Here is a 138217-nt window from a genome sequence, read left to right as displayed (position 1 = left end):
ATTGACAGGGTATGGAAAAACAGACAGTGACAGGCAAAAGAGATGTATATTTACGTTGATCAGAAGCTGGAATGATGGGGAATTTATTGCTTTGAGTTGCCAACACTTCTGGGTGATATCCATTTTCAACATGTTTACTTGATGCAACTTCATTCAGTTACTGTATATGTAAACTGTATGGATTATGGCCGCAACCCACCTACTCTCCCTTCCCAACCCAGTCATACTGTTGGGTCATGATATCAAACGTGATAAACTCAACATCTTTTCAATGAACAGAAACATATAGCCTTTACTGGCATCAACAATGAACTCATTTTGTTGCCTGAGAAGGTCTCAGGTTAGACTAGTTTGCTAATACATATGGTGTTATTTTCTTGTGTATTTCTTGTAGCATAAGGGCAAATACTGTTTAACACACTACACATGGACTACTATTGGTATAATCAATGAACCTTTGTTCACTGGGTAAGTGTTTACATCTTGCTGTGGGGTGCTGCACTGGATCAGCTCTGAGATCGTTATCATGTAATAATCACAGAGTGAAGTTGGCCAGCTGTGTTCAGTGGCTCTAGCATTATATGCACTGCGGCATGCAAAAGACTCCTGGATCTTCTTTTGATCTGAAGCTGACACTGCACAGATTGGTTGGAGACCAGTCCATGCATATTTGTTTGAAGCTACCAAAGAACATGCAAAAAGTCAACTGCTATTTTCAGACCACAGATGAAGGCATTCTTTTAGCCTATGTCTACTGTTTTTGAGTGAAAACCATCATAGACTGGCAGAAGAAGAGTGCACTGGTGCAGTACAAACATCATTCATTTAATGGCCTGTGGTGTCACCAACACACAGACAAGTAGACTGGCCTACCTCCAAAGTGTGATACACACATCCAGACCACACTCCAGATGTGGTTTCTCTGCAGTTAACATTGCTCTGCATATGAAGCAGGTTCCAGTGAAGATCAGACCCAAGCCCAGGCACCCAGGGAGAACTGATGAGTTCTGGTAAGGGCCAGACCAGGCAGCAGGGTGACTCACATTTGGCATTAAAATCTCCAAGACTCCAACTTTAAGAGAGCTTTGCATGCACTCAAGTAAAACATGCCTAAAAAAGTCCTTTGCATTAAATTCACTACATGGGTTTCAATAGCATACACAGTAAAGCCAGGTTAAGAGTTTGTTACATATACTGTAAAATAAAGCTGATTTGTAATGTATGCTTTGTTATAAAGACTCAGTTTATCTATGTGTATTGGATTGAATACACAAAAGATAGACTGAAACTCAATAATTCATCACACCATCCTTTAAACATGACTACTGTACTAAGAGTCATTTCCATTATCAGTGGTTTCCACCACCTCAGTCAATTACAAAAAAGCAGTTACACATGTTACCACCAAAAGTTCTCACTTTTGCCTCTGTTGTCTATCTAAAACAAAGCAGTGCTAGCAGGGTAAAGCAATGGCACAATTCACAGTGAAAGGTGATGCTTGAATGTTTGTATAATGTTTCATTTTTGGCTTGACAGAGTGTTTCTCAGGCTTTCTGTGGGACTCAGGGGCAGGCCAGTCCAGCTACATGCCACTAAAGAGCGAGAGAGAATGTAGGCAGCAGAATTCAGGGGCAATATAAAATGCAGATGAAACAGCTTTTCTTCATGGTGTCCAGCAACAGACATGCTTAGGATACCGCAACCGTTAAATGAGATTTTAACAACATGCTGTTGTGGTTGTACCTAAGATATGGGAAAACAATTACGGGAGGCCAAAATTATCAGCATTCCCATACATTTCACAACTTAAAAAGCAAACCCTGAGATTATCAAGTCACAACAAAATTGAAATTTCCTGCTTGCACAGATCAAAGTTAGCTATTTACAAAATACATCTAAGTGAAATTCAGTTGCGGCTAGTTTTACCACATTTCTCAGGGCTCAATTAAGTGCAGTGACACTCATTTCCGACAGGCACACTAACACACTTCCTTGACATTGTTATAACTTCCTTATGTCCCCCACAACAGAGCTCTTGGGGCCAGCTCTGTGGCCAACAGAAGGGAGTTCACCAAATGTGATAAGTACTAAGTACTTCAGTTTACTTAGTGTGTGAACATGAATCAATGGTATTTTCATAAAGACCCTTGAAGGAAAGACTGTGACAAGTTGACCTAATCCAAACATAAGCCAGCAAGTTCTCACACCAAATCAAATGGGTCACCCTCAAACGAGACACTTTTTTAAAGTGTGCTTGTTCAAAACAATCAAAAACAACCAAGACATCAACTTCAAGAAATCTACTTTTGTAACCAACTTCAGCTCTCTCTCCATCTCGTTCTACTTCTGTGCCCACTCCTCATCTGAAAGTATGTTGAGTGCTAAGAGAAAGAGTACAAAAAAGCTCAGGTTTTACAAGATGCGCATGCATGTCTGTCTATGCGTCTATGTGTGTGTGTGTGTGTTTTCTGGGGATAGGTCTGACAAAAATTCCCCAGTGACAGCCATTATCACAAACCCAGTATTCAGTGCAGCTAACTCTTATCCTTTCCCTGGTTTGGCTGCAATTCCCAACAACTTCAAAGTCTATTGGACTTGCTGCTATAAATGTATGAATTTATGAACTAGTCACTTGTTTAAGGTACACCTAGCTTGTGCATCACATGAGCTCATGTTCAAGACTTATCAGACCTTCAAACTAAAACGATGAGCTGATAGTCACTAAAAACTGCAGAGAACTGCACACTGTGATCCTCACTGTGGGATAGTCACTTAATCAAATTCCTGGCATTTTAATTATGAACTCACAATACAGTGTCAGTGCATATTTAAGGTATTGCCCTGCACTATAATGTTTTGGAATAAATCATGACAGTTAAAGACACACAGACAATCAAGGCAAAACTAACTCAAACGTAATGGCACTTAATGAGAGACAACAGCATACGGAATCATGGCAGCTGAATTCCAGTATCAACACAGCAAATGATGGCCATCAACCCTGAATAAGATGTGGAGAATAGAAAAACAGTATTTTGAAAAGGGAAAACAATCAACTAAAATAGTGTCTCAATCTATGGTATATGAAATAATGAACGTCATCAATATCAAATGAATCGTCTTTTTTTTTCTGTACTTCACCATGAACTCATGTGATTCTGTAGCATCATGAACATTTGAGGTCTTAACGGTTTTTATGTAATGCCAATAAAGCATTGACAAATTAGGTCCCTGTGGAAAAGAAAAGGAATTACCAACTATTATCATTATATTTTCTATAACTTTCTATCCCTAACTCTCTCTTGCTCTCTTTTTTTCAGGTACGAGACAATGTGTCCACTCTGTTTCCTTCGTTTCCTTCACTACTAAATCTGTTGTCTTGGAAGGAACTATTCAAATTCAGCCCCAGTCAGAAATCATTCACCCCTGGGGTTTATCTTTGCATTATGTCATTTAATAATAAATCTGTCGTCAAAGCTAAAGCTGCTTGGGAGAATGATACGAACGTTGGGCTTTCAGGGGACTGTGGGGTGAGGCAATTGAAATGCTAAGCTCTACTACTTCATGTGCATGACTGGGTCTCACACAGTTTAAGGTTCTTCTCGGGATCCATTATTCCAAAGAAAAATTAGCAGAAACATACCCAAATGTGAATAGCAGATGTGATTGGTGCAGCCATGTCCCTGTCAGTCTTCGCTGCATTATTTTTGTCCACAATTCCAAGCATTTTAGGGCAAAAACTTAATCTGATGTTCTAAAAATGGATCTGCAGCTGTGTCCCTTAATTGGCATCTTTGGGTTCCCTGTAGTCCATGCTAAAAAAATATTTATTATTACTATTTTATTTAAATATTTTGTTCCTTTTACATCCTAGTCATTTTTGTTTAGTCATTCATTGTTGTCCCCACAATGGCTTTTTCACACATCCATTAAGTCAAATGTAGCATGTGCTTAATGTTGATGTGTCCTACACAACTTAAAAAGTAGTCTGTGAGTGCATTTCAATATATTTATTTATTTTTCACATCTCTCATCTATCATTTCGTATTTGTTAAACTAACACTAGTCCATTTCATCAATGGCTATTGGCTCTTAAGTATGCCCTGTGAGCTTCTTGTATTACATTTGGTTGGCGAACACTGAAAGGCGATGGTCGAGGAGCATGTCTCTTGACTTTGTCTTGGCTCAAAACACCAATCCGACAAAACAACAGAAACACCAGCTCTGCTTGATGAGGGTTCTTTTAAACTGTCAGAAAGTCCCATGAGACATGAAATAACTGCTGAAATAACGAGCATTATTAAATAATTATGTAACTGATACATCTCTGTCTGACATGTTTTGGGCCAGCAATACGAACTCTGCTTTTGTAAGTGGAGGAGTGAACAATGGCTTAGTCTGGAAACAGGGAGACTGACTGACAGAACTACTCTAGTGTCACTGACTACATTTACAGTACATGTGCATAAATGCTTATTTCTTAACATATAATGTAAGCATTGAAATACTCCTTAAAATACATCCCTTAAAATGTCCATATGTTTACTTACGACCAGGTCACGTACCCTGGTTAACCTGAGCACACACCACTGAAAAATATACTACAATAATGTGGGTAAATGTAAGGAAGTTTAGGAGTTCTTTCTAAGTAAGTGTTCAACTATGGTTTAGAACACGACATGTTATGAGGGCGATAACTACAGGCTGGACAAAATAAGGCAAAGACAAATTATGGATAACTTCAAGGTCAAAATCAGCGAACAATTCACGTAAACTTAAAATTCACACATTTTCTATATAACTGAAATCTAGTGCTGTATGTTCACGGAAGGGATAACATTGCCTCGTTGCAGCTAAATGCCATGCATGCTGTAATCCTGCTGTCAGTGTAGATAACATGCTAATACAACCTTACCATCAATAACATACTGGAGTGGTTGCAGTGCAAAGTTGATTATTGGTTGCACACAGTCACCAAATGGACACCTTCAAAAATCCTTCAGTTTTTTAGTTTTTAGATTTCAGCACTTTCACAGGGCTGGCATGCTTTTTGTGCCTGTTTTAAAACTTTGCCTGACTTCCACTACATATTTTTGACAATATATGTCTGTCCATCTAAGGCTGGTCATAAAAGCACATAGGCCTGCTCTGTAAACGGTGTATGCTCTGTTGAAAAGTCATTGCATTCCCTGTGCAGCTGCCAAAAGTTGCGTGCCAGGTCGGATGTTTACCTAGAGTGAGATCACATCAGATAAAACCCTAGTACTCCCAATGCCACAGTGTAGCATGTCACTACAATAGCACAGGCATTTAATGCACATGTGTATAGTGTATATAAATGCAGCCACAGACATCAAGCACTAATGACAATTCAACAAAGCCCGAAACTGATCACCTTCTAACTTCTTAGCAGTTCTGTCTTTCTTAGTCTGCCAAAGTTGCAAATTTCACAACAATTCTCCAAAAGCTGAGCATAATGTATTGCTTTGGAGAAAAGTCCATGCACATTTCATCTGCATAGGAAAATACAATAGCTTGGATGAGTACATTCTGCCCTGGGATCAATCCTTGCTCCCGCTTTGGTGGAACTTCCACCTGCAGTGTGAAACCTTTGTCTCCCCCCTCCAGCAGTGACAGTAATTACACACACACTCTTGATGTGCTTATGACACCATTGGCTCTGCCATACTCCTAAATTGCTGTAGCCTTCTCCATCACCACATGCACCACATCTAAAAACTCTAGTATATTGCGAAACACAGAAGAGATTTGCCTAGCGGTGATTGGCTTAATCTGCATTGTGTGAACTTGTTTAGCAAGGGCTTGAAATTATAAAAGCCTATGTGAGTGCTGTGAGTACACTTAGAATGCAGAAATTCAACTAAGTGTTCAAGTTGAGGTTTGAAGCAACTACACTAAAAACCCTGTGTGAAGAAAAAGCAACTTAAGACATGATTTACTGCATCAGTGTTAAAATACAGTAGCTCTACTGCACACAGAGGGTGTTTTTTAAAGTTTAAATCTTTTCTGACTGTAACCAAAAACAGTGTTATTTCTATCCCATGAATGAAACAGAGAGTGCTCAAACATTTAATATTATCTGACGACAGTATATTGAGTCCCATCGTTATACACTCCACAGTGGGCTTATAAACTGCATTTCAATTTTGAAAATAAACGTTGGACTTGATCAGGCTGGTCTGTTAAATGACATATTTTATATGAGGTACTGCTTAACAAAACACAGATGCAGTAACTGACTAAAAAGACAGCAACTAACAATCCGACTTCTTCTTATATAATTGGCCAACATGAATGACAGACACTGGACTGTTCTTTGATGCTATCACTGAACTGATGACTCTTCCAGATCACATTACTGCTGTCTCCAAGGTACTCTCATGTGGAATGGCCCAAATGGTCATCAGAAAACAACAAATGAAATGGAAAAGCCTTAGCCTCACTTGATACCACCCTGGCCCTGTATGCAATGTGATGTGATGACAACCCTTTTATCCAACACACCTTTACCTAAACAACACATTAAAGGATATATTTGGATTTGTTCAAGTCTATCCTAATCCATTACTTACATGCCAAATATACACTGAGAGTTACTGGTTGCAGTAACAATTTATGAGGTGGGGACAAAACCCTGTAATCTTAACCAAAGCTAATATGACCTTCACCAGTCTGAGTTAACCAAATCATGTCATTATCTTCCTCCTGATAGCTCTATTTTTTTCCTGTCAATGCAACTTCCAGGAAGTAAGGCTCAGTAAGGAAATACTATCTGGGGAAACGCAAACAGGAGTTTTGTGCTAAGAGGCTGCAACCTTGGAAGCTACCCACTCAGTTTGGCTAACTCAGACTGTTGAGGCCTCATTGTATCTTAAGGTCTGAAAATACCCCAAACGGACGCATACAGGGACAGCTGTGGACACTGCAGACGCATAACAATCATGTTTATATGCCCTTATTGAATTGGCCCTGGAGGGCACATTTCACATGCACATATGGATACATATTTGGTAACTTGTTGTAGCATAGTGGCATGAAAAGTGTAATTTCGGCCTTACAGTGTAGTTATAGTAGCACAGTGGGATCTCCTCACAGCCAGTATGGACAGGAGGGATGATTATAGCAACTAGCATCTCTCCCAGTGTACATATGGCATATGAGCAATACATTAATATAGAGCTGAAAAAATTCAAATCTATCCTTTAACAGTGCAGCAGAGGAAATCAAACTTTCAGAGTAGAAATTCTCATCACATGCCCAAATCAGTTTAATATCTAAGTGTGCCGCTGTTTTGATAATCATACTCTGTTGATTAATACCCACAAACAAAACCGAAGCAAATGATCATTTTATGCAAATTGCCAGGAACACTTGTTGGAAATTCATGTAGAATGGTCAAGTCATGAAAGAACTTTTGCTGGATCATCCATCATAATCCTCAAAGGCGCCACAAATTTCACTGCAGCCTTCCAGTCCTGTAATAATTCCAATTTGCACATCTTGGTATTGCGAAATATGTAAGCCTAAAACTCATTCTGCAGCCCTGTTGTTAATTATGACCCCCGTTCCCAAATTTCCCCTGGAGATGCTGTGCATAATTTACACCATGTTCAAGAAGAGTGTGCTGTGCATCATCTAGCGTGCTCAGTGTCTGAATTAGTATGAACTCCAAACGCAACCAGCTGAGATGTACAGCAAAGTGTCCAACAGAACATTTATTAGATGGATTATCCAGTGCTTTGTGGCACACGGTTTCATTCATAAAGTATTCATTTTAATTTCCCCCCAGTCTCTTTTCATAAGAGAGATGAGCTTCAGATTGAGAGTGTAGATTCAACAGCACCAGACAATAATACTTAAATACTGCCAGAGCCACATTAAACCTGCTGGGGGCCCTACTCTTCCCTGAACTCTATTCTGTAAGCATTAATGACACTGTGTCTTTCATTAAACAAAGAGCTATACTGAGCTCAAATTTTTCTAGTACTCTGCAGCTTAGAAAACAAAACCATAGCACTTATTGAATCCCTTTTGTTTTATTGGTTTCAGCATAAATAAACGTGCCATATTGACCTCCATTTACTAGCATCGAACAGGAAGCTTTAGTGGAGGAGTAAATCATTTGCTGGTCTGTTACACAGCAGCTGCAAGGGTAACAGAAAGCGAACACACAGAACACTACATAAAAGATTTTCTGAAAAAGAGGAAAGATAAAGATGGCAGGAGGGTTAAGAGTGGCAATCCAAGCCCCAAGAAACAGAGGGATGTATGTGCACCACAGGGGAGCAGCTGCACAGATGAACAGCTAGATCAACTTGATCTCTTACGTTTTAGTTCACTTTTCACACTAGTATTAAAAATGCAAACACCAATTTGGGTTGCCACAGAACCATAAACAAGTGTTGGCCAACCCTAGGTTTGAGCCTACTGTCCTTACAGAACCACCCTCAGGAGGGAGTATATTCACTGGGGACTGGCAGGCCAACAGAGTTTTAGAGGGAGCTATTATGGTGAGTCAGCCCACCCTACGTTCCCCTGCACCAGACTGGTCCAGCACAGCCCCTGACAGCTGTCAGGGCCCGAACAAACCATGTTCACATGATCAATATATGGCATGACTGAGCCCCCCAAGTGCTATCTTTAATATCATTAACAAACTACAAAAGTAGTTAGTAGAGTTAGCTTTAACTAAATCTGGTTAGGTAAAGGCAACTAAAGCTATTCATTTAAGGCCAGGAAAATACTTCAGTTACGCTTCAGTAAGGAAAACTAGCTTGAAATGGAAATGTTTAACAGCAGTTTCACAGTAGAAACTCTTGTTGACGTTTGATGGAAACAGAGCACAGGTTATGAGACGTGAAAACTGTCAGCCCAATCAACTTAATTTCACTGCTACTTTTATTGTGGCAAGTCCTGTTTTTCTCACCTGTTGTGCTTAAGTCACATTTTCCATTGATTTCACAAACTTTCAGGAGGCCCAACTCAGTTTTTATTTTATTTTTAACACACAAGCAAGCTTGCTGGATGAAACCTGACCTCATATTTAAAATGGTAGTGTAACTGCAACACAATACCTTTGGACCAGGTTTGCAAATTTTTTTAAAATGCTTCTTGTCCAAGCGCACAATTCAGCCAATACTTATTGGCAGTGTTGTTTCAACAGACATTGGTTTTGTTCACTCGGGGTGGCAGTGAAAGAAAAGGCTTAAGAGTGAATATTTCCTTATGAAACAGATGCACTGTTCAACTGTCGAGGCCGTTTCCTGGCAGTCCCTTCGGCATATTGTTGCAGTTGTCACACATTCATATAGCTATAAGCTGGCCTGTTAATTTCTGGATGTGGTTATTGGCACGAAAACACGGATGCTTAATGGGGCAAAACCACTCTGTAATGTCTGTGATATGTCCACTGAACATGCTCAGGGAGGGTTTGGCATTATTGTTCTGTATGTGAGCTAATTAAGTAAGCACTGCCAGCTTGGTTAGAATTTATGCACAAGGGAAACAAAAACAACCCTGCCCCCACTCTCTGTTACTCCAGTTCTCTTGAAGTGCCTCTTGTTCTCTTGTTTTGCAGCAGATGTGCTTGCCTGGGAGGGAATGACGAAAGGAAAATGTGAACTAAGATGTGCCCAGGATGTGCCAGTTTTTTCTTCTTGTTTGTTGAAGTAACTGATGGCTGTTATTGCTATCTTCTCCATACACTAAAAAGTTTACTCTATTGTTTTGTGAGCACCACTGAAGACTGATGTAACAGGTGGCACACATTACAGTGTTTAACACCCGTAACTGTTTTATAGGTGCATTTGGGTGGCAGTGTGGCCAAGTGATTAAAAACCTGCTGTAACCAACTTCAGATACCAACAAACAATCTGTTTACGATTTTAAATAAATCACTACAACATTGCCACACCAAAGTTTTATGTATTTAGGTCCAGTAAAGTGGAACAGTGACAGTATTTTACAGTTGATCTTTATAAAGACAACATGATTAAAATGAGCTACTAACTGACAAGAGAAACAAGCTATTTTGTAATGTTAGCGATACAGAACAGAAATCTACAGGACTCTATCTCATATGCTTAAAGATTAAGATACCGGTCTTCATGTTTCTGCTTCAGTATTTCCAACTCCAAAAAGTATAATTTGCCCCCATGTTGCATTAAAGTGTAATTCATTACATCAAAGACGGACCCTCTCAGGAGACTCAGTAAGTACAAGAATGTCCGCAGAATCTTCCTTTTTTAAAAAGCATCACAGACTCTTGTATCTTCTGGCCTCTTGTAGGTATTTTACTGGGAATGTCTTCGCTTTTACAGCAAGTCATGGTTTAGAAAAGTGTCCTACAACTTCACAGCACTCAATGGGAGGTTTTAGTTCTTCACAACATATTTTGGCTGAGGCTGCATCAGGAATTCATTTCTTGATTCTGTGTTGAGCTGTTTTCAACAAGAGATAAAAACTTTATGCTACCCTAGATGTGTGTGATTCAAGATGTGGCAGGCTTGAGAGATCCGGATTGCCACATCAGTTGAGAAAACTGTCCCACTTCAAAGATAAAAACATATTTGAATACTCTCTTGCTTTGTGATTCCTGACCAGCTTACATCCACATGAATGCAGACATAACAGCACAAAAGATAATGACTCCAAAAACAAAGCACTGCAAAACTACAGCAGTGTGGTAGATGAGGCACAAGATGTCTCATTAAACTAAGCTAAGTATGCTGTAGTAGCATCACGCTAACTTAAGTCATTTCCAAAATCATGTCCAGGAATGCAGATGGAGGGTTTTTAGTGAAGATGTGATTATTCTTGTCATCACTGTCTCTTTCCAGCTGGATGCTATTTGTCTGTGATTTTTGACAACTGGCAATAGTCCTGTTGACATCACCCTAAGCCAATCAGGAGCACACTGAGAAGGCAACAGGAATGCAATATTAATGGACACCAGCGTTTGAATTATCTGTTATCAGTAGGTGCACAGCTTGAAGACAACTCTCTGTACCCGCAAAGCTTCAGGCAGGCCAGTACAGCACCTCTGCATTTGTTGCTACTCCTTTTTATCTTATCATCTAACGAGTGCTGGTGGCCTGGAGCACTGCTGGGCCTGAGCTTGTGTCTGGCTAATCTCATAGGTTGTGAGCATGCAAAGGGTCACTGTTAGGAAAGTAGTGGCACCCACAAAAGAATAAGTGTGACTTTATTTTAAGAAGGATAATTTCAATATTTAAAACAGAAGCAGCAACTGGCTCAATGTAAGTTTGTGCTAAAGTTTTTTGTTTTTTTTTTGTTTTTTTTTTAGTCACTTCCACACTAACTAGTGCAAAAACTAAACTTTTGGAAATATTTAGGATGACAATATACAGGACAAAAAATCTTGGAGGGAAGCTTCATGTACGAATTGAACGCACACTCAATCATGGACCACTGCAGCATGTTCAATAATACAACGGTACAACTTCATCACAGACTGTGAAGGGAACAACCCCACTAAAACATTTATTTGTAGAGTTTTTCATCCAATTACCAGTCAACCACCACTGCTTGTGTGATCAGGTGCAAAAGATCCACTCGTGCATTTACTAATTTACTACAAAACATGCGTAATTGCTGCTGATGTGAATCAACCACAGCAAATCATTGTATGAGGAAGAATCTGGAGACATTCTCAGAAAACATTGAACCTTGAAAATGAAAACCGCAGCGTTTTAGAAAACAATGATGTTCCTGACCTGTAATGCGCATTTGTAAACCACAAGACGGTCATGATAATGACTGTCTGAGTATTTCCACCCATACTCATATAATCTGTTTTTAATCGTTTCTAGGGGTCTGTGAATACATGTCATTCCTGTAACATCTGTTTTCATCTTTAAAGTTGTACAGAATTTGTTGATCACTTGGAAACATATATGCATGTTGATCAACACTCAGTTCAAACTAAGAAGAGCTGTCTCTCATTGACTCTACATGTTGCCTCTGGTCATAATAAAACACCTTTGTAATAATGTGCATTGTGAGGTGACAGTTCCCAGGGAACCTTGCGTGATATTCATGTAGTCTGAACAGTGCCATATTTTGAAATAAGAACACAGGGACTTTATGTCAACTTAATATCTACCAGAGGGTCAGTAAATCATTTAATAGCTTGTCTCAGAGTCACTGGTGGAACACAACTGACTCATTTCCTGGCAGTGCCTCTCTCAACAAATACTGTCAGACAGGCATATTATAGATAAAATAAAATCTTCTTTGGCATGTTGTGAAATAATCCTTAAAGAAAATTCATGAGACTCTCATTGCATGCAATAAAGGAATGCGACTAGATAAATATTCAGAAAAAAATTAACTATGAAGGAATAAACAATCTTCTCAAAAAAGAGATTGCACTTTTTTTGTACACTGGAAAATGATCAGTGTGTCAGATTTCCCTCCAAAATTGAGCTTTGACAATAAGATGAGATGACAACGAATATGCACTGCACACAAATTAAATTCAATATATAATCAATGGATACTGATGTTTTGTGATACTACATGACCTTTTTCCCTGCCCATAGTATCTCAGAAAGCTGTGGACATGGAAATACCTCAAACTGGTCCACCACAGCACTAACACAGATAGACATGCCCAACAATACCTTTGGGTAATTATGAATCTGCAGTTCACCTGATGTTTATATCTCTGGACTATGGCAGGAAACCAGAGCACCTGGAACTTCACTTCACTAAATAAAAATCAATTTTACAAGCCATGTTGAGACTTTACTTCTCCATTTCAAGAACAACCGAGGTAAGAAACCAAACACAAAATGGCTTACGACAAATGCAACCCACATTCTGGACTACAACATGCAACAAGGAATTTAAATGTCAAAGCTAAGGATGAAAGTAATTACATTATCCTCATCACATACTTTGACAGGCTTTTGTGATTCTTGGATACACAGTATCTAAGCACAGTACACTATAATGGTATTATCCTTTAATATAACATAGCACACAGAACATTCTTCATAAAATTATGCCTATGAGGCAAAGGTAAGTAAGTTCAACAGCATCTCAAGGCTTCCAGTGAGCAGGTTCACAAAGGACTCTGAGCATGGGTCATTCTCTACTGTTATGGCCTACTGTGTCAGGCTCATTGACTTAATTTTTTTGGCTCGCTCTGCTGCTCCTGCCATGCTTTCTCCCATACTCACGATGTTATCACTGGTGCTGTTCGACTGCTTTTCGTCTGTTCTAATCAGTGCCCTCAGCCTCTGCGGCTTGATCTGTCAGGACTGCTCAGCACTGAGAGGCAGTGGAAGCTTGAGACAGAGTGAAGGATTGTTGGCTGACAGATGACTGCACATGGTGCATGATCAGTGCAAACCCTTACAACAGCCTGTTGGCTCAACTGCTAGTATTTATAGCGAAGGGGGAATACAAGCTGTCTAACATAAACTGCTTGGTTTTTTGCTGATATGATCATAGGAAATCAATTAAAACACCACAGATGTGAACAGCTCATTAAGTATCATGAAATACTACATGCATATGCCATAAAAATCAAAAGCAACTGTTAATTACTCGTGTGGTGGGTGACTCCATTTTAAACTCATTAATCACAACGTAAGACATACTTCAGAAACATGATATCAAATATCATATCAGAGCTCATTAACACATTCAAAATGGAGACAAAATTAAAACAAAATAAGATGAGACCTGATTTTGTGTTGCTGCTTCATAAATCATCGCAGTAGAATGACTGTCTTGACAAGAGTTTTGACAGGCAGGACAAACTGCATTACTGAAAGAAAGAAGTATGAGCCCAGCCTAGACATTTTTCCACAGATCTTGCCAGGAAAATATCACAAAAATGCCTTTGGTGCAACTATGGCATGGTGCATACCTGATGGACCCTTTGTTAGATCAAACTGCTGGCGCGGACAATAAAAAGTTTGATGAGACTTGACAGCCCTGAGAGCTCCTAATTCATAATCAAGTGTCTGGTTACGTCTGTAAGGATACTACAGTATCTGTTGTATGTGTGTGGTGTTTTTGAGGGCGGGTGGATGCATTGCTTTTTTAACATATTGCAAAAATGTTGGAGTTTTGCTAGTGTACTTACAAAAATAGAACTAAATGCATGTCCTTTGGATGACTGTCACAAAGTTAGCATCCCAACATTTGGTTTAGTTTAAAAAGGGAAAATAGTTGTAATGATGAAATCCCAATAGCGAGAAAGAGGGTGTAAATACCATGGGTAAATCAATCATAATTTATGACTGATGATTCAGTGTAAGATGGAGAGGGGACCAAAAAGAAGACAAAGTTTCCTCAGTTAAAAGTAGAGCAGAATTGTGCATTTTAGAGGACAAAAGCTTGTCACTGGGGCAGTACCCTACAAAGTTTTTTCTTTCTGACAGGTCAATTTTTGAACCACTGCTATTTGATTTTTAACAGCAAAATCATGTAGCCCTATTGACCACAACATACTATTAATTCAAATATGTCTTCGGTTTAGAACTCTTGCTATATCAGAGAAGAGACATAGGGCCTTCTTTTCACCTCTCTGTGATCACCAACATATAGAGACGTTCACAGTATCCCCAAACATCCCCAATATCCCAGTCCCCTCCTCACAGATACTATGACCAACCATTTGGGCCCCTCAATGACTTTCTAACCACTGAGGGCCCTGATGAGGACTAAAGTGAACTGCATTCAAATGTCAAATTCGGGTTTCATAATAAATAACCTTTAGCTTTTGGCTCATCTGACCATGGTGCAGCAAAAATTGCAGCACTTCTGGTGCAGACTGCCTTCCAGGTGCACAGTGTTTCATAACGCAAAATGGCTTGATAGCATCTGCCAAATAGGAATGTGCTGAAACAGGGTGCCTGTATTTCCAATAGGAGTGCTCTATTATCATGTCAATCCTACCAGATTACACTACTCGCCTCTGTACCTTTCCTGTATATGAGTTCGGATATGTTCGTTGAAATGTTCCTGCGCTTCGGCTTTCCTTCATCTATGCATAAAAAGTAAATGTGCTGTATGTCTATGAAAGTAACATAGTGGCAGTAGCCAGTAGCCATACACGCACAGTGCGATGGCACTGTCACTGAAAAGCTTTGCACCTTCATTGCCAAGTCTTTAAACCCATATGCAGCAGTTTTGCAAACACAGCAAGGCATGATATCAACAGATTCTTGAGCTACGGAGGCTTTCAGACACCTGGTTGAGATGCAGGGAAAGAGCCATGAACACTCTCCAAAGGTGCACCCTCTCATTGTGCAATTCTTGGAGAATCCAAATGTGAGCCACCTGAACTGGCTATAGGAGAAGCAAATATGCCGTTACAGTGCTTTAACTCTTAATTCATTCTTTGTTTTGAAATCACCACACCTGTGATCACAACAAATGCAGTTGCTTTCTTTGAATACCCTCCAGCTGCAGGACTGGACTTGGGAGCTGCCAACACTGTTGTTTATTGCGCCCTGCTCAAAAATGTATTCTAAAAGATGAACTACCATCCTAACATTCAAGAAAAGACATACACTGATATGCATGAAGTAATTCCTCAGTAGATTCTGAAAGCACCACATTAGCAACCCACAAGCAAAGGAGGACCACCAGCTACAGTCAATGAAAGAACTCTGCAGAGGATGACTGCATTTTACAACTGTGGATATATCAATTCAGGAACTGAATGATTTCAAGAGATAGTTTGAGGGAAAAGGGAACACTGACTGGCACAATACTGTCACTTCACTATTTAACTGAAGTGTCAATAAGTTTTATTTCTGAGATTTGAAGACAAACTAAGGATCAAATTGAGAGTATATAGGTACAAAGACTGGATTTGTCTTCCTCATTGCTTTAAACTACATCCGTGTACATTTTCTCTACAAGGATACAAATATTCCATTCTTCAGTATATACCATCTTCCTGTTTTTGTATTGTACAACCATTTCCTGAGAGTATGACAAAACAAAGCCCAAACATTATCAGTGCTAAAGTAAAGATTCATCCTTTGCAGTTGATGTCTCAGTATGAACTGTGACGAAAGTGCAATCTTAACATACAGCAGACATGGCTGAATACATAATCCAGACCATCATATCAATAGTAGTCAAACACTGGCTCCTTCATACAGTATGCTCTATCCAAATATTTAACAGGAGTCCAGAGCTAAAGAGAAAACATACGAAACGGCTTATTTCATATGAACAATAAGATGGCTGTCCAATCGGCAAATGTTTAATGGTTGGCCACATTTAACTGTTAGCCAAGGCTCCAACAGTAAGTTAAAATCAGACTTTTTTGTACATTTTAATGTCACATTGTGACAACAGCAGTTACACATTGAACAGGGCCAAAATGTAACTAGAGTAACAAATGTGTTGACTTGTGTACTTCCAACTTTTCACGTTAACTACAGAGTGGCAATAAATAATAAAAATGCTGTTAAAAAATAGCTTTGTAGATAAATGTAATAAAATAATATGAGATGCAGCCAGAAGGCATGGAGACCACTAACAGTGGATGACCTAAATTTGCCAAAAATTTGTCAGGAAAAACAAAAGCAGACCAAGAATGTTCGGCAGTGCTGACATACTGCTAACTTGGAGCATGAGACCGCCGTAGAGGTGATGTATTCTGTTTTTACTGTTATGCTTTCTTAGCAACGACTAGACTTTTGATTTCAAAGGGAACCAGGTCTTGGCGAGTCAAATGACTTGGACTGCAATATGTTTTTTTGAATTGAGATTAGTTATCTGCATGCAGATGTCTGAGTGTGTTAACAAGTCATTTGCAATGGGTTGATGTGCTATGGTGCTTGAGGAGTTTTTTGATCTATATTCCAAAATGAATCTCCAGCAGCCAAGACAACTGTAACAAAACAAATCAAGGAAGCCACGGATCTAATTACACCGACTATGACCATAATTAATCAAATACCACAAAGCGAGCATATTTTAAGGTTGTGAGGTGCACAAAAGAAATAAAAGGGCAAATAAGAAATATAGAACTGTCTTTGTTCCCATGGATTTCATCTTTCAAAATGTGAGATCACTTCTATAACATTTTTTGGCAAGTAAGGAAGGAGGATTGGTAATAACACTGTATCCCTTGCTTCCTGTCCCTCCCTAGATTCCTGTTATGACAGGAAACATGTAAATGTACAGAATCAAAAAGCACTCTGCAAGTTCCAAGTGAACCTGGCCAAACCGGGACTCAAATTTCTGACCAAACACAGCGTCTGAGACCAAAAGAGGCCTGTTTGGCAACAGGGAATACAGCATCAACGTGGTTTTCTTGCCGGGTTTGACTCCTAGCACCCTGCAGTTGAGTCAGCTAATGTTAATAGGAGCGCTAGCTGCACGGCCAACCGAGCTAACAAGCTACAGTCCGCAGTTGGTAGCGGTTAGCTTACTTTAACAATAAATAAAGCTAACATCTGCCCATCTGGAAACTCCATAAATGACGTTTGTATTGCAATTCCCTGTCATCAAAGCAGCTTCTGTCAGTCTCGGAAGCTCTTTTCAGTCCCAGGCTAGCCATGGTTACGAGGAGGCTGCTGAGCCCCATACAGTTAGAAGCAGGTACCGGTTAGCTTAGTTTAACAATAAGAAAAGGTACTATCTGTCCATTTATACAATTTCATTTCAGGAATTTCTAATGTGTTGGAACTAAAGGACCGCTATTCAGTCCATTGTAATTCCTTGAGATTCCTTGGATGTTTACCATCGTTAGATATTCCAGAAGTTGTAGATAGAATATATATATGTAGATACACTAACTGCTGATCCTGTGCTCAGTACCATATGTTCATTGTACTATATATGATTATCATACAAAATCATTTTGCTTTACTGTGAATGAGAAAGGACGCACAGGGTGTCAGGCCACAAATAATTTCACATGACCTCTGGTTCAGAAGTTAATTAATCACTCTGAGTAGAATTAAGCAATGCTGGGAAAGCTAAGCACAATAAAAACAATAAAGCGATAAGCCTTTGGCCTTGATGCTGTGTATCCTGTCTGTCACCACACTGGCAGATTAGCTTACTCTTACAATCTGTTAAATCGCACTAATGTAGATGCATGGTGACTGTAAACCTAAAAATATGTCTTCAATATAAAAGCATAAATTGCCAAACATCTGAAACAACATTCCAAGCAGAGGTGGGATATTTCACTATTTGGTAGACATATTGAGAACATTATCTGGAAGAAGTGTATGGGAGAGAACGGGACAAACAATGCAAAAGGAATTTAATTTAATTTTTTCAGACCAGATAGGAAGATGAAAGCTCCCAAAGCAAGTTGAGAGGTGAATACGGCTGCTATACAGCCATGGAAAAGAATTACTAGATTAGATACAAAGTGTCTACTGATATCCATGAGTCACAGTCGAACAAACATTAAATCTGATGAGATTAAGTTAATGTTAATTTCTGAAATGTTTTTAATGTCACCTAAAACTGGGGGATTATGTACAACCCCAATTCCAAGAAGTTAGGATGCTGTGTAAAACATCAATAAAAAAAGCTAATCCTTTTTGAGATATACTCAATTGAAAACAGTACAAAGACAATATTTTTAATGCTGTGGCTCATAAACTTAATTGATTTTTGTAAATATCTGCTTGTTCTGAATTTGATGAAGCAACATGTTTTAAACAAGTTGTGACAGGAGCAACTAAAGACTGGGAAAGTTCTGGAATGCTCCAAAAACACCTGTTTGGATCATTCCACAGGTTCATTGGTAACAGGTGATAGTATCTTGATTGGGTATGAAAGGGGCATCCTGGAAAGGCTCAAGCAAGGATGGGGTGAATTTTAACACTTTGTGAAGCACTTGATTGTATAAAGGATACTACTGCATGGACTCAGGAACACTGCATAAGACTGTCAGTAAGCACTGTTTGTTTTTATTAATGTTTTACACAGCAACACAATTTTTTGGAATCGTGGTTGAATCGGTGGTGTTACAGTCTCTGCATGGATGATCTAATGTGGATACACATACTCAAAATATGCGAGTGAGCATGTAAACCTCATAGACACATTAATTTGAAGCCATTATAAAAATTTCAAAATTGCAACTTGTACAACTTTTCTGGAAGTGTGTAATTTCCAAGCATTCAAGCCACATCATTTCTAAGTTCAGTGTTTAAATTATTAAACAATTGTTGACAGAGAGATAAAAACTGTCAAAGCATTCTGCCAGAATCACGATGTAAGAGAAAATGGGAGCCGTGTCAAATTCCTAACTCTGGAGGTAAGGATGGTAATCTGTCAAAGCTCTGTCAACGCAACGAAGAGAGTGGGAAATAACAGTATAAGTGGAAAGCTTGCAGTCAATTCTTGCCACCTGTTTTCTGTCTTTACATCATCATATGGAAACCTCTCAGGTTCTGTTCATGCCTCAGCTCTTGAGTCACCAAAAAAACATCAGACACCAGCTACTGGCAAGGCAAGAGGCACACAACACATGGCCCGCTGTCTGACACATTTAAGACCATGTCAGGGAATATTATTCAACAGGAACACAATTATGGATTAAATGTGTTTTTAGGCAGGAACAGTTCACCATTTATATTATGTCTCAATCGTAATCATATGAATGAGACAAGTGCAAACTATGTAGCTTTGAAAAGTGTATGTTATGCTCCACTGACACTTTTACTATGTTCCATGTGAATGAGTAAAAACAGTGATCCAATCGTTCAAAGCTATTCAAACTGAATTTTTAATAATGAAGGGACACAATGCAATATACAGTACATATGTACGAGATGTGACAAGACGCTTCAGAACAAAGAACTAAAGCTTCCCAAATAGTACTTTATTTTCACTCTGTTTTTACTGTACAATAAAACCTACTCTTTTGACTATGGTGTTAAGTTCAGTCAGGGTGAAACACTTCAGAACACCTTAATTAATGAACTTTATCATCATTTCATTGTACAGACAATCACCTGTGTGAGGAGTGCCTGAAGTATTCAAACAAGTGTAACCACACACATAGTGCAGCGAACAACTTTGCTCCAACATAATTGTAGTGGGATTCAGTGTATGTTTAGAATATGAAAATCAGCTCTGTAATATTTCAGGTGCTAACAATAACTAATGTTCATGTTTGTCAACCCGGCAGCCTAATGTATTTTCCTGGGACAACATTAAGGCAGCTGATGAACTAGAGAGCCAGAAATATGAGCTCACATTCAAGTAAACTTCCCATGTTATAAGTCATTGTCACAAATGCGCAACGAGACTGGACAAAATCCACGCTTGTTTCACCTTTTTGCTATAAATCACTCGTGGTGTCACATTTTTCTGAAGGTGGACATCTCGTTTTTAATATTTTTATACTTGTTTGCAGTCCATCAGCTAAAAGTCTGCGCTGATATATGAGAAGTAAGGTGCAATGCTTTTCTGCTGAATAAACTGACGATCCTCCCAACAGTCTGCTGAGGCCCCACTTGTTGGTTCAGCTGTGCTAGTGTTGTGGGAAGACTTAAAGAGCTCTTTGGTAAATGCCAAGTGTACATTTCAATTACAGATAATCTGCAGCTCACCATCAATTTAAAACTCTCAAATGCATGACAAATGCATGACAATAACCTGTTTGAACCCACGTTATTGCATCAAGAGGAATCGGTCAACCAACCCGAATAAGTTGAAATTGTGTGTTCCTTGTGCAAATGGAAATTTCCTCTTTCAGTACTTAATGGCCAAACCAAAATCCAAAGACAAAATGAAAACAAGGTGTCAGGTGAATTGCCTGTAGATTGATGCTTTTTGAGTTGGCAGAAAATAATCTAAAAAACATGAAACAGTAATCATCTACGTTATGGCATGCCATTCACTGATTATATTTTGACTATGCTATGACTACATTTCAACCATGAAAAGAAGCTGATGTGGTTTAAATATATGTAAAACGATCAATAAACCAAATTACAAAATAATCTAAATGTTTACAATGAATTCATGAATTGCGTACCACTGCTAGACAAAACTAGATGTGATGAAAATGAATGTTGATATTAATTACAGCACTTGATCTAACCTTAATGGCACCTTCCCACATACACACACACTCACACACACAAAAAACATTAATCATGTTTATAACAAAGCAGAAAAACACACTCATGTCAAACTGGGTTTTCTAGACAATACTAAAGCACTGTTAACACTAAAATGATTCACATCTGGGTAGCATCAAAATTCAAAAGACTGAATCAATCCTCCTTAATTTCAAGATCGTGTTGGCACAAAGTGTACCAAATGATTACATCTGTTTGAGTGTTTGGGCTTTCAGATGATGAAACTGCACTAGAGACACCGAGGCCGCGCTGGCACAGTCCAATGTCCAATACACAGTCAAATAACATCCAGCGACAGTACCGCTAAACCTGTTATGTGTTGACAACCCAGACTGCAACATCGTGCTCATGATTGCAATTGTGTGCAACACTTTATTAGCCAGTGGTGGAAGAAGTACTCAGAATGTTTACTTAAGTACTCATACCACACTGTGAAAATACCTAACTTAAGTTAAAGTACATGTTATCAGCAAAATTTACTTCAAATTATCTGAAGTACTCATTCTGCAGAAAAATAGTCCATGATGTTTTACTATTATATATGATGTTTTGGATTAATATTAATGCTATATTCATGCCTATGTTGCATTTTTCTGCTGTAGATATTTGGTAGGTCGAGGTAATTTGAACTATTTTATGTGCTGTTGGGCAGTGCATCATATTCTACTTGTGTCGCTGTCCGTCAACTTTTCAGGGGCTCAGAACAACAGCCCAGTTTTCAGCTTTGCGACAATGCGTTTTCCAGATAATCCAAGAGGGTTTTTAAATAAATCATTTATCTGAAGCAGCAACTTTCAACATAAGGGAACACCTAATCCTTGAGTTTATCAGAAACATTCAAAATCACCTAATTTAAAGATGCATGGATTTACTGGACAGGAAGGATATGACAAACTGTAATCTGAAAAGCAACTAAAGATGTGGAGTAAAAAGTGCGATATTTGCCTCTGAGCTTCTTATGTACAATCGGTTTTCAGATCTAATGGCTTGTCTAACATAAAAGAAAGCCCTCAAAGTATCTGATTCATAGACTCTTTAGAAAGTTGAATGTAAGAAAGCAGTCACAACACTTTGGAGCCACAAGTTAAGGTATCAGTCAGATGAGTGTAACAGTGACTTCAGTAGATTACTATAAATGAAAACATGGCTTGATGGGGGCCCGTTTCATTATGCCTTGGGAATATGGACAATCCATGAAGACAAAACAGTGCTGCTAACCTTTTGGTGTAACCTTTTTTCCAAATATATTTCAATTTTTGGAAACAAATATTACAAATTAAATGCAGCTTCCAGGACTAAGATCTGGATTGGTCATTTCCCTAACTTCAGCCCATAAAGACCTTAAATCCCTCTTCACTGACCTTTTCCAAGTATTAGCTTTGTTGATTTAGGGTGCAGGCCAGAAGGTGGAGTAATTTCACACATGTTGTATATCATCATCAATGTGCTATTGTTCAAAATGGCCAGATAATAAAGAAAAATACTGCCATAAATGTTACTCTTGAACAATGAGTTAAAATAAGACATTATAGAATATTAATGAAAGAGGTTAAAATCAGCTGAACAAAAGATAAGACCAGAGATGGTGTTATAGCGTGGCTGTTAATGCACACTGAGCGTAATCTCTGGCTTTACTGTCTTTTCAGGACATAGGCTCTTGGACATGTCATACACATCACATTTCATCGATTATTCTGTTGTAACAATGAGGTAAAATGTAAGCACAGACTAGAGCAGTTCCAAACAATGTAGTCATCCGACACTGTTTTCTGTTTCTCACAGCCTTGATTCCAACTAAATCAGTGCATTTCATTATGAAAGGAATGTTATGTCATAAAGTTTGTCACACCTGCTTAAAATCAGAGGCCATGATTTGACATATATCTATCAATCCAGACTCCAAAAGAAAAGGAAAACATGCTTCATTTACTTTTTAGGCCATTTTTACTTTCTGGCGATGTTGACTTGAAACGTAAGCAGGAAAATCATTCTCATGTGGAGGCAATGTTTGCCACATTCTGTCAGAATATCTTTCCACGATATTGACAGCATCGCCTCTTTTGGAACATCTCACAATCTTACTGGAACACCCTGCCGGTTCGGAGATGCGTGTATCTGCATAATAAACACTAACCACCATGAGAATATTATCGAACAAGCAAAAGCCACAGAACAATAAACCCTGCAGGATTTCCCCCTCAAGTAAAACCATGTGTTGTTATCTTCTACAAAGGATGGACTGTCTGACAGCATCCTTATATCCAATGCATTAGTGACATGTTTTGCACTCTTGCATCTTTGCCAGACACACTTGCTTAAATTGAGGCTGATCTTCGACATCTTTTGAAAACAACATTGTGTCAGGTATCAGTGTGACTAAAAGTTGAAATTGCAAAAAATATTTGCAATATCTCTGCTATTTGTATTGTGTGAGTCAAAGTTTGCTCTACCTCTAACACAGCCATGTCACACATTTACCTTATTTTTCTCAAAAAAAAAAAAAAAAAAAAAAAAAAAAAATCAACTCAACATAGCACTCTTTCCCTATACATCTCAATTTCATTCATGGAAACAGTGTTTCATGATAATAAAATTCAGATGTGCAGTCTGGCTCCATGCTTTTGAACAGCCTACTGCATGTGACCTAATACTGCAAACATTTGGCTGAGTGAAAGGTAACATGGTGTCTTATAAAATGTTGATAAATGTCGATGGTACTTATAATAAGGACCTAAGAACTAGGCATTAGGCATCTCAACATGTTTCCTGACCCTCTACTATAAACTAAAAAGGTTTATTACTGTAAAAACAGCAACACATAAACAATGATATGACATGTAGGTTAACTGACACACACACACACACACACACACACACACACACACACACACACACACACACACACACACACACACACACACACCAGATGTCTACAGTTTATTGAAACTTTGGCTCTAGAGAGTATCCATCAGATTCCAGCAAAGGCTAGTACAAAATATGTATTCAGTATTAGGAGTAGTAGAGTAGTAAAGCAGTAATCCTCAGTACATATTTTTCACACTTTAAGGGGACGCACAGTCACATATTCTGCCACACAACCCTAGTTTTGCACTGTATTGACTGGCTGTTCAGTCACAGATGCAAGTTGGGATTCTCTGATTTATGCTAATCACTCTATGAGCTACCTGTTATTGTCATTAATGGCCACATATGGTACAAAACTGAGGTCCTCTCAAGAGATGTTGATGCAATCCGAATACACATGGAATTCACTCAATTGTTTTGCAGCTGGAATAGTGCATGAACATTAACCTCATTCTCAGGCCTTATGATTTTTTTTGACAAAAGGTGTACTTAAACAGACTGGTCCAGTACTACTGTTAAAGACATAATCATACAATATAGTTTAATAATTTTTTACACTGCACCTAACTTCAACATATTGCTTTTAAATAGCTACTTGTGGGAAATATGGACAAAAATAACTGAACATTTACATCCCCATGAGGTATGATTTCTAGCAGTTAAACCAATGTTACATTTCCTGATTTTATTAACTATCGCACAACAGCTACTTTTGACCTTATATTAAGCTTAGATAAAACTTTAATGATCCCACACTAGGGAAATTAAGTTGTTAAAGCCAGCAAAGTATTAAACAGCGATATAGAGGGGTCAAGATAAGGAGGATACAGGATAAAAAAAATACAAAAATCAAGTATGATTTCAATGATTTCAATCAACTATTGAAATGGCCTGACAGACAGTATTACTCTGCCCTGTTTACCTGTTCATATCTGTCAGTTAAGGGAGAAAAACCACCCAGAAAGGCAATTTAGTATTTAGAGCCTTTCTGATACTGCACTTGAGGAAAGACATATCATAACTGCGGTGAATACAGAACAGAAAAATGTCAGAATGATAACAAGAGACAGCAATATTTTAATTTGAGCAGTTTTATTGAACCACTATGATTTGCAGAGTCAAAGTAACCTTTCTCACTAAGCCTCTTTGTATTACAGTTGTCTGAACAACTAATCATAAATTAAAGTTTTTAATGTAACACATGCTAACAATGAGATCAGATGGAAAGTCCAGGAAAGAAATGAAAATTTCCATTTTCTATCCCCGCCGTGCGGATACCTCTGGGGGAAACAGGTAAGTCTTCTGCAGATCTCTCACACGCACATTTGACTTAATTCTTTGAATACTTTGCTGAAGGACTACCTTCCCAATACTGTGATCTTTTGTTGCATATGGCCTTCTGGACAGGCTCCACTATCTCACTTTGGAGTCCTGATGGATAGATAAGCTCGTTCAGGTTAATACAGATTTCTGTAGAAGCCAGATGCTTTCAAAAGCCTGACTTCATGCATCCTTTTGTAGTGCAAATTAGGTTTGCAAATACATCCAATTTAGGTTAGAAATAATTCATTCTTATCAACAATTGAATGGAGGAGGACATATTAAAAGATATTCTGTCCATATAGTCTCCTTCCATCCCCTTAAATTGTATCCAACACCAAGGTTTGCTCATGTATTATTCAGCTAGAAAATGAAGGATGGTCCAAAGGTGAAAAAGATGACTTCTACCTCCAGGACAGACTTCTGTGCCACAGACTGTGAAACATCAGACTTTGAAGACACGTTTCTGAAGCTGCTTTGATTCACCATGTACCACGTAAACACAAATTACTTTGTGTTTTTTTTTATAGTTCGGAAAACTGTGGCAGACTTCTGGGTGAATGCTCTTCATTTAGATCCCTAGGTTAAAATGACACATCATTACATGTGAGTGCTGTCATCCATGTTTACCTTAATCTCCTACTCATTTCCACTTTTCAGGATGACTGTGCTAATTGCTGGCATTCGGGTGCTTGCATTTCTAAGGAAAAACAAACAACACCAGTTTAATAACCAAAAACATCATGACCTTAGAATATTTTCCAATATTCATAATGTCATGCACCTGGGTTTTATTGCAAAAATGAACAATTTCCCCCATTAATTAACTTAAATTTTTATGTGAATTGTTTTATTACATATTACAAGTGTTCCTGTAGACTATGTGCAAAAGGAACAATAACAATTTAGTATTAACTAACATCAATCATAAAAATTTGTGCTGTTTTCCATCAACCTGTACTGATACCCTTGTTAAGACAGTTTCTTGATCTTTTTCTGCTAAAAATCAATATATTCAAGAAAGCTTTCATGTCATATCACTCCTTATCAAAAGTCAAACAAGATAGCCATTTTCAAAACAGCCATGCAGGCCGCCATATTTTCTAAGCAGCCTACTCGGATAATACTAAAACCTACCTTTTGTATCTGTCTTTCTTCTCTTTGTGGCACTCTTCCATGAGCAACATGCTTGCTTTTTGCTCTGCTTAGGTGTCTGTCGCTTGTTTGCAGTCTCTGCATCATCTTTTCTTTCTTTCCGCATTAATGCCATGAGGTCAAACATTGAAAGTCTCTCTCTTCCAGTCTCTAAGTCCTACTGTAATCCAAAGTAACTTCACAGCCATGTTATGTGCGATACATCATAGGATCTCTTACCTCAAATGTAACTGGCATGTTTCATCCATATAGCGAGGTCTCACATCTGTTCTTTGCTGCAGCAGGTCTGAATTGTAGTGCTGTGGTTTTTGGTGAGAGGAAACGGACCATTGTTGTGCCACAAAACTCATATGTTTGACCACTACCTTGGCCTAAGATCATCTTCAGCAATGAACACCAATGCATGCAATTTATAACCACACTGTCAACCACAATTATCTGCTGTTAGGTGCAGTTATGATACATGAGGCAATAGCTGCAATCTTTTGAAATGTAAAAACCATACAGTCAAATACAAATATCTACATTTACAGTCAGCATACTCACACAAAGACACAATGCGCTCAGTAATCACTGTGCAGAAAAATATGTCATGAGAGCTACAGTTAGGAAAGGAAAGGTAACATTACTTTGCACCTATACTGGACAATCAACTTAAGCTTTTAAGTTTTATGAAACATAAATCATTACAAGAATGCTGATGAAGGAAAATGTACTATTTCATTATTTTTTTCTGTTTGATGCCAGTGAACTGAAGTGCACTTATTAATATTACCTTGAAACCTTGGCCTTGAAAATAAGAAATCTTGTAACGTTATCCTCAGTCCATCCTATCTTTCCTCGGTCTGTATTTAGCTGTAAAACATTAGCATGAAGTTAGATGTAAAAGTAAGCGATAAAACCACCCAACCACAAAAGGATGCACTTTCATTATCTGACTTAGCCAATGTTAGTTTGCGTAGAAAACATAATTAAGTTATTTTCTCCGGTTTTGAAGTGAAAGTTAGCGTTAAGTTCATTAGCCGTCTAAAACAGGGCTAATTAGCAAGTTAGCTAGTTACCGTTAGCCGTCATTACGGTTGCTATGTTAGCTACATGTTAGCTAGCCAACGGCTGAACATGTTGATCATTCAGGCCACAGAGCAAAGCGTTTATCTCACAGACAAACTCACCGCTGTTTTGAAGACATCCAAAAACTCCCAAACTCTTCTGTTCAACATAAAGTGATGAATGTAGCGTCTGCGACACAATGACAAACATTTCTTCTCCTTAGCCGAGTTCAACGTTGAGTCAAAATGGCAACCGGAAGCGATATCCGTCTCTCATCTGATACGACCCATTGCCTAATTTTTATATCAGATGCACACTTTTTTTTCTTTTCAATATTTTATATTTCCATATATTGTAAACAGTATTTTCCTGCATTGTACAAAAAAAGCAAGGACCTGTCATCTCCAGCACTCCTTTGGTTTAATTAACAGAGTCTCAACTTTGGAGATAAGTGAAGAATATTTTTATTGTCCAGTTGAAACAATATTTTTCCTCCCAGCTGAATAAAAGAGTCTGTTAGGAGTCTGGGCACGTCTTCAACACTGCACAGACTGGACAAAGTTTTGTTTTTCAAAGTTTGGCTTGTATTTATCTTTCAAAAAGAAAATGATGCTTAACTCTGGAAACGATTAAAGTGTTGAATTAGTTTTCATATGAGGCTGCAGATAATATGACAGCCCCTATTAAATGTTATTTATCTATGTATATATCTGAGATAGCTTTGGCCAAGTATGAGCCCAGTGAAGAGAGCAAAATAAAAGGATAACTATAAATATCATTTTATCCATCACATTAAATGCTGGAAGTGTTAAGACCAGGAATCAAATAACAGAAACCCTATCAGTATCACTTGATGAGCCATCCATATGCATAACCAGCCTTTTCCAGATAGGTTATTTGTTCGGACAGATAGAACTTTCATCCACATGGGGATATTAGGTCATCACAGTAATAAAAGTAATTGGCGGCAGCCCCCCGTGACCCTGAAGAGGAAAAAAATAATATGGAAAATGAATGAATGATTCTACAGATATGACGGTAGATCAATGCCACATTTTTCTGCGAGGAAAAAATCCAGGATGCTCAACTGTGAGGAGCACTTCACATATCACTGTATTATATTGTGATATAGTCCACTTGCAGTCATTTTAGAAAGAATACAAAGCCTTTGCATGTCTTGGTTTTGATTAAAATAAGAACATTAAAATATGACTGAGCAGATACTTGTTTAGCTGTTCCAGTTGCAATGGGCCAGATGATAAAATGATTGATTTAATTATGGCAAACTATCTCCCTCTACCAGGAAAATCATGAGAGAACATGTGGTCTGAAATACCAGAAAATGTTTTATCAGGACAAAGGAGAGAAAATATTTAGGCCTACCATTCATCCATCAAAACTCAAAAGCACGTTCTCGCACACATGCCCAATGCTGAGTCGTGGGAAGGCAGCCCATGCTCTTTTTTGGGCTTTTTATTAAAAAAATAAAATCAGTGGAGCAACCTCGGTGCTTGTGATGTATGAGAAAAACACCACTTTAATCTGCAGACACCTTTCTGCGTGTCTTAAGATGTGATGTAAAGGTTAAATTGCTTCCAGACAAACATCTCATAGGTGAAAGAAGACCTGGCTTGAGAAGGCTGTTCCCGCCCTCTCAAAAATCTTATTTTTGGCCTTGAGCACTGGCCACTTAATTTTTCATTCACACCCCTGACCTTATGTCTAAGTATTAGTATAGAGAAGGAGTGCAACGCTGCAGCAGCTGAGATAGAAAGAATAGACAGAGTCCGCCATCATGAAATACCACAGTAAGTACACAGGGTTCCTTCATTTCCCAACCCCATTCTGTCCATTCTCAAAGGCTGATCGAGGGATCATTTAAGATAAGACATATCACACAAGGCAGAGACTCAACTGCTGAATACAGAGGTTCAACCTCAGACGCACCCTTTCATAATGGTGGCCATGATGAATATAATGGTAATAAATCTGTCAAGCAGGTTTATGTATTTCTTTTGCCCATGAAACAGCAGCACTGTGAACTTCACAGGGCGAGAGACTTTTCACGTCGTAAAAGGTAATTTGGCACAGACTGGTAGCTTTCAACAACTCAAGCAATTGGTCTCATTTTGCACTACTTTTTGTATAATTGCACACTCTGTGCTTTGGTGCTATTCACATACACTTGCCCTTGTGTGCTTAACCTAAGTTTTCATTTGTGTCACCTACCCTGCCTTTGTAAATGATGGCTCTTTTCCTCAGTTATTAGGTTATGTAAATAATACCGTCAGTCTTTCAGTAAGTTGCATGGCTGTGAAAACAAGTTTAATCTAGGTATGGGAACTTGTGTCGCTGGCCTACAGGGCAGTAGCATGACAGCTTTAATGTACTGTAGTTTATAACTGGTGGGAATGTATGTAAAGAAGTGAAAAGGACAAGATATCACTCCATTGCTGGTCAAAGTTTCCAAACATTTTAACGGTCAAAAGCATTTACTTGAAATGTATTTAAGTCATAGTCATTTTAGTGTTGTAGGATTATAACTTTTTAACCCTGGTGCAACTTCTTTATATTAACTGTACAGTGATGGAGAGTAACTAAGTACATTTACTCAAATACTGTGCTTATGTATAATTTCGAGGTGCTTGTACTTTAGCTGAGTATTTCAGTGCTACACTTTATACTTGCACTCCACCAAAATTCCACAAAGTGAAGTACAGCGACTGATTTTGCTTTTTATACTGGAAACACATTTGGCTAATAATTGGAATATTCTTTTACTTAAGTAATATGCTGCAGGACTTTTACTTGTAATGGAGTATTTTTATTCTGTTCTTTACTGCAGCAGTGCTTGAAGTGGGCAGGTACTCACTTCTACATTATTATTATTGGCTTCTACATTGAAATGGTTGTCCCCTTGGTTGAATTGATTTCAGTTGTGAACATCAGCAGTATCTCCTTTCATACACTGTTGAAATTCAGAATGTAATTGGACTGATACCAGCTGATACACATGCCAATAAGGGGGTTACGGGCACTTACTCTTTTCCACTTCAAGCACTGTACATAATTAAAGGATCTCAGTGTTTCCTCCCCAACTGATACTGCAGCACAAGCAGTTACAGACGACATTAAATATAAAGTACATTAAGGACTTAGAGGAAGTGCTTTGCTAGATTTTATTGTTTCAAAATGGTGAGCCTATTCTGTCTGTTCATTTTTATTTCAAGCCTGAGTCACAGTGGGTTTGTCTCCTGCACATTTTACACTGGTCAGACTATACTAATTCTTGGCAACAGTCGGTTTCTTATTTGTATTTCAGTATCTAAATTAAAACACAGACATATTCCAGGGCATTAATCTGCTCACATGAGATATTGTAAATGTTTCAGTGCCACTGTGTGTAGTAGTGCTGTATTCACTCACTGCATTGCCCAGGCAAGATAAGGCGTGAAGGCCATAAACATTATGTCCAAAGTATTTTCTCACAAGCCCAACTGCATTTCTTGGAGAGCTTTCAACGGCAAGCATGTCCGTAATAAAGCCAAAAATAATAAGAGGAGGGAGAGAGAAACTGCAAAGACAGCCGCTCAGATGATTTGGCTTGCAGATATTCAATTTGCTGAAGATCCATCCAGTTCATACTGTGAACTGGAGGCTAGCGTTGGGGATTTAGCCATGTGGGTTCAAGAGAGCTGAGCAAAGACCATTTTTTCTAATATTTCTGAACTCCCTGATAAATGGCATCCATGGTTTTCTGGTGCATTAGTGGAGGATTCATATCAGCTGTTTTCACAGCTGTTCATGTCGAAGCCTTGGTTTAGAGAAACTCATTGTATCCAAAAGCAAAATCTGAGTATGTTGTCAGTGATTTCAGATGTTCAGGGAAACACCAGACCAAATACCAGCATGGCATTGTAAAATGAATGGAATATATATACATACATGCATATATATATGTGTGTATATATATGTATATATACAGCAACTATTCAATGGCAGACATTATAAGGTGCTGTGCAAAAGACATAAGCCACACAGTCAAGAAACACATAATAATAAGCCTAAAACGTACTTTAAAGATTTTTAAGACATTTGGTATCCTGTCTGGCCTCCTAACTTCCAGGCCAGTTTGTTGCCTAGTCCAAGGGCATGATGCCAAAAACATCTAACAGAAACCCATCTATCTTCACTCATCTTTCCTATTTTTGGACAATGGGACCCAAAATAGAGCCAGTAAGACTATTCTTGACAAACAGACAAATGTTTCCAAAAAACCCCCCAAATCAACTCAACGTCTGGTTCGGAGCTTTTCCCAGACCTTTTGACCATATCACACAGTGTGAGGTTTGCTTCATGCTATGTGATACAGTTGAGAGCCCCCATAAATTGCTAATAAGCATGCCTTGAGTTGGGGCTGTTTTGTCCGATTACAATATTCAAGGTCAAGAAGGTATTGTCATGTTTTACTTGAGAAGTCCTAAAAGTCCTATGAAATCCTTAAGAGTGACTGAGCTTCCATCTCCATGACAGCTGGACTCCTTCCATTGATGAAAGCTCTGAAAGCTAGTAAGTGGGCCTTGAGTTGGGACTGCACTTGCTTTCATTTGGCTGTATAAACTCATGAAAACAGGTAGGGTTTGTTGCAGGGCTGTTGACTGCATTTGTTTTAGCTAGGGGCATCCATTAAACTACATGCACACCTTAAAATGTGCCACTCATACATGAGTGTCGTCAAAAGGCTCTGCATTTGTTACCTTCATTCACATGAACTATTAGAAAAATATACATCATTAAATGAAAAGTACCAAATGAAAATATTAGAAAGAAGAATTTTATGCATGTGTGACTCGAGAGCAGCGGCCAGTTGGCGGGGGTAGGGCAGCGATTGCATCGGGGTGGCCGTGGCCCCTGGGCCACAGCTTAGTGCTGCCATTGCCTGCATCTGATGTAAAAAACAGGTACGAAGGCTATCAAAAGTTCATTCAGCATTGTGATAACCCCACAAAATACATTTTACTATACCAGTAATGAGGTACAGTATATGTACAGCTGGAGCAGTGAAACTGGAGTTCTTTGTAAAAAGCTGATCTCACTTTTTCCAATAATAAAATGTGCCCTTTGTGAAAGTATTCAAGTCCAACTACGTTCATTAAAAATACAGATCGGGCCATTCAGATTAATGCTGACATTATAGGTACTGTACTGTGCTGATATCCAAAGGGGACAACTTTATATTGATGTTCATGGCTGAACATGCAGCTATTTTAATTAAACACTCAATCAAATAAAACAGGAAAAAAGTGCAACATATCAAAATGTTGGATCTGGTTAAACGAGTGAAACTATGCACTGAGGTGAAAATTAAGTTTCCTCACCAAAATCAACCACCTTGATAACTCTGATAACTTTCCAAACTAAAAGAGCAAAATTTCAGCAGATACAATCATACTTCGAATTCCCAGACACATCTACATTTTGCCTTTTGGTATTCAAAAATGTTTCAGCAAGAAAACACTCCCTTATGATTCATGTCTTTGAACTTAAAACAAATCCCACCATACTTTCTGAATTCCACTGGTGGTAAGTAGTCTTTCTCCGAAAGCCAAGTAAGCTTTAGCAATATGGTCCCCGTTAGGTTCATAGTCACTCTGTCAAATAATAAATCAGTCTCAGCTGGTACTGAATTCCTCCATGGTTGCAACTTCATCACCCTCTTCATCATCCACGAGCAACTGGATCCTACAGCTCTGACGTGCTCTTCCTGAAGGCCTTACAACACACAGAAATTCAGTTTATCCATTATTTACAGCATATCAGCACCTACAAATTGAAGGGCCTAATTTGATCTTATTTTTTTTTGTATATGAACAACCAGTATAGCAAACGTCACACCCATGCCACCTGCCAAACCCAACATGGTAGACTGCGGTGTGCCTGGAGGCAAGTTTGCAAAGTGAAGTAAGGTTTGCTCCCTCGTGTGAAATTTAACATATCATAATGTGAAGTGTCAGTGTGTGAAACGTTTTGCAAACGCATTTTAATCTGCAATCTGTTGTGCACCAGAGACAGCATACTTTCACCCATCGGCACTATGCATGGTGCCAGATCAAAGTGATGCACCGGTTGTTTGGCAATGCCATTTCAGGCTGCTGCTCTTAACCACTCTGTTGACCACTGCAGAGACAGTCAGGTCAGAGCTTTGTGTAAAATTGCTGCTGACAGGCCATGCATTGAACTGTAGCGCCCTCACCTGTTTAACTGGTGTAGTGTGTTTTGGGAACTATTTGACCATCATGCACACCAAAGTGCATCTAGGTTATTATGGAACTTTTCGTCTTTGTTCTCACTGGAAAAACAACCAGCTTTCTAGAAAGTACCTTAAAGTTTGAAAAATCAGTTGTTCTTGTTTGGCTGCACATACAGTTTTGTAATTGATGTTTACAACTTCTGTCGCGTTACTGTTGTTTTATATATAGCTATGATCTCTAATGTTCCATTTCCTAATCAAAGAATGCTTTATCTTGCTGAGATGTATTCAAAGACAAATTTCCACTAAGGTGGACACGTCATATTAAAGTTTATTGTACTGTATTTTGTATTGAGGCCATGAGGGAGATTCCCACCAGTCTTCATTTTCAGGGCCATCATATCTGCCAAATACCCTGTTTTTTTTTCTAAGGATGCCAGCTGAGGATAATTTTACTTCTGGATATGATGCACGTCAGACATACACTGAGAGGCAATAGTGTGTGATATCCACGACGAGAAACAATGGGCCTTTATCCCCACAGACATTTTGACAAGTCATGGCAGGGAAAGCACAGGTGTAATTAATAAGCTTAATAAAGGCTGCTTTCAGTTAGGTGTTCTAGCTCCAGGCTCATGGAACCGTGCTAGCTCATTGGCTCTGTTTTATGAATTACCTAAATCAAACACAGCCAGAATTATTTTTTATTAATTACACATGTGTTTTCCCTACTGTTGCAAGTTAAAATGTCTGCTGTGATCCATTAAAAGAAGCTTCTTTCACTATGTAGCAGAGACGCTGCCTCTGTAATGAAGCAGACCCCAAGCACTGTCCTGATGTCAGGCAACAATGTCGCAGCTGTTAAGTAGAAACTGAGTCTACTAACATTTATTCATTATCTGTCCACATATGGAGAAATGCTTAATGATTTGGAAATCTATTTATCAAATCAATATGTAGCAGTGGTGTAAAGTAACTACATTCAGTCAAGTATTGTGCTTAAGTACAATTTTGCGGTACCTTTACTTTTTTGATTTTATGTAACTTTATACTTCTACTTCACTGCATTACAGAGGTAAATATTGTACTTTTTACTGTACAACATTTATCTGACAGCTGTTGTTACTAATCATGATACTCAAAGTGCTTCAGTGAAACGGAGAAGCTCACCTATAGATTAAACTATCCAACAGTATATAATATTCCAATAATATGACTGACTGTAATACTTAAAATACATTTTGCTGGTCATACTTTCATACTTTTACTCAAGTGAAATCTTGAATGTAGGAATTTTACCTATGACAGAGAATTTGTACAGAGAGATATCCCGACTTTGAATTAAGTAAAAGATCTGAGTACTTCTTCCACCACTGAGATATTACATTGTGGGTGTCTACATTTTGCACTACTACGTGCCAAACAATCTCATGTTTCAATTCACTATGAATCTTCATATTATTCTCAGCACATTTTTCATTTATGAGATGAGCTGTCTCAACAAAAACCCTTTCTTTTGTATGTGGACACTTATCCTACCTCCGAAAACAAACCCCAAGAGATATCTGTCTGGATGTAGTTTTGTTGCGACATTCAAGGATGGTCATTCAGTTTCTTCTTCCAGATTGTAGAGACCTTTTCATGGAGGACATCTTAACATGTTACAGAAGGAGAAGCACAGATGTAAACAATAAAGTCAGTGATGGCTGAATACCATGTATCTGCTTCAGTTTCAGGAGTCTGGTGCTGTGCATGCTGGCTCACTGAGTGAGTTTACACATACTTGTATCCTGGTGTTGAGTCTTTTCCTGGTTTTGATCATGTTCATTGATATTTACTTGGAAGGGGAAAATTCAGGTTATTCATATCTCTGTATATATGATCATAACAGTATCCAGGCTTGTGATCCTGTCTTGATTTCTCATGACTATGTCCAGTACCAACAAAGAAAGTTCAGAAGCCTGCTCAGAAATCTGGATAAGGTGTTAATGTGCTACATTATCTTGGTTTCTTTTACTCTAGGTAGCAGATTTCGGTTTCCCAAAATTGGTTCCTCAAAGTAGGACTTGATGTTTACATGTGCAAATCTTAACCAGGATACTAGTGTGCTTTGAACGCAACATCTGTGCTTCTTCTACTTTGAAAAGTCAAAATGTCTGCTACGAAAAAGGCCTGTAAGAAGTACATTCTCACTCACAGTCTCTTATTCATTGTTTTAATGTATGCTTCTTCTTTTTTTTTTTTTTTTTTCTTTCTCTTACATTTAACCACAATAACACACTGTTGAATCTCTACACGATACATGCTCATATGTCGTCGTGCTTACATGCCCTCTGCTCGCTGTATGTTCTTCATCTTTGGTCCGTAGGTCACTGTGACCTGGCCTTCCGTTGAGCGCGCTGCCACCTGCTGGTCAGAGGTGGTAACAACGGTTGCCCTGTCAGCACAGTCGAAGATGGCGACTGGAGTCCTTCACAGAGTCAGCGGTGGCCTGGGTCGGGCTAAAAGCAGGGCCCAGTCCGCCGGACAGCTCGTCGTGTGGACCAGGTGAGGCAGCCGTCAGTGTACATGTCTAGTAGTCAGGTCTGTAGTGTCTGTAGATCGCTGCTGTGTCATTCATTTCAGTACGTTTCCGCACGACGATGAGCTTGGGCAAGCTAGCCCGTTAACTGCTAGCCAGTCCCCGGTGGCCTTCAGCTTGAACTTAACGTGAAAGCTACTCCGTTAAATTTTTTTGCTCCTTGACATTTAAGATTAAAGCTGCTTGGATTTGCTGGCAAAAGTGAAAGAATACAAGTTTCTGTCATCTTTTGTTCTTGAACGTCTCAAATGGTCAAGGTCAATTTGGTACTTTATTGTGAAATTTAATGCATCTGCTTATGTCTTACAAATAGCATGTATTAATGATGAGTGAGCCATGCACTGTTACACACTGTGACCTGCTGCACTGTTATGTAGGACATACACTATTATCGCAGTGTGTATGCAGTGGAAGTACTGACATGTCAAACCCAGCCTGTCTTTTGACCTTACAGCAACAACTGTAAATCTGTGATATTCTGAGTGTTTCTGTATCTTCTATCAGTGCATCACACATGTCAGCTCACATGAAGAAACAAAAAGGAGTCCGAACCTAATCAGACATCACAGACATCAAACCAGGAAGCCAGTCTTGGCATAGTTTTACACTGGTCGTGCAATAATGCTAATTTCTCTGTGTTTGCAGGGGGTTTGCAACGTCCAGCAGCAGAAACAGGGAGGACAGCTGGTTTAAGTCACTGTTTGTGAGGAAAGTTGATCCCAGGAAAGATGCACACTCCAACCTACTGACCAAAAATGAGGAAAGTAACCTGTACAAAATCCAGTGTAAGTTGACCACTGTCGTAATCCATAAACCATTTCAGGGCTGCAGTGATTGTTGTCATTGTCGTCTTGATTCATAGAGTCGTAGCTTGGTGAAAAATGGCCGAAGATGATCTCCTCAAATGTCTTGTTTTGTCCATAACCCAGAGATTTTCAGTTTACTGTCATAGAAATGTAAAGAAACTACCAACATATTCATATTTTAGAAGCTGGAATCAGAAAATTTTGACTTTTTTTTTTTACTTGTGCCAATTAACGAATTATCAAAATAGTTGGCAATTAATTTGACAGATCTAATCAATGAATCTATGAATTGTTGCAGCTCTGAACCATTTCTCCTAAAGTAAAAATGAGATTGTTTTTAAGTCTGACTCTCTTTTCAGTCCATAATGTCAAGCCAGAGTGCCTGGATTCCTACAACAAACTCTGGTGAGTGTCTTTTCATATTATTGTCTAAGCTGCAAGCTGTTATTAGCTTGTACTTAAGTGCAAGTAGTAGCCGCAGTAGTAGTAGCAGCATGAGGTCGGGACGACCCAGTAAACTGTTGTGCTGTGAAGAATTCTGTGCAGTCTATTCCTGTGAGATGATTGACGACGTGTCATGACTTCAGTCCTTCATAGACCAATTTTGCTCATAGCTAAGATGACTGGAGGCTACTGGAGCGACAGGAACCTACTTGTAGTCAGAGACTAATTTGGGACTTGCAACTTTAGAGGGAAGACATGCGACTACAAAACATGTGATTGCCGTTTGCACTTTTTATATTTCAGTGTATTTGGTTCACTTGTGTGTTTCTCATTCATCGCAGTGAGGATGTTTTGCCCTCTATCCATGCTGATAAGTACTACCCCTGTGAGCTGGTGGGCACCTGGAACACCTGGTATGGAGAACAAGACCAGGCTGGTAGGATTACTAATATCAACACACAGACATCTGCGGTGTAACGTATATCTGTCCTACATGCTCTGCACAGTTTGCAAATCAGTAGGCTTGTTATACTGTATATCCACACTCATGCTAGCATACCATACTGTAAGCCTTTACACCACAAACATAGGCTCAGTATACAACTGCATAAATGGCTTGATAACACCTGAACAAACAGACTCATTCATTAAGTCAGATAAACATGAAAAATAATTCATTGCTATGAATTATTAACTATTCGTCTAATATAACCTGGACAGACTAATGATTTATGTTGTCTTTCTAGTTTAGATTTTCAATTATCAGGATATAATTTCTTCACTTCTGAAACTCTGTTGGAATAAAAGGGCATTTTCACAAACATGTATATAGTTCAGGACCTGTTAGGTCAAAGATTATATCTGAGTCTGAAGGCTGGAAGATTTTTTTAAAATCATACTCTTTAATGATCCTGACTGTTCTGTGATCTATTATTTATTTTTTCCTCTTCTCCCAGTTCATCTGTGGCGTTACAGAGGAGGATACCCAGCTCTGACAGAGGTGATGAACAAGCTCAAGCAGAACCAGGTGAAGGCTCCTTCAGACACATCTCATTTGTATCACCCCTGCTTAATGCTGTAGCAGTGTGCTAACAGCAGAGTGCAGCCATCAGTCGACATAAAGCTTATTGATTGGTGTCTGTCCATTGGCAGGACTTCACAGCGTACAGGAAGGAGCGGGGTAAGATGCTGATGTCTCGCAGAAACCAGCTCCTGCTGGAGTTCAGCTTCTGGAACGAGCCCGTACCCCGAGAGGGCCCCAACATCTATGAGCTCAGGTCCTACCAGCTCAGGGTGAGTGAGGACCAGAGGGTCATTAGTAGTGCTGTTGATGTCTGTGATTGAGTGAGTTTGAAAGTGTGAGTCCAGCCCATAATGTCTGATGTGGCCCGTACCTCTGCTCAGTGCCAAACATAATCAGCATCACCAGCAATCCAAACATTTATCAAACTCAAATGGGTGTAACTGCTGATATTGAATTAATCGCCCTTTCTTTTTATGTTCATCTTATTTATATAGTTCAAAATCACAAGAAATGCCTTAATGGGCTTCACAGTCATATAATACCCCTCAAACAATGTACAGCATACAATACCCCTCAAACTCCCCCCAAAAAACCTTTCAGCACTCTGAACCCCACAACCCACTGGCAGGATTGAAATGTTTTCTTTAAAAAAATCACCAAAATTACACCGTTTATCCAAGTCAGAAACTGTAGAAACAGAGATTATCTGCAGATTTCAACATTTCCGATGGTCCTCGAATGAATCATGTGTGACGCGCTTCCATCAGGAAACATAACCACATCAACATGTTCTGTAGAAATAAATTCCTTTTATTTTTTTCAGTTTTAGTTAAATAAATTATCAAAGAAATTCAACTTGAGTTTTATTTTCTGTTTTGATGATTTATTATATTATAAGCTTGATTGGTTTTGAGCAAAGAAGCTTTGTGTTGGTTGGTGTGGAGGTCAGGAGGTCAGGAGCTCAGCCCGGTCGACTGTAAGGGACTCATAACGGTGAACAGCAGAACCTGCAGAGCCTGGTGTTTAATGTAGAACCAGCCTTTTAATTATAGGATAAAAAGAAGGTTCTGTTTTTTTGGGTGGGTTGACTGACACCCATTTGTTCACAACTAGGAGCCACACGTCTCCTTCACAGCAGAAAGGAGCAGCGTTACTCTTTCACTTTTCCCTGCTCACATTTTCCCATTTAAACTGATGATCTCCCAGTCACATGCTTTGCTTGTTTGACCTCAAAAGTACCTCCGCCCTCACAAAACTACTGTAAGACATGCAATGACCCAGTGTCATCAGCATTCAGGATGAGAGCAGTGTTCAAACAATCATCATTATTTCTACTTATGAACTCATAGATCGCGTTGGCAGTGCAGCCGCACATGATTGTAGCCTGGATCAATGGTTAAATTGAAAGCAGTCTTAGTCCTACGTAATGCTCCGTGCACATCACTCCAGTTCCTGCAGATTAAGTTGTTTTTTTTCTAATCTGACAGGAAAAACTGTCTCCAGATCAGCGCTTCCTGTGACATGTGATGTATGCAAGCTATTATCCCTCATCACAGACTGAGATAACATCATAGAGACAGTAGGGCGTTTGTTGTCTTAAGCACCAGAGGATGATTGAAGAAGCCATCGGGTGTAGCTGTTATTGCAGCTTATCTTCACAGTGACAAAAAACCTGCTTTATGTCTTTACCATTTATTTATGTCCGTGTGTTTAGTCTGGAAAGAGGAAGAAAGTGTGATACCAATCTGTAGTTTTGAAAACTCTGAATTATATATGTTCAATGGTAATAAAGAATATTGTGTTTTCTTTCTTCCAGCCAGGAACCATGATCGAGTGGGGTAATTACTGGTAAGGCAGCCTGGATTCATTTGATTTGCTGAACTGTAGTTACAGATCGGTTGCACTACATGAAACCTTCCTCATCAAGCTGTCATTAATAAGAGCTATTCCACAGAGAGGCACTATTTTGAAGCCGTACTGTCATGCTCTCAAGCCAAGACTCAAATTCAGAGTGGAACGTTATGTACATTACAGATGTGTGTATAATGAGCCTGGAAAGAGCCTCCGCTGGAGCTGAGGCAGCCAGCAGGTCAACGTTTATCAGTTTGTGCAACGTAGTTGATTGCAATTGATTTAAACGAAGACCTGAGCTTTCTGCACACGCCACAGTCTTTTTTTTTTTTCTGTGGAGGTGGATTGAAGTGGATTTGTGTCGGTCTGTGTACTTGTCGGACCAGTTTTTTGCGACAAGTTGTTTTGCAACTTCGTCAGCGAATTTGGATGTGAAAGGTGACTCTGCTGCGTGTGGTCGTTCCTAACGGTCATGTGCGTGATCTCACATGTGAATATGATGTAAAACACCTGACTGTCATCCGTGTTTCTGCTGTGAGGCTTCACATTTCCATTCCTCCTACAAGGCCGAAGCTGGGACGCTGTGTAAGACATAAATAAAATCAGAGAGCAGTCATTTGCAAACAAACTGTGTTTGCTTGTAACAGTTTCACAAAATGTTCCTGAGCTCATGTATTAATCTCCTTTATCCAATCATGTGTTCACAAAGTGGTGAAACTCTCTCCATCCTTGCTCATGAACGACTGAGCCTTTCCAGGATGCCCCTTTCATGATCATGATTTATTTATGTTTTACACAGCGTCCAACCGTTTTTGGAATCAGGGTTGTAATAAGCAAACATTGAAATAATCATAAGAAAGAAAGAAAAAAATCACTTTTGATGAAAAGATCACGCAAGGACAAGGACACTCTCCCCAAAGCTGCTATTTCTTTGCCTATGTGTGCATTTCTGCGTCCTTTAACCAGCCTGTATTTGAACAAACCTCTACAGTCATGCAAATTATGCCAGCAGAGCAATTTAAGCCAATTTCAATACAATTTGTGTAATGGAGGCTTAAGCATCTTCTTCAAGTTACATGAAGGTTTTGTATCCAGACGGTGATTATGATTTGAATAAGTACATGTTTGCTTTGGGGGAAAACATGATGGATTTAAAACCGGACTTGGCCGGTGTTAAGAATCATAAACATGTATACAGTAAGAAATGATGTCACATCTTATGGTTGGATGGGATGCTGCAGTGGATAATCTCCAGCTGTGGAAGGCTGGTGTTGTGCAGCTCACGTTAAGAAAAAACTCCGAATCCAGTTGTGCAAATGAAAAACAGTCCAGGAAAAATTTAGAGATGATGTCTCAATCCTTGTTTGAAGTCTGGCCAGTTATCTAACGCGCAGACCCACTCGTGCGATGTCAGATGAAGCGCTTGGTGTTTTTTGGCTGCCGTGTGACTGAAGTTGTTCTTGTGTGCAGGGCCAGGGCCATTGGATACCGCCAGCACAACAGAGAAGCTGTGGGAGGGTTTTTCTCACAGATCGGCAACCTCTATATGGTTCATCACCTCTGGGGTACGATCAAATAGCAGCTTTCTGACACGCTGACAGTGACACCGTGTAGTTGTTTCTGAAGAAATAGTTCTGCTAAGTGATTGTGATGAAGTCAGTTAGCTGCTTCCAGTTCCTAAGATGTGAGGATTTGTTGCTTCTCTTTGTTCTGTATCGTTGTAAATATGTTTGTTTGTCACCTTCAGCTTACAAAGACCTTCAGTCTAGAGAAGACACAAGGAATGGCGCCTGGCAGCAGGAGGGCTGGGACGAGGTGGTTTATTACACGGGTGAGCAAAGATTAAAAAAAAAAAAAAGTCCCCTTTTAAACACAAAGTGTCGATGACAGCTCAGAGTTGTGCATCTGAAAACAATCTTTGCACATTTGTCTTGAGCAACAACATATCGAGCGTCGCTTTTAGGGCTCGCTTAACCTGATCAATATCAAAAGGACTTTAAACTGTGAGGACACACTCAATCAGCTCAACATCTTTCACCTTTTCTCCAGTTCCTCTCATTCAGCATATGGATTCCAGGATCATGATCCCCACGAAGGCTTCCCCGCTGCAGTGAAAGGAGACGCGAGCCGCAGGCTGAAATCAAGTGGCACCCTTTCGAATGTTACATCCATCCAGAGCATCACTATCATGGTTTCAACTATCCTGTCAGTGCTGCCGATCATCCCTTCTCTGTTCTTGTGTTTGCTTTCTCACTCCAAGATGTCAGGAGGACAGAGGAGGTAACCATGTTTACCGTGTATCTAAAATTAAAATAGTCCAAGCCACGACGACACACTTCTTTTTTTTTTGGGGGGGGGGGGGGGGGGGGGAGGTTGTGCAGCAGGGTGAGTTAATTCGGCCAATTTAAACCTCGTGATGGTTGTTATGTCCAACGTCTCGTGCCACATTAAAACTGGTCCATGAGGAGAGCCCACCTCTCAGTTTAGAACCAACCAAAGTTACTTGAAAAGACGAGCAGCTGTGCAGTGTGTACATGTCGGGACAGATGGGAAACAGTACTGCTGAAGCTCACTGTACGATGCAGTAGCTATTTATTTATTTAATGTGAATTTGGAATACATGTTTGAAGTGTGCTAATAAGAGGCGTTTTGATGTAATGCTTTTGCTGAGTGAAGCGAGAGAAGGCCTCCGTCTTCACGAAAACGATACAGTGTGACACGGTGTAAAATGCAAACCTCATCATTTTCTATTCTAAATCAAGTTTTGCAAACCACTCCTTTTAGTTGCTGTTACTGGATGTTCCTTGGTTCCCTGTCATGGTAATGTTGATGTTTCATGGTGCTGTGTTTGTAATTATGGCTTCTACTCTTTTCTTGTGAAGACAGCATGCCTGGTTTTAAAAAACTGTTTTTATCCAACATCTTTTAAAGGGGGCATAACTATCATGTATGATGAACTCTGAAAACAGGAGTCATCCAGCAGTGGCTGAGTGAATCTGGCTCGAAGTGGGCGGTCATGCTGCTGCGTATTGTAATATCAGATTTTATTGTAAAGGAAGCATGTTTATCTTGTCTTTTTGTTCCCCCGGTTCGTCGGGGACGGTGTAGAGGGAAGGACGAGACACAGATTAAAGCAGTTGAAACAACATCTTTGGCAGCATGTTCTTATATTTAATGCTGGTGTTCTCTACAGGACTGAAGTTACACACTCACTGACATGTCTGGTCGCCGTTCTTGGTCTCCATACAGAATTAAAACATTTCTTTTGCTCATTGCACATGCCATAATACGCAGGCGTTGTACTAGCTTACTTAAAAGGTTTTGATGCAAAAAGTGCAAAAACATCTAAAATCATTTCCTTATCTCCACATAGACAGGGTTTGGTTATTTGTTTAGTATCTTCTAGTATAAAAATCAACAGGGCAACATCCCCATGAAGGTAAGATTGGTCTCTAGTGTAAACATTCATTCATTATAAAAATCTACTAGGAGTCGAAGGAAACTTGTGCACTGGATAAAACCATAGAGAGGCACACCCTTGGGTGCAAATATAAAATGTTAAAATTAGTAACAGTGCTCGTTTAGCATCTTTAAATCTTCTCCAGCTCCTTTAGCAGCTCCCCGAAACTTGTCACGTACCACAAAGACCGCTCCTTCACCTGCGGCCTGACGACATTCCCTCCGAATCCAATGAAAGCACTCTGGGGGTTAAAGAGATAATATTTCAATCGCAGCACAGCTCCGATAAACGTGGCTGTGCTTTCAAACGTGCACATGAAGCTGAAAACCGGTGAGAGTTTAGAGACAGTGTGAACACTTACAGCAGGAGGGCAGGCCTCGAGATCAGTGGCTCCATCTCCAATCATCACCACAGTCTTGAAGCCGTACTGCTCCTTCAGCATGCTGATGACCTTTCCTTTCCCGCCACTCTCAGCTGTGGGCTGACTCTCATCAAAACCAGCATACTCTCCTGGAAAACACACCATTTAGAGATGTAGACTGATGCTTTATGACAAGCTGACAGGAGCGTTGTGCCACTTCAGATGAAGGAAGAGATTTGATACAGACACACGAAAAGTGTCAAACACTCTTACCATTGAAGTAGAACTTGAGTCGGTTGGCGTAGACATGATGCAGAGGTATGTTTAGCTGAGTGGCCACATGTTCAACAATGCAGCGGAAGCCACCTGAGATGAGAAACACCTTTATGTTGCGCTGGTGCAGACGGTCCACGAGCTCCCTGGAGAAAGATTAACAGCCATTTATCAGCACTCAAATTACACGGATGCAGCGTCTGCTTACATATTTGTGGAACAGCAAGTAGTTAATGCAGGATGTGCAACAATGGGCCCCATCTATCAGCCATGGCTGGGAGCCAACTACACATACATTTACAAGTTGATACAAGTTAAAAAATGTGTGCATATGCATAAAGGAGCAGGAAAAACTTGAACTGAAAAATGCAGGCATAGCATATTAGTCTCATGTCTTACTAAGAGGGTGTATATACTTCCATTAAACTAGGCTCACAGTAAAATTGTATTTTGTACAATTCTTCACACTGGATGACAAAAAATAATCTCTTTTTTTCTTTTTCATGTTATTAAATGGCCTCAACAATCAACAAGTGTTATGGCTTTATTAATATTAAGGCTGTTAACCACAAATATCAGTTTAAATGATGATTTTATGGACACTGAGTCTCCTGTGCACACTCATATGTCCGTGCTGAGTGGAACACCCTCACTCACAGGGTCCACTGAATGACTGGCATTTCTCAAATAAGCTGGAAAGGTCACACACACTCACCTGATGCCTGGAGTCAGCTGAGGTGGGTGGTCTGTTATCAGTTTGTTCACTTGTTCTCTGGAACATCGGATGATGGAAAGACGCTCAGTCAGGGCTGACTTAAAAGTCATGGAGCCACCCATAGCTTTGCGAGTCCTGGAATGAGAAGGAGTAAAAGATGGCATCATATAGCAACATGTACTTTTCATTGCGTGCTTCCGTGTGATGTTAACTTTTCCATACATTTCAGTGACTGCATCCCCCACACCACAGAACTTGGCAAGCTCGTCTATTCCTTCCTCTTTGATGACTGTGCTGTCCACATCAAAACAGACAGCTTCGGCTCTCCGGAAGAGCTCCTTTGTCTGTGAGAGTGTTGCCATTGTGCTGGAAAAAAACAGAAAAAAACGCACAGTATGAGACACTCAATAATAACAGCAGCACTTTCAATCTGGTGTGACAGATTTCAGGTCTGAGGTCTGTGATTTTGTCCAGCAGCTGCCTGATTGCATTGTTTGCCTAAGCCCTGTGTGCAGTGGATGTCTTCTATGCAGTGGAGCAGCAAATACATCCATTGACTGAAATACCTGTGTGCAAACGTTTCTGCATCAGCGGAGCTCATCTCAAATGAACACATTTGAGATGAGCTCCGTGAGCTCCGCACAGTGAGGCAAAAAAAAATGCGTTACATAAAGTCTGCCTACATAAACCATATGACTGGCCATTATGGACACCCTCCGCCCGGATTGCGTCACCCCAGGCACACAGCAGAGGAGCCGGGATGGCGAGCAAGCACCAAAACACACGTGAGGACGATGCAACCACATCCAAACCAGTCGCTTCTGCACGTTTAACGTAACAGCCGCTCTCTGAGGCATGCTGCCACAAAAATGACAGTCTGTGGTAACGAGTAACCGTTAGCATCGGAGTCGAGGGGATGTTACCTGCCTGGTGGGGTTCACTTCGCTCCACACAACCTCTATTCAGCTGCCGACTACTGGAAACTAGTCAATCCTCGAGATGAAGCTAACGTCTTCGGGGGAAAAAGTGTTAAAAACGTACAAGTTGGGCTCTGGTACTTACTGGTAAGGGCAGCGTTGATAAGGCACTACCAGCTTCAGCATTAGCCGACCCCTCAGTGAGCTCACGGATGAGGAAAGGAAGCGCTGAGTGCTCGACCAATCAGCGACAAGCCGGTGAGGGACCGCCCACTACCCGCTGGCTCTGTTCCATGACGACACCAACGGTCAGCAAACGGCTACTTTATGCTAACGTGTTTTGGTATTTTTCCGTACTATAAGTGTATTAAAGTAGGTTTTCCGTTATTAAAGTATTGTTAACACATTGAAACCACATGACCACATTAGAGAGTGAGGGTGAAGTTGGCAAACACGACTAAAAGTAATGTTAATAAAAGTTAAACACATTAGCTTTTCACCTCAGGTAGATTTTCATGGCAATGTTGGTTTTGACCAATGAAAACAGCTCCCATGATCCTAGGCTACCTGTCCTCGAACTTCTCTTTTGTTTTTAAGTACAAGTTTTCATATTCTAAAAAATGTCACAACTAAGCAGTGATGAGCAGCGAGCAAAAGATGAACTATCAAGGAAATGTATTTGTATAATATAATGTACTTCTAAGCTAATTAGCTCAAATGCTGTTTGAGTGTGGAACATGCATCCAAAGGACAGACAATGACAGCTTTTACCATCCTTTGATTCAGTCTATGGTTTCAATGCGGACAATAAATGATGGGGGGTTTTTTTGTTTTTTTTTTCTGAATGAGTTGCAATATAGCACTATTTAAATCAGTTGTATTATTGTGGAGGTGGTAATACATGTTTCGCTTGCATCATTAATAAAGTTTAAGAAACACAAAAAGCATGCTGGGTGATTGCTCAATACTATATAGAGAGTAAACAATCCACAAAAACTTGAGAAAAAATTAAAAATGTTGTGAAGTTTATTTATATAATAGCTCATATTGGAGGAATCAACTCTGTTGGTGGGACTGGGAGAGGTAGAGATTGTGGTAGTCAGGTTTAAATAGTAGGCTACTCCCGTTTTAGTGAAGAAACATGGTAATGGCAGATACGTTATTATTACAAGCAGGAAGCTATTTTTTCGATGGTTTACTAAGTTTGTTTTAATTTTAAAAACCGACCTAAAAGTAAACTGGTACCCTTCTTCTTCTTCTTGATTCTTCTCTTCAAAGAATGATATTCTAGGTCCTGCAGTGCACACCTCAGTCCAGAGGGTGGCAGTAATATGCACAAACTGTTTTTAAGTGGCGCACAATTGTAGAAGGAGACGAAGAAGAAGAAGTAAACGGAAGCGGAAACGAAGAAGAGTTGTGCTAACTGAACGATGCTAACACTCCATATTGAAGGCGGTAGACTGCAGCGCGTTGACTTTTGTCAGTGTCGCTGTCTCTCGGCCAGGACAGCTGTAGAACAGGACTACTGGTCCTGGACCAGGGTTCTTATCGAACAATGAAAACACGAGGCTGCAACTCAGCACAAGTAATATTTGTGTTAGCTAGCTGGATTCAGGATGAATGGCTGTGGTGAACATCAGGACCTGACGTGGAAAGCATGTGGCGCACGTGGTGCATATCACCTGTAAGCCTGTTGAAAAAGGTTAGTTAAATCTTAGTTTAACGCCCAGTTTTCGCCATAACACCAATATTCTAGTGTTGTTATAGAGTTGTGTTAATGGGCTTAAAACTTGCACGTGTAAGATAATTTGGATGTGATGTCTCTCTTGCAGAGCACTGATTCACAGTGCGGATACGTCACCTGAAGTCGGCATTATTGATCCTGAAACATGGAGGGGTAGGTCATACTTGATGATAATAACGTGTTTGAATGCATGGCTGAATTCTGCATTACTCTTGAAATAGTAAATGCAGTCAGACACCATGCTAAATGAAGGTCTTCACACACTGACTCAACAACAGGATAAGAGTGCTGAATATGTGCCTCCTTCTTAAGTCACAGTGAATACATCTTACACATGTGCACTCTGATCTGATCAATTTAGATATGAGAATACAGCAGCTCTCATAGACCCCACTGTGCTTTTGTTGTTCCAGCATCTGTCGAAATCTGTGTCCATGGAGAAGTGTGTCAGCTCAGTTGTGCAGCTGGTCGACACACACAGGCCCAGTGAAACAAGGTTTCTACGACTGACACCCAGGTGGCGAAAAGAGGCCTGACGGTGGTATGTTTGCACACACTGGTGTGTTATTCCCAGCATTAAGAAGGTTACCTCTGAGGCATGGCCGAATTCTGTTCCAGCTGTTCAGTGGTGGGTACAGTCAGACACCATGCAAAAGCCTCGACTCATTTCTTCTTCATGACTGTGTGAGTGCGTCCCTCAGCCTCACATAGCTGCACAGGAATGAGCACAATGATCAGTTGGAAAGAGAAGATGCTCCTCTGCCAGCATTCCTGTTATTATTTTTTTTAAATTAACATTATTTTTCATCTGTTTAATTTTGCAGGGCCACCGTTGTCTACCTCTGAAGCAGCGGCATGAGAAAAATATACTGTCAGCTTCTTCGCTCATGGTAAGAACATGAAAATTAAAAGTCAGAATGTCTGTTATCACACTTTGTAGTCTGTTAAACTCTAAATGCTTTTTGTTTGTGTTTTCTACCCACAGCTCCCCAGGGGAAAGAAGCTTCATGTACTAAAAATGAATGCCGTCTGCCTTCACATAATTGTGCAAAAGACATTGTGGATGTGAATTTGCCTCATTCTTCTATTACAATAAACGTGTGTAATGATCAAAATGGTTCTTGTGCATTAGTTTTCTACATTAAGCATAAAATTGTTTGTCTTGATATCGTAAAATTCCAAAGCATTGCAAAAAGTTGATGTCTTTCCAATAACAAGACTTGAATTTTAAATGAAATGCACATTTTAATAAATAAATCCATAGGTTACATTTTAAAGTGCTATCATCTTCCCTTGAAGCTGTTGCCATTAGTTCAGTACATCCTGCATAATGATCAAAAAGTGATGCAGTACACAAATATGCAAATCCGTGCCATTTCAAGTACGCAGGTTCACTGTTTCTTATTCCAGTCAGACAGATTTTGTTGATTATTTCCACAAGTTTTCCTTTGGCTGCAAAGCCGAGGCTTCACAGTTCTGACAAAACAGATGTTTGTATGGGTCAGGTGATTCTGAACATGAAAGTTAAACCTACACTCTGACCTTGAAGAAAACATGAAAACTTGTTTGTTTCATACATTAAAAGCTAAAGAAGAAACATTGTGTTCATGTTCGAGATATGGAGATTGTTTCTCTATGCAACAGTCTGTCTCTGTTATCATAACACGGTGCTGCTGGTTCCATTCGCTTCAAACAAACATCAAAGAAAGGATAATGCATTTGAGACTGGGCTCACGTGAAATTAAATATTGTCTCTAAAATGCCATTTTACTAGTAAATTATCATTTTTACAGTTGTTTTTAATCTACATTTAGGACAGAAATCAAGGTGCTGAACAGTGGCATTGCTGCCACATTCTGCAGCTCTTGAGGTAAATCAATCCCAATGCTGCTTTTCACAACTCATGAGCAAAAAAACACGGCCTCCACATTAAAGACAAACTTAAGTCAACCTTGTCTGGTCATGGTGGGTTATTTTTTACCAGTTCCTTTCTCTTATACAATGGGGAAAGGTAAAAAAAAAAGGCCACACAGAGTAGAAGTGCATCCTCACTAAGCTCCGGCAGATGTGTCCTGACGTGCTCGTTACCAGATGTGGTGGAGCGGCTCGTCGGCCTCAGCGGCCATCGACAGCAGGATGGCTTTGGGGGTGTTCTCGAAAAGTTCTGCTCTGTTCTGAGTCTGACCCTTCTTGACCCAGTGGCCGTAGATCTTGAACGCACAGGCGTCAATGAGCTTGCGGATGGGCTTGACGGCGTACGGGTCGCTCTTGATCACCTCCTTGGTGACGGGCTTGGCACGGCGGTAGTTGCAGTAGATTCTCATTGTGGCGAGGACAGTCATGCAAATGACCTGAAGGAGAACATTTAGGGGGAAATCACTGGTGTTTCAAGTATTGAGGGTGTGTTAAATGCAGTGAAAGTGAATCTGAACTCATCACTGTAATAATGTTGTGCACTTTAACGACCTTATACACACTCATGATCCACACACGCAGGTGTTTTTACTTATTTTGACCTATTATTATTTACTTATTTAGACTTTTATGTGGGTGTGTTAAATCTTCTTTCTTACCCTCCTATTAGTTTTGCTGCAGCAGCTTTCTCATTCTGAAGTGTACTCCATGAGTTTTGGGGTTGTTGTCTTATTTTACAGGAAACCATTTATTTTCATTCATTTCACTGAATTTCATATGAAAATTTAGCTGCCAAGACTTAAAACTGCTTTTCCATGAAACTAAAATGACAAAAATTGAATATCAGGGGATATCTAATCAAGTGAAAACATACAGGACACTACCGTATAGAAATGAACCAACCACCACACTGGAAGGTAGGAAATAAATTGGAACGTTTACGCTTTGCAGTGTGTACGTGAATGTAATTGAGAATTTGACTGAATGTAGTCACATGAGACCATCTCACCTTGAACCGCCTGTATGGACTGAACTGTCGTACTTCATCCACCACATACTGTGAAAAGAACGAGTGGTTGAGAACATCGGTAGCTGTGAATCGCTGCTTTGGGTCCACCACCAGCATCCGGGAGATCTGAGGAAACCGCATGGAGGGTTTGAGTCAAACCTTCTGACGTCACAGAAAGAGACAGAGTGTGAGGTGAAGAACAGCGTACCAAATCTTTAACGGTGTCTGAGCGGTCCTCCCACTCTGGAGATGAGAAGTCGAAGTTCCCGGCCAAGATCATGCGCAGCATCAGCACCTGTTTTCTGTGCCAGAAGGGCGGAGAGCCTGCAAGCAGCGTGTACATGATCACCCCTGAGCTCCATCTGCAGGTGGAAGCCGGAGGAAAATCAAGCTTACAAAGCGTGTAAGCCAAGACAACATGACTTTCCAAACAAGCTTTTGTCTCTGCACACTCACATGTCCACAGCTGTGCCGTATCCCGAATGCCCTGCGTCCATGGAGCAGTCGATGATCTCAGGAGCGAGGTAACCAGGGGTCCCACACACCTCTGCATTACAGACACGTCAGAGTTATAAACTTTCAAACCCACATTTACAACCAGAAAATCATTAAGTCTGTATTTTTGACACGTGAACAACACGTTCACACATCTTCCACTGGCTTCTAACAAGCACATCCACATATATATAATCACTTTCCTACATCTGAGAAAATGTATTTATTTACATCAACATGCATTTAATTCTGCTGACAGCTTTCAGATTATGTGTCGAGTGGTCTCTGCAGATATGCGCGCACACCCAGATCTACATCTAACACACATTACATGTTTACCAGCCACGCTAAATGATACGATGATGAGCAGCCTCATTAGACATTTGACCCACTGCTGGTGACCTGATGCTCTCTGACACGTCCGTTTGAAAGGTCACTCTCTGGGACTACAGCAGATAGTGTCCTGTTGCATCTTAACCTTTGTGAGAGCAGCTCAGAGAGATGGAAGCATGTTGTGCAACCAGACCCAGATTCTCCGCCGGCCGACAGCAGCTGCTGCGGCTGCACTGTAGGCTGTAAACATAGTAACTTCATTCGAGTGGGACACTCATAAATGCTTAGCTGAATATGCCGGGGAAGGAATTTCTGCTGTGTTTTTTTTGTCAGCCAACCTCTGATACTGTCAACGGCTTTGAATTTCTTCCAACAAAATGAGCTTAAATTTATTCCTAAAAATACTATAATGGTGCATTCATTGACCTTTGAGCGTCTCTCCCGGCTTGATTTGCACGGCGAAGCCAAAGTCGGTGAGTTTGATGTTCATCTTGTCGTCTAAAAGGATGTTCTCAGGCTTCAGGTCCCGGTGGACGATGTTCTGGCTGTGGAGAAACTGGACCACCTCCAGCAGGGCGCGCATGATGTTCCTAAAACCAGCACACACCAAAGTCAACTTAAACATTTCGGATAATTCATCGCTTTCGCCTTGGCAAATAGTTAAATAGTGAACGAGCTGACCTGGTTTCCTTCTCACTCAGAGTAACTCTCTCTGTGAGGTAGTCAAAGAGCTCACCCCTCTTCATCCTGAGGGAAAGAAAACACACCTTTTGAACCGCCGCTGCTTGCTTTAGCAATTAGGTGTAAATTCACAAGCTAATGACACTTACAGGTCAAAAACCAGGAAGAAGAAGGCTTTGGACTCGTAGCAGTCTTTGAGCTGGACTGGAGAGGAGAGACACACATAAGCGGATCACTTGAGAGCAAAGGCCAACACTCCTCACAGCTGACCTCTCGAACAGGTCAGTGGGACAAAGTGACGAACAAACGCTTCTTTGCCTTGTGTAAGAAGCTGTGAGTTTCATTGTCTGTTAATGTAGGTTCATGTTCCCATAAAGCTTCTCATGCACAGAGGTTTAATTCTCACTGATGTTGTTCTGTCCGCAGACTTTCTTGAGGATGTCGATCTCCTTCACCGTCGCCTCTCGGATCTCCTTGATCTCCTGCGGAGTCATCTTGTCCGAGGGGGTGATGTCGATGATCTTCACCGCGTACTCCTGAGACGACCGTTTGTTGATGCAGCGACGCACCACACTGCTCACTCCCCTGAGGAGGAGAAAACACAGCGGCCCTGTTATCTGCAGCGCCGTCAGGTCACTTATTTCTTCACAGGGTCGTGTTGGCGCAAGAAGGCATGTTTGTGTGCTTGAAGTCAGGAAGTTTCTGTGATGTGTCACTCTAATCTATGGGAGAGCAGCTTCGTCCTCCACTTCGAGGAACAAAGCCTGAGCATAAAGTCAACGACTGAGGAATGAAATGAACTAAACCAGACACTAAATGAACTCTCTGCTCCCTCTTTGTGAGGCTGACTGAGCCGTGTGAAGAATACTCGAGCAGAACACGCTGTCCACGTCCGCTGACCCTGTGACCTGTATGTGAGTGAAATTGCGTAATCCTAACAGCGTGCCGTCCGATCCCGGGCAGCTCTCAACACTAAACCTTTGTCCAAAACACGCTGAAGTTAATGAATGCAGCCTCCTTGAACACTGCGCTTACGTAACAGCTCCGCCATCTGACAGATGGTGGGGAATGACAATGAGGAGGAAAGCTTTCCTCAGCTTTTCTGTCCTGTCCACTACAACTCTGATAGCTGTTCGAGCTGAAGTCTCAAATAAACATTACCGAAGTGTTGAGCTGTATTATATTGTATTGTGCTGTTAAATAAAATGAAAGAACCACAAATTTTGAAAATGTGTCCTTTTTTTAAGGGTATTAACCAAACATTACATGTATGGTGGGCCAGTGGTTCACAACATTTATGGCTGTTGACTTTTTGGGGAAATATAGTCATTCACTCACTCGCCAAGGGTTACATAAGAAGACTGATACCACTTTCATGTCTGTACAGCCAGCAACCGATTAACTTTACTGAGCACAAAGACTGAAAACAGATCCAAAGGTAACAAAACTCAGCTTCCTGGAGTCTCCGCTGGTTGTCTGGCAAACTGCAGTCTTTGTACAAATATAACTAACAGTCATAGACTGTTTAAATAGTGGACGGAGCTTCCAGGTCTGAAAAGTGAAGCCAATATGGAAGCGTAGGGGGTCGATAGGATGTAAACTTTTGAGAAAATGACCCTATTCTCACTTGATTTATTACCTCAGCAAACATTTTCCAAGTGAGTTCATGGTGACAGTCGCTACATTCAAGTCTTCTTCAATACAGCATGAGGGTCGTTTTGTAAATCAGGGCTTCAAATAGACAATAAAGGTATGCTTTAGGGCACGGTTACCATGTGACTGACAAGTTGTTACCACAGTGTGTCCCTGGTTCTCAGTCAGATCCAATCAGGATCCAAAAATCCAAGATGGCGACGGCTGTAATGCCAGACTTAAGGCTTCAAAACTGCAGTCCACAAACCAATGGGTGACACCACGGAAGCTCTGTCCACTATTTATTATAAAGTCTGTGCTAACGAGATATAACATGTTAATTATTGAGCTTTACAGAGGCTGGTGGGTGGATTTTGTTACCTCTGGATGGAGCCAAACTAACTGTTTCCCCTTGTTTCCAGTATTTTCCCACCTAGTGTCAAAATTCAAGTTAATATATGAGAAAATGAATCGCCTCGTCAAATTCTAGGCGCATTTTCCCAAAATGTTTAACTATTCATTAAAGATGAAGAAACATAATATTTTTGCATCTTCTCATCAAAGGTTGCAGATATCTTCTGGCTGTGACCTCCAGGTTGGGAACCATTGCTGCATGTCTGACTTCATAACGTACCTTCCCAGCACCTCCTTGGTCTCATACTTGTCGTAGAACTCCTGGGCTCCCACCCAGTCAGGGATCTCCTCCTCTTTGGTCATGATGGCTGTGACACTGGTTCACCTCCCAGGCTGCACGACTGCCCTCCTCTTAGCTCACAACAGGTTGCCTGTCAGCGACCGTATTGTTATTTATCATGTTGATCAAACATCATTGCAAACATCAGCACTTAAATGTTGCAGCAGGTCACGTGAGGCTGTTTCAAATCGCTGCAAACTGAATATATTTGAGTTTTGGACAGAACAATTTGAAGATGCTTCCCTGAGCTCTGACAAAGGGTGATGGGCATTCCTTTAAATGATGTTTTGACGTTTCATAGACGACTGTGGAAAATAAATGGCAGACGGATTGATCATGAAAACAGTCATTAACTGCAGCTACTTTACACACTGTTGGTTGGATTCATTTGCAACAATACATCAAGTTTTAGTAAAAAGCACAATATGTTCCAGTTGTACTGGAGCAGAAGTGAATCAGAGCATTAAAAACTCATTCAGATACATGAATGAGGCGCACCTGCACAGCTTCCCTGCGGTCTGAGGATTAAAGTAAAATTACTTAACATATTTCATACATTTCTAATTAAGAGGTCCTGTTACCTGATAGATGTCTTTATCAGTATCGCTGGCGCTGGTTTGTACAAAATCTCAATAAGAAGTGTGAATAATGTCAGCTCGCATGTAACAGGATCCACTTCTCGTCCCAGACGTCTTTCCATAGCCGACATATCGCGGGGTGCACGCTCCGAGAGCCGCATGTCACAGTGTGAGCTACACCTCCGCCTCACCCGGCACTATTTGACCTTTAGCGGGCTATAATAAAGCGATTCATTAAAAAGAGACGCTCGGTCGGTCACTCACCGTGTCCTCAGTCCCCGATCGGAAGAGTTTCCATCATTATTTTCTCAGCAGAGGACGAACAGAGGTCCAGTCACAGCCGCTGCCTTCGCAAAGGGTGAGCTTTAATGTCAGATGCCAAAAATAAGTTGTTGCTTCCCCAGCAGAAGCGGCAGCAGCAGCTCAGTCTGAACGCGTGTCCGCACAAAAACCAGATCCATGAAATGACACCCTGCAGCTCCTGTCCTCACCATGACACACATACAGAGACAGGCCTGCTCCGCGTTACGGGCATTACTTTACATGCAACATTCAGCTCGTTTACTGTTTATTTGATTTGAGAGTGACATGACAGGTGCTGGACCCCCGTGGTGTCCCTGATCTGTAGCTGTTCAATTCTAGTTAAAGAGGCTGGATGTAAAAATAGACACGTTGCTTTAACAGTACAATGTAATACTACGGTCTCTCTGAACAGACAGTGAAATGAACGGTCACACAATACGCTGTTTTTATGATTCAAGTGCTTTATTATTTTTAAACCTCAACTTGCTGCAAACTGTGTACGTCCATAATCCAGAGGGTGGAAGCTGGTGAATTACAAGTTATCATAATTATTGGTGGTTGTATTTATATGGGAGGAACTTTAAATTAAAAGCACTGAAGCTACTGAAAAACAACTGAAATCAAAGCATGCAACACAACATATAAACATTATTTATAAGACTATTATTACAAACTCTGCAGCGCTGTCCTGAGAAATGAATACAATGATGCTGTCTGATGATAATCAGCTGTCAAAATAAAAGCATGTTTATTGATCTTTTGTGAATTACACCCTCTTGGTATCCATATGGTTGCTCATTTCAGTTTCTGTGCCTTCCTAATTGTCCAGGTTTTGGTCTCAGTCTCATGACAGACCTGTAGAGAAAATAAAAATTTAATTAGACAAGCTGCATACTTCCTATCATTTTTAATCTGATCATGAATTGATTGAAGCTGGTTAAAGGAGGCATTCAGAAAGCCTTTATAGCTACTCCTCCTAAGGGCCACACTTGGTACTGCAACATATTGCATCACAACCATAACATGGATAGTGCTAAGTCATTGTTTATGATGTCTGGATGACAAAGTGCTTATGCAAAGCCTGTTAAATTAAGTACAAAAAGTACAGCCAACAACAAGACTGCAGAGACTACAGTTTCATCTGACATACATTAAGAACAAGGACATAACTTTAATTATGTTTGTCTTTCAAAACCAAAAAAAAAAAAAAAAAAAATCACATTAGTCATCCAACATTGCACTGTTGCACTATAAATCCCAGTGTAATCTAATTCCATACAAATGGCCAGACAGCATTACACTTTTCACTCACCGTTTGCAAACCTGCACTGTTTGAGCACCTCACTGAAGCCCTCACAGAGTTTGAAGTCGCTCTGGTTTTGCGCACAATCAATGAACTGTTTAAGCTCATAGGAGCAGGCCTGCTGCTCCTGCTGAGGGGCCTGCTGCTGGTACATGGGCTGACTCTGGTATGGCTCCTGAAAGATACAAGGCGGATGACGGGTTCCTTTACACATCTACTGTACATGTTCTGTAAAAGCAAGTTCCTGTACCTGATGCAGGATAAATCTGCATAACCTTTTGAAATCTGCATAACCATAAACAATCAAGTTGTCACACAGTGACGTGTTCTAGTACCAGAAAAGTTAGACACATCTATCCATACCATGTTGAAGAGTCTAACGCGTTGATATGTCATGCAAGCGTGAAAATGTTCAAAGATATCTCGCACGCTAAGATATATGACACATGGCTAAGCGTTACACATTTTTTCTGAAAGATGTTTTTTCATTAAGGATGTACAAGCAGTCTACAATACACTAGATTAACTGCTTACGTTAGTTTTGTTTTATCAGAAAATCGGTTTCACCATCTCCACAAAATCTTTTTCTTCCTCTACAACTTGCCGTGTCTGTTTTTCCAAACATGGCTCATTTAATCCGGTTGCCAGTGTACACATAATAAAACCACCAACACAAACTCGTCCAAAGGCAAAGTGTAATAAAGGTATGAAATCGATCTCTCATAAAGCAGCACCAACACAAATTCAAGGATGATACACTATAGTTGAAATAATCCTGGTATTGCTTCAAACTGGTGATTGTTTACTATGTTCATATATCGCATGCACTGATCCATGGATGACAGAAAATGTGATGTTCGTTTCATCACTACTTTTCCTCCCCCACCAAAAGCTTAACACACACACAACCTGTTTTTTGTTTCTGATGTCCTGTCTGTCAAACACACTAATCTGCCCTGAAGCTTTTCCAGTCACATGAACGGCTAAACACTATTTATTTACCTGGTATGTGACGTCAGGCCTGGCAGGCTCCGAATGTCCTCCACTGAAGCCTCCAGTCATGGCATGGCCGATGGTGTGTCCTACTGCAGAGCCCACCGCCACGCCAGCGGCGGTAGTTGCCATCTGGGCAAACATACCGGGTTGTCTGGGTGCTGCAGCCGGGGTACCCACAGCAGATGGAGGAGCCTGCATTGGAGCCGGGGCATAGGAAGGAGGAGGTGCAGCCCTGGCCATAGGTGGTGGTGATGGTGGTGCCCGGCTGTAAAGAAAAAGTCGTTTTAAAAGTGTAATCAACAACCAACACTACATGTACGTACTGGGATCAGTTTTCAAAAATAGCTTGTATTTTCACTTCTCAAGACTTAAGTATGATTCTGTCAACTGCTAATGCAAAGACTCAAGAAGGCCAAAACGATCAAGTGTTGAGAAAAGAGGGCAAAGGCAAGTTAAAAAAGCTGTCTGTCTTTAGACCTTCATCAGGACAAATGTTTGACAACAGGACACCTCTGAGCTTAATATCCTATAGATATATGACACACACATCTATGGACTAGACGAATCTTATACAAAAACTATTCAAAGAGTGGTAAAAAGTGATAAAACAGTAGTAAATATCAGTGCTATAGCAAGTCAGTGTAAAAACTATGTGGCACTGGTGCAGAGTGTCATTTGAGGTCATGGATATGAGGTTTCCTCTGGGCAGATTGGCACAAGAGCTAGTGATACTGACAAAATCATATTACAACATGCTGGACTTCGTATGTACAGTACAATACTTTATCTAAATTAGATGTGGGTAACGTGGTCTAGTTTCAGAGAAATACTAAAATGGGGATGTGCTGATGAGTTAAGAGGCATTCGCTGCTCATGTAACAGAACACATAACTTCAGATATATTTCACTCAGATTAGCTGCAGACTAGTTTGACGTAATCCCAGAAGGTTAAAAATATTTAATTTTGGCGTTGTGATACCATAAAACATGTAAAGTCTTTATACAGATTAGATGTGACCTTCACTACTTAAATCAACAACTTTTGAGCAAACACCCTTTTCCTACGAAAGGAAGACATTGAGATGTACAAATACAATCATTATTAGTTCTGTCGTTGGCTGTTAATCATAAATAAAACCCTTTCCAAAATCCGGCTAGCATATGCTACGTAACTAGGTGCCTACATTTGCTTGCGGCTACATTAGCCTAACGTTAAAACTAGCTAGCAGCTACATTAGCCTAACGTTACACACCATGCTGGAAACTATTAACAAATGGCGTTAAATATTAAATGTTAACGTTACCTGGCTGGAGGAGCCATCCTGGATGTCCGGCTTCTACTTCCTCTTGGCATTTCTATATTAATAGTATATTAGTGAGTTTGCTGGCTGATACAACTCAAGTGACGATTCTTCCACACTCGCTCGCAGATATATGTTCTGACCTTCCACTAATCCGGAACTTTCTATGTGTTACATCATTTGTCTCTCGGGTAACTTCCGGTATCACGAGGACGCTTGCGTCAGGTACAGGTAAGTTTATGTTGTGTAAGTTATTGATTAAATTCACGTTGTTTACATTGACCTAAATGACATTTTAATGTTCACTGTACATTACGCGAGCGATAGCAACGTATTTTAAATGGCAAAACCACTAACGTTGTTCCATGCGTTGTTCCTGAAATGAAAGTACTATAACAATAATAATAATAATAATGATAATAATATAAGTGTTTTGTGTGAAACAACAGCCTGCCTGACATTTCTATTTAATAGGTTTATTCTTGAGTAAACAAATAAATATATGAATGTGCAAAGCCAAAAATTATTTTACTGTTCTGTTCTTACATAACAACAAAAATATCTGGTCATATACCAGTACATTATAGCAATGACATGTTTTGTTTTGTTTTTTTAATTTACAGTCAGCTATGTCTATGGACAACTAATACACACATTTACAACCTTAAAATTATATCATATGTAGCATTCCACATCCAGATTTTAATTCAAAATAAGGATTTAAGTAAAGAAAAATCACTTATTTTTCAAATCAAGCAGTTAAGCCAAAGACAGGGACATGTTACTCTTTTTTCCCTTTCTTCTTTTTATCTGGAAATTTACGTCGTTGATGGTGTCCACCTCCTCGTCCTGAATGGCTTCCTCTCGCTCTTCGACTTTCCCACCCTGGCATAGGTGGCTCAATTTCCCCTGGCCGTCCTCCTCTGTCTGGTACGCTGCCCATCAACGTCTAGGGGAAAATTAGAAACCATCAACTGGAGGTATCTTCATTCAGAATCACAGGCATGGTTTATAACTATTTACGGTTGTACCTTGTAGACGGAGGTGCTTGTTCCAGCCTTGATTGGTTTAATGATGGACTGATCCTCCCTGGCAGCAATCAGAAGAGACGGGGACACTCGGGAGGAGCTGGCGAGGGATGAAAGAGGAGGCACTGAGGCCAGAGCTTGACTGCGCTCCTGCAAATAAAAGACTCACTCAGCTGGGATGTTTGTTGTTAACATGATGCACAGTGATGCTTCTGTTGTGTCCCCAGATCACCTGCTGCAGCAAGAGATATATTTTACAATATATTTGTGAAGACATCAGCTGACAGAAAAGTACCCATCAGCCACTACTTACTGAAATATTTGAAAAAAAAAGTTCAACTATGTAAAGCTAAACACTATCTGGACAGATTGCTATGACATTTTGTCCAGATGCCATGTGAGGACAAAATTTCAACATGTCTCAGTACTTCGGTTTATTACTACATACCTTCAAAACTAATGATATTCCCATTGGCCTTAGCTGTTTATATTTAGTGCTAATCAGAAAATATTAGCATGCTAACTTACTAAACTAAGGACATAATGTTGATCTTTTACTGGTGACAGTTTGTTTCTTCAGTCATTCGACACTGAGTCTATATTAGCTGTCAAATGCTTTTTCTGATTAAAAAAAGGTGACAGTGAAGACACTGAAAAAAAAACCTAACAATCAACTTACCCACTTTGGTCTGACTGGTCTTAAAGGGCGCGGTCTAACAGACGCAGTGACTCAGCTCACCTACCTTTTGATTTTCTCCCCATGCAAACGACTCCAGTGTAACCTGAAAGCGTTTGATTATCATCTGTCGCCGACACTGATAGTCCTGTGACAGAACTTGATTGATCTTTTTAACCTGCATCTGAGAAACACAGAGGACAAACAGGTTGAAGGGCTCATGTTAGAGTTACACATGATGTATAATAAGCTGGCATCAGGCTTGGCAACATACCCACTGCTCCGCGCTGAGGCTGGTGTTAAGAAGCGGGTTTGTCATGTCTCCACTTGGTAAACGAGCAAGCCTCGACTCCACCTGCATTAAAATAACATGTAAAAAACCTATCAGTGCTTCTCAGTTGGTAGTCATGACTTATACATGGCCCAGTCTCTTTTCTATCAGACTTACCTCACTCAACACATCTGTAAATTGAGAAGAGGCGTCCAAGTCAAGGGCGTGCAGCAGTAAGATCCATTCTGCCTGCATCTCTGCCTTCCTTTGGTCTTCATCATCATCATCTTCATGTTCTTCAGTGAAGTCATGGCTGTGATCTTGAACTCGCTGCTCCTTTTCAGACTCCTCTTGTGTTGTTTCCTCCTCAGAATGCAACTCTTTATGCTTGATTATGTGAGCTGCTTGCAATTCTGATACAAGGAACTCTAAAGGATTGAACAAGACGTTTAAGACGATCCACCCCTCATTTAAAAAGCTGGGCAGGAAATGTACAAATCCATGGGCGCTTCAATCATCTGTTATTACCTTAAACACAACTCTACAACAGAACCCAGTGGACTCCTATCATTTCTCACCAGTGACTTTGTTGAGGATGGACGGCCCGAGCACCTCTGAGGTCAGCACAGTGAGGGGAGAGAACATGTTTGAGAGTAAAGCTCTCAGTTCTCCCACCAACAAGAGGTCACCTGTCCTGTTTGAGTCTAAAAAAAAAAAAAGGACAATTGCACAACTGAATTACAACAACATGTATGCAGGAATAAGTAGCAAGTACAGAAGAATACCATTAATAAAATACTACAACCTTTCTGTACTGTACTGCTCTTGTCCACAAGGACACAGTCGCAAGTTTATTTGTCAGCTCTAAAATGTCCCACACCGGGGACACAATTTTGGTTTATTTTAGGTGCTCATGTAAACACTCACAAAAAACTTTAGCAGCTGATATATCACTCAGACTTTTTAGATTCACAAATCTCTGTACTGATTTTAAAATCCTTAATCAGTTAGGCTGCAAATTATTGGGGTTTTTATTTGTTTTAGTTTTTTTTTTTAACAATAAATGTATAGACAGTATTTTATCATTTTTACTGGCCATCTTTAGCATGAAAAGGACCAAAATAACTAACACCCCTGCATTATTCTACTAATAAAAAGGGTAGACTGGACTGCAGTTTAAGCACAGCACACAGAGCTCTATGAGAAACACCTTGCAGCTCTGGACAGACAGTCCTCAGCTCTGCAGTCAGCCAGGTGAGCAGCGGACAAGGAAGTTCATCACATCTGCACCGTGTGAGGCACGAGCCGCCCGGGTACCTGAACAGGAAGTAAACACGACAGGTGAGATAACCTGCCCCATCTCGGTAAGCGTCCTCATATGCCAGAAAGGCCTGAATATTGATACTAAATTATCAATTTAGCTACATGCTGACAATGAAGTGCTTCTAATTCACAGTTAGCTAACTTACAGCTCACATTAGCTTTAACCAGGCTGCTGTAACTAATGAAAGTAGATGAGTACACAGTAAACAACAACGTTACGCCGGTTAACCGTTGCTTACCCTAAAGCTTTAATGGCTGAAACTGTTCCTACACTCCTCTTCATTGTCACTGTGATGGCGAACAACCAGTGCACATAGCGTGTGTTTGTTGCAGTAAGTCAGTACGAATCAACTACAAGTTCAAGTCTGTTTTCAAACAGCGCTTCCTCTTTTTACAGCGTGTAACAGTCGGTCACACACCGCCACCTGCTGGCCGGAGTGTGTACGTCTCTATATAACAGGACCCGAGGAAGAAGAAGTACTCAGGCCTTGTACTTAGGTAAAAGTAGCAAAACCACAGTGTACAAATACTTTGTTACAAGTGAAAGTCATGCATTCAATTTTTTTACTTAGGAAAAGTACAAAAGTATCGGAATAAAAATACTGACTAATACTTTATACTGACTTGACTGATAAGAAACCTCCTCTCTTGATTAAAAAACAAATGCTGATACTGATGCAATATGTCTCACACTGTCTTTACTGTCACGTCACTCACTCAAAACTCTCCTTGAGGGAACAAATCAGTCCTGATGGAGAATAGTGATGTATTTTACATTTTTGTCCACTAGGAGCCACTAGAGGTCTGTGATGGATCATGTTATCATTTTTAATTTAATAATGCAGCAGTAATATTAATCGTCATCAGACAAAACATCAGACATAATACTAAAACACTGACAGGGACCATTTTACTGCACACTGTGTACTTCTGAATGAATACATTTACTCTGATAATAAAATTACATACTTTTACTGAAGTAAGGTTTTGAATGCAGGACTTTTTGGGGGTGGACACAGGATGGATTTGGGGGCTTACACAAACCATAGACCCTCCCTGAATCCCAACACTCACCCTTTTCAATCTGTATTGTCTAGTCAGAGCTATTTAAGTCCAATACCTCAACATGAACACTGAAGGTGATCTTTCCTGACTAAGAAAATCATGAAATACTGTGACTCTGCTACTGCATTCTCCTCATCTTCATTATGATCAGCACCTGTAATATTTATGTGCCCTTTACTGTGAGCATAATTTCACACAGTCAGCACTCTCAGCACCATCCCAGGTCTTGCTGATGCAGGCAGTGCAGCTAAAGTTTACTGTCAGCCCTTGATTCTTTGATTTAAAACATAAACCAGGCTTTTATGTTTGTCGGGCCTGCTTCAGTGGCTCCAAATCAATTTCTTCACACCTCCTGCAGAACCTCTTACAGCAGACAACCTTGAATTTAAGTGGAACCATCGCTGTGGGAGTGAGGTGGGAAAGTGTTCTGTGGTCTAAAGGTGTCATTTTTATTGTAGTTTGTGTTGAAAGCAGTTGATATCTATGTTTTAGAGTCTTGCATAATGTCTGATAAGACACGGCTGCGTGCACACATGCTTGGGCACACAAGCACACGAGCTTTGTCTGCATGTGTTGCTGTGGTTGACTCTGAAAGGTCTCCCCTCCTCTGTGTGCACATGTGTCCCTGTTAGACTTCACAGCAGGTGGTATGTTCGTCACACTTACTGCACAAGCCCCTCCATCAGCAGCCCATAAACTGAACGGGAACAATGAAGACAGTGGCAGTGTGCATCAATACTTCTACGTTTGCTTGGTCTCTGCTGCCATATGTACAGAAGCTGTGCCCCCCACCCGACAACAAAAGCCTCGCCATGCGTCACGATGCTTCGTCTTTTATTCCCCTGACACTACGCCCTGCTCCATGAACTCTGACCTCTGGCAAGCGGCCAGACAAAGCAGGCAGACACTCCCCTCTGCTCCTGATCATGCACTGTGGACTTGTTGGGCACTTGTTGAGTGGACTGATGAGGATTAAGACCCACTCACAGTTATACTCAGTTATACTCAGATAAAACATCTGTTAATCCAGCAAATTAAACAGTGAAATCAATGAAAATCAATGAAATCAACAGTTTAACTCAATCTCTGACAGTAGACAAACTCACATCATGTCACTGTACATACCGTCTAATCGCCTGCACCTGATGTCAACTGGTAACAAAACTGGTGCACTTTGTCATATAAGCTGTAAAATGACTGTATGCAGGGGATGTGCAGGGATATTGAAATACAGAGTAAAATAATGTATTTTCTTATTTTGTACTGGGGTGAAAATGAAAACCAAGCTGCATCATAACAAACAAGCATACAAGCAAAATACCTGCATGCTTGTGTGGATTAATGTGATACAGAAATACACAAAAATCTAGTTATCTGTTCTCTATGTGCACTCTGCACCTTTGCTCCTGTATTCTTGTTTACAATTCACAGTAACAGACTTCTAAAAACACTATATGTTTTTTAAATTAAATTTTACATCTTTTTCTTTGTGTGTACACTGTAGTTTATGTTGACCTCTCTTTGCTCAGCTTGTCGTCCTTGCACTCTTCTGTATGTCTACTTCTACCTTCAGATTCCCTGTATGTGTACACAAACTTACTCAGAAAAGCCGATTCTGATTTTGTGCTGCACAGATTGATTCATAGAGGGACAGAAGCCACTGGAGTAGATTTTGAGGCTCATCTATTCTAAAAACTGGAAAATTAGACACCCACATGCAGTCTAGCACAGCAGTCTGATGTTAAATTGTTAGATTTAATTTCTTTATTTTGTATTTTTTGATACCAGAGAGGTGTTAATTCATTGCTATGGTCATTTCTTTGGCTCTAGTCGATGGTGATGTGTGGATCCAGCAGTATTGATTAACAGGCCTTTGTGCTGCCTGAGTGCCTGAACCTTGAATGACGACAGGTGTCAGCAGGTATTGATAGTGGGATGGTAACAGTTGCTCAGGTGACTGAAGGAAACTCCCCCTGCAGACAGACAGACAGACAGACAGTCAGTCAGTCAGTCATCTGCAGCTGACGGACGGAGCAGCCTGATCACAGCGTGCAAACCTTCAGCCTCACGACGCTCAGTGATGGAAGTTACTCTCACATCCATGCCACGATTTCAGCCTGCTTTTGCGTCTTTCCTTTAAAAAAAAAAAAACACGTCTTACTCTGGAGGTTTGGGTGAACTCTCGGTCATGGATCGGCTGAATGAATGGAGCCTCAAGTCCAAAAACCTGGACCTGGACGAGGATTTCTACTTCGACTACGGAGCGGAGGAAATAACAGATTATCAAGACCCCGGCGAACTTGTGGCTGCTTTGAAACAAAAGGAGGAAGAGGTTATTTTGGCAGCCCAGCTGGGAAACGCATTGCTCCTGGAAAACCGTCAGCTGAAAGATCAGAGCGACAAACTTCATGAGCAGTACGCGGACAAGCTGGAGGTAAGACCATCCATCTTTTATCATACGGCGGAGCGCGCTTTGTGTTTGAATACAGGGTGTTGATGAAGCTGTGAAACACGCTTTAAAAGGCTTTCACCACTCGGTTTCTCTTCATGTTTGAGGTGGGCGGGAGAAATGAAAATGTAGTTTCCTTCTTCTCAGCCACAGACATGTAAACTCTATAATAACGCGTTAAAACTATCAGCCTGCGTTAAACTGAAGAGCAACACTGTGAACAAGCAGAATCCAGCAGAGAAAACATGACTTGCATGCCAACTTGTCATTTTTTTTTAAAGAAAGTATCACAGATAATGATTATAGATCGTTTTCATTAAGGTACATGAGGAACATATATGACAAATACACCCAATTAGTGGTTTATTTATTGTTATATGTCCAAAATCAAACTTTAAACATAACAGAGAGCAAATATTTGACTCGCAATTTGAGAAAATACCGGCGAAAATGTGCGTGAATGTGTTGAGAAACAGCATGAAGGATACTTAATGAAGTACACCAGACTGTACATCATTCAGCATTTTCCATAATACACTGTAAATCTAATGTCTATATATTAGATATTGATAGGAAATCAATCATAATTGAAAAGCGGGATTTAGATTATTTCTAAAGCAGGTCTCATTCACATACTTTAAAGAGGCTGAAAAGTTGGTTCCAGGTCAAATTGTTGTTACTACACCTCCCTCAGTGTGATCAGCTTCTGTGCTCTCTGTCTTTCATCTTGTTCCTGTGACTCAGATGTATTTGTAGCTTTCGCCTGTAATGAAATGTTTCTCGGGAATCTTCACTGCTTGAGAAACACCTTGGCAAACTGCAGCTGTGGAGTCAGACTTGTGCTCTAACTCCTCATGAGGCTTCACTGGTTAAATTCTTGAGATACAAGGAGGGAGATACAGTGTCCTCTTCTGTGTTTCCCGTGTTTGTTGAGAAGCTGTTGCCTCCTGCACAGCATCACACACCTGAGTGCGTAGGACAGACTGAATAATGATCTCATTGTTTTTCTCAGTCCTGATGTCTCCTTCAGACAGTCAATCTTTAGCCTTATCAGATGTGACTGTGGCTTAAATGACAGAATTGGGGCGAACCCTGGACATCGTGTTTCACTTTACAAAGTGCAATAAAGATGTGGCGAGGACATATCCTCCTAGAAACTGATTAATATATTGATACATAGTTACACTTGTATGGAATACAAGGTTGCAGCTCATGATTATTTCACCCAGCTGAGTACTTGCTTGAGTACATTGCTCTTTTGGAGATACAATAAAAGAATATTTCATATTGCAAAATACAAAGAAGAGAAAAAATCTTTAAAACCAGACAAGGTGAAACGGGGGAATCATGCTTGAAAAATGACTCAGACTATTAATCAATTATCAACTAGCTGTAGACTAATTATCTGTCTTGATCAACTAATAGTTTCGGCTCCAGTGGATCATATGAAAACAGGTTTAGCTGATTGGTAGGACATAAATGCTGTATATCCTCAGTGCAACCCCAGATTATATTATCTTATGTTGAATGAATGTAATGTTGGGTCTTTCCACCCCTGTGCAGGAGCTGGAGCAGGGCAGGCATGAGCTGCGGCTGAAGCTGGAGGGCTACCAGTCCCAGTGGGAGAGCCAGGTGGGGGATCTGGAGAGGGATGTGAGGGAGCTGAGCACCCAGGTTGAGGGGCTCACCCAGGCCCTCAGCGAGGCCGAGCGGGACAAGAGTCGAGCCCAGCTGGAGCACAACGAGCACACGCAACGACTCAGGGAGCAGCTCAACACTGTGAGTCCCACACATGGACGGGCTGAGTGTGTGAATTTAGTGTCTGCATCGCATGAGCTGAGGGGGAGAGCGGGGCTTAAAGAAAACCCCTCGGCTATGACACGCAACTGAACACCTGAGCCGTGGATCCAAAGCTGCAGGTCTGAGTAAAACTAGACACCCAATCCACACGGTGAAACTCGATGTTCTTTGCAAAGCACTCAGGTATCAGTCTGACTCAGTCTTATCTGCATGAAGGCCAAACTCTCAGGCTGTTTATAGACTTTCTAGAGCAAAGCCATGACATGGTGCTTATTTATACAAGGTTTGAAGGAAAATAAAGTTTTTCATCTGAACAGGAGAGACATGCAGCAAGTGGAGGCTGTCGGTCAGTGGCTATGAAACAAAGTCTGGGTTGTTGGCTTCAGGAAAATGATCCTGGCCAGTCTGGAGCAGAATGGAAATGATGTGTAAACAAGAGGAGGAGTGATAGTTATTGCCATGATTTGATTTCAGGTCGAGGGCGGAGGGAGGAGAGCATAGAAAAGACCTGGGAGATAAGTGTTTACTAACTGGAAAAGAATTCAACACAGCAGAAAAAATGATCGATTATCAGAAAATCTGAAGATATTTGAAGACTTCACCTTGGCCAGATTAATGGAATATAAGACCCTTTTGGCCAGACCCAGTTTATTCAGTGACGTGGAGTTAACTTTTAACAAAGCCCTTTGATACTCATATGATATAATGGACAAAATAACAAGCAACAAACAGCTGACTCAAATCATTATCAGCCTGTTCAGGTCAAATGTTCATGGTCATCATTGTCCAATCCTGAGTGTACCAAGCCAGTGTACCAGTGTATCAAACAGATGGCATAATTTACAGCTTCTTATCAGTTAACAAGGAGGAGCTGATTGGATCTCGCAGCTGGACAACCTTGAGTATTTTTCCAGGCTGAGAAAGTAGGCAATGTTTTACTAAACATGATGTGATGACGTTACGTTACACATGACCAATTTCTTTACACAGCAGCTGCTTTGCGCTGTTTCAGAATGAACAGCAAAACTGAGCTCGCAAAGTTAAAAATGAATCCTAACACAAGTGCGAACCCTCCCATGAGTCAAGGTCCATAGAAACCGGACCTATGAACGTCTTCCCCCCTCCTCTGTGGTCAGGCTGAAGGACTCACTGAAGCAAAAAAAACTCCCTAGAAGTTCAGGAAAAAGTCAATTTAGATAAAAGGTGGTATCTGTTGAAGGGGGAGGAAGTGGAGAAAATGTTTTATTTGGCTTCCTGGCATCAGACATGGGCAACTCTGGACTCTGTGTGGCTGTAAAAGCCAGAGAAGAGAGCGAATGTATCCCAGAAAGAAAGCATGTGAAGAAGCTCCATGTCTGACGTGCTTAAGGCTGCTGTTGCGCCGCTGCCTGCTGTGGTGAGTTTTGTGTGTATGTCTGTGATCGTGTTCATCTGTATAGGCGCCCCAACCGTTATGGCTGGAACAGGGGATTTAGTCCTGTGTGACCTGATTGGGCCCAACCAACATCCCAAACCCGAAGATATTTAGTTTATTATCTTTGAAGACTGAGAAAAATCTGCAAATTTTCAAACACAAAATGTTACCAGATGATTTTCTGCCTGTCAAGTTAGCATTCTTGGTTTCTTTTGAGCAGGTTTATAGACTCATTGTGTGTTAAAGCTGTGGAAGGCCATCGTATTAATTCTAATTTTAATTGAAATAACTAACTGTGACCATTGCAAGTCACTAAAAATATTTAACTGAAGGCTTCCTTTAAAAAAATCTGTCCGTGAGTGCACGTCTCTTTGCATTTAGTTTAAAAAAAAAAATAAAAATTTGAGTCTGAATCAAACAAACAGTCAGGGTTAGCTAGCAGGTAACTAGCCAATCAGAGCACCTCTGTACAAACCAGGGCGATCCGGGTGGGTTCTACGTGTCTTGGTTCCTTCCTTCCTCTCTGCCAGGCTCAGAGGCCTCTGAGTGAGACATAAGTCGACCAGCAGAACAGACTTTAGGTTGGCAACCTTCTGCTTCAAACCAGCAAAATGCACATGCGTGTTTGGTGTACACACATACATACACATATTGTTTACATATTGCCCACTGCAGCTTTAATGTACGTAATGTTATGTATGAACTTTGAATGGTTTCTGTCCCTTATGGATTCTAAGTCTACTTATAATGGAGCTCTAGTAGGTTTCAGAGAGCTTGAAACTCCGTATCCTAATTGTGAGAGTGTAACCAGAGCATGACAGGAATCTGGAGGACAGTATCGCACCACAGAAACCTGAGAGCGAGAAAGAATTCATCATGTTTACCAGCAGCAGCAAAGCAAAGCTCTGATGTGAGAGGAAAGATTCGCTGTGACTTCCCATCCTGGCTGCATAAAAACAATGTTGACGCATGCCAGAGCGTCACATGGTTCAGCGCTGACTGTTCTGACGGTTGCAGGAAAGTTGGTGTTAAAGTTTTAGGGAGTGTTGAGTGATGTCAGGAAAAATTAGAATCTGTGAATGTTTAACGAGGAGATATATAAAATCTGATTCTGAAGAGCCAGCAGGTTATGATGTTATTCACGGAAAGGAAAGATCAAAACATTTTGCTGCTTTAGTTTGAGTCTTGTGCAAGAAAATGTTATGAGTTTACTAGAAACTGGTTCATAAACACATCTGCAGGATAAGAAATGTCAGACTGGAATGGGAGTATGATTATTGGACGATAAGACAGAAATGTTTGTTTCTTCTAACATATTTTGAAAGCTGAGCTCAGGACATTGGACCTGTGTCAAGTTAAATTCAGTTTCACTCTTAAGCATTCACTTTTTTGGTTCTCATAACTTACACCAGCCACTCTGGTTCAGTTCCACAGTCGGTACTGAATCTGAAAGATCCTTCAACAAAAGAAGATCGATAGTTTGACTTTCCAAAATGAAAAAGTGTAACATGAGAGCCAGCAAACACCCAGGTGCCAGTTTATTAGGTAAGCTGAGCTAAGAAATAAATAAACAAATGGAAACAAATCCTATATTCATGTAATATTCACAGTTTCAGAGAGGTGTTGATTCAACTTTATGGTATTTTAGAAGCTGTAGTGTGTAGTCAGCCAGTGTCACATGATCGCCCTCCCTGGACGTGGCGTTGCTGGGACGACTGTGACGAATCCCTCACTGTAGATTTCCGTTATGGTGAAAGGAGATGCCTGAATTGAGGCGAACCCCCGTGACCTCTGCTCCCTCTACAAGCATCACGCAGCTCGCAGACAAAAAGGGAAAGACAATAAACATCGAGGAGAGATATAAATCTTTCATTTGCTCCTTTGATGTTGCCCCTCATACCCCAACATCCCATCATCCCAGGGGAGAGCCGTCTTTTCTGTGCGCTCCCAGAGGGGCTCGGCTGTAGCTTGGGTAGTCAGCTGTTAGATACCTCAGTGTTTGGGCCGGGGAAGGCCCGAGGCTTGGGGGGCCGTGTGAGGGGATATCATCTTTGTGTCTCTACCAAATGGAGCGTCCTCCTTCCTCTCCTGTTTTGGTGATTCTCAGTGGGTCGCTGCCTCTATTGTGGAGGGGCCCCACGTTGATGAGACGAGACAGCAGTAATGATGACTCGCGTTCATCTTTAAGGCCCCCCCCCCCACTCCTCCTCATAGTGTGTCTGCATGCTATGTTTTGTTTTTGCCCATCAGTGCCTGCTTTACTCTTGTCACACACACATCCCACTAATTTTAGCCATCACGCCTGCCTCACTTCCTCTGCACACTCCTACAAACACGTACACACAAGCTGTCCCCTCCGCTTCACCCCCGTGACGTCCAAGTTTACCCTCCGCCACATTGTTGTCTAATGCGGCATGATGATGTCACACACAAGACCAAGATGCCCTCTGCTCCATCTGCCGCAGAGGCCGGCCTTTCATCCTGTATTATGTGCTCGTGATGGGACCTGACAGGGGCCCGCCAAACTGCTGAGTAAGGGGAACTGAGGGTCCCAGGCCAGGACTGGGGGTGTAGGGGATTTGGAGGGCGAGGGGTTGGTATGTTCACTGAGGCTTCAAACTGGCACAACAACACTGCAAAGATCCAAAGAGAGTTTTTCAGAGTTTCTAAGTCATCTTGTGTTTGAGAGAGAAGTTTTGAGAAAGACGCAGGTTTGCAGAGGAAGTGAACCACAGCAACATGAATGAGAAATCATTATTTAACAGTTAGTAAGTCATGTGGTTTGTCAATAATTGGCTGATCTCATCTGTACTTTTGATGGATGAGCGATCACATGAGTCATGTTGCTTCTTGTTCAGTTACAGAACTGGTTTCCAGCCTTTTTGGCTTGTGACCGGTTAAAGGGGCCCCTGTGGAATTTTATTGTCAACAAAGTTATGTTTACGTTCAGTGTTTCCCAGCAAAATGCTTTGAGTTTATCCTTGAGGCCTGACAGGCATGTTAAATGCATCTCCTTCCACATGAAACATTGCAAAACCAACATTAAACATTATTTATATGGCTAGCTAAGTGGCACATTCTTGGCCCTTCATCAGCAGGATTGTGCCTCGTGTTGCTGTGTGCTCTTGTATGTGCATGTGATAGAAACAAATCAGTGAAAACCTTGTAAGAGTGTTGCTCTGTGGTGCTACTAGTGGTCAAGAAGTCCACAGGGTGCCTTTCAAATGAGCCAATATCTGCTTGAGACCCCTAATCACAGGTTATATGTGTTCGGTGTGCAAAAATTAGTTATTAAAAATAAACATAGCTTTGTCTCTTCCACCTCTTTGACCCCTCAGATTTTATCTTTAGACCCCATTTGGAGCTTGGGAACATATTGTAACCATTCTTCTGAAGGCAGTAAAGAAAACCATCTCTCATCCTCCGTGTGCTCTGTGGCCTGCAGCATACCGAACACATGTTTAATTTCAGTCACCTAATCCCCACCTTTCAAGCAGGTACCTTATTATACTTCTTCTCCTCTGGGTCCAGATTACAGGATTTTACCTCGGAGAAACCCCCTGCTATATTTGGTTATTTTTAGATTCAAGATTGTGGTCTCATCTCTGTTAAAGCTCAGGCCTCAGGCCAGCTCTGTTTGTGAGTTTCAAGTTGAGTGATGCAAACGTATGATTCCACTCTTCTTGGTCAGAGTTTGATTTCTGGCTGAGTGAACTGCTTGAATCCCTCTGTAACCCCCTCCTCATGTCTATGTGAACATAATGCACAAAGAGGGCTGTCCTGAATTCAAAGACCACATCTCTGTTGTTTTTTACTGTGTTTGTGAATCTCATGTGTCAGTTTTCTCTCTGATGTGGATTTGTGTGTGTGTGTGTGTGTGTGTGTGTGTGTGTGTGTGTGTGTATGTATGTAGGCGATGGAGGTGGAGAGAGCCATGTCCAGTGAGCTGCAGGCTCTAAAACAGGAGCTCCAACAAAAAGGAAGCCACACCAGGCCGCAGGACGATGAGCTGATCAGTGCCATGAGGGAGCAGGTAGCTACCACGCACGTAACACACACACACACACACACACACACACACACTGTATGCTGCATGTACCTCGAAGTGCTGAAACCAAAGCTTTTCCTGAATGTAAGTGCTGAAAGGATGGTCGTGTAAAATGTTTCCGCTCCAGAGAGCATCATGTACTCACACGGACAGAATGACCAGAACACACTGCACCAGCGTGTGTGTGTGTGTGTGTGTGTGTGTGTGTGTGTGTGTGTGTGTGTGTGTGTGTCATATTCTCTTCCCTGTGAAAAGGGTTTCCAGCTACTGGTTCATCTTGCCGTGTTGCACACACTTCTGTTTAGTGTCATTAACAGAGGAAAGTTTTTTAAAGTGACAGGTAACAGAAGACACAGAACAAATCGGGACAAGTAAAGAAAGCCAAGAAAAAAATGTATGAGATTAAGAAAATACAACATGAAGATGGGGCAGCACATTTTCACAATAAAATAGGAATTGTTTTGTCAGATTATGCTTATTTCTTTATAAATCTTTTTAAAAATGAGACTGAACTTCACAGAGTTTCTTGGAGATTATTGGTCCTTTGGGTTGGAGATTATGAATATGCATCATTGATTTTAACTATCCAGCAAAATCAAGAACAACCAATAAAGCCTCCGAATAAGAGTCCACAATCTGTATAGTACCAAGTGGTAGAAGAGTCCTAATGAACACAGCTGGGGAGATATTGGCAAATGTTTTATGCAGCCACTCCAAAACAAAGGAACAAAGGAACATTTCCACTTTGAATTAAAGTGTCTGCTTCCTTTTTACACTACACACAAATAGTGGGAGTCTGAGAAGTTTTAACTTCTTTGGCGTGTTTAAGATGTGTGTTCGTGTGTGTTTTTCAGGTGCTGCGTCTCACCCAGAAGGAACAGGTGCTGGAGGAGCGTTTGGAGAGCGTGTGTAAAGACAACACTGAGCTAAGGGCGAGTTTGGCCTCTTTACACACACGTCTGGCTCTGCATGACCAACTCGACCAGCAGCACAGCCAGCAGGTACATATGCAGATAGGTTACATACACACCGGCAGGCGCGCACAGACAAGGCAACACAAAGCAGTTCAGCGTGGTTTGGTGTATGAATGAAAGAGCCTCAGTAACAAAGGGATTTTCTGCCTGGCGGCCGGGTTTCGGCGGGATTGTGGAAAGCGTTGCTAAACAATCACCTCATCCCGTCATTGTAACTTTGACCTGCAATTCTGGATTCCACTTGTGTTGGTTCAGTTTCATGTTGGCCGGAGGCTGGAATCTTGCACGTCAGGATTTCTCTCGCGCTTGTTAGTGGAAACTTTTACATAAACGTTCGGCTCTTTATAAAGCACTCATGGCCTCGGGTTAAATAGCTTGTGTCTGATTGTATCTGTTTATCGTAATTTATCAGAATCTGATGATTCATAATGTTATCTTTGTGCCTGCTGCACCTGTCTTTATATTCATGTGTGTGTTCATGCATGCGTATGCACCTCCTTGTGTTTTCAGCTTGCCGAGGCATGGCAGGAGGTGGAGGCGGCGCGGGGTCGCTCACAGCAGCTGCAGGCCCAGGTGGAGGACCTTCAGGAGGAGTTGTCCCTGCAGGAAGCCAGGAGCCACAGAGATGCCTCCCTGCTGTCCGAGCTGGAGAGCAGCCTGGAGACGACAGAGCTGTCAGCCACTAAAGAAGAGGTACTAAAGCAGCAGGACTAGAGCAGATCAGTCTGTAGCACAGAGTGAAGTATTTTACACCAGTAGCCTATATACCCAAAGTCTGATGTAGCTTATTCTTCTGTGCCATAGAGCTCCACTGTTGTCCAAAAGCTATTGAAAACACATCTATGAGCCACACTGTTGCAGAGGGTGACATGTTTCTTCATTGCAATAAACATGTGATGTCACTTGAGTCAGGGTCGGTTGGGGCTGAAGACTACAAGTTTGAAAATCATGTAAATCTGGGATGTGACTTTAGAAAGAAATTAGCTTTCAAAACCTCTGCAGGTGCTCTTCATGTCTGCTGCATGCTGGAGGCTATGTTAGCTGCTACCAGCATAACATATCTGAAACTGACCAAAATGACAGTGACAAAGTTGCATTGTGGGTTATGTAGGCGCCAGGTTTTGACAAAGTAGATGAATGTGTGGAATAGAAAAGACAGTAGCTTCAAATTCTTCTTGTAACACAGTTACTGTGAATGCTGCAATAGTTGTGTAAAGTGAAAGCAAGACCCAGAGGTAAGAAACACTTTAAATAGTTTATCAGAACAACACAACATACACAACCAGCCTTGACCGTGAGGCAGAGAGACTGTAAATTACACTCAGTACTGTAACCACAGAAACAGCGGAATAGTTGAGTTTGGGCCTCGCTGCACTGACTTTACCTCCATACTGTGGGAAGCAAGTGCTCTTTTTGGGCTTGTTCCATTGTATAATATCCTGTGATGACTGAAAACAAGAAGATTAAACAGTCTTTCCTGAAAGGCATGTACAGTGAGATAACACAGTTATGGCACCAGAGAGACATCATATGTAAGTTGAGTTTTTGGGAACATGTATGGATGTTGCTGAGAGGCACATGCTGACAGAACACTTTGTGCAAGTTCTCTGTGACCGTGTGACTTGTATTTGACGCAAGCACACGAGAAGAAGGTGCGAAGGTCCAGATTTTCAAAGCGAAGATGCCACAAAGAAATATTAAATAATGCTCGTTGCAGAAGTTTGAATTATGTCTGGGAGGGAAGAGGAAAATCGACTGACGGTGAAAACAGGTCTCCTAAATTCTCACTCTGGGTGTCTACTTCAATTGTTTTGTTCCAGCAGGAAAATGTGATGTATAACTGCACTCATGAGTCACTCACTACATTTCCTGTTTGTCATAGCCACATTGTTGGAGAGTTTCCCCATTTACAGCTTCCAGTGCACATTTATGCGTGCGTCTGTAAACTTGTCAGAAGATATTTATGATAATCACCTCCATCATATGAAAATGAACCTTTATGATATCTTTGTTGAGTTATCATGAGATCAGTGGCATCATGTGACATATTTGACTCAAGGAAGTTAAATAAAGTGATGAGGTAATGCTTACACCTCCCATTGTGTAAATACCCGATGTCAGTCAAGATGTAGTGTGCATGGAGAGACCATGTGGCTTGCTGAAAGGAAAGAGGAAAGTAAATACCTTTTTTTTGACCCAGTTTTTTGGCCAATGATGGGTTACTTTCCGTTAAAACAGCTGAATCATTAGCTGTTTTTATGTAGGCCAAATATACAGTAGCAGCCTCCAATCTATACCAGTTGTGTTGGGAGAGAAACTCAACACTTAAGATGAGACTTTCCCACTTTTTTTGAAAGTCCTAATTAACATCAGTGTCTCCTCTCCTGTTGTACTTAGATGAAGCAAGAAATGGGCTCCATCCTTCAGTTACTGCTCCCGCTGACCCAGGAACTGAACGGCTCAGGGAGGTCAGAGGTCGTGGATGAACTGGAGGACATGAAGGCCATGCTGCATCAGCTGAAGGGAGTGGCCCGAACCCTGGCGCAGGCACCCAGCCCTCAGGTGAGCGCCAGTCACACAGCATGAGCAAGTGGGGCAGGAGAGGAAATGCAAAACAAAAGGTTGACCTTGTTGGGTGAAATCAAAGGAGGACGGGAACATTACACTGTGGCCTTTATGTCTTCAAACTTTTTGAATCACATATAATTATGGTGTATATATATGTATATATTGTGTTCTGTGGGTGATGGATATCTCTGCTAAATACTACTAGATGTCATTTTTGTGTGACTGCAGCACAGTTGTTGCTTTTTGAACGCAGATTATGTTAAAAGAAGATATTTTAATCAGTTATTTTTGTGTATCACTGTACAAAAAGCACAGATCATGGGTTCAGATAGTATCCTACTCACATACAACATTCATTAATTTATGCACAGTTAGTTATCTACCCCCTTGTGGCTGTTAGAGGCACCTTAGTGTTGGCACACTGAACCTTGCTGAGGAACTGTGTGCCCTTGTTTGTGTGTTGGGTGCCAATGAATTGTTGCAACTGATAGCTGACATGCTTTGCTGAGCCTCTATTTGCCACAAGTGAACTCATACAACTCTCCAGTTGTGTCAGACCAGTAACAGGCGTTTATCACTGTAACTAAATATTCCTGCCCATCCCCTTCCTCTCCTCGGAGCGCCATGCAAATAGGCCAAAGCCACAGAAACTCCTTTTGACGTAAATCTCAGTGAAATGCGCGGCCGACACCTGATCTCCTTGTTAATGTCTCTGTCCCAGGAGCTGAATCGAGCTTTTGTCGACAGGACGGGTGATCAGTGTGGGAATCCGAGCGCAGCACAGGAGCTGAGAGATCAGGTAACCCAGTGATGAACGAACACGTCTGTCAGGGAGGAGCAGCGCCCGCAGAGGCCCATTAGTTTAGGATTTGGTTGTCAGAACTGACCTTGCTGCTGTCACTGTAGTCCATCTTATGGCACAGACAGATTCAGGCACCTTTGAGAGCATTTCTACTGGAGCATAATTCTCAAGTTTGATTATTTTTCTCCTCAAAATGAACGCTTGCTACCAGTTTTAATTGACATAAATTGAATAGTATAGTGTATGAGTGAGTTTATTCAGAAATGACATCAAAGTATCTTCAAACTACAGCTTATCTTACGTAAGTGCTAACACTGTTAAATGCCTCTTTTATATTTGCTATTTTATTACATCAGGAAAAAGTCCAACATTTCAAACTTAAACTGTCTCTTTGTTAAAGTACAGAGGAATCAGAAGATAAAAAGTAAGAAAGTTATAAATTTTACAGGGAACATTTATTATTGTCGTGACTCCTTGGAAGACAGAAACCATTTTAGTGCAACAGGAATGTCTTTATTGTTGTTTTAAAGAGATAAAACACAGCAATCTAAACACAGTTCATTTCTGCTTCCTCCAGAACGTCCAGCTGCAGCAGGAAAATGCTGAGCTGAGGCACAAGCTGCAGAGCGCACAGGAACAGGCTGAAGTCGCCCAACAGGCCATCAGGGACCGAGATGAGGCCATAGCCAAGTGAGAAGCTCCTTTTTTTATTATTTCAAATTCAAATTATAAAAATCAGAAGGCTTTGGTAGCATTTATCATTTCGGGTTTGTTTTATAAGAACTCCTGAGTTATTTTGCATATTTTGTTTAGATTTTGGGTTGAATATTCAGGAGTAGATCAATGAGAAGTTTCATCATTTCTTTGTAGGAAAAACCTGATGGAGGCCGAGTTGGTGAGAAGTAAAAATGACATGATGTCTCTGAACAACCAGTTATTAGAAGCCATCCAACGTAAACTGGAGCTGTCACAGGAGCTGGAGGCCTGGCAGGTAAGGTCCCTTTTTTTTGTCCATCCCATCCAGTCTACTGTATTCTCAACCATCTTAAATTGTCTTTCATGCAGTCTCTTTGTCACAAAATGCTTTTGAATCTGTATCTCAAATCCTTAATCAACACATTTAATTTACATATTTAAGATGTTTATCATAACTGATTGAAAACCCCTTCTGAGGCATGCAGCTTTAGTGATGATTTGACAAGGAAGGAGACGGCTGTATCTCAGTTTGGTGCCCTCAGTGGGAGGTCAGGGACAGACGCAGCCGTATCTCTCTCTCAGCCTTGTCACTTTGGAGGGATATAAATGGCAGGTGTCTCTGTCTATGAGTCCTTCTGCTGTTGAGTCACTATGCCAAGCCGAGCCATCTGCCGGAGGCTCTGATCTCTTGTGTTTTGATGAATATCATGCAGATAATATTTGAACCAAAACACTGATTAATTTGGAAAAGCCATGTTTGTTAGTATGGTTAAAATCAGTGACTGTAGAAATGAACAGGAATATTTATTTACAAGCCATGTGCAAATCAGACAAACTGAGCAGAATAGTTAATGGGAACAGAGAAAACAGTTCAGTCTAGATCATGAAGGCAGTGCGATTGTACTGTTTGAGCTCCAGCAATCCTTTCAGCATCAGATCAGCTGAATCTGCAACACATTGTCACTCTGGTTTTGAAAGGTGCTATAGAAATAAAATTTACTTTAAGAAACTGTCTGAGAGACGAACAAAGACGTGTCTGTGGCCCTCAGCTCCGAGCCCATTGGTTCCTACTGGAGAATTAAACCTTTAAAAACAGGTTACAAATTTGTGTGTTTTAAAATGGGGTCAGTAATTTCCTAAAGAGCTGAATGTTGTAGTTTTTAGAGATGTTACGCATTGCAGTGGTGTGTTACACTGATGTATTTTTAATAGTTTTTATCCTGTATATCAGGGTTTGGCTACACAGATAATACTTGTTAGTAGGTTCAGTTCATTGTTGGTTGAGTTGTTCCTTAAAAACATAAAAATACATTGATTGATACGTGTTAATGTCCAAAGAAATGCATGCAGCACCAATGAGCAGCAAAAGAAAAAGTAGTGCTGACATGCTGTTGGCCCAACATGAGACACCAGACTGAGTCCCTGCTCCTCTGACTTCCTGCTCATTTCCTCTTCCTCCCCACCTATCCTCAGGACGACATCCAGATCATCATCAACCAGCAGCTCAGGTCCCAGCAGCAGTCTGAGCTTCCTCAGAAGAAGTCCATCTCCAACGGCATGTCCTTCTTCCGCCGACCCAGCAAGACGGCCTCCACCTGGGCACGTCAGCCCTCCTTCTCCTCCTCCTCCTGGAGTTCAGAGGCTGATCAGGACAAAAGTCAGTCCCCCTGGAGGGACTGGTTAAGACGAGGCAAAGGGGCACAGTACGGAAAATAATGGACAATGAGTTCTGCACCTTCCTCCTGAGAGCTGAGGAGAGAATGTACCAGGAGAATAGGCCAGAGTGCAGCTTCCTGAACAGCAGATATGGTGAAAAGAAGCCATAAAGACACTTTCAATTCAGCGATGAACAACAGAGCCACTTCAGACAAAGACTTGTCAAACAGACACTTCTGTGTAAACATTTCACCGAGAGGCTGAGCCTTCCTACAGTCGAAACTGTGACAACCTGGAACACTAACATTTTCACAGAATTACATTAGAAAGTTTGTTTGAGACTGTAAATATCGTGCCTTATTTTGTAACACTCGTAATATTGTGAATGTCTTTATCTGTTGTACATGATAGGTGTAGATCGGCGGAGAGTGTTTGTTCAGATTATTTAACGTCACTGATGAAAGAGAACGAGATGCACGGTCGGCAAATAAACGCTCAGACAGTTCATTTGTAATCGTGCTGAATTTTGTCTTTACACACCAAGTCGGATATGAGAAGTTGTATTTTTTACTGTCAGTTTTGCTCAAAAGCTAAATATGTAAACCTGTTGATTGTATAAAAAACACTGTATGTTTTCATGTTCACTGAGAAGAATGTTATTTTTTATAATTTAGTGCAAAACAAATATGTTCTCTGAATGATGACTTGGTGTGCTTTGTGTCACACGTGTATGTGTATGTGTTCTGTGACTCAGTGTTCAATATTAAAGCTGCTCAGTACAAACTGTGTTGTTTCCCAAGCTGTCTGACTGACCACATCTGGAATAATTGCTGGGTCATTTCAGAAAATACCAGTTTGTGTTCATTTACTTAAGGTGACCTCATTGTAGAAAAGTAGGATCATTCCTGTAACTGTTATTTTCCATCAGACTTATGAAGAGAATTTGATCAGGGGAACAACAGAATAGAGAACTGAAAAATGTCTTCAGTTTAGAGAGTTATGATTTATTTTCCAATATCAAAATGCAGCACTGACAACAGGATGATCGTGTACTGAGATTATTCACAAGTGTCTGCATTGTCCAAAGTAATTACTACAAATACCTTTGCCCTCAAAGTACACATTAGATATACACACCTAGTATCACAAAGCTGAAATATGTTTTTACACATTTTGATGAAATGATTGAAAATGAACCGCACAAATTTCATTTACAGGGTTGGAATCAAATTTCAGATGCCTCACAGCATGAAAGGATCATAACATATCTGCAGCAGACTGATAAGGTTCGGGATCAATAGCCGTGATGAAATTTCTGCTCTGCAAAACCCACATTTGCTGTTTTGCAGTAAAAAAGGCCTTAAATGAATTTTCCTTTGACATGCATGGATTTCAAAACACTTCCCACACAGACCAATTTCCTCTATGTCTTTCACATAAGTACAAATCAAAGAAGACATTATCACAGAGTGTCTATGTAAGATTCAACTACCTCATTAATTTCTTATGATACTGTGACTTCAGAATTTGTGTGAAATGCAGGCACTAGCTGAGTCCTGAGTACTCACTCTACAGGTGATAAAGGACAGAAGCTGCGCATTATGGTGTGGAGAGTGTGTTTGTTAACTGTAGGACAACCAGAGAGCTTTTTGAATGAGTCACAATCTACAGTATATGTTAGTGCATGAGCAAACAAAGAAGAAAATTATTAAAGAGGGCCATATGATAAAAGCCTGTTTGTCTAATTACAAAACACAACTCCTGTCAGTAAACTAAGCTCACAGATTAGTGGGTTTTTAAGTACGTATCTCATCATCATTATTATTATGTGGTCATCATTGCAGCTTTGCATTCAAACATTTGCTTTGTTAAGATATGTTCATATATATAGGCATATATTAGTTTCTTTTTCCACAAAACCCACATCTGCAAATATTGATTCAATTTCAAGTCTCTGTCCAAAAGCAAACTCTCAAACTACAGCTTCATAAAACACACAGAGGACAGGGCCTCACATCGAAGCTGCAGGCACACGTACCGAACTCAGGCAGATTCGACCTAATTAGTCAGCAGGGACCCTGTCAGAGATGCTGTCTGCTGCTGCCCTCTGCTGACTGTCAGGCTTCAGAGAAAAATCAAAGTCCAACATATGCTGAAATGTCAGCTGACCTCACACAGACAGTACACGCATCTGAGATGAAAACGAAAGTGAGAAAGACAGAGAGAAAGAAACATTTTTTTCTACATTTAACACTTTTTCACCTCTGAATGTCGGTTCTGGCGAGTCAAAGTAGGAGCATGTGATTATTATTTGTGTAAATAATTTTCACTATATAGTAGATTTTTTAAACCACGTCCAGAAATGATTAAAGATCCTTCATTACTCATCCTGGTGTGCATGGTGCCTTTTTTTAAAAAAACAAAACAAAACAAAACAAAACAAACAAACTACAGACTCTGTATCTCCCAAAACACCATTCAAATATTATTTGAAAATAATGCATGCACTTTCCCCATTTATTCCATAAAATATGTAAATATGATCATATCTGAAACTTACCTTCGTCTTTCTTGCGTAACTGACATAATCATCACCACAAATATTTGTTGTGTATCTGGTTTAAACGTGGTAATTATTAGATTTATCTTTATTAATCTTATTTAGAGTTGCGTACGCTCTCTATCTATAATACTGTCACATGCGGGTTGTTTTATGAAACAGAGTTCGATCATGTTCTCATGTTTTGTAGAAAGTTACTCAGCAAAGCAGAGCGCCTGTCTCATTTTGATGACGTTTACAAATTCAATGTACTGAGGAACTGCCACTGGTTTCGTAGAAGCATTTTTTTTTCATCAGAAACACACACTTATTCCCGTCAAACAGGTACGACAGCCTTCTTTATCGTTTGTATTCTTTATTTAGACTGACAGTGCACGAAATCCACGTAAATGTTTCTAAAATCAATGCTGAGGTAGAGCCGTGGTGACCCCATGACAGCTTCGCTTGCTACTTCACAAGCTAGCTAACTAGCTAACTAGCGCTGATGCAGGACGGTCACTGCTACTAGCTAACACTGCTAGCTAGTTAGCTAACTAGCGTCAAGTAGCTAAAGCTGCTACTAAACTGCCTAACAGGTGACAGGAGACGTTTGAAATCGTGCAGTAGTGGCTAAATGCGAAGCTAGATCCATAAAGTAACACAAGTTGTGATTGTAAGGTGCTGAACTAAATTGATGTGACAACACATGGTAACGGTAAACCCTGAGGAGGATAACGACAGCTAGTCCATATGCTCTGTGCTCCGTGTCAAACTGAAAACAGGAGTAATTTTATTGATTCCCGTTTTCTGAATGTCATGCCAAAAAGTTTCTATCCTGGTCAGAGGGAAGCTGGAAAGTGTGGAAGTAAATCAGTCGAGAGTTGAAACGGTCGATCCATGAAAATAGGATATTTAACGTTACATTAGATCCAGTATAGAGTTGATGTGGTGAGAAGCAGAGGAAGAACCTGAAAAGAAGACTGAAAACACCCGGTGTGAAGACATAAGAACAGTCGAACATGTCCTGATAGCATGCAGAAAAGATGAGATACAGACAGGAAATGCTTACAGAATTACACAGAGGAGGACTTTTAGAGATTGGTGTTAAGAGTACACTCATATGTGCAGAAGATGGCTACCTGTTATTTAGATTTTAGAGTACAATTGGACTGATGAAGAGACTATATAAACTGGGAAATGAGGGGCATTAAATCCTGGAGGCAGTAATGTGACATCAAGGATGCTGGATGCCTTAAGGATGCCCTGCTGACCCTTAAGTATGTTTTCAATATGATGCTGACTTTAAACAACCAGAGGAAAACAAGGATAACTGCTTGTGCTATGGCCCATTTTGCATGAAACTAATTCAACAAAAAATGTGGGAAGAAGGTATTTGACAGCCCAGTTAATTTGGATGATGATGATAATAAAGCTACCAAGCCGTTAATGATTAGGTGCTGTGGTGATGATGATAGTGGGACAGTGCTGCAAAATGTTGATGAGTCCATGTTTATGTGGGAATATGCTGCATGTGCTCACTAATCCGTTACTTGGACGCCCTGTCTCGTTCCATTGCCACTCAGTTGTTGTGTCTTCACTGCTCCTTAAGGCTGGGATCTTGGATGGAGTGAGTGTTGAGCCCTAGTGAGATGACCGACCAGGGCAACAACAACCAGAACATCTCCCGCAACCCCTTCGCTGCTCTCTTCAGCTCACTGGCTGATGCCAAGCAGTTTGCATCAGGCCAGAAACCACAACAGGTGTCTGCTGAACCACCATGTGAGTAGTTGTCAGAGCTACTGCAGTCCCCTAATAAGATGTATAGTGAGTGCTTATGTAAATTGGTCCAGAGATCTCAAAATGTGGTTCATTATAAATGCATATATATAAATATATATAAAGCATCATTTCAATGTTAGAGAAGCATCAGTGTTTTTCTCGTATGTATAGGTCATACTGTATCTTGTTTCACAGTGGAGGACTCGGGAGAGAGCCAGTCAGAGTCAGAAAACTCTGTGTCAGACAGCGTTGATGACAATGACGACTCCGTGGCAGAGATCAGCCGCTCCTTCCGGTCCAGGCAGGAGCTGTGTGAACAGCTCAATGTCAATCACATGATCCAGCGAATATTTCTCATCACTCTGGACAACAGTATGTAAAATGAGACTCAGGTCTATTGATACAACTGTCATAGATATACGTCATTCAGATACATCTTAGGCTCTGGTTTGACCCACATCATAGTGTCGTTCTGAATGGGGTATGACAGAAAAATACCCTGTACGATGTAGAGTGCAAACTGTTTTTTAGTTTAAACATTTGTTTTATTTAGGACCCCAATAGCAATAGATCAGTTCTGTTGTAGCTTTCAACTTGTGGTCACATGTTTTGCTTTGGTCAATGACTGACCTGAGCCTTTGTCTAGATTCTGGTGTAGAATCATGTTCACAGACTAAAGGTGTGACACACAAGTCAAGACATTCTACCTGTATGACCCAAATGTCTAAGTCAGTGGCAAACACTTGGTAGTCAAACACAAACAGGTACTTGTCTGTAGGTCCGTGTGCATTGCTAAACAGGTTTTTGTGTTTGGACACCAGTAAAAGTTCTTTGTGTTTTTTAACACTGGAAATTCAACATGGTTGATGATCTAAAATAGTAAACAGTACTACTTTCAGAAATACCTAGTTAACTTCTTGGAGCTATAGGTTAGTAAACCAACAGTAGTTCCATAGCAACACTGTGTGAAACAGGGTTGCAGAGTCAGATCACATAATCCACGCTGACCCTTTTTAAGTTACGAGCAAACAGTTTTTCCCTTGCGTCAGTCTGGAAGAGACATTAGACAGACAGCTGACTGATGTAACTGTTTTGTAGCTAAATAGCAGCATAGTCTGTTCATTTGTTTTTTGTGGTATTGTTGGATGCTGCCAACCGTCTTGAGAGACAAATTTTAAGTTTCCAGTAAGTATTGCAACAAATGAGTCACCAGCCTCCTTTAAGACAATACAAAGACCTTTCACTCTGTGAAGTCTCACTGTGAGATGGTTGGGTCTCTCCGCTGCTGAGACCTCTTAAGGGTGAGTCATGGTGTACAGGAAATGCAGACTAAAAGCCCCCCTGTTTTTACCTAGAGCGTCTTTAATGAATTCCTCAGTCTGAAATAAACCAGAGTAAATACATGCTGTGCATTTAATCTTCCTGTGTCTTATTTACAACCCTGATTCCAAAAGAGTTGGGACGCTGTGTAAAATGTAAATAAAAATAGAATGTGATCATTTGCAAACAAACTGTGTTTACAGACAACAGTTTTACAAAGCGTTCCTGAGCCCATGCAGTAATATCCTTTATACAATCAAGTGTTTCACAAAGTGGTAAAATTCGCCCCATCCTTGCTTGAGCCTTTCCAGGATGCCCCTTTCATACCCAGTTATGACCCTATCACCTGTTTATCTGTGGAATGTTCCAAACAGGTGTTTTTGGAGCATTCCAATACTTTACTTTAGTTCTATTCTAATTTTTACAGTTGCATGAAAAGTTGTGGGCACTCTTGGTCAAAATTTCTGTTACTGTGAATGGTTAAGTGAGTAGAAAATGGGTTCATCTCTAAAAGTTTACTTACTTTTCTCATTTGAAATAGTAAAGAGATGTGTCATCTTAAATTATATGCTGTTTGGAAAGCAGATAACCTTTTACTTAGCTGTTCACAGGACCAGAAAGTTTTATCCAAACCTTTGCATGCCAATGTAAATGGTGTTGACTTATTTCCCAATTAAACCAGTATTCATGCTTAGAGTGGTGTCAGCTTCATGGGTTGTCATGTGATTTGAGCAGACTTTATTTTATGGAACCTGGTTTTATTCTCACCCCTAGGTGACCCCAGTCTGAGAGGAGGTAATGGGATCCCTCCGCGCTGTGTTTACTTGGAGGAGATGGCTGCAGATCTGGATGGACAGGACTGGCTGGACATGGACAACATCGAACAGGTCAGATGTCAACAACATGTTTATAAGTCATCACTCTATTATTCCCTTGTGTTGTTTCTCTCCTCTCAATAAACCACAACTTGTTTGGTGCAATTGGTGAAGAAATGGCAACTGTAAGTAATGCCAAGGGCACCATTCATCAGATGCAAGAACGTGAGGCGTGAAGAATTGACATAAATGCATTATTTCAGAAAAAGATTGACAAATTTAAGGAACTGCACAGCATGCGAAAATTTAATTAATTTTGGTGCTTAGAAAATGTTTGGGTGAGTGAGCTGTGAGCATATTTTTGGTGTTTCATTCTGCCCTCCAGGCTCTGTTTAACCGTCTGCTGCTGCTAGAACCAGGAAATCACCTCATCTACATGACATCATGCAGTGCTGTTAACCTGTCGGCTGACCGTGATGCTGGAGAGAAGAGTGCCATCCCTTACCTCTTTGCTTGTTACCAGAGGGCCAAAGAGGAGGTGCGAGTTTTTCCGTACACGAGTATACTACAGCTATTTTGAGATGTTGCTATAGACTATTGTTAGTAATTGGAACATAAATGCTCTTCCATAATTGAGTGATTTGATTGTGCACCAGGTGACGAAGGTACCAGAGAAGTTACTGTCGTTTGCTGTTCGCTGTAAGAACCTGACAGTTTCTAACACGCGGACGGTCCTGCTCACTCCAGAGATCTACATCAGCCAGAATGTCTATGAACAGCTTTTGGACCTGCTGCTGGAAGGTTTAAGTGGAGCACGTAAGTTCAGTTTTGGCCTGTTTACATCTGTTTCCTTTCTTGTCAATTTGTTTTTTCTCGCTGCCTCTCACTTTTGTTTTGTCTCGTTATTTCTCTTATTGTCTTTGGTAAATCATTGCCTGGAGTTTTCTCTTCTCGGTTTCTTATGAAGTCACTGTGTTTCAGAGCCAGAAGAGGTGGTTGAGTTTGTAGAGGAGGTCATTGCTGGCATACTCTCTGACCAGGAGGTGCGTACCTTCGAGGAGGTGATAGTACCAGTGTTTGACATCTTCCAGGGACGCATCAAAGACTTGGACCTGTGCCAACCTCTCCTCTACTCCTACCTAGATGTTCTGCTCTACTTCAGCCACCATAAAGATATTGCCAAGGTCAGGAGACACACAAGGAGAGACGTTTACAAATGTTATCATGAATTTGCCTTCCCACAGCAACTGTTTATTTCCCCGCTCACTGCTAATCAAGTTTTACAGTAATTATAATCAGATCGTTCATGTGTCTTATTTTAGTGCCCCCAGTTTTTCCAATCCTTCCATCATTTCTTTTTTTTGGGGTTTTCCCAGGTACTGGTGGAACACATTCAGCCTAAAGACCCAGCTAATGGTTTACAGTACCAGAAGAGCCTACTGGGAGCAGTGTTGAGTATCTCCTGCTTGTTGAAAACCCCAGGTGTGGTGGAGGGACATGGCTACTTCCTGAACCCTTCCCGCTCCAGTGCCCAGGAGACCAAAGTCCAGGAGGCCAACATCCACCAGGTAAACAGATTCTCTTTAGTTGATGTTGCTGGTTGCCTTTTTTTAAAAAGAAAAAAGAAAAAAAAAAAGATGAGACCATACACTGATTGTCTCAGAGCTAATGATCTTTACTCCCCTTGTCTTGCAGTTTATGGGCCAGTTTCATGATAAGCTGCACCAGATCTTGAAAAACTTGCTCCAGCGATCTGGTGAAACACGGCACTTGCTGCTCTCCTGGTTGGGCAGCTGTCTGCAGGCTAACGCTGGCCGGGCCAAGATATGGGCCAGTCAGATGCCAGAGATCTTCTTCCAAATGTATGCCTCAGATGCATTCTTCTTAAACTTGGGTGCAGCACTGCTGAAGCTGTGCCAGCCCTTCTGCAGGCCGCGTTCGCCCAAACTGCTCACCTTCAACCCAACTTATTGCGCCCTCAAAGAGCTGAGCGAAGAAGAGAGGCGCAATCGCAATGTGCATGCAACAGGTGAATATGTGTGAAAATCATTTGTATGTATCAGTATTAATTCAGCAGCTGTTGTACTTTTTGTGCCTTTGCATTACATTGAATTTCATGACCAAACAATCCCCCATCTCTTGTACCAGGACTCGACAAGGAAACCTGTCTGATTCCTGTGCCCCCGCAGCAGCCTGTGGAGTCTGCACAGTCCTACACCCTGCTAACTGAAAACCTCATCCTCACACAACTCACCCTCCATCTTGGTTTCCACAGGTACATACCTTCAAACAAGCACTAACATAACTTCCATGAAGAAATGAAAGAGAGGATCTGTTTCACAGATCCCAGAGAGATGTTGTGTATTGTATGTTCCTCATGTGAGCCCCATATGTCACCATTAACCCGGGTTGTCTTGTTCCATTTGAATCCATGCACCTGTGCCCATGCATAATGTGCATGTGCAGACTCCATGAGCAGATGGTGAAGATGAACCAGTCTCTCCACCGGCTCCAGGTGACATGGCAGGAGGCCCAGCGAACAGGCAACCCGATGTCGGAGCAGCTTCTGGAGCAGTTTGAGCGTCTGATGATTGTTTATCTGTCAACCAAAGCTGCCACCACGCAGCCTGCCATGCTGCAATGCTGCCTTAACCTCCAAGCTTCCACTGGTGCTCTGCTGGTTCAGCTTGGTATGGGGAACCAGGGGCCTGAACATGTAGCACTCAGTTTTCCCCTGCCTTCCCTACAGAACACTATGCTGTGCTATGTACCAGGTAGGTTAGATCTCCCATTACACTAGAAATACAGTGGAATAGTAATCTAAATTAATCCCAACTAGCTTTTATCTTTTTTTTTTTTTTTACCGTCTTAATTGGAGCATATGAAACAGTGTGTTGTGTTTAAAAATGTTGATGTTATGACGCCTTGCCAGAATGTAATTCATGATATTTCAGGCAGTTTGAGTCGATAAAACGCTGCAGGGTTCAGCCTCAGGTCAAATGAAAATGTCAGTTCAAGTCATTTTGGACCTCGCACTTAAACCTCTAACTATATACAGACGATACTAAAAATTGTTTTGAAATGACTGTAGTTGTACATGCAGGGATGTACTGGTTAGTCACTTGTAGTACAATTATTCATTCATGCTGAACATTCCTTCGTATGGTAGTCATTACTTAAGCGTGTCTTCTGTTTCTCAGAATTTTTTGCAGAGAACTTGGGAGATTTTTTCATCTTCCTGCGTCGATTTGCAGACGATGTTTTGGAGACTTCCGCAGAAAGTCTGGAGCAGATTCTTAACTTCATCACTGTCTTCATGGGTAACGTAGAGAGGTCAGTTGTAAGGAAGAATTGCCCTGAATGGTGCTGACCACCTTGGGATTTTTCACATATTGCTTCAATCCCTCCTGTCCTGTGTGCACAACAGGATGAAGAACCCTCATTTAAGAGCAAAGCTTGCAGAGGTCTTAGAGGCGGTGATGCCCCACATGGAGCCGGTGGCTCCTGGTGCTGTTCAACCAATTGTGTTTCAGCGAGAGAGAGTCTTCTGCACCTATAGGCATGCACCTCAGCTGGCCGAGGCCCTAATCACTGTGTTTGTAGACATTGAATTCACAGGTGAAGAACTTGCATTTCTCACTAGTGCTGGTTGTGGATGGAAACAGCACTGAACTTTTGAACTGTATTGGATTAGAATTAATTAGCACACTTGAAAAGAACCATCTTTGATTAAAAACACTCATAAGACATAAATAATACAGGGTCTTTTTTTAGTCAGGTGAAACTGTTTGGAGGTGGATTGTATGTGTATAACATTAGTTTAAGGAAATAGGAAGGTTAGAAGGTAGCGATGAAGCATGTTGGATTTTATTTAGATTCCCTCTCTTTTTTCAGGTGATCCTCATCAATTTGAACAGAAGTTCAACTACAGAAGGCCGATGTATCCCATCCTCAAGTACATGTGGGACAAAGAGAACTATAGAGAGAGTATCAAGGTAACAAGAAGCTCATGTGTTAATGATTCATCATCCAAGTTAACTCGGCTGTCAGAAGCTAAGATGGTGGTATGATGAGTTTTTGCCTGATTAGAAGTTCACATTCTTCTGTGTGAGTTTAGTGTTCTTCATGTGGTTTATGTGAGATTGTTTGTTTGCATCTGATGTGATCTGTATCTGTCTTCAAAAACCAAGTCCTGTCTCAGTCATGTTGCCTAGTGTCCCAAAAGCTACAAACTCCTTAAATCCATTTCTTTGAGAAAATAGACTCATTCACAAACAATGCATGTCCAGACCACGTTCTGCTGACTACTGTATGACTAACAAAGATGGTATGAGATGAAGCAGGATGGCAGCACAGGAAAAAGAGAAATATGGCAACAATATTTTGTGATGAGTGTAAATAGAAATCTGAATCGGCTATGGGGTGCATTTTGAAGTTCATGATCAGGCAACTTCATCAATAGCAGACATTGATTTTTGACAAGAGCAGCAAATAAACTCTCACTCTCACTGTACCTCATTCAAATTGTGGAGGTGGAGGTAAATAGGAGGAAAGAATAGGAGGAAAGAAAAGCCCTGGGGTGTACAGTACTTTTACGATGAACTGGTAAACTGTCCAGGGTGTTTCACTACATTTCACCCTGAGATGCATGCTGGGAAAGACCCGCTGTGACCCTCAGTAGCGTGAAGGGAATTAAGGAATGAATGGCTGCTTGTAAACAGGCATGCATGGTTTACTGAAAGGATTTTTGGGAAACTAGTTTGTTCATCTTTGATCTCAATGTGCTCTTCATTTAGTTTGACATCTCTTGTTTCAGCATTTGGCGCACTATGCATCTGAGAACCTGGAGGCCATGAACCCCCCTCTGTTCCTCAGGTTCCTCAACTTACTGATGAATGACGCCATCTTCCTACTGGATGAGGCTATTCAGGTAAGACTGACTCATCATACATACATGCAATACTTTTGATCAGCACAGATCACAAAATCCTGGACACAAGGAGAGAATGTGGCACAGATTTAGTCAACCATGGGGATATTAACTCGCTTGTCAAAAATGTTAATTAATATTAATCCTCGTGGCTAATAACTCATTTATTATTTTATCTGTTTTTATGTCAGACTGTTCTTTTCATGAGCTCACCAAAAGAATAAGAGAGATACTGTTCCTGTGTTGTAGTACCTGAGTAAAATCAAGGTTCTGCAGCTGGAGCGGGATCGAGGGGAGTGGGAAGGCCTGGCCCCCGATGCCCGAAGAGAGAAGGAGTCCAGCCTGCAGATGTTTGGACAGCTTGGACGCTTCCACAACATCATGTCTAATGAGACCATCGGCACACTGGCCTTCCTCACCTCAGGTCAGGCAGAAAAGACACACATATATTGATTAATCCATTTAAAGTTTGTCCTCATCCGTTCCATGGTTTTTGTTTGATCATGTTCCTCATATCCAGAGATCAAGGGGATCTTTGTGCACCCCTTCCTGGCTGAGAGGATCATCTCCATGCTCAACTACTTCCTGCAGCACCTGGTGGGTCCCAAGATGGGTGCCCTTAAAGTCAAGGACTTCAGTGAGTTTGACTTCAAGCCGCAGCAGCTCGTTTCTGACATCTGCACCATCTACCTGAATCTGGGGTATGTTGTGAACACTCCTCTCTGCAGAGTTGTTAACAGTAGCGCAGTTGTTTTTGTGTGTGTGTGTGTGTAAGTGTGACTATAAGCAAACTTGTCATTTAACTCGTTATTTTGGTGGTGCTATACTCACAGGAGAAGAAATACAGTGGCACAATGCTGAGTACGATCATTTGTGTGGTTTCTGATTTTTAAAAAAATGTTTGTCTTCGTCAGTGATGAGGAGAATTTCTGTGCCACAGTCCCAAAGGATGGACGATCGTACTCTCCTACCCTGTTCTCCCAAACAGTTAGGGTACTGAAGAAGATAAACAAGCCTGGGGACATGATTGTGGCTTTTGGAGTCCTTGCTGACAAAATAAAGGTATCATTTGACTTGGAAACTGTTTGCCAGAGAAAATACTAGAACACATATTTGTTTTATGAATCTGTGCAGTGTTTACTGTGGTGAGCACAGGTGGAGATACTCTGTATGATCTTTGCTGTGCTTCTGTTTTAGTCTCATGCAGACCGACAGCAGCAGGAAGAGGAGACATATTCAGACGCCCCAGATGAGTTCTTGGATCCAATCATGTCCACTTTGATGCTGGATCCTGTCCTCCTTCCTTCTTCCAACGTCACAGTTGACCGCTCAACTATAGCAAGGCATCTCCTCAGGTTGGTTACTTCCTACAAAGCAATCACAATCTCCGGAGATGATATCCAGTGGGCGACATCGGTATCCATTTGACTTCTCTTGTTTCTCGTGTGTCCTTGCAGTGACCAGACGGACCCTTTCAACCGCAGTCCTCTAACCATGGACCAGATCAGGCCAAACGAGGAGCTCAAACAGCAGATCTTACAGTGGCTGGATAAGCATAAGCATGAGAGGCTGCAGCTGGGACCCAGTGGCTAGCCGTGGTCCCTCGCTGTGATAAACGATGACTGCATCCTTGTTTCCTTTCCTGGCTCACTTCTCGCGTGCTCCTCTGCTTCTTGGCTAATCCATGGTGTGCTTGCCTCTGTGGATTTCCTCAGACACCTCCGGTCCCACTAACATTGTATTAGCCTTTTCACGCAGCCTTCATGCTCAGTGGATTCTCTCTGTGACAGCAGTCCAGGCAAACTGTAGCCCACCGGCTGGTGACAACTTCCATGCACAGTAGCTGTTCGACTCCCATGATGCCCTGTGGTAACAATAGTAGGGTGATTCAACCTCTGGTTCCTCTCCCTGAATACTGTGTATCAATTAGATATTGCAATCAGAACTGTGGCCACAAGTATTGTTTCAACAGGACTTGTTGGATGTACTATATGAACTCCTGACAGACCAGCTGGCCCCAACCAGATTTTATACTGCAAGGTAAGTATTTTTGGGAACTCTTAAGGCAGAACATGGATGGGATCGTTTATGACTTGAGCTTGTTTTCACCTTCATGAAGAATACATTATGCACTGCCTTTTAAAGATCTTAAGCACCCTATATTTTAGCACTTTTGGTTAAACTTCATGCAGCATTGTAAATAAAATAGCAATTAAAAGTAAGGCATGAGTAAAACTGAACTGAATTGTGTGTGACTTTCATTTTAGTGGAAATAATCTAGATTTACTTTGAGATGTTCACTGTAATAAGAAACCTGTAGCACAAAACCTTACTGTGAAGTCTGCAATTAAACATGTATAAATAACAGTCATCAGATCTTAAAGCGCCACCTGCCTTTAATCAAGCACTAATTAAAGAGGTCGTTATCTTTGAGCTTGCTAATTAACAGTTGTTGAACATAAGGATTTGAATTGTTTCAGTTACTCTACAATAATTATGCTATTGTTAACCACGTTTAAAGGATGAAGAACATCCAAACAAATTTAGTCTACTTTAAACTCCACAATGCATATTGAAATTGCTTGACTGTTGAGAGTAGCATTGATGGATGCCATTGTTCCATCTGGAAATGTAAGAGCTCCTCACAACAGTTACAAATGAACACCAATTCACAATGATGTGACATCATCGGGGGCATCTCAGAAAGCAAACGAATAAGTAGTGTAGTATCAGAATCAGAAATTAAAGTGTTAAATCCTTGGAAAATAACTTTTGCTCACAATTTGTAAATTTAAAATCGACTCAGATTTCAGAAAGCTCCCTTCAGATCTACAGATGACCGATATGTGCTCCTAATGACGGGCTTCTGATCCTCATGTAAAATGTGTGAAGTGGCCCTTTAAGACACTCAGCAGTGATCATGAGCGCCAAACGAGTAGGACACAAAAAGACAAGAGGATGCTATTAAAACACCATGTTTGATGTCAAATTGTGATTTTTTTATTTTTTTTTTTAAATATAGTGGCTGTTCTGGAAATGTCACCAAATTTCTCCTAAATGATCCGCCAAACTTGGATTGAATTAAGCTTTAGTGAAAAATAAGACAGGCAGAACCGTCCTTCATAATATATGTTCAATGCTTATTTTTAATACAAATTTAGAGAAACGACGAGTCGGTTATCCAAACATTAGCTGACTGCATTGTCTGGTGCATCTTTGATAGAGCTGAACGGTTTCTCAGGTGGATGTTTCTAAACTCATAACTTGCAAAAAATGTCTTGTGCCTAGGTTATTTCCAACAAGAAAAGAAATCACAATATCTTCTCAATGCGCTTACATCAACTCCTCATATGGTTTAATTTTTAGGTCTTAACAATGACCACATTTCTTCAGGTTGACCCCCAAAAAGGCCAAAATATCGGGTGTTCAATCATAATTGACTGGCAGTGTGTTTAATAGTCATTGTCATCCTTTGAATTAACATTCATCAGATTAACTGATGTGTCCTGATCTCGCATTTTGAACAGAATTTTTTGTGGTGTGTAAGCATAGTGTATTAACGTGGGCAAACAGTTGATCAATAGAATCGGTGCCTAAAACCAAGAGCCTTGCAGCAAATGTCAGCGAATGAGGATCTGACTTGTTTCATACTCTTAAGAGACATAATTATGAGTTTGTTTCTTTAGGGCAAATAGGGAGCCGTGGGTGGAATATGAAAGAGAGCAGAGCAGAAAAAAGATGACCTGTTTTTTGACTAGCTTTTTGAATTAAAGACTTTAATTCAGAATCAAGTGTAGTTGTACAAAAATGGCAAAATGTGAGAGAAAGATTACTATGTAGTTGTTGGCATGCCCTTATACTGTATGTTGAATAGCTACCACCTGAATGATTATATGGGTTAAATTATAATGCAATATTTTTGTTTTAATTGTGATTATAAAATGTTTATTTTGGATGTACAGTATGATTAAGAAATAAAACTAATGCGCATTATATAAGACAGTGATGTTCTCTTTCAGAAATATGACAGATTTCAATCCATTTAAATAAACTTACAAAGTGTACAGTATGAAATATCAGTCATGAAATGGATAACAGCTAGAAAAACAGGACCTCAAAAGACAAGTTTAAATATAAATGTAGATTTTTTTATGATTAATTATTTGTGAATGACACATCTAGCTTTAGAATATGACTGAGGTAAATATTTCTCAGTTTTGAGGATTCTTAACTTAATATATTATCTCTCCAGGTCACTTCCAAGCATCTTGTATGACTTTAATAATCTGTATTATGTGAAGAACTGCGCAATTAAGTTAAAAGAAGAGACAGTCCATCATTACTTTAAGACATGAAGGTCAGTCAGTCAAATTTCATGAACCCACCTTCTTCCCGCGCCTTGGGCCCATCCTGTGGAAAAACTAACATTTTTGATTCCAGCTGACGTGTCGTTGTGAGACAGAGATAATGTGAACGGATGGTGTCTGCATGTGTGGTTGAAGCATGGAGGAGGAGGTGTGATGGTGTGGGGGTGCTTTGCTGGTGACACTGGTGGAGATTGATTCAGCACACTTAACCAGCATGGCTACCACAGCATTCTGCAGGGACATGCCACCCCATCTGGTTTGCGCTTCTTGGGACCGTCATTTGTTTTTTAGCAGGACAATGAGGCGAAACACACACCTCCGAGCTGCGTAAGAGCTGTTTGACCAGGAAGGAGAGTGATGCAGTGCTGCATTATATGACCGAAAACCCAAATCAGAGAGTTTGGGATGAGTTGGAGGCAAAGTGAAGGAAAAGAAGCCAACAAGTGCTCGACATACAGTGTGTGGGGATTCCTTCAAGACTGCTGGAAGAGCGTTCCAGGTGACGACCTCATGAAGCTGGTTAAGGTAATGCTTGTCATCAAAGCAAAAGGTGGCTACTTTGAAGAATCTAAATCATAAAACATTTTCTGCTTCATCTAAACTTTTGTTTTGCTTTTGATATAATTCCAGATGTGTTATTTCATAGTTTTGACCAAAGATAGTTTGTCTTCCACTGTAAATGATCTGATCAAAGTGCTTTCAAATATACTTCTTTGTTGTAATAGAAGTATATCATGTTGTCTGTGGCTGACATTTAGTGGTATTTATAAGCAAACTACATATGATTCTGAATTAGGTTTAATATTTAAGTTGCAAGTGTTTGTAATAAGTCTTTGTAATAAGTCTTAAGATTCTAAAGCTTCAAGAATAGTGTGCTAGGGACGTCAATGGAGGACATCTACATGTTATGTTTATTATTGTGTGTTTTTTAAGGTGAAAAAAAAAAACAAAAACTAAGAAAACTTGTGTTACAGTATAATAAATTAAGCTTTTTCCACATCAGTCCACCTCAGTCAAATCTCCACCAAGTTTGATCTAATTTCCCCTTTTTTAAAATTACATTCATTGTGTTTCTAATATTTTTTCACTCCAGCTACATGATTTGCCAAACATGAAGTATTTCTTTTTAATAATTCTCTTTTCATTACTTCATCCCGTGCATGTGGGTGCCCTGGTTGCTCACCTGGTAAAGTCATGGCAGCAGCCTGGGCCCTTTGCTGCATGCCATCCTGTCTCTCCAGCTGTCACTACCTATATAATATGAAGTATTAAAACAAAACAAAACAAACAAACAAACAAATAAAAAAAAACTGAATGATGCTCCTCTTTCAATATAACTGTGCATCTTCCCTAAACAAGGAGGTGGATGTGTGCATGCATGCACAGAAGAGCAGGAGAGAAAAAAAGAGCATTTCTCTTGTAGAAAGTGGTTCATAAGGGTGGTGTTGTCAGGAGTGGGGCAGCAAAGCAATATTCTCTCCGGAGCTGCAGAATTCATTGCTATGCCCCTGTCCTAACACATAAACTATATGCTGCCTGGCTCTCAGACTAACTTTTGTCTTGCGTTATCTTGGACTTTGGCTTCAGCTTGTAAAAGGCTTCTCACTTGTTTAAAAACCACACTGTGAGCTAACGGTCTCGTCCTTCCTTGTGATTCAAGTGCGAGGCTTCTTTCCCGGGCAAAGCCCCTAAACCTGATTTGGCTTCAGCCATGCAAAGCCTGGATAGGGCCGCTGAGAAAATGCATTGTCGGGGTTTCTTCAGTTCCGCCCCGCAACATGCATAACGATGTGTCGGCCTGTGAGAGCGGAGCGCTGTGGTAGAGGTTGTTTATGTGGAGTGCTGGGTTAGGGTTCCGCCCACCGAGGTATCTCTGATCGCAGGGCAGACAGGCAGAGAGTGTAAAATGGCGCACAGCTGTCGGTGGCGGTTCCCCGCTCGGCCCGGAGGGAGCAGCAACTCCGGTACCGGGAGGAGAGCGGGCCGAATCAGGGTTACTGCCTCTCTGCGGAGTATCTCGGGAGCCCACCCCAACGCATCTGGGCTCGGACCCGGGTTTGATGCTGCACTACAGGTCTCTTCGGTTATCGGGAGCAACCTGCAGAAATTTCGGGATGTTTTGGGGGAATCGAGCGACTCGAGCAGCGGGGAGGTAAGCACAGGGGAGGACAGGAGCAGCCCGATGGTTACCCGGGAGCATCGGTTCGACAGCTTCGGAGTGGGGGTCCACCTGGAGCCGTTTCTTACATTTCAGATGAGGAGCTAACGGTCACTCTGCCCAAACGCTGAACGTCTTTTCCTTTTCCTAACGCGAAGTGTGGCTCTGAGCAAACTTGTCATTTCCAGGATGCTCAGTTAACTTTGAGTTGGTTGTGTGGCCTTAAACTCTACAGCAACGCGTTGTAATGTTAACTTGAGTCAGAAACAACACGACCACCAAAGGTTTATCGGATTTATGGTCTCAACAATCCTCCTGGAAAGAAAAGTTTTCTCCACCTCAGTGGAGTGTGAGCAAAGGCTACATCCACACAGTTAAGATGAACTGGTGCTAACGTTAGTCTGCTAGCCCGATCAAAACACTGTGGAGAAATCTGGTGAATAGCTTGTTAATTACAGCACATAATGCAGGTAACACACAGCACATGTACTTGCACATTTGGTTGCTAACGTCCTCAGTGTAACTCAGCAGTTACGACTGGTTTACTAGTTAGCTACTTGACATTAGCTTGATGTGAAGCCTTCAAGGCTGGGCAGGATGCCTTCATATTCATGTGCATCAACACACAGTAAAAGTTATCGTCCTGCATTAGCGTTAGTGTTAATCCCCTTCAGTGAAATAGTATTTAAGCATATGTGTTTATCATAAGGGCATTTCCTCGTGGTGTAATAGCTCGGGACCTTCAAGGTAGCGTGTGGTGTTTGAAAACAAGACATGTCAACTTGAAGGGGGCGAGAGTACACAATTGTGGTTTGTGATTAGCTAACGTGAACTTAGCGTCTGTCTGCAACGTCTCCGAGAAAAGGTTGTTCATTTTTCACTCTGCTCGCTTTCCACACTTGTACAAGATATCGTCGTCAGCTAATTAGCTTAGTATTTACAACCCGAGCTCAGGGGCTGGCTGTTCGCAGTGAGGTGTCAGCCTCCCAGCGAGGCTTGGCTAACATAGCTCAGTGGTTAGCTCGCAGGCTAGCTGTCTACATCTCACAGCTAAAACTACACCTTTATTCTCCTGTCGTAAGCGATGTGAAGTTGCAGCTTTGCTCGGGAGGTTGCTGTGTTTACCTCCGGCCAGCATATTGTTACGTAGCGGGTCAAAGTGTCGTAGCTGAAGTTGGCGTGGCTCATACACTAAACTAAATAATTTCCATTGCTGCTGAATGTTAAGCTAGGACAGCTACCATGCTACGCACTACGCCACGCTAGCCATCGGGGCTATTGCTGATGCACAGGAAAATGGGAGGTGGACATGTTTTCCCCTTCTCAACACAGCCAGTGCGTAGCTAGTACCAAAATAAAATCCGGTTCATAATGCTTTGAGATGACGTCGGATACACAGCCACGCACTCAAAATCACTCTCTTCAATGTTCAAATGCTAGTACGAGTATATCGATAAGGTTTGGTGGCTGAATTCGCTTCGTTTTATCTCAGAAAAGCGACCTGCTAGTGACAGTGCGCATGCAGGGCTGGCTACAATAACAACGAGCCCCTTCTTGACGGACCGTGTGATGTGGGGGTGTGTTCGCCTTAGCGAACTACCATCTTCCTTCTTCATGATGAGCAGCATGCGTTCATTGCAGTGGGAGTACACTGTGTGGGGATGTTTACCACTAGCTCCAGTGCTCCCAGTCTAAGCACACATGAAAATGCTTATTTGGATGAAGCACAGCAGTATTTGCATGCTTAATAGTTGAGCATTTAGTTATGTGTTTTTTTTTTTATTCTGAATTTGAAACATGCTTGGATTTTTACATAATTTTTGAATCATGCTTTGGAGGATATAATAGCTCATATTACATATTGGAAACTTTTCTGATATTTTCTGAAGAAACTTGCATTTTAACTGTGTTATATTAGTGAGCAAATCACCATTTAAGCAAGTAGGAGCCCCTCTGACCTTTTACTCCTGAAGGCTGACAGTTGTTGAGAGTTTGCAGTATTTGGATGTGTGGAAACAGACAAGATCATAAAATCCCTACAGAGCTAGAATTACAAGAAAGGTGCAGACACAGCATGGTGTTTTCATTGATTTTGAGGAGCATTCGTACTTTCAGTCAATGTTTCTTGATGTTCTGGAGAACACATTTTACTTGAAGTAGCAGTTTTGTGTGCAAATAAATTTTAAGCTTTTTGAGGGCCCCCTGCCCCTGTTTTAAAAGACAGACAGTGGATTAGAGTATAACAGTATTTGGGACAGGCCTTAAGATTTCAGTGCAACTTGACTCACATGAAGATGGAGGACACAGTGTCTTTTCCATACATTTGTGCTTTCCATCACAGCTCTATGATATTCTGGAGAAACACTAATTTTATATGAAACCTCATTCTTACAGGCAGCGTCTTTTTAGGTAATTCGGAGTCCCACCTTTCCCTGCTCCAGTGAATGCGAGTATGGCTGTATTTCGGATCTGTGGAGACAGATTGGACTATTAAATCCCTGTGGAACCTGAAGCCTATGGACGTTGCGGACACAGCATGGTGGTTTCATTGAAAAGCAGTGTATTGCCTGTCTGGCCAGACCAGGGCAGGATTGTTCAGGCTCACTGCAGCCTGCTGAGCTCACGGGGCGACCCTGAACAGAGCGCCAGCCGGACACTTGGCCACCCCTCCTTCTTCCATCTAGACAGAAAGACCCAAATCCACTTCAGACACACACAACCCCGTCTGAGAGGCAGAGCAACTTTTCTTCTGACAGCTGCCACTTTGGAATGGATTACTAAGCCTATTGGGGTGGCTCAAAAGGGTGCTTGTTGGCTGTTGCTGTCCAAATGAAGGCATTTGTTAGCTTTTGTGTGTGTTCAGGGAATTCATTTTCCTGATCCGGCCAAATTGCCGTTGCTTGTTTTGGTGCCGAGTGCAGTCCATGTTGACTTTTTTGTAAACGTCTGACCCTATCACCCCCACTGCCACAACTTAAACCCCGACCCCACTGTCCACCCAATCAGACTTTGCATAATTTTCACTTTTTGTTCTTGATCCATTATATCTCGCCTTCTGCTGCATCAATTGCATTCACATATTATTACCAGTGTTTAATCATTCATACAAAAGTGCAGCTGAATAGATGTATCAACCCAAATGTCTCTTTGCCTCACTGGTTTGAGAGAAATAGTGTGTTTGAGCGGAAGGGGCTTCAGTCCAGCAGGTGTTTGGCCTATTTAAATGGAAGACCCCCCATTCTCCCTCCCCACCCGCTTACCCATCCCCGAGACAGCGTGTGGATTGGAGCAGGAAGCTTTGTGTCTGCTTTTATTCTAGCTCTCACAAAGTGCGGGCGGCTGAAAGAGCACAGGCAGGGATATCAAAGGGTGCGGGGCGACCCCCCTCCTCTCAACGGGACAACGCTGGGAGGAGAATTAGTCACAGACCCTCCCATCCATGGCTTTATTCTGCTACAACAGAATGCTTTCGGAGTTGCCTGACTGGGAGAAAGGCGGCAATTGTGTCGTCTTTCTTACTCTTTGTGTGTGTGTGTGTGTGTGTGTGTGTGTGTGTGTGTGTGTGTGTGTGTGTGTGCGTGCGTGCGTGCGTGTGTGTCCCTTAGACTTTATGTCCCTTATTGCACTCAGGAGTGGGCGTGTCTTCTTTGTCTTTATTTTGATTAGAACTTCAATTCACGCTGCCTGCTTGGGTGGGTAGGAGGGGGTGTGTTTGTGGGTGCCTGCCAGCCTGTGTGAGTGTTAGTGGGTGTGTGTGTGTGTGTGTGTGTGAGGGCGAGAGAGACACCAGGCGCACGTGCCAATCAGTCTGTTTGTCTTTGTCCACTGACTGTCTTCGTCTCCTTGTGTGCGAGGTGTAGGAAGAGGAGGCATCTTGCTCTACAGACTGTTTATTTTGGTTTGTGTGCTGTCGAGCAAATGTGAGACCATTGCACTTAGTGTTGGGACACTTGAAAAAACAAATGTCCACCTTTTGCTTGGGGCTGACAGAGGTCATAAAGCAGTACCACTGTACAACTCACTCCAGTGGAGGAAACAAGATGTTCTAATCGGTGACTAAGACTGGACCTTTAACTTAAATGTAATTTGATATGACTCACAGTCGCTGTTTTGTGTGCTTAATCGTATTTGTTGGAGCAATTGTTGGAATTCCTGTGTGGCCTTTTTGAAGAGATGTGTCATCAGAGGGGGCATATAGGACTATGAGCTCATCACCAGTTTACATTCCAGGAAGGGATGAGGCATCGTGTCTGTACAGTAAATCCAAGAGGAAAGCAAGCTTCCTGGAATGTGTCAAGAAAATGTTTTCTGACTAGTGTGTTGTTGTAATGTGTTCTCTAACATCAAACTGACTGTCAGGGTCCTAACCTGAAAACATACACAGCTATTTGACATCCCCCCTCTCAGTCTGAGTCACATTCCTGTCCTCCTTTCCCTCCTCATTACTTGTAGTGATGTTTTCCTGTCTTGGAGTAGGTAACTTTAAAACTACATTTCTTACTATTGTACATTGATGAAGATTAATTAAGATTATCTAGGGGTGCTTGTGATGTCAGTCTGTGATTTTAAGATGAATTGCATTTTGCACTCATTGTATCTTGCAGTTAAAAAGGGTTTAAAATAGAGGGGCGTGGGGCAGTTTGGGTGTGGGTGAGGTACATCCCTCATAGCTGCAGCATCTGGGGCTCCGATCCAGCTGAAAATATTTCTCACATTACCCCGTATCTTTTGTGTCTGCCCAAAGAAAGACTTACATGTGAACATTTTTCAGGGAAAAAAAGCATAGATTATGCTATTTTATCAGTCCTGTGTATTGTCGAGCTGCTCCAAAAGGACCATACCATGTTTGTGTGTTTAACCCCAATTTCTACAGTTGAGGGATAATTAATATTATTATGAAACAGATGTGATTACTTACATGGACACAGTCATTGGTAAATATAAAGGAAAAACAAGGAACACGGACATTATATTTTATGTAATTTCAGGTGGTGCTCAGTTAACTGTTGAGGTTCAATACTTGACCACAGTGGAAATGCAGTTGAAAACTTGGACTGATTCGGAAAAATGTAATATATATGGATACCTCCTGTTTGTAATAAATATAATCAAAGCATGGTTAAACTTAGTGTCATTTGTGTAATTTTATAGATATTAGCAGCACTAACTTCTGCTTTGAGACCAGAGGTGGAGGTGAGGTCCAGCCTTTGTACATCCACCCACTTCCCAGCCAACGCAGTGTTAGCTTTTCATGCACTATGTGAGCAACCCACTACTTCCTTAATGTTGCCGGTAAACGTAAATAGCTCTTGCAAATTAGTTGCATATCAAAATAATTTTTTGCATATCAAGACTTTTTTTTTCTTTCCATGAACTTGTTCTTTTATCCACTTCTCTTATTTAGTCTGCATTTACTCCTCAGATTCCGCCAAGTTATTGGCCTTTTGTGATGTGTTACAGCTTTTATGAGCACATGCACACTCGAGCTGTGTTAGAGTTAGTCTTAATTAATTTTCGTCTGGGATTCCATAATCAGGTAACTTAATTCAGAATGAGCATGCAGTTCCTGTTAAACAAGGAATAACTTTTCTAGATTAAAACTTGCTTTGTACCCTGCCTGGAAAACTGGTCCTTAATCTACAGGCCATCACCTATAACCATTTCAAGTTCTCTTAAATGTCTTGGAAGGCAGTAAAAGTCCCATTAGCTTTCTCAGTTTGCAAAAGTGCTGTCAAAATGACACAGAGATGTATACCTCAAACCAAATTCACATCCGTCTCATAACTTTCGGGGACTGTCCCTTCACCTCTTGGAAATGATAACGTCGCTTCCACAATGAATCAGAGCGGTTTCCTTTTCTCTGTCTGTTGGTGTTTTATAACAAGTCATTTATGCATTGATCAGTTGGATGAGATGTGACAGACCAGCAGGAAGTCTAACAGCTCCAGTTTTCATGATGAGAGTGCCATAAAAGCCAGCAAAGATATAGAAGGACTTGAACAGTTGCGTTCAAGAACGTTCTTGTACACTCCTCAGCTGAAGAGATGAAATATAAAGGAAAAAAGAGCAACTGGGGTCTTATGCCGGCGCGGTGGTACATGAACCTTATCATGCTAGTCTACTACAGTGTTTGTTTACTTCTTGAAGTTACCTCCCTGTGCCTGCCCTACTACTGAGCTCATGGCGAGCCTTGTGTTTCACACGCTGCTGCTCTGTGCTCGGCAGGCAGTGGGCGGGAAGCGAGCGAGCAAGCAATGAGTGAGTGACTGAATATGTGTTTGGGAGCATGGCAGAGAGCAGGCGTAAGGGGGAGGAAAGGGGGAGCCTTGTCGTGTGTGGGAGGCCTGTTTAGATTGGGATTTGGCAAGCTTCTGCACGAGCATGTTGAAACCCCAAACCCCTTTCATCCTCAGTGCTCCCAAGAGACGACTGCGCTCCCTCTGTTGTTGATGGTGTATGTGGTCAAGATGCTGCTTCCTTGTCTCTTTCTTCCTCTCCTCTTCACCCTCCTCCCACAGCCCTCCTCCTTTTCTCACTCTTGTTTGCTTGCTTGCCTTGCCTGTGCTCCCCTCCCCCGCATATTCACTCCTATGTTCTGCTTGTTTACATCTTGCTGTGCGGTTCACGCGCAGGGTGTGTGCGTGTGTTTTTTTCCCCCCCTCTCTAAACGTGTGTGTATGTGGCTGACAGAATCAGGAGGAACATGTGCGCATGTATGAGTGTGTGCGCACGTGAACCTGTGCAGTCGACTCTATGCACTTGCCTCTAGAAAAGCGTGTTGTGATGTCATTGACTGCTACTCGCGCTATCACAGCGAGTCAGAGCCTTCCTTTGGTACCCCGCCCCCCCAGCTCTGCAACAACACCAACCAAGCACTTGCTCAGAGAGGAGAGGATGCTGGTTGTACTGTGAGGAGAGGGGAGGAGGAGAGAGACTGCTGAAAGTGGAGAGAGAAGCGTAAGGAGATGAAGAGTGGAGGATGCTCAGACTTGTATTGCCTGCCAGGATAAACAGCAGTATTGACTGTCTGTTATTGTTGTTTGTTTATATGTAGAGCAGATGAAAGAGGCAGTTTTTTTTTTAGCACACATTAGTGTTTTTTATGTTTTTTTAAATAGGGTTTTCAGACACATTTAGGTATCAGTTATTCACATTGTGATGTGTGTAACTGTTAGCTGGTGCAAATCAGCTTGCATGTAGTCATGTGCACACTCTTGTGTGGACTACACTTGGATAGCAGCTGCTCTACAAACTGGGCCAATGAGACCTCAACTGCATCCCCACACGCTGCTATAAATAAATATGATGAAATGACATACTCACCTCCACTCTTAAACACACACACTGATTGGAAGAAGTAGTGGCACACAGAGGATACTGAAGATGTTAATCATCCTCGAGTGATTTCTCTGTTGTGCATCTCAGGGCTTAACTCGGGCATGAGGAGGGATCGATGTACAGTCTGCGCATATTGCATTTACACTTACATCCATCGTCTCTTGAACCACCACCACTGAAACTGAGTGACAAAGAAGATTAACTCATTTAAGCGAGTTATTCCATAGGCAAAATATCAAGTACAATATTTGCTTAGATTTGTTTCTGAAATATGAATAGTTTGTAGTTAATGTGCCATCTTAGGTTGTCAGATGCATTTCACTCATATTAAGAGCCAGTGCCTGACAAATGGGTGATGAGTCTTTTTTGGTACTTCTTTAATGTGCTTTATCACACTGATAAACCCAAAGTTCCCATTCCTGTTCACAGGGATGCTTTGAACTCCATGTGTGTCAAGAGAAGAATGGTACTCCTCGTGCATGTGACTGTCTTCTTTTTTCATGTAAAAGCTGGAAAAAAAGGTCAGCTGTTCAGGATGAGGTCAGACTTTGAAAATGGGAGTGTCACTTTTGTCAAAATTGGAGGATAAAGTCTTGCCAACCATGTGATGAATGAATTGGATGAAATTTGGGGTAGACCTTCATGGTGCCTAGAGGATGTCTTTGATGAGGCCCTTTAATTTAATGTAGCTAACAGGCCAAACCTTTCCTTCAGTTCAGAAAAAGTCTATAACTAATGAATGACGAGAGAAATAAGAACATCAGCATGGTAGCATGAGAGAAGTTCGCACATTGTCATGCAAGCAAGTTCATATACCAGACATTATACCGACATGTTCAACATGATACATGCAAAACATCTGTATGTCAACATCCAACAGAGCCCATGTAAATGTGTTAGCAAGCTACATTGTTAGAATTAGAGCTGAGACTAGCAAAGTAAAGCTGAGACTGATCAAAGTTTAACCATGGCTAGGATAAGCTTCATCTGAAATATATTCTGAAATGGTCAGTGTACATAAGATAAACCCTTTACATTTAAAGGGAAAGGATGTAAAGCTGGTTAGAGCCGCTCATATGGTTATAGAATATAGGCCTCTTCTTTTGTGTCTCTTTGCCCTGGCTGTCTTTCTAGTTGTATGTATGACCACTCACCTTATTTTACTGTTCCCTCAGGCAATAGGAAGGAAGGCTGTGTGATGTGTTAGTCACCCAGTAAGATTTGGTTGTTTGCAATTCAGACTGTCTGTTGTGGTTTGAGCCTTCTCCAACTGCAGGCATGTCATCCCAAAAACCAGAGAAACATGAGAGCACCAGTGTAGGCCAGCAGGCGAAAGTAAGATTGAGGACATCATTATAGCCTTGAAGCCTTGGTCTTCATCTGAGTCTGACTTCAAAAATGACTCAAGTGTTGCACACATAGGGCAACTGACAATTATGTACCACAATGGATGCTATAAATTTGAGCTGTTAACCAACTATTGCTTCTTCCCTGAATTTAAGCATTACAATTGTTATGTAATCTACAGTTGTATGGTTGCAAAAGATTGATTAGTTTTCTTTTTCGTTTTTGTAGGAAGAAGCATTTGGAGGATTTGGAACGGTTGCAGAGCAGAAAAGAATACAGAGCCCTTCAACAACGTCTTCAGGTAAAGTTACTCAAAAATAACTCCCTACTGGTCTTTCAGGGACATTATTGTTGTCTTGATATGCCCACGACTGTACAGGGTGTCCATATGTAATGCTTCTGTGCTCCGATTCTATCAGCAGGCCCACCCATACAGGAGAAGAAACCCAGAGGCCGTCCCCCACGGGCCCTGACTGCCCAGAAAGCTGCTGCATGTCTACCTTCCCCCTCCTCCCTTCCCTCCCCAACACAGGCAAAACCTGAAGGCCCTGACAGGCCGGCTGAGAAGGTGAAAAGGTTGCCTGGGAGGCCACCTGGCAGTGGGGAAAAGAGAAGAGGTAGACCTCCGTCTTCAAGTAGCAAGAAAGCTTGGAGTACAGGCAGCCATGCACCAGGGGATGACAGTAGACAGGCAGGGTCTGAGTTGGGCGTGGAGACAGAGGAGGACAAGGACAGAAAGGGCGCCAAGAGGACGTCACTGGGCTCTGCTCAGCCACATGACACTGAGGCAAAGCTTCCCAAAGGTGGACGGGGTGAATCCAAAGTTACCAACCTGAAGAGGCTGAGAGCAACTAAACTTGCCCCTCTCAAGTCACGGCTCAAGACTTTGCCTGGTGTACCCCGACGCAGACGTGGGCGACCGCCCTCAGCTGAGCGTCTCAAAGCTGAGGCGGCAGCTGCTGCTGCTGCCGCTGCACAGCTGTCTACCTCCATTGAATGTGGGGAAGGGAAACATAAGGCCTTTAGGGCCAGAGGTGCAGACAGAGGCACAGAACCACACATTCCTCAGCAGCCCATGCTGAGGAATGTGGATGGTGCTGAGGACCAGGACCCTTCCAATCCACCTGTCTCCCTGTCTCCCTCCAAACCAGGCAAGACAGTGGGCCTCAGAAAAAGTCCTCGCCACAGAAAGCCTGTCAGAATTGTTCCCTCTTCTAAACGCACTGATGCAACCATTGCTAAACAGCTGCTGCAGCGCGCTAAGAAAGGAGCACAGAAGCGACTGGAGAAAGAAGCTGTAGCCATCGGGGGTAGTGGGGCAGGAACCATTGAAGGTGGCATTAGGAAGACCCAACTGAAGAACATCAGGCAGTTCATTATGCCTGTGGTCAGCACTGTCTCCCTTCGCATCATCAAAACCCCCAAGCGCTTCATTGAAGATGAAGGCAGCTTTGGAACTCCGCCGCCCCATATGAAGATGGCACGGTTAGAAACGACCCCCTCATCTGTGTCCACATCTGCCCAACCCACCTCCACTGCCTCCTCTTCTCCCTCTCCTGTACCGGTCTCTTCTACACCTGCTATAACTAGCACTGGCACCACTGCTCCAATTGACAGCCTCCCCCCTCCACCACCTCCGGCCCCTACCCCCAGTGTCCCATCAACAGCTGCCAGTCTGCTCAACAACAACACCAACAACGCTGCCAACGGGCGATTTAGCAGTAGCGCAGCATCTTGTGGCTCAAGTGCTGTATCACAGCATTCCTCCCAGCTCTCCTCTGCAGAGTCTTCCAGGTCCAGCAGCCCCAGCTTGGATGACTCATCATGCGACTCCCAGGCTTCTGAGGCCACACAGGCTTTGTCAGAGCCAGAGGATCACTCTCCGTCCTCGCAGGGAGAGAGGGTTGCCAACCTGTTACACAGCTCACGGCCTCCCTCTCCTCCCTCCGAGCCAGAGCCAGAGCACGTGTTGGCAGAGAGGAATCGACGAGGCCGAAGAGGACAGGGGGTCGGCCGGGGAAGTCAGAGCCAGAGGGTGAGAGAGACTCTAACCACTGGGGCTAAAAAGCCTATCATCAGCCCACCAACAGGAGTGCTGATGTCCTCCTCTGCACTTGTAAATTCCCAGCAGGCTTCATCGACAGCCTCCTCCTCTTCTTCACCTCCACCTCCCCCGCTTCTCACCCCTCCACAGCCTCCCCAGTCAGCTTCCTCCAATACAGCTGCTATCAGTGAACACCACCCGCAGTCACCCTGGATGTCTCACCCTATCCCTCCTTTCCTGCCTGGACCGTCAGTGCTGTCCAGCTTGTCGGACAAACGAAGCCGCTCCATTCTGAGAGAGCCCACCTTCCGCTGGACGTCCCTGTCCCACCCTGAACAGCAGTACTTTTCCTCAGCTAAATATGCCAAGGAGGGCCTCATCCGCAAGCCCATATTTGACAACTTCCGTCCTCCTCCTCTCACAGCTGAAGATGTGGGGCTGTTGCCCCAAGGTGTTAGTGGAGCAGGGGGAGCTGCTCCAGTTGCGTTCCCTGCACCAGGCAGCGGAACAGGAACAGGGACTCGCCTTTTTGCCCCTCTTCACCCACACACCCACCACCAACATCCCTCGTCATCGCGTTTTGATGCACCACTTCAGAAGCGCAGCCCATTGCTTCGTGCTCCACGCTTCACACCCAGCGAGGCCCACTCTCGGATATTTGAGTCCGTTACCCTGCAGTCATCTTCTGGAAGCAGCCCTGGCTCTCTGTCCCCACACCAGACGTCCTCTAGCTCCAGCAGAACCTCGCGACGTAGGAGACGACTGGTCTCGGGAACACCACGTGGTCATCCACGGTCTCCTTCCCACTCAATGACCAGACGCAGCAGCCAAATAGGAGGCCACATGTCTGTGGGAAAAGGTTCATCTGACATGTCTGCGCTGACAGGCTCTGTCACCAATAGTAACCCCAGCTCTTTGCCAGGGGTTTCTGCAAGTCCACTAGCCACTAGTGCCTTAACTCCTGCTCCTTTCAGCACCTTCTCCACTGTATCCCTGGGTCTTGCCTCACAAGGGACACCTGATAACAGGAGAGGGGCTGCCGGAAACCCACCTCCTTTGTCAGCTACATCGTCCTCTTCTTCCCCACTCTTCCCCCTCTTTCCTTCCAGTGCCCAGGACACGGGGCGAGGAGCTGGGAAAGGAGGTAAGGAAAAAAGCTTGTCAGCCCCCCAGGAACCTACTCCAAAAGAAAAAGAAAGGGATTCTGAGAAAAATCGAGAGAAAGAGAAAGAGAATAAGAGGGAAGGGAGGAAGGATTTGGAGAAAAGAAGTAAGGTTTCTACACCAGATGGCTCGCCCAGTGCACCTTCCAGCCTGTTTACTGTGGATGGGAGGGACTCAGAAGATGCTCTCTTATCTCTTGCTCCAAAAAAGGCTCCAGGGAGAAAAAAATCAACATCAGTTGACATGGGTTCTGACACTGCTTCCTCAGATGTGCGTGGGCTCCATTCCACTGTTCCTGTGTCCATTGCTAAAGGGCGTCTGTCTAAGAAAGGCAGACCTTCTGAGAAAGGAACAGAGATTGAGGATGGGGAAAAGGAGAAAGAGAAACAAAGTGCTCCTAGCCAGCAGACAGCAAGCCTTCCAGGGCAGCCAGGCAGACAACAACTCCCTGTCTCCTCTCTTGGATCAATGTTGGCACAAGCAGAGAAACAGCCTGTGACTGACAAGCGGGTTGTTGGACTACTGAAGAAGGCCAAAGCCCAGCTCTTCGAGATCAAGAAGAGTAAGATGAAGCCTGCCGACCAGACAAAGGTCCAGGTCAGTTTCTCCTTTCAAGTCTTGCTTTTACAGTTATTGTGTCTCCTCAAAAAAAACCTTCTGTTCCCGTCATTCTCATCATATAGCCACAAGCGATTTTGACATGATGCTATGAATTTTTTGCTATAAATAGAAATCTGTGTTTGTGCTCAAAGTGAAACTTGATGAGAGGAAAGTCCCACAGAGGGTGTTGCTCAAGGGGAATTCTGTTAGCCTCATACATTATGCAGAAAGCAGCACTGGCCATGCTTTTGAAAGTATTGTAACAGAATATTCTCCCCCGTTCATATTTATTATAGTCATTGCAAATTTTCAAGAGAAAAATTCCCTGTCCCAGTTGAACCCATCATAACTGTGGCCCAAACTCCAGCTTTGACAGTACTTGTACACTCTCCACTGCCGCCTCCTCGTCCTCATCATTGCACATTATCCAGAGATAAACATTTATTTGGTTTCATGAAACATTCACTATAAATGAAATTAACCTTGTAAGGACATGGGCAACATCTTAAAATGTCAGCGTGTTGCAATGTACATTTGTGCCAGTGTGCTATTGTCTGTGTATGTGTTGTTATCATGAAGCATGCTCTTCAAATATCTGTTTCCGTTTTTGTGGTCATGTGGGCTTGTGCGCAGGGTCAAGAGAGTGACTCGTCAGAGACCTCAGTCCGTGGTCCACGCATCAAGCATGTATGTCGTCGTGCAGCTGTGGCTCTTGGTCGTAATCGGGCAGTGTTCCCTGACGACATGCCCACACTTAGTGCCTTGCCCTGGGAGGAGAGAGAGAAGATCTTATCTTCCATGGGGAACGATGGTGAGGCACACTCAACTTACCTCACCTTGACCTGCATGTGGATTACACCCTTTTAAAGTTTATTGACTCGCCTGCGTGGAGTGTAATTGTAATGAATAACTGCCTACTGCCTGGGGCATGATAATGGACTTTAATACACATTTAACAGAATTACCAGATGTTATACTTCAGCAGGTCAATAGGTCAAACTTATTCTTGGCTTTTTAACAATTTTAATATAGATAGTAAAAACAAATGTAAAATAAATTAGAATTCCTAAAGCTGAAAACATTAACAACGCATTATCAGGCTACTTCACACAAGACTATTTCGAGTGGGGCTTTGGTTAGTGCCACTGCTTGGCCCTATTATGGTAGGGTGATGTGTTTATAAAGTCAGTGTAAAGCAGTCTGATTGAGTTGAGCGTTTGTTATTTATGACACAACATCTGCTTGAGTCCTGAAAAAGTTCTGCAGCGTGCGGTGATGACAGACTAATCACAAGAGCAGAGAAATCCAGTCATCAATGAGAGCACAAGTACACAGTGAAGTGGTGATGGAAGGAGCAGAGTTTGGCTGCCCTGTTCCTGTTATTTTGACTGCTTTCATGCCATGTTGGAACATGTGAATTCTTGTGAGGACCTGATGTCAGTGACATGTCTTTAACTCAATTGTATCATTCCCATGTTTGCCTGGACGTTTAATCTGAGCACATCTGTGTTCTGAGGTCTGTGAGCTCACATTATACATATATATGTATAAAACTACTGTTCACACAGCTGAGAAAAAATGGAAAGAGTGCAGCGGAAAGAATGCATGTCTACAGGAGATTGTTGAAAATATTAGGCTCAAGTGCTATCATTCAAGGCAACATACAGTATGTCACTTGTAAAAAGAGTCTGAAACCAGTCTTTACATTTCTGAAATGATTGGCAGGATCAGTTCAGTTCAATGTGCAAAAGACTTTTTTACTGTGCTTTTTCTGACCAAACCCAAAAGCATTTCAGTGTCTTAAACCCTAATGAGTCGAGTAAATACTGTCCTACTGTGTGCCAGTAAAGATGATATGTGCGATATCTCCTGTTGCAGACAAGTCATCGGTAGCAGGCTCAGAGGAGGCAGAGCCTCAATCCCCTCCCATAAAGCCACGGGAGACACGGCAAAAGGCCGTTCAAGAAGCTCCTCCCAAGAAGGGGCGTCGGTCGCGACGCTGTGGCCAATGCTCAGGCTGCCAAGTTCCAGAAGATTGTGGTGTCTGTACCAACTGTCTCGACAAGCCTAAATTTGGAGGACGAAACATTAAAAAGCAATGCTGCAAGTGAGTCTTAGCTGATGAGCTGTTTTTCAACATTGATTATTGTAATTCTTAATGAAGTAATTACATTAATTTTTGATGGAATTTTTAAGAAACTAACGGTTGAATTTGTGTCGATGTCTACAGGATGAGGAAGTGTCAGAACTTACAGTGGATGCCCTCAAAGATGTTTCTTCAGAAGCAAGGCAAAGGCAAGAAAGACAAGAAAAAGAACAAGTTGTCTGAGAAGAGGGAGGGTCTCAATCCGGTTAAAGGACCTATCTCAGAGTCGGGCCCTAAACCCACTCCTGCAGCACCAAAGGAGGAGCCCCCCCGCAAGAAGAGTGAAACTCCTCCACTCAAGCTGGGAGAGGAGAAGTCAAGACAGCAGCCATCGTCAAAGCAATCATCTCCGGCCCTCGCATCTTCTCCTGCCCCGGTCGAACCCCCTCAGGCCCCCAGCACAGTCACAGCCCAGAGTCAGTCTCCAGTCTTGACACCAGACACCAAACAGCTCTCCGTCACAAGCAGTGTGACCAGTAAGAAGGGACACAAACCACAGCAGTCTGCACCATCCTCCTCCTCCTCCTCGTCATCCTCCTCTTCCACGTCATCATCTTCTTCATCCTCATCATCTTCCTCTCCGTCATCTTCAGCCCAGAATTCCCCCTCTCAGTGTACGCAGTCTCATCAACCGTCACAACAGCAGCAACGGCCTCTTACAAGTCAGGCACCTTCAAAAAAAGATGCTTCACCCAAGATTCCTCTGAGCGAGCTCAAGAAGAAGCCCCAGCAGCACTCATCGCAACAGCAGAGCGCAACAACAGTTTCAGATACAGGTAAAAAAAAATGGTTGCACTTTTTTTGTTTTTTTCTTTATTAAAGTTCTGATAAATATATAAGATAGTTTATACTTTTACAACCTTCTTACTTGTATGTTATGGCCTGTTTCTTTCTCACAGTTGATTCAAAACAGTTGAAGAAGCCAACTTCTCGCTCCGTTCCTCCATCTCCTAAACAGAGACCAAAAGACAAGGTAAATAGTGACTGAAACTTTGGATTCTCACTGCATAGATCAGGTATCATGTCTGATATTGACCCTCCTCTGTCACTCTCCTCTTGCCCGATGAACACGAGAAGCCACTGACCGCTAAACCCCCCAGCAGCAGTACTTTAAACTGGCTGAGCACTCCCTCGACTAGGGGCCAGACGAAGTCCAGAGCTCCCTGCGACGGAGTGCATCGTATCAGAGTGGATTTCAAGAGGGACCATGATGTTGAGAAGGTGTGGGAGGCTGGTGGCCTCAGCCTGCTCACCTCTGTGCCTGTCACGCCCAGGGTGCTCTGCTTCTTATGTGCAAGCAGTGGAAATGTTGAGGTAAAGAAACGGTCATTGTCTTGAAAGCATTTGCTTTTTGATTTAAGGTTTTTTTTATTCTAACAGTCTCTGTCTTCCTTTCTCTATGGTTTGTCTCTGTCTGCCTACAGTTTGTCTTCTGCCAGGTATGCTGTGAACCGTTCCATCTCTTTTGCCTCGGGGAATCCGAGCGCCCTCTCCAGGAGCAGTTTGAAAATTGGTGTTGTCGACGATGCAGATTCTGCCAAGCCTGTGGACGCCAGCACCAGAAAACTAAAGTAAGCCATTCAGAACAGTTCTGTTCATTTTAAAGCTGTGCACAAAAGAAGCTTAGTGCAGAGTGACAGTGTGAATCTTCACTAGAAAGAAGCTTGCTAGCCTTGCCAGCAGACAGCACTTAATCAGCTTCTTGGATTCCTGCCATGATTGTATTATTGAAGTCAAGACCTGTGTAAAATGTGCATGGTGTGAGCCTTGTTTGTTTTGTCACTTTAGAATTCTGTATAAACATATTTGGTCTTTGCAACACAATCCAAAGCCTGTTGGATTGTTTTGACCTGTTGGCGTATGTTAATACGTCGTATAGATTTGGTGGTTATTGGTCACGAAAAACCAGGGAGCAGATGATCTAAATGCTAAGAAAATGGTTTTCTTGCAACTAGAAAAAATATAGTTTTATCCGTGACTAAAGAAGTGTCCCAGCTGCAGCAGCAGGTCTCTGTTCATTCTCTGGTTCCACAATAGGACATGGCATTGAGAGCCTGAAATCTCAGCTCCTAGTGAGGCTAGTGGAATTTCAGACTGATGCTGATACATCATATATCACACAAGCCGTCTTCTCTCCTGCCTTTGCTGGTGCATTGCTGCGTTTCTTGGCACATTACCGTCATCTGTAGATCAGTGGAATAGTTTGAAACAGAGATGTACATCACATCACCTGCATGCAGATGCACCTCCAACAAACAAGCTGCAGACCGGTGTTTAAAACAAAATTCTGCACCATAGCACTACTAGTGGTCAAAACCTCCTCAGTGTGCCTTTAATGCGCCTTTAACATTAACAGTGTTTCATTGGCAGACAAATAAGAGAGAGGAACATTGACAGAACAGTTGCTAACTTGTCCATGGCTTTTAATTTTTAGTGTTCTTGTGTGGTTTGGTTTGCAAATGGAGATAAAATGTGTGTTATAAAGCTACTCACATTGACTCACAACCAAAAGAAAAACTTGCAGTTGCCACTTCAGTGACTGTCTCCAAACCCTGCCAAGCGCAGCTCTATACAGCTCACAGTATCGCTGTATCATAATGCTTTTGATAATGATGTTCATCCACCCACGAAGCCTGCTGTGAATTTTCCCCTCGATAAACTGGGGGAGCACTGTAGTTAAATCTGTGCATAAAATCGTAAATGCATTGATGAAAACACTGTGATGAGGCATCTTTCATTCATTCATCTGGAACAACACTGAGAGGCTAAGGTGAATACTACCACTACAGCTGACATATTTCTATCTAATTTGCTGAACAGAACTGTGTTGTTTGTCGGCCATCAAAAGCTAAATGTTGCCTCGTTTGGTATTTTAATGATCTAATCTCGCTTTTGGCCTCTGTTGCTGTAGCAGCAGCTGCTAGAGTGCGATAAGTGCCGTAACAGCTATCACCCGGAGTGCCTGGGTCCCAACCACCCTACCAGACCCACCAAGAAGAAGAGAGTCTGGGTATGGAAGCACACAACTCTTCCTTTAGACTCCTCTCCACCCTCTCACCCCTCTTTATGTAACTGTAACACTTTCGCCAGTGCCTGAACAAACTTTAGCATTATGCTCACACATTTTTTCTCTGACCTCTCCTTTTGTTCACACCTTTGTCCTGCTTCTCACGATTGTACTACTTACATTCCTGGGACCCCCTCGCAGGCTGTGTCTATGAAAACATTTTACTCACTTTCACACCATTCCTACTCTTCACACAACTGCTTGCGAGTTTCTGCCGTGTAGTCACCACCTTGTTTTATGTTTTATTTCTTTTCAGGTTTGCACCAAGTGTGTGCGCTGTAAGAGTTGTGGAGCCACTAAACCTGGGAAGTCCTGGGATGCCAAGTGGTCACATGACTTCTCCATGTGTCATGACTGTGCCAAACTCTTTGCTAAAGGTAAGTGACAAGCATGTGGAGCCCAAAGTGCTGTTCACTGTTAAGGAGTCAGTGGTGTGTGGTGTTCTTTGTGATGTTAAAGACGTGGTGTATTTTGAAGACTCACTGTACCTGTTACCATGTTTTTTCTCAGGAAACTTCTGCCCACTTTGTGATAAGTGCTATGATGATGATGACTACGACAGCAAGATGATGGAGTGTGGCCGTTGCAACCACTGGGTTCACGCCAAGTGTGAGAATCTGACAGGTCAGTAGGCCCTCCAAAAAGCCAGGTAGAAGATCATATTAAAGCACAAGGGTACTGCATGTTCTTCACAAGTGGAACACTGTATTTAGCATTTATCCAGCAGCACTTGTTGCGTTTGTCTTGTCAGTTGTCAGTGTCTGTGCAGCTTACTGACAGGCGTGCCCTGTGAGTTCTGTCATGTTGATGAGAGGCTGAAAGACGATAAACCTAATAATGGGAGCAATAATGACCTGTCATCTCTCGCCTGTCATCCAGATGAAATGTACGAGCTGCTATCAAAGCTGCCAGAGAGCGTTGCCTACACGTGTACCAAATGTACCGAACGCCATCCAGCCGAGTGGAGGACGGCGCTGGAAAGGGAGCTTCAGGGCTGCGTTCGCCACGTCCTCACTGCACTGCTCAACTCACGCACATCCTCACACCTGTTACGCTACAGACAGGTTAGATACACGCGCTGCTGCTTCTTCTGCGGTTTCAGTACAAGTGGCTGTGACTCTTTGCCAGACGTAGAGTGGAAACGTGATTATCGTTAAAGTTTGAAATTATAGTATGATTTGATTTTCATTCATTCTTAGTGGTGCTGTACCTTATCTCATTGTGGTGCTGCACTCATGAATACGAACCTCAGCTTAACTCAGTCTGTAACTCTTTGGTTTTGAGCAGGCGGTGAAGCCTCCAGAGCTGAATCCAGAGACAGAGGAGAGTCTTCCATCCCGGCGTTCCCCGGAGGGCCCAGATCCTCCAGTTCTGACAGAAGTCACCCCAACACCTCCCAGTGACTCCCCTCCAGACCTGGAGTCCATTGAGAAAAAGATGGATCAAGGCCGCTACAAGTCTGTGGTGAGAATATTGTCTTTCAGGCAGCGTCTCTTGTTTTTACTGAAAAGGAGTTAATGTGTTTTTATTTTACTGTACTTTTGTCAGAGGATGAAAAGGATCAATATCAAGCTAACCATGGGTAACATTTTCTGAACATGAGAGAGTCTGCTGAACGATTTGATGCAGGGCCTGAATAGTGAGGGTTGACTCAGATGCCATCAGAAGCCGCCGCAAAGCCGTCTGCATAGAAAAGGATAATTTGTTATCGAGTTCCATGTTGTGTGTGTGTGTCCTCGTCTCTTGAATCCATGGTCAGGCCTGTGCTGTGTAATGGTAAATCAACATAGACAGCTATTATAATGACCTTTCCACTAATGTTCATCAACATGTCACTGTTTTAACAATTACTTTGCATGTGTGTGTCCGTTCATCATTTCTTTCCCAGCTGGAGTTCAGTGATGACATTGTTCGAATCATTCAGACGGCCATCAACAGTGATGGCGGCCAGCCTGAGAGCAGGAAAGCCAACAGCATGGTCAAGTCTTTCTTCATTCGGGTAAGAACCTCAAATCTGCTCTCTGCATCAGATTTAGATCAGATGTATTGGTTCTCAGCACCACCAGTTGTACACATTGGGGTCATATTAGGCAGTTTATCTGTTGTTTATCAACTTATGTGATGCCACATTCTTTTCAGACACATACAGATTTACACACAAGCTCACAGATACATATTTTCTTCATCCTCTGATCGGGATTCCCATGTAGCAGGCACACAGTTGGTTAAGTGTCTTGGTCAGTGCATGGTGACATCACGCTAGAGCCCCTCTGTTGAGCTGCAGTATCAGTAACCACCATCTTGACCCAAATGCAGGTCTGTGTAAGTGCTTTAAAAGGCTGATGTGCAAACTTCATCGAATTTTTTCTGTTTCAGCAAATGGATCGAATCTTCCCCTGGTTCAAAGTGAAAGAGTCCAGGTTCTGGGAAAGGCAAAATGTCTCTGCCAAGTGAGTGTCTATCGGTCCCGAGTCAGTATGAGAGGTTGTACTGATTACATAGTGTTCAGTGTACAGTATCCAACTGTTCTGAGTAACTCATTACAGTTATGTAAGCCATCATTTTTCTTTAAAAGCTTGTTCTAGATGACTTTTGCAGCACTATGATGTAATTATTTGAAAATGTTTTTGAAAATTAAGTAGATTTATGTACTTACTGCAGCAGTTTTGTTTTAATTTGAAAGGTTTGAAAGTACAGCCATAAAATCATGCCAAAGTACTGGACAAGAAGTTGAAGTGAAAGCTCAAACTAATATGGACAAAGTCTGAGAGTTAAGCAATGCCACCTAGCAGGCAGCGCACACAGTCTTAATAGTGTTGTAAAGTGTGTGATGTGCCATTATTTTTTAAACTTGTAGTGCGAGTTGTGTTTGCAATTACAGAGGATAGAAATTCCAAATCTAATACTCTTGTAATGTGACCCTGTCCAAAGAGCTTGGAAAAGAACTGCAGTTTTTAAGAACTGAAGGCCTATAATAATTGAAATGTGGAGTACAATGTGTTTTTTCTGGGAGAAACTGTAACATCATCTAAAGTGTCTGGGCTGACCATACCAGCAACCTCTGAGTAAAATTAGTGCAAGTAACAGTCAAGGGGCCAGATCAGGATTTCATATGATAGTCACGTTATATAACTTCAGCGGTTAAGTTGTGCGATGTTCAGTTTTTGGGAATCACAACTAAAAGGTTTTCTCGGCCATGACAGCAACCACCAAAACAGAGTCTTTTAACAACTTCAGTAATGAGTGACTGAGTGGACTAGATCAGTGAAGTGGTTTTCTTTCAACATGTCTTATCTCCGGAAAATGACTGTGATCGAAAGTCCCAGTCAGGATTTAAAGCTGCAGTAATGAAATTGATTCCACAGTTTCATTTAATGAGCCCACTGGACAGCTTAGTGGTGAATGTTAGAGGATAATAGATGATTGGAGACCAGTACGCACTGCAGAATATCACTGATTGATGTGATTATGAGCAAATAGTCAGCATCTCTATGTTTGTGTGTTATCTTTATTGAGTGAAAAATAAAAGATCAATGAAACCAAGTCCCCTTATCTGTAGTTAGTTCAGCTTGCCTAACCGTGTGAGCAGTTACAGCAGGTATTGATTAGGGCACATGCCTTTACATCAGCAAGGAATAATAGGGATGCAGGATGCATGTGTTGTCAGCTGACACCAATAATTAATAATTACCTGCTTCTCTTGGCTTCTTGTATCTTAAAAGAAGTTCTCTTTAAGTTAATGAAAGCAATTTGTCTGTGTTCTATTGGCTCTATATCAGCTGTGATTCGTAATAATAATATTGTGATGGTACATAATAATATAAATTTCCCAGTGTCAGTCGAAAATGTATTGGCCCGATATATGTCTTGCGTCCTTAATTGATAATGAAATGATTATCATATTCAATCATGCTGCTGTGAACAGAGATGACCGACTTGTCATTTGACATTATTTGAAGGAACAGCTTGAAGCTTATAGACACTTTTGTTTCTCAGCCTTTCACTTGAAATAAAATGCTGTGGTTTTACTGCTGAGCATATTGGAAGGCGCACTCATGCACACTCCCTCACTCATTCACTAACTCCCTCACTTTTATTTAGCTCTCAGCTTTCCCCGACCATTTATTCTGCCTATCCTTCAGGCATTGTGGGAGGCTAACCGTTAACAGTGTCGCATTTCACTTGAAGGCTCTTTGATAGATGTTTGTGGTCAAATTGTGGTTTACTTGTCAGTTTGGTCTGTTGCGATATGTATCAGTGCTTCAGTCCAGGAAACCAGTGATCCATTCAGTGGATCCTGTGGCCATCATTGGTTCAATGCCTGTGTAATGCCTGTGCTGGCATATTAAATATGAGACTTTACATCACCCCAGTTACTCAGCCTTGCTTGACTTGGCAAAACTTAACTTGGCAAAGCTCCTTGGATGTGATTATTTATTACTGGTGTCACTGCTCACATACTGCTGAGAGGAATTTTCGTATCTTCTTTGGAAGAAATGTTGAGATGCTCATAGCAGTGCATATAATCTGTACGGTGGTGTTAAGGGATTAAACACCCTCTCTCATACTTCTTTAAAAAGCAACATCACACAGTCTTTTTGAGGAAAACAGCATATTTATATTGATTAAGACATTTTTGAGGTTATAATTTGTGCATCACCTCGAGTCTGTCATGAAAATCTGAATGTCACATGTATGCTTACTAGAGCCTTTTGAATATGTTATCATAGAGCAGGTGGCCCAGTGGCATTTGCCTTGTAAGTTTAGTTCAGTAAGACTATACAAAAGCATTACTCTAAACTCGTTACAACTTATTGTGCAAAACAGGTGACATTCCTTTACTTCAAAATCCCACCTCATTGAGATTAATAATCATAGTCTTTATTTGGGGAAAACCCCACTCCAAGCCACCGAAGGTGGTGGTGCATAACACCGTGAGTGTGTGTTTATGAGTCTTGTTTTGATGTAAAAATAATCCCAATCACACATACTGAAACCGGAATTATGTTTTTAGAGTCTTTTTCCGGTCCTTTGGCTTCACTGAAAATGTATACCCACATAATTACGCATGTTGTTTTTTTGAAGTTCTCTCTGGATTGCTCTGTTATGTACACCAGGGCTTTGGCAATCAAGCAATCACAACTTCTAATTTTACCCGATCATTTTTAGTACCAATATGCTATCAGTTAAAGCGCCTGTCTCTGTGTTCCGTTGTTCTCCAGCAGTGGGCTCCTCCCAAATGCCGTGCTGCCTCCATCTCTGGACCATAACTACGCCCAGTGGCAGGAGAGGCAGGAGCTTTCCCGCGCTGAGCACCCCCACCTTATGAAAAAGATCATCCCAGCTCCACGTCCCAAGACCCCTGGTGAACCAGATTCTCCAGCCTCCCCTCCTCCTCTCCCTCCATCTCTACCCCCACCACCCCCTCTCCTACCTGGTAAGCAAATATATACAGTCATACCTAAATGCAGCTGTTTTTGCCCATTGTGTCACTTTGTTTGATGGTGTCTTTTTTTCAGATCGTGAAGACAGCCCAGAGCTCCCTCCCCCGCCAGGCGTTAGTGATAACAGGCAATGTGTTCTGTGTCTGAAGTATGGAGATGAAAACACTAATGTGAGTCAGTAATCTGCTTGGACTCCCTTTCACGCACATAAGAATGTCTTTGTGTCATTTGTAACATGCCTGTTTGTTTTCAGGAGGGAGGCAGGCTGTTGTACATCGGTCAGAATGAGTGGACCCATGTGAACTGCGCCCTGTGGTCTGCCGAGGTGTTCGAAGATGATGACGGCTCTCTGAAGAATGTTCACATGGCTGTTCTCAGGGGAAAACAGCTGGTAAGACACTTTGTCCATCAAAAGTTCCCACTCTGTTTTCAGTGTGCATTAGAGGGACAGAAATTTACGGCCTGTTGTGCTTTGTATTCAGCGCTGTGAGAAGTGTCAAAAGCCAGGGGCCACAGTTGGCTGCTGCCTCACCTCTTGCACCAGTAACTACCACTTCATGTGCGCCCGCCAGTGCCACTGCGTCTTCCTAGAGGACAAGAAAGTCTACTGTCCAAAGCACAGGGACCTCATCAAGGGAGAAGTAAGAAAATGTCGTTATTTTCTATAATGAAAAGCTCATTAATACATTTAGACAGCAGCCATCTTAAAACTTAGACAATCAGTAAATCTTGTGTATGTCTTTCTTACAGATGAACCAGCTAAGAACTGATTTCATGCTTTTTGTCTTCAATGTTCCTATGTTTTTGTATTTTTTTCTCTAGGTGGTGTCTGGGTTTGAGGTGACCCGCAGGATCCTGGTGGACCTGGAGGGCATAAGTCTCAGGAGGAAGTGGCTGGCAGGACTGGAGCCTGAAAATGTCCACATGATGATAGGTAGGTCAATTGCTAGTGAATGTTGGTGGATCAACGTCCGTTTCTGAGTGTTTCTTGAATGCTAATTTAACTCCATCACTGCAGGCTCCATGACCATTGATTGTTTGGGGATACTGACTGAACTCTCAGACTGCAAACGCAAACTCTTCCCTGTAGGATACCAGTAAGTTTGTTTTTTTCTTTTCTTCATTTATCTGAAAGACTTCTCTTGCTATTTTAAGTAGCACCATTACCGTTCTCTCTTCAACAAAAGTACAGCTAACTGCTGGAGGAAAGTTAATTGAGTCAAACTAAATAAATTCTCTGCTCTCCAGGTGTTCAAGGGTGTACTGGAGTACTTTAGATGCTCGAAAGCGCTGTGTCTATACCTGTAGGATCCTAGTCTGTCACCCTCCAGTGGTGGAGTCTGACCTAAAAAACATGATGGCCCCTGAGGAGAATCGCACGATAGCACACAGCCCATCTCCCATAACAGGTAACGTACGGACTACGGTGACTTTAAGTTCAGGTTTCAGTGTGTTACAGTATGTGCCATATTTCAGACTATTGTGTGTAAAACTGAACTGTTTTCGTGTCAATTTCTCCTTTTGTTTTTTAATATCTAGACTTTCCTGATCCATTTGAATCCCCAAGGCGTTCTGACACCCTTTCCCCTGCCAATACCCCCAAGCTCAGGGTTTACACTCGGAACCGACACCCCAGCTACCCCCCCTGTCAGCGCTCACTCGGCCCCAGGCCCATTCCCACTCCAGGTACAAATATACATTCCTTTTTTGAATTCAACATTTTTTGACGGAATTTGGTTTATTTTGACATTTCTGTGTAGAAATTCATCTCCACTGTTTTCAGTCTGGTCTCCTTTTCAATTTCCATTTATTTTGTGTTGTAGGAGGTGCTTCTCAGCCCCAAAGCCATGAGATTGTGACAGTAGGAGACTCCCTGGTGAACCCCAGCATGCGCAATATTGACTCACGTCGCCACAGCTCTCCTTGTCTCTCTCCTCCTCCCCACCAGCTGAACAGACAGAGAGGTGTGACCTCCCCACCTCAGATTTTGTCACGACCCCTTACCTCACCCCCTCCCCTCATCCCTTCCCCTGCCAGAGACCCAGAAAAGGCCAAACACCTCAGCAAAGACTCAGCAAAAAGTCCAATCCAGAGAGATGATGAGAGAGGTAGACTGTTCTCCACAGACAGAAACAGACAGCAAGCATCCAGAGACCAAGGGTTGAGAGATACAGACAAGGGGAGAGTGTCAAGTCAAGACCAAGCTTCCAAGGATTCTGACAAGACTAGATCATCCAGAGAACTTGGACAAAAAGACTCAGACAAGACTGAGACACCAGCCAAAGAGCCTGAAAAGAGGAGACCATTGAGTAAAGACTCAGGTCTGAAAGAATCTGAGAGGGGAAGACCTCTCAGTCGAGATCCGTTAAGAGATTCGGAAAAGGGGAGACAAGTGAACAGAGACTCTGAGAAGGGGAGACAGACAAGCAGAGAGTCAAGCAATAGAGAAACAGATAAGAGTAAATCATCCTCTAGAGATCCCAGTTATAAGGATATGGAAAAAGCACGGTCACTCAGTAGAGATGCAGGGCTACGGGACTCTGAAAAGCATAGACAATATAGCAGGGAAACAGGAAAAGACTCAGGCCAAGGTAAAGACAGACTGTCGAGCAGAGACTCTGACAAGGGTAGACCTCCCTCTAGAGATTCCAATTATAGAAGCACAGAGAAAAACAAAGACTCTGGCTCAGGGAAAGAGAGTAACCCTGGAAGTCAGTCCAAACAGGCTGGAGGTGAGAGTAAGAACCCCAGACTGGCACCTGCAGGCTCAGGCCAGTCCTCCCCTCCTGTGGGCACTGCTGTTCTCACAGGTCAGCAGAGAGGTGGCAGTACCAAGCAGATGGACAAGCTAGGGAAGCATGGAAGCAAAGACCATGATGTTTCTGTGAGTTTATTGCCTCGTCACCGGTCCACCCCCACCTCGAACATCACCCAGTCTAAGGACAAGGCCAGCTCAGGGAAGGAGAGTAGTAGTGGCACTGGAAACTTAATGCCAGCTTCACTCCATAAGGACTCTGTTATTGGGAAATCTGGTTCCCCACAGTCTTCATTTCATAAGTCCAATGCACGGAAGTCAAATGATTACTCATCAGGTCCAGCCACAGCAGCAGCCATGAAGCCTCTGTGGCCATCAAGGACACCAGCAGAAGATGACATTGTCAAGCGAGGGTCCACGCATCTGGCCTCCCCAGCTGCAGCCTCAGCTGCCAAAGACAAACACCCCAAAGTTAAGATGGCAGGCAGCAGAGAGGTGTCCAAAGACCGTGAAAGAGAAAAGAGTCTCCAAAACAACAACAACAGCAGCAACAAGATTCCCCTTCTTAACAATAATACGAAAGCTGCTGGCAGCTCAAACACACATGCTACTAACCCCACCTCTCACAACAGCAGCAATAGCAAAGCTCCAGTGCTTGGAAACAGCACCAAAGCCCATGGGAAGGCTCAGGGGGAGAAGCTTGAGAACCAGGCAGGGGACAGATCATCCTCAAAGAGCAGAGAAAATTACTCTTGTCCTGAGAGGAAGAACAGCTCCAGTTTGGACAACTTACAGCAGCTGCAGCAGGGTGGTTTAGCTCCAGACAAAGGAGTGAAGACCTCTTCCCAGTCTCACACCAAACCAACAACTAACCAGCTGCCATTGTCTTCTAGAGAGAAAAAGAGATCAGTTAAACCCCCAACTGTAACTCCTCTAAAGACTGATATCAAGACTGATCCGAATGGGACCAGCACTGTTGGTGGTATTTCTTCCTCCTGTCCCACGACTGCTACCTCCACTGTCTCTCCTGCTGGCCAGGGGACCCGTCGTTGTGCCCGCTCCGCTCTCTTCTCCTCACCCTCTGCCAGCAGCAGTGACAGCTCTGAATCTGATACCCAGACTCAGACAGAGGAAGATGATTTGTGCAAGGATCACTCACGCAGTGAGCTCCGAGACCACCGCAGCCTCCTCACGCAAGGCACTGAGGATGAGGGCGATGGCCCAGAAGATGACAACGACAGAGGTATGGATGATAAACACCACGAGGATGACAGTGACGGATCAGGGTCGGCCAAGAGGCGCTACCCTCGACGCAGTGCCCGTGCGCGCTCCAACATGTTTTTTGGCCTCACACCTTTCTATGGAGTTCGCTCATATGGTGAGGAGGACCTGCCCTTCTACGGCAGCGGGGATGGAGCCGGGACCGTGGTTAAGAGGAGAACTGGTGGCCGCAAGAAGTCAGCTGAGGGGCAGGTGGATGGAGCAGATGATATGAGCACCTCCTCTTCATCAGGGGACAGTGGAGAGGATGAAGACAGCGGAATGAAACAAAGGGGTAAAGACCCTTACTACTACAACTTCACCAGAACAATAATAAACCCAGGTGAGGGACTGCCGTCTATAGAAGGGATAGACCAGTGTCTGGGAAGGGGATCCCAGCTTCAACGCTTTCTAAAAGACGAGGAACAGCAACAACAGAGGGCTCAAGGAAAAGCTGAGGAGGACATGCTGAGTGCCTTGTAAGTACACACTATTATTTAATTTGCTGAAATAATTGTCTAAAATATATTTGTGATTGTTTTCCATTGTCTCTAATAATCCGACATATTGTCTTTGCTTTGTTTAACAGGACTTTAGGTAAGCAGCGCATTGGCCAGCTCGATGGCGTCGATGATGGCTCAGAGAGTGATACCAGCATCTGCACCACCAGCACCACAACCACTACAGCCACCTCCTCTTCCACCCCGCATAAGAGCACTCCCAAGAGAAGGGGCAGAGAGAGGCACACAGAGAAACCTGACTCGCATGACTCAAGCAAGGAGGCTGACAACAGTGCTGGAGCAGTGAGCGGCAACACGCGAGAAGGCAGAAAGAACCAGAAAGAAAACTGTCTTCCTTTAGGAGGCGGGGTCAAGTCCCAGCCACAGAGTCAGGGTCAGGATCCTCTCGAGGCCCAGCTTTCCCTCGGCACAGACCTGCTTAAATCAGATTCTGACAACAACAACAGTGATGACTGTGGTAACATTTTGCCATCAGACATCATGGAGTTTGTCCTCAACACACCTTCCATGTCAATGCAGGCTCTGGGTCAGCAATCTGAGCCATCCTCCTCAGAGCTGCTCCTGGATGAGGGCTATGTGGATGTCAACCGGCGTAAAGACATTCTGTTTGATGACTTTTCCCAGCCGCTGCCCAGTGCAGAGAGTGGAGGTGTAGTGGAGACCAGTGTGAATAGCTCCATATCTGTAGAGGAGCCATATCTTCCTCTGGAACTGCCTTCTGACCTCTCTGTCCTGACCACACGCAGCCCTACTGTCAGCACAAGTCAGAACCACACTGCTGGGAGTCTTATCTCTGATACCTCAGACCGCACTATGCTGGCCTTGACCTCTGACCCAGAGGCAATCAGTGGAGACAAGAGTGGAGACAAGAAGAGGGCAGGGCCAGGTGTGTCACCATCAGAGAATCAGCACGATACTGCAACTTTGGCAAACAGGGACACACAGGTCACAGAGGGTCACATGACTCCTGAGCAGTTTATTCCCAGTCCTGCCATTGGCCAGGTGGTTGAACCTCCAGGTAACCAGGATGTTCCCCGGAGTTCTGGTACCCCTGGTTTGCCAAGTTCTCCCTCCTTGCCTCAGAAGTACCTCCCGGCATCAGCTGCAGCTGCAAGCAGTCCCAGTCCAGTTCCTGGCCCAGGTCCATCTCAGGCTCAGGTTTCCAGCCCAGCAGTCATCAAACCAGGCCCTGACAAGCTCATCGTGGTCAATCAGCAGTTCCAGCCTCTCTACGTTCTTCAGACCGTTCCTAATGGTGTCACCCAGAAAATTAGTGCCACAGGAGTGATGGACACTAGCTCTCAAGCAGTACTCAGCTCTATGACACTTACCACAGGGTTAAATACTGGTTTATCCACAGCCCAGCCGATATTTCCTGCTGGTGGCAAAGTCCTGGGCACCATGCCTCACCCTTCCCAGATTCACACCTTTACAGGAGCCACACAGACAGGCTTCCAGACGGGAATCCCCAGCACCACCTCAGGTCTTCTCATTGGGTTGCCCTCTCAGCCCCACGACCAGTCCCAGATCCTGGTCTCAGAGGCTGGTCGACCACATGAGCTGGGTCCCAGTGTTGCCATAGTGTCCAGTCCCTCCTCCCTGACTTCTTCCCCAACTGTACTCGCCTCTGCTCACGGCAAAAAGAGGCCTATATCTCGTCTTCAGCCTAGAAAAAGCAAAAAGTTGGCCCGCTCCCGTAGTCAGCCTACTCTGGCCCCATCTGAAGTGGGCCCTCCCAACATGACCCTCATCAACTTGTCTTCCCCTCAGATTACTGCTAGCATCCCTGGCCAGCCTGGTGGTCTGGTTGAGTTAAGCACCCTCTCCACGTCTCAGCGCAAGGTCCCAAATATTATCAAGAGACCAAAATCAGGTGGGGTTATGTACTTGGATCACACTGCTCTCCTTCAGCAGAGGATTCCTGGTCCTGCCCAACCTGGTATCCTGGGTCACGATTCCTCTACTCACCTTCTACCCTGCACAGTATCTGGTCTCAACCCCAGTCAGTCTGTGTTGAATGTTGTGTCTGTGCCCCCTAGTGGTGCTACTGGCCTTCTTGCACCAGGATCAGTTTCCCTCTCCACCCCTGTACTCAGCTCTGCTGAGATCACAGGACCAATTAGCAACCTCTTGTTTAAAGCCAGTCCTCATGGCTTGGGTCTGTCAGATCAACCAATGGTTCTTCAGTCAGCAGGAGCTCCTCTGATGTCTCAGCTCAGCTCCTCAGTGCAAACATCTATAGCTAGCAGCATCTGCGTCCTGCCCTCCCAACAGACTATAAGCATGGCCGTCAACCAGCAAGGAGAGACAGAAGGCAATAATGTCCACTTACAGCATCAGTCTCAACCTGTTAACAGAGCCCAGACAATGGACTCCAGTCAAAACACCACTGTTCCTTTAGCGCCCGGCCCAGCCAACCCTCTAAGCCCTGCCAAAGGACGTGTTGTTGGACTGTTCACCCAAACCTCCGCACACTCCCAGAGCAGCAGAACAACTCCCATTTCTAGATCATCAGACCAGAGGCTGCCTAACTCCACCACAGCAGTTGTAGTTTCAGGATCAGAAAAAGGCAAACAGAAAACAAAGAGGAGCAGGCAGAGCACAGACTTAGCCAGCGGCAAGAAGCTCAAGACCTCTCAGCCAGAGGAGCATCACAGCAACCCTGCAGGACACCCTCACTCAAACCCAAGGTGAGACAGTTATTATTTTGGATGCTTGATACGTTATCAGTATTGTGTTTTCGGTTTAATCCCTTCTACATGAATACATATCCTAATAACTAATTCAGTTCAGTTGTGTTATGCATAATGAATCCAACATTCAGAATAATAAGAACGAGTCTTGTGAGCGTACGCTGTATTCTGTAGATGCTTCCCCATAATAAACAGATTATCAGTACAGAAGTAAAGATTGGCTGAGATATAGAGAAATAAAATATCTCACCTTGACTGAATCTTTGACTACCAATTGTTCACAAAAGTACTTTGCATAAATATATTCCTGCTTTGATCCTCTCCCATCTTCTTTGCAAGCAGTTCCAAAGAGCTGAGCTCCCCTGAACCCATGGACACAGGCAAGACCACAGACAAGGCAACCAACAAGAGGTATGGAGTCATCCATGCTGGGTGTCCATTTTCATACTGACCATATGAAAGAGTTCTAATGCTTGCCTCAAATCTTTTCCAGTGTGCTTGGGAAAAAGAAGACATCTCAAGGTCCCGTTGTACCAGGGAAAGTATTGGGGAAGGACAAACCAGCTGCAGCTGGGGGAGCAGGATCTCTTCCGGTGGCTTCACCTCCCGACCAGGACGACAACAGCAGGGATATCGGCTTGGATAACAAACCCAAGAAGGGCATCATCTTTGAAATCTGCAGTGAGGACGGCTTCCACATCCGCTGTGAGAGTATCGAAGGTGTGAGAAAACAACCACATTTGTTACATTTTTGTTTTTGTTTCTGATATGCTACGCTGTACATACAAAATGCCTCAGACTTCCTGACTGCATTCAGTGTGCTTTGACAGAACTAATAAATCATTTACAACATGTAACATGGTTTTCATAGAAAGTTACTTGCCCCACTTTTCACATGTACAACCCATGTATTCACATATAGTTGATAAAAAAAAAATTGGATCATGTGCCGTTGATGTGTGTGAAACATTGAAGGTACAGTTTACATAAAATAGTGAGCTGTCCTGTCCTAACTGTCCTGTTACAGAGGCTTGGAAATCGCTGACTGATAAGGTGCAAGAAGCTCGCTCCAATGCTCGGCTCAAAGAGCTCTCTTTTGAAGGTGAGGCCTCATTCTGACTACATCTAAACAACAAAGAAGAATAGATACGTTGTTGTATTTTTAGAATGTGTTTCATGCCGTCAACTGTTGACTAATGTTTATCTTGACCTTTGGTTGGAAAATGCAAATGATTCATGGCGGACATGCTTCTTTGTTCCTCCCAGGAGTGAATGGATTGAGGATGCTGGGAGTCGTCCATGAGGCAGTGGTCTTCCTGCTGGAGCAGCTTTATGGTTCCAGACACTGTCGGAGCTACCGTTTCCGCTTCCACAAACCAGAGGAAACCGATGAACCTCCCATCAACCCCCACGGATCGGCTCGTGCAGAGATCAATCACAGGTTAGGGCGGGACCTACATACACACACATTCCGTGGGACCTTGTGTTGTGGAGTTTGTAAGAAGACTGTTCATCCATTACAGGGCCTAGATGCAGGGAAAGCTGGTTGTTAAGCCAGAGTATATTGTAGCAAACAGACATAAAATAAATGTTTTTGTGTATTTATCTGAAGTTGTAAAACTTTTTACACCAGATGAAGGTGTTATGCACTTGGTGATTAGTCAGGTGTGTGATGATAAGGCAGTTAACCAGAAAACTGACAACTGATTACAACTCACCACACTGTATGAACTCATTTTTATCATGCCTCTGTACTGGTAACAGCCCATAACAGGCGTTATGCTTTCGCATTGTCCCATTCTTGTGAACACGATATCTCAGGAACTGTTGAGGGTATTTATTCAAATTTGGCACAAACATCTTTGTTCTGGATCTCTGACTTTCATCTTCTATTTCTGCCTTCCAGGAGATCTGTATTTGACATGTTCAATTTCTTGGCATCAAAACACCGCCAGCCTCCTGAGTACAGACCTCAAGAAGAAGACGATGAGGAAGGGCAGCTCAGGACTGCCAGGTCAGTCACAGCGCACACATTATATATCTACAGTAAACACGTCATTGTGCTGCTGCAACACTTGCATGTCTTCCCTGTGGACCAATAAAGCATGGTCTTACCTTATTGTAACTGAGAAACCGGTGACCATAACATCACATTTTCGTGCTGTTGTTGCAGGCGTGCCTCCATGGAGCTACCACTGACAGTCAGATTCAAACAGCTCAAGGCCACCTCAAAGGAAACTGTTGGAGTCTACAGGTTAGACCATTGGTGCTTTAACTGTTAATCAATTGGACATCATTTAGGTTGCACAAGTTGCCAAAGACTTAGATGTGGACTCATTCAGTTAAAAGTTAAATCACTGGCATTGCTGTGCATCACAACAGGAACTAAAGGAAAGTATTGATAAACTTGAAGGTTTAAAAATGTGAATGGCCTTTATCCCTCCACAGGTCTCCCATTCATGGCAGAGGTCTGTTCTGCAAGAAAACCATTGATGCTGGGGAGATGGTCATTGAATACTCTGGGAATGTCATTCGGTCTGTGCTCACTGACAAACGGGAAAAATATTATGATGGAAAAGTGAGTTCTTGCAATAAACTTTAGGTTTAAATTTTTTTAGATCAACTTTCCTTAAAAACCACTGAGAGCATCTGACATACAACCTCTGTCTTTTCTTTCCTCAAAGGGGATTGGCTGCTACATGTTTCGCATTGATGACTACGAGGTGGTCGATGCCACGGTGCACGGCAACGCTGCCCGCTTCATCAACCACTCCTGCGAGCCCAACTGCTACTCGCGAGTCATCACCGTGGACAGCCAGAAGCACATCGTCATCTTTGCTTCTCGGCGCATCTACAGTGGCGAGGAGCTCACCTATGACTACAAGTTCCCTATTGAGGACGCCAGCAACAAGCTGCCCTGCAACTGCGGTACAAAGAAGTGTCGCAAGTTCCTCAACTGATAATGAAACATTTTAAAGAGGACTGCGAGTCTGCCGCTCCGAGGATGCCCCTGCCAGGGGTTTGGCGTGGCACTGGATTTATGCTAATTTTCTGGGTCCGGTCCACGTAGGATCACAGCTGCCAACAAGGCACGAGCTCTGTGAGTGTTTCTGCCGCTGGTGTTGGCACAGCGCAGCAGAGGCAGCTGCCGTGGGTCGTACTGTAAATACAGGAAGGCCATTTTGGAGGAGGGGCCATTTGTAGAAATTCCAACATATTGTGCCTCCTTTTGTCTCATTTACATTTGGCACGGGAAGTTTCACCTTCACAGGTGAGAGATGAAATGGGTTGAGCCTTCACGACATTGCAATATTTAATTTACATTTGGATGATAAAGTTACCCCTTCATGATTTTTTACATTGGCCCATCCTCCTTAATTTTCTAGAAGTACGTTCTGGTCCACTAATGCTGAGATGTGAACATAGAAGAAAAAAAAAAATCAAAGAACTTGGTTCCATTTTACACCCAAGTGCAATTTGTTGAAGGGACTTGGACGAGTAATTTTACTAGAAAGAAAAATTAGAACCTTGTTAGAATTTCTTTTTTTTCTTTTTTTATCTCAGTGTCAGCTGTTATTGATGCACATCTCCCTGAATGTGCCCTGATGCCTTCAGAGTCATTGTGATTGAGTGGAACCTTCCCCCGACCACGCTTTTTTTTTTTCTTTTCTTTTTTTTTAAAGCTTGTAACACTGTAAATAGGAGCTGCTTGTGTAAAGCAGCCTGATAAGAGCTGCGCAGGTGGAACACTAGGGGGAGCAGTGGCCACAGAGAGAGTAAGAGAGAGAGAAGAGAGACGAGGGGGGGCAGAAATGTCGATAAGTTTGAAAACACAGGTATTTTTTGGACGTTTGTGAAAAGGATGATATCTGGGGTTGATCCCATCTGTTGTACTTAAATTGACTTTTAGTCTGACAGCTCGGTAGCTATGTAGTCATGTTATTGATGGGATTCATTGTCTGGCCTGAGAGAGCGAGGCAGCTAGAGATTCTGGTGGACTGACAGCCAAGGGACTGGAGAACCCTACTGATGTGCTTTAGTAGACATATTTATAATTGATTTTTGGAGCTGTGATCCAGAAACAGCCATGGATCTCACAGAAACACACAGACAGACGTGTCACAAGTTTGTGCATGCTGTTGTTGTTGTTGTTGTCACGCTTTTGGTAATTCTATAAAGTCGAACTTTTGAGTCGCGATCCAAATTACAGCAGCAAAGAGAACCAAACATCACGCCCTCGAATTGAATTTTCACACAGCTTGTTTTCTTCTCGGCCTGTTGTGATAACCAGTACTATGGAAAATGTTTTTTATTTGTATTAAGTCTTTTGAAGTCTTGTCTGTTATCTGTCTTTTTATTATGGACAGGGAAATATCATGCTCGCTTTTAAAAAACAAATGTAAATAATGTATATTTTTCTACAAAAAAAAGACTTAAAAAGCACTCACTAGTGAATAGCACTTAATGATGGTATTTATATTTTTAAAAAATCGTATTTATTTTATTGCCATTTTTGTAGGAAATAGAGGTTTACAAACACTAATGCTTGGTCTCTATGTTTTGTATTCCGCTGCCTTTTCAAAGTTGTTTTTTTTGTTGTAATTTTTTTTTTTTTCTTTTTTGATTTGTAGCCTGAATGTTTTCTTTGATTCCAAAGACTGACACTGGTCTGTGGCTTGGTCCCCGTTTAGTTCAGTCCACCAGTAGCTCTTTTATCTATCCCAGGCCATTTGGTCAGAGCTGACGGTTTTTTTCATTGTTCCAGCTCTAGCTGGCAGCGTGGCGGTCATGTGAACTATTATTATGCACTTGAGAGAGTTTAGATTGTTGATCCATAGCAGATATCTCCTCTCTCCAGCCTTATCTCCACACCACATCACGCCGAGAATCAAGTCAGGTCGTATCACAGTGATTCGGTTTTTCTTGTCACGAATCGATCATGAGTCAACAGGCGTTTTCAGCCGATTGGCACATGCGTAAAATCCAGCAAGAGTCCCATCACTTTAAACTGTTCGTCCCTCTGCAGACTTGGTCGATAATAAAGAGGTGCCTTTATGTTAATGCTCCCAACAGCATCCATCGTTCCTCTGTTGAGCCAGTCCATTTATTTAAATCAACACGTCATCCTGGTGACCCCTCACCAGCATTTGGAAATCCTTTTTTTTTTTTTCTTTTTTCGTTCAGTCTCCTTGTGGTTTGCCTTAGTTGTAAATGAGCATGCCTCTTCTCTCTTACAAGCCTTCATGTCCTGGATCGAATATTTAATCAGACTGTTTAGACTGACTGGTTCCACAATTATTTTACTTTTGTCCCTTTTAATTTATTGTTGTCCGTTCATGCTGACTTCGTTGTCACCTAAAGGCCGTTAGCAGTTACTCCTGCGCTGCTCCTTGTAGTTGTGAACTGAAACAAAAACATGACCCACACATGGTTTGCACTTTAGCTGTGACACAGGCACTGAATAGACATAGGGAAACTCAGCTCTTTCTCCAGACAGACAGTGCAGCTCCACTGCTGAAACCACAAGCACAGATAGTCTCTGAGAATGCTCTGAGTTTGTGTATCAGGCCCTGATGGAAAAACGGAGTTTGCTCGACGTGGATTGGTCGCGATGACCCCTGAAGGTGGTGTTTGAGGCTCTAGCAAAGTGCACTTGATTCTTTTTCTGCAACAAAGTGAAGGCAGGGACCACGCCAGCAGCCCGTTCCTTCCTGAGGGTGCAGTATGTACAAGCCTTGGCTTTGCTTTTCCATTTTGGAAAACCCCCGACTGACAGGTCAGCCTCGCGGTTGTACAGCTGCACCTACATTGGGCTCGCTGGGTTCTGCTGCTAAGGTCAACAATGAATGTATATTCCTCCTTCACAGCATCATCAGACTTGTGATGACACTTTGTCAGCGGCATTTGTTTTCAGTTCTCGTGTCAACACCCCTGGTCGATGTGGAAGACGCGTAGATGTGACCTCAAACAGCAGCAGCAGTTTCAGCACTGGGAATAATACTAAAGTGTGAACAGCAGTTGGTATTTCTGTCTGTAGGACAACCGGTTCTAACTGGGTTAGCTCAACACTTCACGCTAGCATCGGTGATAACTCGTTCACTGATGCCAAGGGCTCTGTCTACGACTCACTTCTCGAGATCCACTATTGGTCAGTGAACAATAACTCATTTATTTCACTGTTTAACAGCGTGTATACAATTAGGAAATGGTCTCTGTCGTTTGTTTGGACTTCATTTTACCGCGCCACACCAGTGGCCCTTCTCCGTCACTCTCTGTAATTATAGTATAAATACATAACAATATTATACGGAAACATGCATAGTAATTTCTTGTACTTTAGTATCTATACAATATATGGAATGGACAGACAAACTTAGTTACAGTAGCAAAACAGCAGATTTATAATGGTTAATAGCAATGTTTCAATGTACTCTATAATGGTTTTGTGTTACAGTACTATCAGATGAAACTAACGTGCATCATTCTTTTGTATATTGATATCCAGTTCCAGTTTTGCTGTGCCTGTGAGTGTTCTTTCGTCAGCAAGGAGCGCTGCAGTTTTTCTTTTCGTTTTCTTTCTGGACAGGAACGGTTTTTATGTGATGAGAAATGTAACTGTATTAATGTGGTTGTGAACTTCTTGAGGTCATCCATTTCTCTTGTTTCTTTTTTTTTTCCGGTTGTTGTAGTGAATGTTTTCCCGTTTTTTTTTTGTTTTTTTTTTTTTCCCTTCGTATGTTTTTAACAGGGACTTTTTAGACGGCTTACTTGATGTGGTATAAATTAAGAGTTTGGTTTGTGGAGACTGACCAGGAGTTTTTAAGATCCCACCAAAATGGCATTTTTTTATTTTTTTTTTTTCATTTTGGAAACCTCTCATGTCTCTGTGATCACCTCTCTCTCTGAAGCTTTGGTTGTACTTATCATGTACTGTTTTTATAGAAAGTCATAATGCTGATGTTGAAAACCTTTAATTTATTTATTTTGTGCAACATCCACCCTGAATTGTTCTTTGACAAGTCAAGGTTCGGGAGAGGTCGGACAGTGTGTAACATGTATTTGTAATTTTCTAATTGTTTCTTGTGTATAGAAGTTATCAGCCTATGATGGGATGTGGTGTCACAGAGGGAGGGGGCGGTGGGACGTGCAAAAAAAAAAAAAGAGGGATCATGGATCACGAACAGGCTCGTTTCTTATGCCTTGAATTTACCTTTGTCTTATCAATACTCCTCCTGCTCTCTGTAATAACGGTATCCATGAGCTCAACAGTCATATTTTCTCCCGTTTAACAGTGTTCGTTCAATACACATCAACGAAATGAAGGAAAACCACCACAGTGAAAATGAACCGCAAACTACTTGGTTGAATGTATAATTAGGAAACAAAGTTGTACATAAGTGTAAAAAGAAAAGTTTCTAATCATGTTTATTTTCTATGCACTTTTTTATTTAAGTGATAGTTTAAATAATAAACATGTCTCCTTTACTCTTTTTTGTCTCTTGCCTCACTCACTGTTTGACTGGACACCTGCTGGATTTATATAAGCTTGTCGTCACTTAAAGGAACATACGCGCCAGTGCTTTACAGGGATATTTAATAGCTCTACTGGGGGAGTTGATCACATGACTTTGATCAGCAGATGCTTTTAAGTGCTTTTAGGAAAAGTGCACCTTTATCTGCTGATTAAGATGGAGTGATATGATCAAAAGCTCCAGAACAGCAACTTAAAAGACCTTGTGGTGACGGTGAATGAACCTTGAACCTCACCATATAATTTTAACTTTTTTTTTTTTTCTTTTACCACAGCAATCGTTTTGTAAAATAAGTTGTTAAGTTTTAATGTATTAAGTTTATGACTGTGAGTTTTGGAAGGAAGGAAGGAAGGAAGCTAATAAATACAGACTATAAAAATTTTTTAATTGTTTAAATTGGAATAAAACAATAAAATAGAGCAAAGTATAAAAAGTCCTAAAGGCAGAAATAAAAAGGAAAATTCAATTATGTTTAGTGTCTGTGTTTGTGTGACGCTTTATATTAAATGTCATTGTAAACTCATTTAGTAAATGTGCATCGAAATTTAGAGTCAGGGAACATTAATCAGTTGTTTTAAAGCTCAAAACTTCAAAAAGCTTTTTTCCACACCGAGACCAGATGTGGAAATAGTGCATCATTACAGTACGGTCTTCTTTTTTTTCAAGAAGCACAACGCCTGTGTTCACAGCTCTGTGAGGTCCAGACAGTCTTTGAAAAGTAGGACTGTTTCTTTGTTCAGCCCCAAACTGCCTCATTATTCAGCTCAGCCAATCACACTTTAGCTCTTCACCACCAACACCATCAACCAGAAGTTCATTCAAACTGTAATTTTGCCAAAGTAAGAGTAAATCTTCCAGGCAGCAGTTTATGGATTCTTACAGGAAATTAGTATAGCAGACCCAGAATGTGCTGATTCTGGGTCTGCTAATTTAAAACATGTTTGAACTCTGCTGCGTCTCGCTGCACTTACAGCTCACTGCCTCCACAGGAGCCGGCCGAAACCCCTCCTCACACCAGCCCGATGACTCAAATTCAAAGGAAAGTCATTCCCATAAAACCCGTGTTTTACTATTAAAGCGCTGAGCAGATCCATGTGTTCAGTCAGAGCAGTTTCGCTCTTTGTTCTCAGTGTGAACGTCCATGTTCATGTTTCAGCTGTAGGGTGTGTGCCTGTTTTCACAATGACTTCTGTCATTTCAGTTGCCTCAGTATGTGACAACAGCACACTAAGACTGAATTAAATTCCATCAAATGATTTACTCTGCAGTATTCAAACTATCTCAGTGGTTAACAAATTGCAGGCCCCTTGACCAAAGCTTAAGTTTTCACTGAGATAGTTTACAGCTTTTATACTTGACATCATTTTTCAAGGCTCGTGTAAATCCTTGTAACATCTCATACTGCCCACACATGGATATGCTAGCTAAATCAATAATCATTCAGCCTGAAGCAAGCCACTGTTTATCATGTGTGAGTATTCTGCCAATTACAGCTCTAAGCTTGTACTTAAACAAAAAATATATATTTGCATATATAAGTTATAGTTTGTGCAAACATAAGCGGCTAACTCTGTTAGCCCAACTGTCTGATGGAAGCAGTCTCTGTGAGGCTTGGAGCTAAATGCTAATGGAAGCATGGTAGCGTGTTCACCATCTACATTTAGTGTGTTAGCATGCTAACATTTTACTAATGGTGCTAAACACAAAGCGCTAATGGGATTTTCATTTGTGTTGGTCATAAAGTGTTGCACTAATAAAATTTGACCCGATGATGGTGCTAGATTAAATGTTAAGGGACCACCGTAACGTATTAATTTAGGTGAGGGGAACAAGTTAGCCTCATGGTGGTGCAAAAGGAAAAGTTGGGGATCTTAAAAATCCATAAGATTCATCCTTTGGGAACCAAAACTGTTGAGATGTTTCAGTGAGGACCAAAGTGGTGGATGACATACTGACCGACAGATGCTATCATCCCTATATCTGCTAACATGACTAAGAAATGATTGTTGGATGCCATCTGAAACAAACAAAATCAGTTTTATTTTGAATTCAAGCATTTCACACGACTTTATTTCCACTGTAATGCTCAAAAACAGGCTCCTATTTGCATGTTATTGTTGACCCCTGTATCATACAAAAACAAAGTCCTGCTCCAAGGCTTCACCCTGTTTGTGTTCCCGTCCCTCTTCTCCCACAGAGATTAGACTCGATGGACCATGACCTCACGCTGGTCTACCATCTCCAGTCTTGGCACAGTTCTGGTCCATTTGGGGTCGCTGCTGCACGATAACGGCAAAAACATGTTTTCATTGGCCTGAATTCAAAGGAGCTGTGATATGTAACCAGCTCAAGTTTAGCTTCCTTGCCAAAAAGATATTAAGACCTCTTGCTTTATCAATTTAACACTGCTGCAGAGGGATTACAGGGAAAAGAGGC

The 138217-nt window shown here is 42.0% G+C and overlaps 8 protein-coding genes, 1 long non-coding RNA gene and 2 other non-coding genes across 19 annotated transcripts; 7 read left to right on the top strand and 4 right to left on the bottom strand.

Moving 5' to 3' along the window:
• The first annotated feature begins 36208 nt into the window (after positions 1-36208).
• nipsnap2 (nipsnap homolog 2) lies at positions 36209-43631 on the top strand. Its single transcript, XM_076734924.1, has 10 exons — positions 36209-36324; positions 37004-37143; positions 37524-37569; positions 37950-38044; positions 38565-38635; positions 38761-38901; positions 40449-40480; positions 41954-42048; positions 42231-42314; positions 42533-43631. The coding sequence occupies exons 1-10, from the start codon at positions 36233-36235 to the stop codon at positions 42595-42597; spliced, it is 861 nt and encodes a 286-aa protein (XP_076591039.1). The 5' UTR covers positions 36209-36232; the 3' UTR covers positions 42598-43631.
• psph (phosphoserine phosphatase) lies at positions 43632-46436 on the bottom strand. 3 transcript variants are annotated; one of them, XM_076734925.1, is made up of 6 exons: positions 46355-46436; positions 45515-45658; positions 45293-45427; positions 44578-44723; positions 44305-44453; positions 43632-44184 (listed from the first exon to the last, which is right to left on the bottom strand). In XM_076734925.1, the coding sequence occupies exons 1-6, from the start codon at positions 46393-46395 to the stop codon at positions 44074-44076; spliced, it is 726 nt and encodes a 241-aa protein (XP_076591040.1). In that variant the 5' UTR covers positions 46396-46436; the 3' UTR covers positions 43632-44073. The 3 variants fall into 3 exon arrangements, with proteins under 3 accessions (XP_076591040.1, XP_076591042.1, XP_076591041.1); XM_076734927.1 differs by having other exon boundaries at positions 46216-46408; XM_076734926.1 differs by lacking the exon at positions 46355-46436 and adding an exon at positions 45859-45879.
• Positions 46437-47611: 1175 nt separating this feature from the next.
• On the top strand, positions 47612-49064 carry LOC143323713 (uncharacterized). The gene is made up of 5 exons (XR_013077412.1): positions 47612-47911; positions 48042-48106; positions 48367-48494; positions 48778-48843; positions 48939-49064. It is a non-coding gene; the product is annotated as an uncharacterized LOC143323713 (long non-coding RNA).
• On the top strand, positions 48142-48253 carry LOC143323955 (small nucleolar RNA SNORA15). The gene has a single exon (XR_013077426.1). It is a non-coding gene; the product is annotated as a small nucleolar RNA SNORA15 (small nucleolar RNA).
• On the top strand, positions 48550-48686 carry LOC143323949 (small nucleolar RNA SNORA15). Its single transcript, XR_013077420.1, has one exon. It is a non-coding gene; the product is annotated as a small nucleolar RNA SNORA15 (small nucleolar RNA).
• A 118-nt stretch (positions 49065-49182) lies between the features above and the next one.
• phkg1a (phosphorylase kinase, gamma 1a (muscle)) lies at positions 49183-55735 on the bottom strand. Of its 2 annotated transcripts, none has more exons than XM_076735305.1 (10): positions 55293-55432; positions 54652-54802; positions 52792-52970; positions 52535-52589; positions 52386-52451; positions 52131-52294; positions 51333-51423; positions 51085-51238; positions 50877-51002; positions 49183-50304 (listed from the first exon to the last, which is right to left on the bottom strand). In XM_076735305.1, the coding sequence occupies exons 2-10, from the start codon at positions 54732-54734 to the stop codon at positions 50038-50040; spliced, it is 1185 nt and encodes a 394-aa protein (XP_076591420.1). In that variant the 5' UTR covers positions 54735-54802; positions 55293-55432; the 3' UTR covers positions 49183-50037. The 2 variants fall into 2 exon arrangements, with proteins under 2 accessions (XP_076591420.1, XP_076591419.1); XM_076735304.1 differs by lacking the exon at positions 55293-55432 and adding an exon at positions 55554-55735 and having other exon boundaries at positions 49184-50304.
• A 297-nt stretch (positions 55736-56032) lies between these two features.
• On the bottom strand, positions 56033-59359 carry chchd2 (coiled-coil-helix-coiled-coil-helix domain containing 2). The gene is made up of 4 exons (XM_076735697.1): positions 59196-59359; positions 57898-58156; positions 56905-57070; positions 56033-56447 (listed from the first exon to the last, which is right to left on the bottom strand). Exons 1-4 carry the CDS (start codon positions 59243-59245, stop codon positions 56437-56439), a joined length of 486 nt encoding a protein of 161 aa, XP_076591812.1. The 5' UTR covers positions 59246-59359; the 3' UTR covers positions 56033-56436.
• A 428-nt stretch (positions 59360-59787) lies between these two features.
• On the bottom strand, positions 59788-62885 carry LOC143323692 (protein FAM98B). Its single transcript, XM_076735696.1, has 8 exons — positions 62730-62885; positions 62378-62484; positions 61746-61871; positions 61345-61595; positions 61171-61251; positions 60964-61080; positions 60224-60370; positions 59788-60141 (listed from the first exon to the last, which is right to left on the bottom strand). Exons 1-8 carry the CDS (start codon positions 62771-62773, stop codon positions 59974-59976), a joined length of 1041 nt encoding a protein of 346 aa, XP_076591811.1. The 5' UTR covers positions 62774-62885; the 3' UTR covers positions 59788-59973.
• Positions 62886-65537: 2652 nt separating this feature from the next.
• Positions 65538-80742, top strand: LOC143322902 (BICD family-like cargo adapter 1). The gene is made up of 10 exons (XM_076734333.1): positions 65538-65989; positions 67568-67783; positions 73132-73251; positions 74121-74267; positions 74751-74933; positions 76638-76802; positions 77530-77607; positions 78188-78300; positions 78481-78601; positions 79780-80742. Exons 1-10 carry the CDS (start codon positions 65744-65746, stop codon positions 80020-80022), a joined length of 1632 nt encoding a protein of 543 aa, XP_076590448.1. The 5' UTR covers positions 65538-65743; the 3' UTR covers positions 80023-80742.
• Positions 80743-82752: 2010 nt separating this feature from the next.
• ube4a (ubiquitination factor E4A (UFD2 homolog, yeast)) lies at positions 82753-95341 on the top strand. Its single transcript, XM_076735542.1, has 20 exons — positions 82753-82846; positions 84111-84280; positions 84476-84652; positions 86375-86487; positions 86801-86953; positions 87072-87231; positions 87397-87599; positions 87792-87983; positions 88111-88444; positions 88564-88690; positions 88882-89189; positions 89616-89748; positions 89843-90033; positions 90310-90410; positions 91232-91345; positions 91595-91769; positions 91866-92046; positions 92260-92407; positions 92543-92700; positions 92803-95341. Exons 2-20 carry the CDS (start codon positions 84151-84153, stop codon positions 92936-92938), a joined length of 3234 nt encoding a protein of 1077 aa, XP_076591657.1. The 5' UTR covers positions 82753-82846; positions 84111-84150; the 3' UTR covers positions 92939-95341.
• Positions 95342-97596: 2255 nt separating this feature from the next.
• On the top strand, positions 97597-135733 carry kmt2a (lysine (K)-specific methyltransferase 2A). Of its 6 annotated transcripts, XM_076736068.1 has the most exons (35): positions 97597-97864; positions 106784-106856; positions 106975-109743; positions 110032-110360; positions 110997-111174; positions 112242-112470; positions 112594-113285; positions 113409-113482; positions 113587-113823; positions 113934-114080; positions 115421-115519; positions 115833-115953; positions 116087-116200; positions 116456-116640; positions 116864-117040; positions 117465-117575; positions 117953-118026; positions 120799-121013; positions 121096-121190; positions 121274-121411; positions 121503-121661; positions 121843-121954; positions 122039-122117; positions 122269-122429; positions 122560-122706; positions 122844-125514; positions 125625-128246; positions 128592-128660; positions 128743-128969; positions 129277-129351; positions 129516-129690; positions 130156-130263; positions 130423-130503; positions 130698-130827; positions 130934-135733. In XM_076736068.1, the coding sequence occupies exons 1-35, from the start codon at positions 97619-97621 to the stop codon at positions 131207-131209; spliced, it is 13395 nt and encodes a 4464-aa protein (XP_076592183.1). In that variant the 5' UTR covers positions 97597-97618; the 3' UTR covers positions 131210-135733. The 6 variants fall into 6 exon arrangements, with proteins under 6 accessions (XP_076592183.1, XP_076592184.1, XP_076592181.1 ...); XM_076736069.1 differs by having other exon boundaries at positions 106978-110360; positions 115424-115519; XM_076736066.1 differs by having other exon boundaries at positions 106978-110360.
• The last annotated feature ends 2484 nt before the right edge of the window (positions 135734-138217 follow it).

This window comes from Chaetodon auriga, chromosome 7 (genome assembly GCF_051107435.1).
Source record: "Chaetodon auriga isolate fChaAug3 chromosome 7, fChaAug3.hap1, whole genome shotgun sequence".
Lineage (NCBI taxonomy): Eukaryota > Metazoa > Chordata > Actinopteri > Chaetodontiformes > Chaetodontidae > Chaetodon > Chaetodon auriga.
This window is presented reverse-complemented; position numbering and strand designations above follow the sequence as displayed.

Bases quoted from the DNA above. Each gene is read 5' to 3' on its own strand.
- nipsnap2 (XM_076734924.1), top strand. From the start codon at position 36,233: ATGGCGACTGGAGTCCTTCACAGAGTCAGCGGTGGCCTGGGTCGGGCT. The intron at 38,636-38,760 runs GTGAAGGCTCCT...GTCCATTGGCAG, and splicing joins ACAAGCTCAAGCAGAACCAG to GACTTCACAGCGTACAGGAA. The intron at 42,049-42,230 runs GTACGATCAAAT...TGTCACCTTCAG, and splicing joins TATGGTTCATCACCTCTGGG to CTTACAAAGACCTTCAGTCT.
- psph (XM_076734925.1), bottom strand. From the start codon at position 46,395: ATGCTGAAGCTGGTAGTGCCTTATCAACGCTGCCCTTACCA. The intron at 44,724-45,292 runs GTGAGTGTGTGT...ATCTTTCTCCAG, and splicing joins CAGCTGACTCCAGGCATCAG to GGAGCTCGTGGACCGTCTGC. The intron at 44,185-44,304 runs GTAAGTGTTCAC...TTTAACCCCCAG, and splicing joins TCGAGGCCTGCCCTCCTGCT to AGTGCTTTCATTGGATTCGG.
- phkg1a (XM_076735304.1), bottom strand. From the start codon at position 54,734: ATGACCAAAGAGGAGGAGATCCCTGACTGGGTGGGAGCCCAGGAGTTC. The intron at 52,452-52,534 runs GTAAGTGTCATT...TCTTTCCCTCAG, and splicing joins TTCTTCCTGGTTTTTGACCT to GATGAAGAGGGGTGAGCTCT. The intron at 50,305-50,876 runs GTGAGATGGTCT...GTTCTCCTTCAG, and splicing joins GTCCATACAGGCGGTTCAAG to GTCATTTGCATGACTGTCCT.
- chchd2 (XM_076735697.1), bottom strand. From the start codon at position 59,245: ATGCCAAGAGGAAGTAGAAGCCGGACATCCAGGATGGCTCCTCCAGCC. The intron at 58,157-59,195 runs GTAACGTTAACA...TTTTCTTTACAG, and splicing joins AGGATGGCTCCTCCAGCCAG to CCGGGCACCACCATCACCAC. The intron at 57,071-57,897 runs GTAAATAAATAG...TGTATCTTTCAG, and splicing joins GGCCTGACGTCACATACCAG to GAGCCATACCAGAGTCAGCC.
- LOC143323692 (XM_076735696.1), bottom strand. From the start codon at position 62,773: ATGAAGAGGAGTGTAGGAACAGTTTCAGCCATTAAAGCTTTAGG. The intron at 61,596-61,745 runs GTGAGAAATGAT...TCAATCCTTTAG, and splicing joins CATCCTCAACAAAGTCACTG to AGTTCCTTGTATCAGAATTG. The intron at 61,081-61,170 runs GTATGTTGCCAA...TGTGTTTCTCAG, and splicing joins GCCTCAGCGCGGAGCAGTGG to ATGCAGGTTAAAAAGATCAA.
- LOC143322902 (XM_076734333.1), top strand. From the start codon at position 65,744: ATGGATCGGCTGAATGAATGGAGCCTCAAGTCCAAAAACCTGGACCTG. The intron at 65,990-67,567 runs GTAAGACCATCC...ACCCCTGTGCAG, and splicing joins AGTACGCGGACAAGCTGGAG to GAGCTGGAGCAGGGCAGGCA. The intron at 74,268-74,750 runs GTACATATGCAG...TTGTGTTTTCAG, and splicing joins ACCAGCAGCACAGCCAGCAG to CTTGCCGAGGCATGGCAGGA.
- ube4a (XM_076735542.1), top strand. From the start codon at position 84,151: ATGACCGACCAGGGCAACAACAACCAGAACATCTCCCGCAACCCCTTC. The intron at 87,984-88,110 runs GTAAACAGATTC...CTTGTCTTGCAG, and splicing joins AGGAGGCCAACATCCACCAG to TTTATGGGCCAGTTTCATGA. The intron at 92,701-92,802 runs GTTGGTTACTTC...GTGTCCTTGCAG, and splicing joins ATAGCAAGGCATCTCCTCAG to TGACCAGACGGACCCTTTCA.
- kmt2a (XM_076736063.1), top strand. From the start codon at position 97,619: ATGGCGCACAGCTGTCGGTGGCGGTTCCCCGCTCGGCCCGGAGGGAGC. The intron at 114,081-115,420 runs GTAAGCCATTCA...CTGTTGCTGTAG, and splicing joins GCCAGCACCAGAAAACTAAA to CAGCAGCTGCTAGAGTGCGA. The intron at 116,201-116,455 runs GTCAGTAGGCCC...CCTGTCATCCAG, and splicing joins CAAGTGTGAGAATCTGACAG to ATGAAATGTACGAGCTGCTA.